The 143,221-nt window shown below is 33.3% G+C and overlaps 10 protein-coding genes across 19 annotated transcripts; 7 read left to right on the top strand and 3 right to left on the bottom strand.

Moving 5' to 3' along the window:
* Positions 1 to 7,915: 7,915 nt before the first annotated feature.
* PHOX1 (Octicosapeptide/Phox/Bem1p (PB1) domain-containing protein / tetratricopeptide repeat (TPR)-containing protein) lies at positions 7,916 to 13,425 on the top strand. 2 transcript variants are annotated; one of them, XR_013514887.1, is made up of 3 exons: positions 7,916 to 10,163; positions 11,686 to 11,893; positions 13,106 to 13,425. XR_013514887.1 is itself a non-coding variant. In XM_078315133.1 (3 exons), exons 1-3 carry the CDS (start codon positions 8,336 to 8,338, stop codon positions 13,131 to 13,133), a joined length of 2,004 nt encoding a protein of 667 aa, XP_078171259.1. In that variant the 5' UTR covers positions 7,922 to 8,335; the 3' UTR covers positions 13,134 to 13,425. The 2 variants fall into 2 exon arrangements, 1 of the variants encoding a protein (XP_078171259.1); XM_078315133.1 differs by having other exon boundaries at positions 7,922 to 10,163; positions 11,686 to 11,833.
* A 4,448-nt stretch (positions 13,426 to 17,873) lies between these two features.
* On the top strand, positions 17,874 to 27,355 carry LOC144565396 (ubiquitin-like domain-containing protein CIP73). 3 transcript variants are annotated; one of them, XM_078315135.1, is made up of 16 exons: positions 17,874 to 18,081; positions 19,173 to 19,307; positions 19,445 to 19,562; positions 19,863 to 19,931; positions 20,621 to 20,739; positions 20,847 to 20,912; positions 21,536 to 21,682; positions 21,781 to 21,868; positions 22,552 to 22,661; positions 22,986 to 23,150; positions 23,713 to 23,784; positions 23,890 to 24,019; positions 24,260 to 24,577; positions 25,819 to 26,108; positions 26,875 to 26,972; positions 27,098 to 27,355. In XM_078315135.1, the coding sequence occupies exons 2-16, from the start codon at positions 19,179 to 19,181 to the stop codon at positions 27,108 to 27,110; spliced, it is 1,932 nt and encodes a 643-aa protein (XP_078171261.1). In that variant the 5' UTR covers positions 17,874 to 18,081; positions 19,173 to 19,178; the 3' UTR covers positions 27,111 to 27,355. The 3 variants fall into 3 exon arrangements, with proteins under 3 accessions (XP_078171261.1, XP_078171263.1, XP_078171262.1); XM_078315137.1 differs by having other exon boundaries at positions 17,882 to 18,081; positions 23,890 to 24,013; XM_078315136.1 differs by having other exon boundaries at positions 17,927 to 18,036; positions 19,158 to 19,307.
* Positions 27,356 to 32,446: 5,091 nt separating this feature from the next.
* LOC144565397 (adenylate kinase family protein) lies at positions 32,447 to 41,759 on the bottom strand. 3 transcript variants are annotated; one of them, XM_078315138.1, is made up of 19 exons: positions 41,427 to 41,752; positions 41,229 to 41,330; positions 41,024 to 41,152; positions 40,442 to 40,576; positions 39,704 to 39,850; positions 38,920 to 38,994; positions 38,713 to 38,818; positions 37,419 to 37,459; positions 37,207 to 37,335; positions 36,294 to 36,329; positions 35,952 to 36,032; positions 35,456 to 35,594; positions 34,721 to 34,800; positions 34,414 to 34,479; positions 34,168 to 34,197; positions 33,965 to 34,074; positions 32,943 to 33,080; positions 32,762 to 32,791; positions 32,447 to 32,681 (listed from the first exon to the last, which is right to left on the bottom strand). In XM_078315138.1, exons 1-19 carry the CDS (start codon positions 41,640 to 41,642, stop codon positions 32,657 to 32,659), a joined length of 1,815 nt encoding a protein of 604 aa, XP_078171264.1. In that variant the 5' UTR covers positions 41,643 to 41,752; the 3' UTR covers positions 32,447 to 32,656. The 3 variants fall into 3 exon arrangements, with proteins under 3 accessions (XP_078171264.1, XP_078171266.1, XP_078171265.1); XM_078315140.1 differs by having other exon boundaries at positions 41,020 to 41,152; positions 41,427 to 41,704; XM_078315139.1 differs by lacking the exons at positions 32,447 to 32,681; positions 32,762 to 32,791; positions 32,943 to 33,080; positions 33,965 to 34,074; positions 34,168 to 34,197 and having other exon boundaries at positions 34,450 to 34,589; positions 41,427 to 41,759.
* A 3,278-nt stretch (positions 41,760 to 45,037) lies between these two features.
* On the bottom strand, positions 45,038 to 49,592 carry LOC144565398 (D111/G-patch domain-containing protein). The gene is made up of 6 exons (XM_078315141.1): positions 48,322 to 49,592; positions 47,382 to 47,473; positions 47,034 to 47,108; positions 46,755 to 46,816; positions 46,442 to 46,511; positions 45,038 to 46,043 (listed from the first exon to the last, which is right to left on the bottom strand). Exons 1-6 carry the CDS (start codon positions 49,427 to 49,429, stop codon positions 45,351 to 45,353), a joined length of 2,100 nt encoding a protein of 699 aa, XP_078171267.1. The 5' UTR covers positions 49,430 to 49,592; the 3' UTR covers positions 45,038 to 45,350.
* Positions 49,593 to 51,391: 1,799 nt separating this feature from the next.
* Positions 51,392 to 55,820, bottom strand: ALF4 (aberrant root formation protein). 2 transcript variants are annotated; one of them, XM_078315096.1, is made up of 14 exons: positions 55,631 to 55,820; positions 55,353 to 55,547; positions 55,116 to 55,265; positions 54,947 to 55,019; positions 54,687 to 54,868; positions 54,540 to 54,599; positions 54,325 to 54,457; positions 54,177 to 54,236; positions 53,483 to 53,754; positions 53,116 to 53,187; positions 52,759 to 52,836; positions 52,359 to 52,553; positions 52,195 to 52,246; positions 51,392 to 51,670 (listed from the first exon to the last, which is right to left on the bottom strand). In XM_078315096.1, the coding sequence occupies exons 1-14, from the start codon at positions 55,706 to 55,708 to the stop codon at positions 51,453 to 51,455; spliced, it is 1,818 nt and encodes a 605-aa protein (XP_078171222.1). In that variant the 5' UTR covers positions 55,709 to 55,820; the 3' UTR covers positions 51,392 to 51,452. The 2 variants fall into 2 exon arrangements, with proteins under 2 accessions (XP_078171222.1, XP_078171221.1); XM_078315095.1 differs by having other exon boundaries at positions 54,310 to 54,457.
* Positions 55,821 to 62,432: 6,612 nt separating this feature from the next.
* LOC144565537 (Cyclophilin-like peptidyl-prolyl cis-trans isomerase family protein) lies at positions 62,433 to 65,619 on the top strand. Its single transcript, XM_078315328.1, has 3 exons — positions 62,433 to 62,932; positions 63,798 to 64,029; positions 65,188 to 65,619. Exons 1-3 carry the CDS (start codon positions 62,507 to 62,509, stop codon positions 65,394 to 65,396), a joined length of 867 nt encoding a protein of 288 aa, XP_078171454.1. The 5' UTR covers positions 62,433 to 62,506; the 3' UTR covers positions 65,397 to 65,619.
* Positions 65,620 to 96,547: 30,928 nt separating this feature from the next.
* LOC144565458 (homeobox protein knotted-1-like 13) lies at positions 96,548 to 101,797 on the top strand. 2 transcript variants are annotated; one of them, XM_078315221.1, is made up of 6 exons: positions 96,548 to 97,343; positions 98,764 to 98,884; positions 99,501 to 99,694; positions 100,488 to 100,619; positions 101,040 to 101,176; positions 101,484 to 101,797. In XM_078315221.1, the coding sequence occupies exons 1-6, from the start codon at positions 96,744 to 96,746 to the stop codon at positions 101,485 to 101,487; spliced, it is 1,188 nt and encodes a 395-aa protein (XP_078171347.1). In that variant the 5' UTR covers positions 96,548 to 96,743; the 3' UTR covers positions 101,488 to 101,797. The 2 variants fall into 2 exon arrangements, with proteins under 2 accessions (XP_078171347.1, XP_078171346.1); XM_078315220.1 differs by having other exon boundaries at positions 96,570 to 97,343; positions 101,476 to 101,797.
* A 14,250-nt stretch (positions 101,798 to 116,047) lies between these two features.
* Positions 116,048 to 119,354, top strand: LOC144565816 (uncharacterized). 2 transcript variants are annotated; one of them, XM_078315658.1, is made up of 3 exons: positions 116,048 to 116,152; positions 118,045 to 118,357; positions 118,944 to 119,354. In XM_078315658.1, the coding sequence occupies exons 2-3, from the start codon at positions 118,100 to 118,102 to the stop codon at positions 118,980 to 118,982; spliced, it is 297 nt and encodes a 98-aa protein (XP_078171784.1). In that variant the 5' UTR covers positions 116,048 to 116,152; positions 118,045 to 118,099; the 3' UTR covers positions 118,983 to 119,354. The 2 variants fall into 2 exon arrangements, with proteins under 2 accessions (XP_078171784.1, XP_078171785.1); XM_078315659.1 differs by lacking the exon at positions 116,048 to 116,152 and adding an exon at positions 117,828 to 117,961.
* A 1,630-nt stretch (positions 119,355 to 120,984) lies between these two features.
* Positions 120,985 to 123,142, top strand: LOC144565870 (uncharacterized). Of its 2 annotated transcripts, none has more exons than XM_078315719.1 (3): positions 120,985 to 121,159; positions 121,793 to 122,146; positions 122,732 to 123,142. In XM_078315719.1, the coding sequence occupies exons 2-3, from the start codon at positions 121,889 to 121,891 to the stop codon at positions 122,768 to 122,770; spliced, it is 297 nt and encodes a 98-aa protein (XP_078171845.1). In that variant the 5' UTR covers positions 120,985 to 121,159; positions 121,793 to 121,888; the 3' UTR covers positions 122,771 to 123,142. The 2 variants fall into 2 exon arrangements, with proteins under 2 accessions (XP_078171845.1, XP_078171844.1); XM_078315718.1 differs by having other exon boundaries at positions 121,834 to 122,146.
* Positions 123,143 to 130,289: 7,147 nt separating this feature from the next.
* Positions 130,290 to 131,994, top strand: LOC144565020 (uncharacterized). Its single transcript, XM_078314628.1, has 2 exons — positions 130,290 to 130,401; positions 131,483 to 131,994. The coding sequence occupies exons 1-2, from the start codon at positions 130,290 to 130,292 to the stop codon at positions 131,992 to 131,994; spliced, it is 624 nt and encodes a 207-aa protein (XP_078170754.1).
* The last annotated feature ends 11,227 nt before the right edge of the window (positions 131,995 to 143,221 follow it).

Genomic DNA, 143,221 nt, shown 5'->3' on the forward strand with positions numbered 1-143,221 from the left:
ATTTAATATATTTTATATTAATAAAAATTTCGGTAACTTTACAACTCATCACGTCTCTTTTCTTCATCGTTGTGCGTGTCGCTTACAACTTACAAGTAATAAAAGAGCGCATTCAAACTCACCGCACAACTCATGTCGGATTATTTTTACACTATCTTTTAGTTTTTCAATTTTAACCCAGGTCTAAGCATGGTGGAATTTAAAAGTTGAATCGAAACTTATGAACTAGGGATTATCACAGAAATGAGCACAGATTTTACTACTTTTAGCTCTTTATCTCCATTAATATTCGAATAATTTTATCAATAAATGAGCACGAATTCAATTTAAATTCCAATATATGATATTTGACTTTTAAGCCGGCCTAAAGATCATAATAATCACATATCCTATATTTTAAACTTTCCTCAGACATTTTCCTCAAGTTATACTACTTTTAGAATTTATTTCTCGTTTTCGAATAATTTTACCAATAAATAAGCACAACTTCAAATTAAATTGTAAGATCAACAACCATCCTGATTCTTGATGAGTTTAGCTCTAAAATTTATTGGATTGTCTTCCAACAAATTGAAACTGTTAGAACCAATTTAATTCATAAGTAGTACATTTACATACAAAATTAATTTGTTTTAAATTAATTTAGTGTAAAATCAAGTGGTAAAAAATAATACAAATAAATGCATAAAAATTAACTTACAAACTTTATGTTTTTACCGCTTGATTTTATACTAAATAAGTTTGAAAAATAAAAATTTATAAATTTTGTATGTAAATGTAACTCATGAAATATATATCAGTTTTAACCAGTGTTGTAAATAACGATATGCAGTTGTCGGACGTACAGGGTACCGCCAAGGGATTAATCAGGAATAATCGGCCATGATCGGAAATAATCGGTCGATTAGTCGGAAAAATCTATGACGGATTGATCACCGCCAATGATTAATCGACCGATTAATCGGCCTAAACGGACGTGTTTTATAACACTGGTTTTAGGGTTTAGGGTTTAGTTAATATTTTTTGTTGTATTAAATATTTTGAAAAATTAAAGTTATAAACATACCACCAACGTGCTTGTGAGCTTAAGAAATTCACTTTAGTTACTTACCTTTTTATAAACATCAATCCGTAAATTTAATTGCAGTATTTAGTTTTTTTGAAATTAACTCAAAATTGTGAATTTAGTAATTAGTACATATATGATGATAGATCTCGTCTCTTTAAGTAGAGAATAGAGATACATGTTCTGTTTTTACAAATTAAAGATTAAAAAAAAAATGGTGTTAGAATTAACGAAATCCTTTTTAGAAGAAAATATAAATGAAGTCGACGTTTCTCATTCTTTTTTTTTGCACTACTTGGTTTTCATGTAATTCCTTGTTTACATGGGCGGACGCAGGATTTTTGTCAGGGCGGAGCAATAATCGGATGCAAATAGCTTATCGGATACAATTCAACGTAACAAAAAAAAATACCAATCAATATAATAAAAATCCTAAATTACTTGAAAAAAAATCAACAATTCAATATTTATAGGGAATTTGAAATCAACATTTTGGTTCAACCTGGCAGCCTCTGCCTTTGAATTCAAAAAAATAAAAAAAAATAAAAACATTTTGGTTCAACTAATTTTCGCTATTTGGGATTAGCGCCTATTTGGGCTCAGTTAATTTGTTTCGCTCAGAGTTTATATGGGCTCCGTTCCGTCTATTAGAATTCCAGAATGGACTACAGGGGGGCAATTTGAATTTGAGAGAGGGGCAGAGGTCCGAAAAGTAGATTTTTAGCACTATTTTTGAAAATCCAGCGGGGCTAGCTGACCCCTGTGCTACAGTGGGTCCGCCCCTGCTTGTTTACTCTTGCTTTGCATGATGCTCTGATTTATTTATTACGATCTAGACCCAGCAGATAATAAACATGCTGTCGATATTGACATCTAATTTATATGTCTGTAATTATGCTCGCAACTGTCGAGTTGACTTGTTATTGTTTGAACAGCTCCGGTCAAATTTGTTTCTCTTTGATTAGTCAGCAATGGTGAAATTCAGCAACGTTTAGAAAGGAATGATAACAATCACAACATCGCTCTAAAGATATTATTGTGAGATGAGTGAGGCTATATATGGTACTATGGATAGTGCATATTGATTTGTGCTTTAGTTTGAAAATTCGAACCGTTCAATATAATCTCCATATAAATATATACTTGTAAACTAAATTCTATATATTTTTTTTAATGGACAGAAAATCACTTGGTCTGAAAATTCTGAACCATCCAAAAACAATGATTTTCTATCCATCTATAAAAAAAATATTAAATTTAGTTAATAAGTACATATTCATATGAATAATATGTTGAGCGGTTCAAACCGACTGTTAAAATTTGAAAAACAAAAATATTAGTTCGTAGTACGGACCCATCCGTGGTATGCATAGTACCATAGCCTCAATCTTATAAGATTGAACAAGGATGAACTATTATGCAGTGCATTTTACTGGGGTATTTCAAATATAAGTAGAAATAAATGTATATTTTACTGGCTCGACCTACATATGTTTGCTTGATGATCTCATGGTTTTGCAGCTATTGATTATAGTCTCTTGTGACCCTGTTTAGGGGTGTCAACGGGTATGATACGGGTCGGGTGGAGATATTTTCATATCCGTATCCGTTGTGATAACGAAATTTTTTTTTTACTCTTGCCCGTCTTTTCGGATACGGTAACTAGTCGGGTAAACGGATAAAAAAGTGTCATTAACATTTCGATTTATGCTTTCAATAAAATATTTTTCAAAATAAGAAAAAATAATTAATACAACTAATTTTTATTATGAAAATTTAATAAAATACAAAATTTTATTGTGCCATGTATCATCTTCATACAAATATATATTTATATATCTACAATTTTATTTTTAAAAATTATCTTATATGAAAATGAGTAAGATAACAGAAAAAAAAAATCATTACCCCGTACCCGTACCCAATTAGCTAACGAAAAAAAAATCTTACCATTACCCGTGTTTTTGAATACGGTACGGGTCAGGTAAACGAGTAAAAGGGTGCCATTGACACCCCTGACCCTGTTGAGCTTTTTTCTATTTCGGGGATAAGTTTAGATCCGGTACCATGTGTTGGTACCGGTTTAAATATATTATTATTTTAGTTTTAATGGTTTCTAATGTAGAACTGTAAATTGGACTTTTTAAGCGCAAATGGAAATCGATAACAACTTTTCATTTTTTTTTTTTAAATCCCACCACCACAATTCACAATATCGCTGTATTGGAATCTTAGCAGTTAGCAGTTAGCACGCTTAATTGTACTCTCCACATTCCAAATTTGACTTTGACCGTGTTGATTCGTTCAACCTACGTCACAAAAGATCAGTTGGCGCAACCGACTAACCGACCAAAGGCGAAGAAATAAAAAAAAAAGAGAAAAATAAAAAATAAATAGAAAAAAAGTTTATCCTGGACCGACATTTTTATTAATATCCAATCTAAAATAAAAATTATTAATTATACCCATAAAATCTGATTTTTTTTAAATGTCCAAATCGATCACTAGGTGGTCGGTTCTTAAAAAAAATATAAAATTTCAAATAAAAATTAGTATCTTATAAGTAAAATAAAAATGATTTTTTTTAAGATTAAAAATTCAATTTTTTTAAAATATTTGTTAGATTACTTTATTTGATGTGTAATTAGCATAATTATAATCAAAAGTATAAATAGCGTTTATCGCGTCATAGCGGAATAGCTAAGAAAACAACGCTATGCCCATATAGTGCGGCTGTAGTGCAAAATAGCACAGATAGCGCCATAGCTTTTATGGTCCGAAAACGCTATAGCGTGCTATTTAAAACCTTAATTATAATATACAATTAGCATTATTATACTACAATACACTAAATTACTTGAAATTATGTTAAATTAAGCTCAAATACGCTAAATTACGCAAAGAGAGACGATATCTTCACTGAAAGACGAAAAATGACAACGAAGTTTCCGATTAAGATTTTTGTTTCTATTTTTCGATCTAAGTAGCTTAATAAATTGGTTATATAATGAACTCGTATAATACCAATTTTTACTTTTTTGGAAAATTTTTTAATATTTTTTATAATTTATGAAAACGACACAAAATGATAAGCATAAATTATATACACATTTGATCTAGATTTTATCATAAAACAACCTCAAATATCTTGTATTTTTAATATAAAATGATTTAAATACACCTGGAATCAAGTTACTGCGGTTATTTAGCTTTTCGTTGCAGGAAATGATGGAAAATGGCGAAAATACCCTTCAGTGCGGATCAAAACCACCCGCAGTGCGGATCAATGCAACCGCACTGAGGACTTAGCCGCATTTCCAACAGCACAGGAAAAGTCTGAGCCTAATGCGGATGAACTTCCACCCGCAGTGCGGATGAGCCCAGCCGCACTCAATACTTAGCCGATTTCAGAACCTTCAAAGAAGTAGAATCCACCCGCAGTGCGGGTCATCCATCTACACTGCCATCCGCATTCAACTAATTCGCAGAAGTTAAATAAGGAAACTCAGAGCCAATGCGGATGAGACCACCCGCAGTGCGGATCAACCATCCGCACTAGAGCCGCAGAAAAGCCAAATTTACATAATTTCAACACGGTTTCTATTTTTGGCACTTCATGGATGCGTTTTACAGCCAAATATGGACAAGGCAATCCTGGAAAACAGTCCAAATATAGCACCCACTAACTCCACTTCCTAGCCTCTTAATTGGGCATGATCCTTGGCTATAAAAGAGGGGGGGTTCATTCTCCATTCATCTCATCTCTTCCTCTTTCATTCTCTCTCTATATACACAATACTTAGCGATAAATTCTGGAGAAAAGGAAAGCTTTCAAGCAAAGAGAAGAAGGGTTTCCTGAGCAAGAAGTCGGCAAGATAGAGGTTTTTGATTTGTTAAAGGGTGTAATTACTTCTTTTATTTCATTTCTTCTTACTTTGCCAATTTTTGTAATGGATCTCTCCATGAGGGAGTAGATCTCTCTCTAGGGGTCTAGGTCAATGCATGAACTTGTTTGATTCTATTTTATTCGGTTATTTGTTTTTATTATGATTGTTTTATGGGATTTGATTGTTAATTTTTGTGATTTATCATTTGTGTTGATTACATAGTTTAGTACTTGAAATCGTGGTAGTCCCGCTTTGGAATCGGTTTGTTAAGCAAAAGATCCAAAGAAGGATGAGAGGAGAGTACCAAATTATGAACACAAATATCTTAGGTTTTAGGTTAGAAGCGACCGTACTTTGATACCTATAACCGGAACTATAGAAATTAAGGGTTAGGGTTTGGTGAAGAACGACCGTGAAGTCAAACCCCTACTTAGGACACCTATATTGATTAAGTAATTAGTCAATATAGGCTAACAAGAGCTTAATGGGTCTAGATAATTAGGGTGAAGAACGACCGTGAAGTCCGAAATTATCTAGGCACGTTATTAATTCACGACCGTGACCCTTTTTAACACTTTAGGTTAGAAACCTCATCAAATCATACATGAATTCAAACAAATACCGAATAGATAGAGTTAGCAAGGGATTGTAGACCAAAGACCCCTAGATCTCTAAATCTTGAAAGCAAATCAATTCCTTTCTTTTACTTTTATTTACAATTATTGTTTCAAACTCCTTTCTTTTGGGTATTGAACCCAACCTTAGGAATTGTTAGAACAAAACCCCCCCAATTTACTTTTATTGCACTTTACTTTATTTTATTTTCTGAAATTTATTACTAAAGTTTAAACTAAGTTTTTATCGTACTCCCTGCGGTTCGACATCTCAAATACTACTTTGATAGAATTGTGCACTTGCAATTTAACTCAAACGTGTGTTAAAGGTTTAAAAAGTACATCATTGTACTGAAACTTTGTGCATACGCTTTTGCGCGCATCACAAAATCGGCCTAATTTAGCATAATTTAGCGTATTTCAGTATAATTAGTGTAGTTTAACATAATTTAAAGTAATTTAACGTATTTTAGTATAATTATGCTAATTACACATTATAAATAAGGTTCCTTTTAACACTATAACGACGCTATACGGACATAGCGTTGTTTTCTATGACACGATAAACGCTATTTAAAACCTTTGATTATAATTATGCTAATTATATATCAAAGAAGTAATCTAATAAATATTTAAAAAAAATCAAAATTTTAATCTTAAAAAAAAAATTAAAATTTTCAAACTGGCCATGCCGATTTGAAAATTTTAATTTTAATTTTAATTTTTTTTTTTTAGAACCAGCCTCTAGGTGGCCAGTTTGAATATTTGTAAAAAATCAAATTGTGCGGATATAATTAATAATTTTTATTTTAGATTGGGTATTAATAAAAATATCGGATTGTTAGGTACAGGAAGACGAAAACTAACTTTCTTGGACATTACTTCCTTGGCTTTTACAAACCCGGGGACCTTGGAGTCTAAGTAAGTTTATCCCGGGCCCACACGGCACCTCTCCTCCGTGCATTTGGAAATTTGGTAGCAGCAAAGATATGCACCACTATATCTACCTTCATTTGCTTACAGGCTTCAAATCTCAAATTAAAATAAAGTACTGAATTTGTCAGTTAATTTATTTAGCCTGGATATTTTAACACCTGGAGCTTGATTGTCTGAGAATAAATTTAGGATGGTCTTAAATTAAATATAATAATTATTAGTGATGGATAAGAATTGGTTTTTTTTTTCTCATTGAATGCATATTTGCTTAGAGGCTTCAAATCTCAAATTAAAGTAAAGTATTGAATTTGTCAGTTAAAATTTATTTAGCCTGAATATTTTAACACCCGGACCTTGCTTACCTGAGAATAAATTTAGGATGGTCTTAAATTAAATATAATAATTATCAGTGATGGATAAGAATTGGATTTTTTTTCCCATTGAATGCATATTTGATTTAGTTCAATTACTATAGATTTTCAGGATGGTCTTAAATTAAATATAATAATTATTAGTGATGGATAAGAATTGGATTTTTTTTCCTCATTGAATGCATATTTGGTTTACTTCAATTACTATAGATTTTCAAACTTTGAAAAAAAAATAATTACTTTCATGTTAGGATTCAGTATTTTTATTTTAGAAATCACATCCTAATGCTTAATTCAGAGACTGAGTAATGATTTCAGTTAGATAAAATATATCTAAATTAGGTGGGACACAACATATTTTTTTATCTTCAAGAATAGTTTTACAAATCCTTCTACAAAGTTATAGCGAAAAAAAAACTTTGTAGTCTGAGTGGAGTAGGTGTTGCATTAAGCTAATATATGACTTAATTTATTATATTATAATGTGAAATTCGTAACACTTGAAGTTTGCAAAGAAGTTAAGACGTCAAACTCAAATAAATCCACTCTGATTTCGGTGTGATTGAAGTGAACAGAGTAAGTTAATTAAATGGTTTATTCATAATAATAAGTTCGAATAATTGCACAACTTTGGAGATGATTAAAAATGATTTTAAAAATCCGGACAAGAACCGGATTCGGGGTACACTACTGTGGGTCCTTAGCATATACACTTTCCAGAAAAACGGCAGCCAATTTGGAACGGCCCGCCTGTGTGCTGTCTTACTTGCACCACCTCTATACGCTGGAAAGAATATACCACGTCTGTGTTACCTGATTTCTGTAGTTTTTCGTAAACTGAGTAATTAAGGACGTTCTTTTTGACAGGTTTAGTGACTGAAAGAAGTGCTACATGTTTAGTTACATATATTATGCCATACAGTATTTAACTCTTCACGAGAAACAGGTGTGGAGTTCGCTCCTTTTCGTGTCATCTTCGCGAAACCCAACGAATTATTTAGCCCCAAAAGGACCAAAACCCACCACCCCAGATTTTAAAACAGAAATAACGAAAAACAAAAGAACAAAAGAAAGCACACCAGCATTTCGGTTGCGTGTCACGAACCTCTTTTCTTGATTCTTCACCTGAGAGCCATAAATTGGAATGGAATTGGAGTTGGTGGCCTCTTTTCTTCTTTTTACCTAGTTTGTGAAGCTTAACAGTGAAGAGAAGGGAAAGAGAAGAAATCCGTGAATTATCCCATTTACAGATAAGTTTCCTTTTTCACTCTTTCGTGAAGAATTCCACTTAATTTCCTGGCTTTCTGGTTTGGGAAATTTGGAGAGAGATTGTGTTCTTCTCGACTGATTTGGAGTTTCAGTAGTGTTTTATTTTGTTTTTCTCTTGAGCTTTGTTAACGGGTTTAGTCGAAGTGTTTTGTAAAGAAAAGTTATTTAGATTTACTTTTGCGAGAAAAAGAGATGGGAAAACCAACTACAAGGAAGAAAAAGAGCTCGGGAGGAAAGCCGAGCGACACGAGCTCAAATCATAGCTCAAAGGTTCTAGATCAAGACATGGCGATTTTTATCGACATGTCAAATCAATTGAGAGAAGATGGAAATAAATTACTTCAACGAAAGGATTTTGAAGGTGCAATTAAACTCTACGAAAAGGCTATTAAACTTCTCCCGAAGAACCACAAAGATATTGCATTACTACACACTAATATGGCAACTTGTTACATGAAAATTAACCCGGTTGAGTACCATCGGGCAATAAACGAGTGTAATTTGGCGCTGGAGTTTACACCCAAGTATAGCAAGGCCCTGTTGAAGCGGGCTCAGTGTTTCGAGGCATTGAACCGGCTCGATCTGGCATATAGAGATGTCCAGGTGGTGCTTTCTATGGAGCCAAAGAACACAGCTGCCTTGGAAATCTCTGAGAGAGTAAAAAAGGCTATGGAAGCCAATGGGATTGCATTGGATGAGAAAGAAATTGTGGGACCGAGAGAGACTGTGGTACCAAAGGAGAAGCCTAAGAAGAAAAAGAGAGATAAATCTGAAAAAACTGAGAATAAATTGTTTGTGAAGGAAGAAAAGAAGCTACCCGAGGCTAAAGAAGAAGAAGTACCCATGAAGGCTGTGAAGTTGGTTTTTGGAGATGATATCAGGAATGCACAAATACCGGGCAATTGCACCATTTTCCAATTGATGGAGACTGTACGGTCGAAATTTCCTGGGTTGAAAGCAGTTTTAGTAAAATACAAGGACAAAGAAGGTGACTTGGTAACAATTACCACCTCTGATGAGCTCAGATTTGCCCAGGAATCTTCAGACGAAGGCTCGGTGAGACTATACGTAACCGAAGCAAACCCCGAGCAAGAGCTTGTTTCAGAGGAGGGCAATATTGGAAATTCAATTAGTGGGTCAGAGAAAAACCAAACTGCCGACAGTGAGAATTGCAGTGTGAGACAAGAACCTGAGGACTGGATCATCCAGTTCGGAAGGCTGTTCAAGAATCATGTTGGATTGGATTCCGATTCATATCTGGATTTGCATGATTTGGGAATAAAACTGTATTCTGAGGCCATGGAAGAGACAGTAACTAGTGAAGAGGCACAAGAAATATTTCAATTGGCTGAGAAAAAGTACCAAGAAATGGCAGCTCTGGCATTTTTCAATTGGGGAAATGTTCACATGTCACGTGCCAGAAAAATGCTATATTTACCTGAAGATTATACAAAGGAATCTATAGCTGAATTAGTGAAGTCGGCTTTTGAGTGGGCCCAGAGTGAATACATCAAGGCCGAGAAGATGTATGAAGAGTCTCTGCGTGTAGATCCAGGATTTTATGAAGCTCACCTTGCACTGGGCCAACAATTCTTTGAGCAAGCGAAACTAAATTGGTACTATGAGCCCTCTGCAGATGCCCTGGAGCTTTTTAACAAAGCTGAGGAGAACATGGAGAGGGGCATGGAGATGTGGGAAAAGACTGAGGAAATAAGATTAAAGAATATTTCTAAACCAAATGAGGAAAAAATTCTGTTGGATAAGATCAACCTTGGGGCCTACTTTCGGGATGTGTCGACTGATGAGGCGGCCGAGCTGGCTGCCAACATGCGGTCCCAGATAAACATCTTGTGGGGCACCATGTTGTATGAGAGGTCAGTGATGGAGTTCAAGTTGGGCATACCTACTTTTGAAGAGTGTCTAATGGAGGCAGTAGAGAAATTTAAATTAGCGGGGGCATCGCCCACTGATATTGCTGTAATGATAAAGAATCACTGCGCACATGAGACCGCTCAGGAAGGTATGTGCCAATATGGTATTTGAATTTCACTTTACTTATGTGCTTTATGTATTCGTTGGGGGTTTGGTGCTCTGGTGGTACTTCTCGGCTATACTATACCATACCACTCTGTCAGTCAGATCCGGTACTGGTATATAACAACAATATAAATGGCAATGTCATTTTGTAAGCCATACCAGGCTGGTGTTGGCAGTCTCTGTGTTTTATACACACAATACCAGTCAGGCCTGGTACTGATACAGACCGCCAGTACTTTTGGATTAGGCAGAAGACCAGACGACAACATCTACTATACATATATTATTTTTCAGGTCTGGTGCTGGTACTGACTGTTAGTACTTAAATATTAGTCAGAAGGCATATGATTGTAAATAGCTGTTAACTAGTACTGATCGCATATTCTACGGTTTGTTGCATTCATGAATATTTTAATATTGTGCACGTGCATGTCATGGTGCTTTTAAAAATGTTTGTTTCTTTTCCTTTTGGGCTATCCATGTTGCTTGTGACGTTAAAAGGAACACTTAATGTGTGGTTTTTAAAGGTACTGACAGCTAAAATGTGCATTTATTAATACCGTACTTGTTTAGTTATGCTCTATTATGCATGTGTTAGTAGAAATGGGCTTTTCAATTAAATTAAACTTGTAGACAGCTAGACAGTTGGACAGTATCACAGTATAGTATTCATATTATAATACTATTTATTGTTTGACATTATACTCCTGCTGTGTTATCTTCTATAATGCATGCAAAAAAACACCTGTTTCTTATTTAATAAAAAATAATCTTAAGAGATAATTTTGTTTGTACTGACTACTAATACAAGTACATCAATATCTCCTTTTAAAAATGAGAGTACAGTAATAATGGTTTCATAATACAGACTGCTCATGTAAAAACAATGTGATCTTACGTACTATTGAAGTTATTGCAAGGTTTAGTTGAGATCTATACGAGATTAGGCACCATTTGATCTATAGAAATTCTAGATTGGTCCTAGAACTTCTGTTCAAAAATTCTAGATATGGTATTGTTCATTACTCCCTCCATTATTTTGTTGTTAACTCCAAATGATGCAGCTATTAACTTGAATTAACATCATAGATAATTAATCAGGGGGCTTAAAATCTTCCCACTTTATCTTGCTTTTGCTTCTAATATGTGTGGGCACGATTTCTTTATTCAGAAAATAGAAAATATTAGCATGGATTTTTTTTCCTGTTTGATTCTTGGTTAGTTTGGGACTTGTGATTTTTCAAAATACATGAATTGGATGGAGATGGAGATGTAGATCAAAGTGAGATAAAAGATGGCAGGATCTTCTTGTTTTCTGCACCCTTTATTGAGTTTATTTTAGCTGAGTTTTTGTTGATCGAAAGGGTAAATGAGGTTGTACAAAGAAAATAGACACCTACTGATTAAAAAAAAGTGGAAAAAAAGAGTTTCTGGACCCTTTTTCATATTTGATGCAGGTTTCTCTGTTAAATGCTAAGTTGTTATCTCCTTTGTTTTGTTTGTAGGATTTGGATTCAAAATTGACGAAATAATACAGGCGTGGAATGAAATGTATGATGCAAAGCGGTGGAGCAGTGGTATCCCTTCCTTCAGACTTGAGCCTCTGTTTCGCCGTAGGACCCCAAGGCTGCATCATGTATTGGAACATATACAGTACGTGTGAAAATCTATTTGCTGCTTTTGGTGCTGGGCGTTTTATATGCATATTTTGGGGTACTCTCTAATTTCTTTTCTAGAATAACTTATGTGAATAAATTTTTGGTTTTAGGACTAATTTGTCTGTTATTGCAGAAGAGAAATTTTGGAATAGACTAGTGTGGTTTCGATCCCCCCAAATGTTTAATTAACCTCCTAATATTAATGATTTTGACCCTCAATTCATCACCAAATAATCTTGTTAACCAAATTTCTACTCAGCTCAACCCAACTGGTGTGTTGATTCCAAGTTGAGTTATGGATATTGCAAAATTTATATATATATAGAGAGAGAGAGTTGGGCTACGGTGCTTCTTGAAGTAAAGCGAGTGTTTTACTTCACATCATAGTTTGCAATTTCAAAGTTCAAAATGTCGATCCGAACCATTCAAGTTGATCTCCATATTAATTTTTTCTTGAATACCAAATTTTACATTTATTGAAAATTTATTACTAGTTTTTTGAATTTTTGAAAATCACTGATTTTGTATGGTCCACAATTTTCTGAAAACAGTGATTTTAAAAAATTCTAAAAAAATAGTAAAATATTTCTAAATATTGTAAAATTTGGTCACCAAGCACAATTTAATATGGAGATCAACTTGAACGGTTCGGATCGACGTTTTGAACTTTGAAATTGAAGATATAGACATGAAGTAAAATACTCACTTTACTCCATGAAGCACCATAGCCCGACTCTGTCTCTCTCTCTCTCTCTCTATATATATATATATAGGAGGGATTACTTGCACCTTTTCTTGGTGTCACCGGATTACACTCTACATTTTTTTAAGTCCAAACAGTCGATCCAAACCGCTCAACATGATGGATATATTAAAATGTGCTTGTAGATCAAATTTTATATTTTTTTTTTTGAATTTTTTTACTATTTATTAAGATGGATACAAAAATTCAATGGTCTAAAAACAATGATTTTGTAAAATACTTAATAAACCGTAAAAAAAAAAATTTGTAAAATTTGATCAAGTAGATTTTTTTAACTTAAAAATTTTAAGTATAGGATGATTCTCTCAATCGCAATACCCCTTTTAACCCAGTGCATTTTAAGTGACCTCGGGCTTACAATCTTCTTACCAATTTTAGATAGCAAAATATAAAGCAGCATGGTCCAATGCTGGTAACAGCAATACCTCGAGTTATACTTTGTCAAGAAGGAAATATACTTGCTGTTTTAAACAATAATTGTGTTCCTTGCTCTTCAATTTGCAGTTTGCCTCATTTCTTTGGTGAAAGGTAGGTATTGTTTCTTCTTTGGAGCGAAAGATGGTTTGTCAAAATCTGGAGCTTTGGAGAAGTATTAGAGAAAATGTGTAGGTTGGCGAGTTTAAAGCTTCCTACATAATTACATCATTTGTTTCATTTATATTTGTTTCCCATATCTTAACAGACATTCTGGTCCATATGAAATGTTAGATTGACGTGGTAACACTTTTTGTTTTTCTAAATCAGTTCAAAAAGAAATTTGTAATCATTGGTAAGATTTGTATTTCATCTGTTGGAATTAATGCATGTCTATTACTAGTTTGATATTTTTTTTTCAAGAGTTCGTAAACTGTGCTAAATGAAATTAATTTTCTCTGATGATGAGTATAACGGACGGTTAAACATTTGTTTAATAAGAGAAGTTTTTTTGTTTTTTGTTTTTAATATTATATTCCGTTCAATCAAGTGCTTAATTTGTTTTATTCAATCAATTCATTGAACTATTGAACTGTTTTCAAATTTACGTTTAATTCTAAATATGCTAACATGTCCTTTTATAAAATGTTAAATCTTTGGAAAAAAAAATGCATCTATGCCATATATTTAATCAGAAGTCTTCAAGATTAATAATTAATAGGAAAACGAAACCATCATCTCCCTTCTCTAGTTCTGCAAAATAATTCTCAATTAACATGTGGAACGAACCCATGATTTGGGTAAAGATACTAGTGTTGGTTTGACTTTATGTAGCGCATAAGCAAAACAGTTGAAATCAAAGATAATATAACTTGTGCGCTGCATGAATTCAAATTAACGTTGTCAAAATACTTATCCCCATGCCTCTAATTTTTTTCGTCCTCAAACACCTTCTGGAAAGATCCTAGTTAGTTCGGTCTATTTAATTTGTTTATGACTGTACTTTTTATGTTTAGATAGCTAATACGTATTATAATTTTCGTAGTAATAAGATTTATAAAACTTAAATCAAATATCATACACAGGTTTTAGCACTGTGTTACTTTGAAAATGATGAAGTCACTAAAGTTTTAACAGTGTTTTTTTGCACTATGTTACTTCAAAATTCAAATCAAATATTTTGTTTTTTCAGGTGCCCTATATGAGCATATACATAAAGCTGGGTATTATGTCGTCAGTGATTCCCCAGACCGTACGATTTCAAAAGGAGGTCTGCCTCTTTCTTACAATAGCCTGAATTTTATACCATTTTTGGTTAAGTTCACGGATTGAATTATCAACATATGGATCTTCCTTTTTTATTTCAGGTACAGGAAGCACAAATAGCGCAATATAATTACATACTGGTGGTTGGCGCAAAGGAAGCTGATACTGGAAAGTTTCTCTCCATTATTTGTGCATCCTTTACAATTTCTTAAAAATATCGTGTCAGGGACGTTGGTCTAGGCTTGTACTAATTTCGGGCAAATTCTACAGGTCACGTTACATTTTGTAACCGATTATTTCTTCTGGGTATTTGATCATTTGGATCATTTTGTAAACGAATGGAAATGGTAGGCATGTGTTGATATTGAAAATTAGTCGAACATTCCCAGAGGTCAGTAATTTAAACCCCATGTTTCAATTCGGTCAATTTAAGTTCCAAGAGCGTCTTTATTTACCTTATTACTTGTGTTGCTGATAAGCTGATTAATTCCTATGTTGTTCCTAAAAAATGGTGTTTAAGATGCTATTTAAAAACCACTTCAGCAGGGAAATTTTTTCTTTTAATAATTTGTTATTTTTTTAACCCTGTGATTTCCAAAGATTATTTAATAGCTTATTTTTGTTAAATGGAATGGTGAATTACTGTGAATACTTAATAGTGGTGTGAGAGAAGATTGGATGAGTCATATGAGTTACGAGGGATTCTACTATTTTGGTATAAATCGTGTCGATAGAAGTAAAGTTCTAAATTATTATTTTATTAAAAAGGAAGGTGGTACAGTTGGCTAGAAAAAAAGTTTTAAAATTATTAGTTACTCAAAAGGTCAAGAGTTAAATTCCCTCTCACAACTTTGTAGCTTCCGCGAAGATTTTTCAAAAAAAAAATATTATTCTATAACTTTTGGAACAAAAAACTAATAAAATGGATATTTGTTTTATATGAGAAATTTATATATATCCCCTATTAATATTGTTCATAAAAAGTCAGCCAAACTCTTGAAATAATATAAAATTCCACAGTTAAAATTTAATGAATAAAAAATTGAGACTATTTGTTATTAGAACAATTATATTACTCCCCCCCATTCCATCCCCCCACCATCCCCCCATTCCAAATTATTTTTATCTCATTTCAATCTCGTTCACATATTTCACGATATATGAGAAATTTTGCGAATATAAAATCACGAACATTTTCTACGTAATTTTCTCTTTCAAATGAGATCTATGATGACATACTTTCGGACAAGTTATTACAGAAGTATTTATCCCTCATCGTGCAAGTATTTATACCTACACAGACATATGAAAGTATTACTATCAATTATTATAAGTATTTATACTGATATATGAAAGTATTAATATCATGTATTATAAGTATTTATACTGACATATGAAAGTATTAATATCAAGTATTATAAGTATTATATGCAAAAAAATACTTTCAAGTATAGGTATAAATACTTGCACGATGAGGGATAAATACTTCTGTAACGACTTGCTCGAAAGTATATCATCATGGATCTCATTTGAAAGAGAAAATTACGTAAAAAACGTTCGTGGTTTTAGATTCGCAAAATTTCTCATAGATCGTGAGAAATATGGACGAGATTGAAATGAGATAAAAAAAAACCCACCTCTAAAAATGTGCATGGTCCCTCATGTGATTTGAGATTCCCCCCACCCTCCATAAAAAAAATGTGCATGGTCCCCTAAATACTTTCCTGCTTAGGGATAAATACTTTCGTTCTTCGAGATAAATACTTCTGTACGTAAGTATTAATACCTTATGAAAAAAAATGACAGCTGGAGTTTTTTGGCATTTTGTGCGGGGTTAATTGCGGGGTTAATTATCACTGTCCTTGTTATTAATATCCAATGCCATTGACACTGTTTGTTCATGTTTTTGATCAATTTAGATCCACTTATTTCGTATACAAGTGTATAAATTTATTTTACTAAATCTAATAAAGATTATGTTAGTGATGATATTTAGCCACGTCGCCGACTTCATAATCTATAGAATATGCGTAAATTGGATTTTTCAAAATGATTTACTTGAGGAGCATCTTTATTCTAGTAATTCAAATGAGTTTCTAAACTTTTTAAAAACTAAAACTTCTAAAGTTTCTAAACTTTTATATTTCTAAAATTAATTTTAGAGTTTTTATTAAGCCACATCAACAATAAATTATAAAAGAAAAATAATTTGAGCCATTCATTTGGTCAGAGTAGAGTTTATAAACAGTTTTTTAAGAAGATACTTTTATACATAGTTTTTTATAAGAAACTCTTTCATATCTCTAAATCAAAATAGAAATTGCTACCTTATATTAGAAACTCTAATAATATTAGAGATGGAGATGCTGTGCTTACATGACAATTTTATATTTTGTCAAATTTATTTAGTACAAAGACAAGCGGTAAAAAAAAATGTTTAGAAATTAATTTTACCGACTTTATATTTCATCATTCTTTTTGCTTGATTTGATACTAAATATCATGAATAATTTATAAATTTTGTATGGAAATTTCATGTTTTGAAACTTATCCGATAAATCTTGAAACCAGGTGATATTTTGGTGATACTTGGAACTAAAATGCTAAAATGTCTTTGATGACATAGCCGGACCAATATAAAACACATAATACTATAGAATGCACAGAGCCTTGTGCAGCGGCCCTGGTCCGATTCTAGAGTCTGCATCGTCTGCATTAACTCAAAAGAGCATCTTTTGAATTAATACATATCGAACCGTTCAATTATAAACATAGTTCATTTGATCTCCACCTAAAACATATGGATTTTTAATATTAGTATAGATTTAATTTATATGAATCTTGAAACTAAGTTCAGATGTATTAACTTAAAAATTCCTTTTTGAGTTGACGCAGAGAATACGAATTCCCGATTCTGGAGGACCACTAGCAAATCTAAAAAAAATTGAGTACTGCGAGCGAATCCATAAAATCTGAGAAAAATCGATGCTCAATAGATAGAAATATAGAATTAAGAGTAGGTCCGATGCTACTTTGGTTTAATGGACTCTATCATCATCTGATATGTATTAAAATTCGTGCATGACTGTTTCAATTTGCACATATTTTAATACGGATCGACGGTATTAAAGTTCATTAGATCCATGAATAGGTCCAATAGCCACTGGAGCTACCCCCGTCCTCCAATAAATAATACTGAAACGCTAATCAAGCAAAGCCCAAAGTTGCCTAGAAAAAATATTTCCACTGGTAAATAAGAAATCCTAGATTTCCTGGGGCAGTCACTACACATAAAAATATAATAATTCGGAAACTGAAACCTGTGCCCCACATGAAACTGCCTCGCCAGTGCAAACTCACAGGTCAGTAATATACCACACGGTTGAATACAGAAATACCGAACTGTAATGTCATTTCGATATAATAACACCTGAGGTAACAGTATTTTTTAGTTTGAATCAATCCGTCCATTATATAGTAGCAAAAATCATAAGGAGACTCGTCTATTACAGGCTTGGGCCAGATTGACCCCGATTCTAATGGGACGGTGCCGATTGAAACTCAAAAATTATGTTACCTCAGAGGATGCGAACTCCCTCAATTTCCTGGAAGAACCTCTCCACTTCTGTCCGCTTGTCCGAGAGGAAAAACAGACCCCCCTCTTAAGGCTTGCCATTTCGGCTCTGCCCCCCCTCGCCGTACGCCCCCCCTTCCACCCCCGCTCCCCCTATATAAGGCTTCATTTAGGGTTATAGGTCTCTACATCTTCTCGGGTCCTCGACTAATCGGCGGTGGCTAAGGTACTCATCGAATCCTGTACAATTATCTATGTCTTTTGATTGGATTTAACATTTGAATTGTGAATCTACTTGAGCTTCTCCAATTATACAGTTTTTCTAGTCTTAGAGCTCCCGTCTACTTGTGTAAAAGCTCTACAGCTTTTCTTTCTTGTTTTTGTTGTTGTTGAGAATTTTACTGTTCTGGTGTCCTTTTTTCAAAGAAAGATTTTTTTTTTCTTAAATTACCGTTTGATCCTTTGAGTATAACTCTAATCTGATTTGTTTCGGTTTCAGTTATACAAGAAATGCCAGATCTTTATATTTTATATTAAGATTATTGTTATTTCAATCTGGACCCCAGAAAGGAACTCAGGAGCTGAGTACTTTGTACAGACAATTATTATTCTCACCTAAGCTTGTACCTACGTAGAAACAAATGAGAAATTGTTGTTTGCTTTGTAGATTTGGTAAATGCCTTTATTTTGTGTTGCTCAAATAGTTTGAGAGATTGGTATGTGTAACACAAGTAAATAAACTTTATTTTTTATTTATACATCTCTGTGTGTGAAACCTTATGTTAGTGGTACCGGCACCTGACAATGGATTTGTAAATGATACCTCTTCTTCTGCTTGCTCTGCATAAAAACTGTCCATATTTGAAGTTCTTTAAGGATGGCTAGGGTATAAAGATTAAAAGGATCGATACTAGGGTGCAGATATACCTATGCAATCTACTAATAGGGTGCTCTTTAGTTTTGGAGGATGGGTATGAGAGCTGGAATAAAAAATTATATAAGCTAAACTAAGAAACAGAGGGATTAAATAGAAATGCCAAAAAGTTGGAAAATTCAGTGAAATAAATTAAATGTCATGGATGTTATTGATACCAGCATGCGTTAATTGATTTTCAAGGAAAATTGGTGGAATATGTGGATCCTACTTGTCTTTTTAGCTCAGCAGTAGAAATGGTCATTTAAAAAAATGAATCCAACTGATCTACCATGTGCCAATTGCTAGTGTGCTACGCTTGTCTTACAATATTAATAATGCCCACTTATTATCTCTCTAGTATTAATCTCTTGAGTATGACATGCAAGTTAACAAATTTTTAGGTTAATATGGCGATGGAGGGTGAGTCTATTGCAGCAACATCAGAAGGTATCAGTACAGAGGCTGATACAGCTAAAATTGAAATAAAAATCAAAACGCTGGATTCTCAGACATATACATTGCGGGTGAATAAGCGTGTACGTATGTCTGTCTTTATTTAGCACTTTGTGCTAGTTAAATTTAAATATCTCAAGTCATTCTCTGGAGTTAATACAATACAATATTGCTCATGGTTCTTCTTTGATAATGTTTTCATTGTTTAATTCTACTTTAGGTTCCAGTTCCTCAACTGAAGGAACAAATTGCTGGTGTCACAGGGATAGAGTCAGGGCAGCAGCGATTGATCTGCCGAGGGCAAGTTCTGAGAGATAATGAACTCCTTTCTCATTATCGTATCCTTCTGGCCTTCTATTTGGCTTTCCTAATTTCAATCATCTTCACAATAAATAAATAAGTAAAATGATTTGTTAATTGAAATGTTATGTTCTCCATTTGTTTTTGATTCATTTCTAAATGGAGAAAAATAACAGGAAGAATTTCAAAGTTGGAACCTGGACAAATCATAAATGAATAATAATTCTCTCAGTAAAACTCTTAAAATATTTCTCTATCCAAGCAACGCCTTAAAAACAAAGTTTTTTGTGGTTTAGTATGCAATTCTACCGTATTCTCCTTGATTCAAAACACAACAGATGTTGAAGATGGTCATACATTGCATCTTGTTGTAAGGCAACCTCCTGAAAGTGTGTCAAACAATCTAGGTATGTATTTTTTTTCTCAATTATCATTGTTACTAAAAAAGCAGTTTCATTTTTACCGTGAAAGACATCAAACTGTCAGCATGCATTTAGTAGAAACATGAAAGAAAGGAAAATAAAAATTATGTTTAGAAACACACAAACAAATTTATAGAAAGAAGAAAGGAAATTGGAAATTTTCAAAAATATAATTTCTCGCAATCGTAGATTGCGGCTCAGAGGTTACATTGGGCTGTTGGCACTTGATTAGACTATTGATAGGAGCATTGCAATAGTGATTAAGGGCTCTCAGAAAGAAATGGGCCCACACAATTCAGTAATATATGGTCCGCTCTCAAAGATTGCGGGAATTTACTTAGTAAGATTTTGTCAATTTGGTCTCTTATCTTTTGAAATGTTGTTCTTTACATTTAGAACCTCATAATTTTCCATTAAAATGTTCCACCCGTTCCCTTCAGAACAAGTATATGATCTTCCATCTTAGTTTTTCATATCTACAAAATTGAGAACAGTAAGAGGGCTAATTTTGGTATTGCTTACAGAATGTAGATGGTGTATTGATTTCCATGTTTTCTTGTTTCATAGGAGGATAAATGGAATTGCTCTCTTGGAAAAAAAAAACACGATGGATTCCAAAATTATTGATTAGCTAGATTCACTTTAAATGATTTTCTATTCTGTATATGGTGCAGGAGCTGCCAATTCTTCATCAGGTGCTCTGAACAATCAACGCAATCAGCTCACAGAAAGTATCGTTTTGGAGGCAATTAATATACAGCACAGAAGCCGTGGGTTTCCCAACATTGGTCAGGTTGGATTTTTTTAAAACATATTGTTGGGCTTATTTCATAAGTGATCACGAATTTTAGTATGTTTCTCCTTCCTCATTGTAAACTTGCAAAACATTGTCTTGAGCAGATTGTATCTAGCATCATCAATTCCCTTGGAACCTCTGGTGGGGCGAACTTGGGTGTGGATCCTGTGGTAATATTTGAAACAAAATACATAAATTATTTCTTACTTATATTAGAGATATAATTCTTGGTCCTTTTGTTTACTAGTACTAAGGATCAGATACTTGCCAATGCCATGCATTGGGTCAGAACTGTCAGAAGGGTACAGCTATGGAAGACCAATTCTTTGCTCCTATATAATAATTTTTTTCAACCTTTTTTTATGGATTTTGATTTGATACATATTTGTGTCATCTTTGAGGTGATTTATCTCTATATTTATTTCTATGGTACTATGCATATTATGATTTGGTCCGTAATATGGATCAATATTTTTGTTTTCAAATTTTTATCGGTCCGAACTGTTCAACATGATTTTCATATGAATATGTACTTGCAAACCAAATTTTATATTTTTTTAGAATTTTTTTACTGTTTTTTAAATTATGTAGAAAATCAATGTTTTTGGATATTGATCCGTATTACGGACCAACCCGTGATATGCATAGTACCATAGACTCACTTTTTTTTTATTTATATAAGTCAACATTGAGGAAGAATGCACATACCTTACTGGTGGAACTTCTTCTGTAATACTGTTTTTTGTTAATTAAGTACAAAATATAACCACATGGTTTGTTGGTTAATTTCCAGGCTGGAGCAGCAAACCATGAATCTCAGCCAGCAGAGTCTACTGAACCTCATCTTAACCCCAGATCATTTACGGTTGAGATTGGCTCAATGCAGGTCCCATCTCAGAACCAATCCGCCGAGACTTCAACTGGTTCTGTGAATCCTAGTGTGAGTTTTAGTTCATCTTTATTCTATAAAAGATATTTGTAAGCGTGAATTTCTGTGGCTAATGAGCTAATCTAATGTTCCTTTGATCCACTTTGTAGCCAATTCCTGATTCCTTGGCAACGATATCTCAGTATCTGGAATTCATGAGTGAGGAATTCAGAAGGGCAGGCTTTTTTGGTCATATTGGTATGATTCACAATTCACAAGGGCTCTAGTAAATAATTCACCAACATGGTGATTTTGGTCTATTACCAACTTGGACATTTAGTACCAGACAGTTAAGCCTAGGTTTCTTTTTTATTCATTTATTTTTATTTTGTTCGAGGCCTAGCTGTTTAGTTGATCTCAGATGAGCATTGTGAACCTTTGATGTCACCAAATTACAATACGCTATAGAAAGTTTAACTATGCTTGGTGACCTTGACGATTCATATCACATGTAACAAAATTGCCACTTATTGGAAGGTCTAGTTTTTTTTTAATATGAGTTAGTTCTGGATGCTTTTTAAATAAAATGTAAATTTTAGAAGTTGATGCCAGCCATCCTAATTAGTCAGCTTGATTGAAATGTGAAGTCATACTGGGGCAATTTGGATTTGGTACCTTTTAAAATAGTTATCGTGTAATTAGACATGTTCTGTTTGAATAATCCAGTCAGCACTGTAAATGTACAAAAAAGTTAGAAATTTGTATCCCTTGAAGTAACTCGGCATTGAGATCCATATGGATGGCTTAAATCCCATATTTGAACTTTTTAAAAATATCTATTTTGCTTCAATAATATGTGCTCACCAGTAACAGACTAGCCATTTTTATGTTATTATATAAAAACAATGGCCTGATGCCTAAATATTGAAAATCATTTGCAGATAGCTTAACACCAGTCGGGCATGGACATGGGACACAAAGTGTTTCAAACCTGTCCCAAGCTCTAGTCTCTACTAGATTGCTAATGACTCAGGCCCAAATCTGTTTATCAGTACGTGGTTCCTCTTTTTTTGTCTTGTTTAATTTCAATTTAAGCAGGTACATCCCAGTGTGTTAAGGTACCAATTGGGTCACTTTATTTCATATGTTATTTGGCCAAGTTGTTATGTTCTATCCTGATTTGGGCTCTCTCACCTTAGGTCAGAAGTCCATCACCTTGTGTCCTGGACAGAACTGCAATTTAACTGAAACTATGCCGTACCAAATTATTTCCCTATGCTGTAATATGCTGAATTTTTTTCCCTCTTCAGGGATACACTTTCTTGCTTATTCGGTACCCTTCAGAATTAATATGATACTCTCTGCATTAATTTAGGAACTGGCAGCCCAACTGTCTGATCATGCCAATGTAACACTGGTACCTGCACGGGCACAACTGCAAGCATTGTCGATGCGGTCAGGAATCCTTATGCAAAACCTTGGATCATTACTTCTTGAGCTTGGCCGCAATGCTATTATGCTAGATACGGGCTCTACACCGGTATGCCAAAAGCGCCCATTTAAATTTAAAATTTGCGAGAAATCTCCTGGAATTTCTGAATGTCCCTCCTTTCATAATAGTTTGATGACATTAAAATTAACTCAAACTATAATAAAGTACCCATCCATTTCTTAGTAGTAGTATTGTTAAGGCAAAAGGGAATGCTAAAAAGGAACAATTACTACTGGGATTTTGATTATTTCATGGAGGAGAAGAACCCTTTTACCATTTTTTTTTTACTCAGGAGGATCCTTTTGCAAGTCTCTCTTCTTATAACATGTAATATTATGTAGCAATTTGTTGGCATAATTGGTGGTAACATGCCTGGCATAGATTCGTTTAGCTCTTGATTCGTATTACTGCAACACAACAGAATGTTTCCATTTGTGATTTGAAGTTCTAATAATGGGGAATATGTGGTCAAGGACCTAGATTGATGGACTTGGGGCTTGGTAGCCAAATAGAAAAAAGAATTGCGTCTCATATAGAGATAGATGTAAAGCAGATCAGGTGAGTTGTAATGTTCAGTTTAGTCTGTTCTAACAATTTTGTTATATTCCAGCAAGATGCGTCAGTTAATGCTGGACCAGCTATGTTCATCTCTGGAAATGGACCAAATCCATTGATGGTTCAGGTTTGTTAGAATAACCAATTTGATTTAAGTTTTTATTTGACATTTTGGTGAGGATAATAAATTCTCATCTTCTCATTTTTCGTTTTTTTTTTCCTATCCCTGTAGCCTGTTCCATTTTTCCCATCATCAAGTCTGGCAGGACAGACTGGCGATCTCTATTCCAGCCGTGGCGTGCACAGTGACCTTTCTCGTACTCTACTTCGACCTAGAAATATTGACATACATATTCGTGCGGGTACACTTATCATTTGATATACTTCCGAATGTTAGCAAAAACTATAGTATTATTTTGGCAAAAGACCAACAATACATGCGTACAATGAACACAAGCAATATATCTGTACAAAGAACAAATAAGCACCTGATTAAGTACGAAATCCATCAGAAGAACTAGAGAAAAGATTGACTGTTATCTCTACAACACTTGGTGTGGTCATGACTTTTCCTGCTTTCTAACCCAGTCTGACATTATTAGGTCGTGGAGCACCTGCGCCAAGTGGTGCGAACCCAAGTGGAGAGACTGGTACGCAAACACAAGAACAACCAGGTGCAGCTAGAAATTCTGGTTTGACTAATCAAGGTCTTAATGGAGAGCCTGGAATTAGAATGGTTCCAGTACCTCTAAGAATGATTGCTGTACCAGTCCTTGCTAGAATGCCAGTAAGAGGAGATTCAGGGAGTGTCGTTCCACCTGCTAGTGAGCCCTCTAGTGGTGGGTCCCAGCCAAATTTGGATCATTTTATGCAAGGACCAAATGTTGCCTCCGGATCTGAGCCTTTGGTGTATGCATCAGGTGAGATTTTATAGTTTTGAATTTGGTTTTGCATTAAGATGTTTTATCATATGTACTATGTTTCCAATTTAAGTACCATACTGTCAGGTAAGTAACAAGACTCATATGGTCATACTATCTGGTACCTTTATGACTCCATTTGTTTTCTTGACTTGTAGGGTCGGTACCAGTATTGTCCTGGTCTGGTGTATTATACTGGTGCATCAAAATTGATATATATATATATATATATATATAGGAATATGCTAGCATGCTACGCGTAGCATAGAGGCCCTCCGTGCAACGGCTCAATATTCGACTTTTCAAAATCCTAACGGTCGATCCGAACCGTTCATCTTGTTCTCCATATTAATATGTGTTTGGAGACCAAATTTTACATTTTTTGGAATTTTTTGACTATTTTTTTAGATTTATTGAAAATCGCTGTTTTCAGCAAATCTGGACCATAAAAAAACAGCAATTTTCAATAAATCTAAAAAAATAGTCAAAAAATTCCAAAAAAATGTAAAATTTGGTCTCCAAATACATATTAATATGGAGAACAAGATGAACGGTTCGGATTGACCATTAGGATTTTGAAAAGTCGAATATTGAGCCGTTGCACGGAGGGCCTCTATGCTACGCGTAGCACCGTAGCAGGTTCCTATATGTATATGTATATATATATATATAGAGAGAGAGAGAGAGAGAGAGATAGGCTAATGTGTTTTCGGTACACACAGTCAAAATTTGAAATTTCAAAATCCAAAAAGTCGATCTGAACCGTTTATCTTGTTCTCCATATTAATATGTGCTTGGAGACCAAATTTTACATTTTTCTGAATTTTTTTACTATTTAGCAAGCCACTTTGAAAATCGTTGATCCAACGGTTTTACTGTTTTGTTAAGCCACCTTTGGATCAGCAATTTTCAAAGTGACTTAATAAATAGTAAAAAAATTCAGAAAAATGTAAAATTTGGTCTCCAAGCACATATTAATATGGAGAACAAGATGAACGGTTCAGATCAACTTTTTGAATTTTGAAATTTCAAATTTGGACCGTGTGTATTTAGGCCCATATGCTACTGAAAGCATATTAGCCTCTCTCTCTCTCTATATATATATATATATATTTTTTTTTTTTTGAGGTTAGATGTAATTTTTTTTTTAAATATTTTAAATGGAACCATAAACTTTGTTGTGTTATATGCTAAAATAAAACCAGGACTGGATGAACATGTGTCATTTTCCTCTTTCATAGGGGGGTCTTCAAATACAGAACTTGAGGATGTGTCTGCTTTGTTGCAAGAGTGGTTAGGAACAGCACATGCTGTAGATCCATTTCAATTAAGAGGAAGCAGAACGGCCCGTCAGGAACCCTTTGTCAATGCTTCTTCTGCAGCTCCACCTGATGTAAGCGGAGATACCAGAATTCCGGATGCAACTTCAGGTGTTACTGAGGAGGGAGTACAGTTCTCTAATTTGCTTTCTCAGGTTTTACCAGTGGTTTCTCAAATTGTAGATGCCAGGTCAAGCGCTTCCGCTGCAGCAGTAAGTGTGTGGATCTCTCAGTGAAATTTGTTATTCCATTCCAGCAGTATTTTCTATGTGGCTACTAATAAAAAAAGAAGATTAATACAAAGATCTGAAGGATGCAGGTGTAAGAGTATATAACCTTGATCTAAAAGGTCTTTCTAGCTGATTTCAGGGTTATTACTTCCTTTTGTATGAGGGTATAAGAGTTGTTCTTTGGTCAAAATAAAAATATGAAGAAGTATAATTTGTTTGATATAGAAAACATAGAGTGAGTCTATGGTACTATGCATATTACGATTTGTTACCGTGCTACGGCTCTATATTCGAGTTTTCAAATCCTAACGGTCGATCCGAACCGTTCATCTTGTTCTCCATATTAATATGTGTTTGGAGACCAAATTTTACATTTTTTGAAATTTTTTTAGATTTATTGAAAATCACTGTTTTTGGATGGTCCAGAATTTTCAGATCAAGTGATTTTCTAAATATATAAAAAAATAGTAAACAATTTTCAAAAAATGTAAAATTTGGTCTCCAAACACATATTAATATGGAGAACAAGATGAACGGTTCGGATCGACCATTAGGATTTGAAAACTCGAATATAGAGCCGTAGCACGGTAACAACCCGTGATATGCATAGTACCATAGACTCACTCAGAAAACATATATTCTGAGAATATATATTCTAGTTAATATATTTCCATTTTTTTTAGCACAATAATTGTTGACTGTGATTCATTTCATTCTGCCAATTAAATTCTTTTCCTTTTCTTTTCAGACTCCTGTAGAGGGCTCCAATGGTCATGCTCGGAGGAACTCAAATGTATCAAGAACTCCTGACAATCCAGAGGAGGGCCCCAGTGCCAAGCGTCAGAGGTACTTTGTGCCATTCACGTATTGTACCTTTTTCTTACCTCATACTTGTTCGCTGTCCATTGCTTTTTGACACTTGGTCATTCGTGTGAGTTGGGTTCTTATGTTTTCCTCCTTTTCTTTTGCAGAAAAAACAACTGATTTCTTAGTCATGTCAGAGCATATTTGATGTTGTCGGGTTTCAATCTTGGCCAGTGAAAAGTTTTCTTGGGGTAACTTGTTTCAGTCAAATGGTAGTTCCAATCGAAAATTAGATGCAATGTAACTCATATGTGGCCTCGACTACCAGTCCTTGGTCTTGTTGGCGGGTCTCTTGTGTCTGTACCATTATTTAACTGTTTATCTTCCTTGGATTTTAAATTATTCATATAGAGTTTCATGCGTTAGAGGCTTGTGCTACTTTGCTCATAGTGTAGACTTGGAGTTCTGGAAAATGGTTATAAAAACGCGAGTTCAGTAGGCATTTGTCTCTTTTGAGTTTTGATTGGTGCCAATTCATCTTGTTGCACATGTTTGTGCGCTTGTTAAGTTAATAATGCAATATGCAAGGTACAGGATCTTGCTTATCCAATGACCTTCTCTTTTTTTTCTTTTTTCTTTTTTAAATTGTGAATAGTTAGTGTAGGATGTGATGATAATATCAATTGAGTGGATCAACAATTCATATCTATACTTGTAGATTGATAGGCAGTTGTGAGAATTGCAACTTGGTGTAGTTTCAGAAATAAGCAGGAATGTATTTAAGTTTCATTTTATAAAAATAAAATTATTATTGGATTCAACTGTCAAACTGATCAAATATGGTATAGTCTGCATTTAAGTAGTCAATTTATGACCTTTTACATAACTTGAAATAAACTTCCCAGCCAAGGAGTTGTACCATTGTAATATTTCGAGACCTGTTCTTCATTGTATTATCAATAATTTGAAGTTATTTTTGCTTTGTAAATTCGTTTATTTATTGGAAGCCTTGTGGTAGGGGGCGGGGGTGGGAAATATGGCAGAAGAATTTGTTGTAAACTTGCATGTTGTTATTTCATAGTTATATATCTATTTACTCCATAGTAAATCCAAATGATTCTTCTGGGGCCAATGCTGGTCATCTTAGTTCATTAGTTGTATTTCGGTTCAATTGATTCTAATTCCTCTGAGCCAAGTGCCATCGTGGCAGTAAAGAGATGGAGACGAATGCTAACGCTGATAGTCGAGAGAAACAACCCTTAATTTCTCTTTATTGTACGGGACGCAGTGGACAGAATGGGGATCGCGACCTATGCAATAAGATGTTTTGTTTATTTTATTTTTGTTCCTGTTGTAAGTTCTAGACAGAGGACGTTGCTTCTGCGGTAATAACAAAATTTTAAATCAACTGTAATCCATCTTTTATCATCGGAATTGTTCAAAGTCCCTCTTGTATCATCTCGTTAAAAATAAATTTAATAAACAGAGCTAAACATTAGGAATTTAAATACAAAATTATATGCTAAATATTCCCAACATCTTAGAAAGCTGCTCAACTAAAAGTATTGCAAAAACATGCATTCAGCTGAAGAACAAAAAAAATTAGATCCCTCTACATATAAAAACATCGAACTTACAATTGACCGGAATTTTTTTTGTAGTATGTGATAAGAATTAAAATCTTCAAATCACCTTCAGTATTGATAGGCCTAAATTATATACATATTCGATTTAATTTTTATCACGAAATAACACCAAATATTTTGTATTTTGAATATAAAAAAAATAAAATACATCTAGAATCAAGTTACTGCGTTTGCTCAGTTTTAACTTGCAGAAAATGAAGAAAACCAAAGAAAAATGTCCAGTGCGAACGCACGGATTGCGATACAGACGTACTGAGTACTTAGATGGATTTATGAACACGTGCCAATTTGAAAAAGATATAATAAGCTATGCATCAAAATTCGTGCAGGTGCACGGATCTCGATGCATCCGCACTCTGGTCGCACAGAAAAAGTCCGAGCCCAGTGCAGATGCACTGTAGCAGCCAGTGTGAATGGCCTGGCCACAATGCAGCAGAACACAGAACTGGAGCCTAAATTTAAAATAATCATAACTTCTGACTCGTAACTCCGTTTTGGGCATATGATCACTTTTCGAAAAGCAAGTGACAAGATCTACAACTTGAGAAGCATAGTGTGAACGCACTTTGGTCGCAGACAGCCTAAAAATGCATTTTCGACGCGTTTTTCTATTTTCAGAACTGCTGACCATGTTTCAAGGGCTAAAATTAGACATGCCAGTTTGGAAAACATGTAAAGATAGCACCCACTAACTCCACATTCTAGCCTCTAAATTTGACATGGTCTTTAGCTATAAAAGGGGAGTTCATTCTGCATTCAATGCATCTCTTCGCAAAGATCATCTCATTTCTCAAAATCTTTTCTCCACCAATACTTAGCGTAAAATTCTGCAATCAAGGAAGCAATTCAAAGAGGAGGAAGAAGAAGATTTCAAGACGAAGAAGGCAAGAATAAGGGTTCTTCATCTAGAGAAGGGTGTAATCTATTTCTATATTTAATTTCTCTTTGTTTTAGCTAATTTTTGTAATGAATTCTTTGTTGAATACTTATATCTCCATGAGAGGTTAGTTTTCTCTCTAGGGGTTTAGGTCAATGCATGAACTTGTTTAATTTTATCTTATTCGGTTATTTATTTTTATTATGATTATTTTATGAGATTTGATTGTTAATTTCTGTGATTTATCATTTGTGTTAACTACATAGTTGATATTTGAAATCAATGTAGGCCTTGGATTCGAAAGAACCATAGTAGTTAGGACGAGAGGAGAGTACCAAATTATGAACGCAAATACTCTAGGTTTGGATTAAGATCTAACTAATTTGTAATCTAAGCCGGAACTACCGAAATTAGGATTAGAGACTTAGTGAAGGACGTAACTGTGAAATCAAACCCTAATTAGGACACCTGTATTTATTAAGTATTGATATGTATTTTGTGTGAACGTAATTGTTAAATATCCCTTTAGGATGGTGACAGCACCTAAAATTCGAGAAACATTAACCCAACCCACCAAAACACATGTATCAATAATTAGTCAATATAGGCTAACAAGAGCTTATAGTCTAGGTAGCTAGGGTGAATGACGTAACTGTAAAGTCCGAATTATTTAGGCATGTTATTAATTCACGAAAGTGACTCTTAATGACATATTAGGTTAGAAACCTCATCAAATCAAACATAAATTTAAACAAACCGAGTAGATAGAATTAACAAGAAATTGTAGACCGAATGTCCCTAGATCTTCCAAATTCTTGAAAGCAACCAAAATTCTATTTTACTTTCCTTTTTTACTTTTATTGTTTTAAACCTCATCTTCCCAGGTATTGAACCCGGACTTAGGATTGTTAGAACAAAACCCCCCATGTAATTTTACTTTCTTGCACAAATCTAAAACGAATCGATAGAGTTAAAGATTAGTATTTTTCGATTTCCCTGTAGATCGATACCCAAAGTACTACAATGATAGGTTGTGCGCTTGCAATCAACCATTCTTTGAACATTTAGGTTTATAAATTTAAAAGTCTAAAGAGTATAAAAATAAGCATAAAATCCTATACTTAAAATACTCAACAAGTATTTACACTGAATTTCAAAACTCTAACTACTCATGCAAAAAGAAATTGCTTTAGCTCAGAGGTGCTACTTTTACCCGATTACCCGGATCCGATCCGGAACCGACCAGGATCCGATTAATTTGAATAGAGTATGGATTAAAAAATATAATCAGTTAAATTATGGGTACGATTATAAAATCAATAATTTAATATCCGAATCAGAACCGATACTGTAATTGATATGATATGGATTTCATTTAATTATCCGACCCATAGCCAAACCCGACCCGATACCCGTATAAATACCCGATAAAACATATATTATAACTATTAATATATAAAAATACAACTTTGCATATTAATTTTTGCATAAGCCGTGGTGAGCTCAACACTTTTTCACAACTTGAATGTGATAAAATATAATGCTGTCACATATTCGCTATGTTTATACACACAGATGGATGCCAAATTTATTCCTTCCGTAACAGCCGCATTAATTTTTCAAATAACATTTATTGCTATGAATACATATTTCAATATTTGTCTTAATATCCTCTGCATAATAATGAAAATTTATTTATTGCTCTCATTGATATGTCATTTCTATAAATTATTAGTATTTTATTCATAAATTTTTTGAACCATAAAAAAGGAAATCGTCATCTCCAATATTTACTTTCTAAAAATTATATCTATTCTTCAATATTTTTATTTTCAAAAGTCATTTCTCTCCATCCTCATGAATTCAAAAACTATTAACAAAAAAAAAAAAATTCAATATTTTTTGTCACACCATGAGTACTCCAAACAATTAACAATAAAATTCTGAAAATAATACTACCCAAGTTCCACAAAATATTATTGAAGACTCTAATGAAAAAAAAAAGAAAAAAAAATCTGTAGTATGGAAGGAGTACTTGCAAATGTTGAATCAATATGATAGTATTTTTTAATTTAGATGAGGAGGGATCAAGTTACAACACTTGAAAGTTACAACAAAGTTACAACATCTATTTTTTTCATTTTCAAAGTCCAAATCGTCGATCCAAACCGTTAGATATTCAATCTATATTAAAATGTGCTTGGAGACCAAATTTTACATTTTTTGAAATTTTTTTTCTATTTATTAAGATGGGTACAAAATTGCTGTTTTTTAATGGTGCAGAATTTTAATAAAAACAGCAATTTTGTACCCATCTTAATAAATAGAAAAAAAATTTCAAAAAATGTAAAATTTGGTCTCCAAGCACATTTTAATATAGATTGAATATCTAACGGTTTGGATCGACGATTTGGACTTTGAAAATGAAAAAAATAGATGTTGTAACTTTGTTGTAACTTTCAAGTGTTGTAACTTGATCCCTCCTCAATTTAGATAGATAACTAATAATTTAGAGTTATTATTTTTATTGTGTTATGTGGCATGATATATTTTATTATTTATGAACAAGATCAATAGTATAATTTTTAATTTATATTATAATGATTTATGATATGAGATGTTTAAGAAATTATTATATTTAAATGTAAATGATTTTCAAATGCTTTGGATTTATATTATAATGATTTATGATATGAGATGTTTAAGAAATTATTATATTTAAATGTAAATGATTTTTCAAATGCTTTGGAGTTGTGACATATATCTGCTCCGGATCTGGAATCGCTCCGTATCTGAACCGACCCGATAATCTACAAGCAAGTTATGAGTATCTATTTACCCGGAACTGAAAAACTGAACCCTCCGGACCCAACCCGATTTGAAATAAATAAGTATATGGATCGAAATTCGGACCCGAACACTTTTAGATTAATGATCCAAATATAATAGTATCCGGATCCAACCCGACCCGATAGCACCTCTACTCTAGCCACTGAGCGTGGTCCTCTATTGTCTAAAATGTTCAATCGGCACTAGTCCATCTTTTCAAATCATGCACCAAGCATTTGTCAGCATAACAGGTACGCAATGTGAAAGTAAATTTTTTTATTAATTTATATACAGTGTACAATTACCATTCATTGCATGCAAGCCCATCTCAATGGCAGGCCCGTCATAAAATTGCACATTCATCATGGATTGTTTCACAAAATACCACTCAAGAAACCCCTGCAAGAAGTTAGATTGTTCTGTAAAACTGTCTCATTTTAAGTATACAAAAAAAAGCAGTATAAAAGCAAGTTGAATACCAGATTCCAGAAGCTGATTCTTCCTTCTTTCTGCATTGGGAACCAAATAAATTAAAATTAACTCAAGTGCAGAGAGTACATTATCAATTTTGCAAAATGGAAAATCCGGATTTCTTAGAATGGTAAATAAATGGAATTGGGAGAGATCATATATCTTTTCTTTGAACTTATATATGAATACCTTCTTCTGCCAGTGAAAGCATCGTTAATCTCAATTAATGTTGGTTTTTCAGGAAATTCAGCTATGATATCATATCTCTCCTTCCTATTGGGGTCATCTACTCTCTTGTACAGCTCATAACCATTTGGATAAGCCATCCTACAAAAAAAAATATTATACAAAATACAATCAGATATTTGAGTCCATAATCAAAGAGCTTCTGAAAATATGAAGAAAAGAGAGAAGCAAGAGCACACATATTGGCATCCATCTTTCAGATTGAATGAATACCAATAGTACATCTGTACACTACTAATTAATTGTGGTACTTCCATACAGAAAAAGAAGACACTGGATTGACAGAATTTAGGTTTTGTAGCTTTACAAGACTCTTTGATGTTACCAGAAAAATAACAAAATGCAACCCAAACCTACATCTCTTGTAGTTGCTAATGTAGACTAAGAGAAGTGTCTATTGCCCTAAAATCTTACTCCGAATACTCTAGGGTAAGAGGGAGAGAGCAGGGCTGCAGAGGCCCAAGTACTTGTATGATCACTACATGTTTAAATATAGTGAATCAGCCCCCCAGAAACTCTCTAGATTTGCATCCAGAGGACCGATTCTTGAGAAAATTTAAAAGGGTGTACTGTGGCCCTACCAAAGACACTGGTCAAGCTCCGCCATTGCAATGCTTAACTATAAGTCTATAACTCAAACTATAGTGCATAAACCTGAACTCAAATTCCATCCAATCCCATCTAGAATAAAAGTTTTTACCAAACCAAGAAAATCCAACAACTAATAGAAATGCTAACCCCCACCCTGTTGTACATCAATAACCTAGGAAACTTTTTGTAAATATTTGATGTATTTTTATTTATTTAGTGAAATTTAGTGGTAGGTAATTCTCTACTACAAAAGAAATCCAAAAACTGAACGAATAAAATTACAAAAGCCCTCAATGAGAACCATTTCCTCCTCTTCTTATAATTAGTTATGTCATTTACTAATTTTAAAAATCAGAAAGGAGCTAGACAGATACCTTAAAGCACCCATGATAGGATAAAAGGAGCCCGAGTAAAAGAGGAGGCGAAAATGGTAGCAAATTTCAAATGATGCAGCATACTCCATTCTCTTGTCCCTACCAATAGTCTGTTTGAAATAACATGAAAGTATTAGGCACCATAAATTTTTCAGCATAAAAATGAAAAGTAAATGAATGCATGCAAAATAAGATTTGTTTACCGTCATGATGCCGCTTGAACTAGGCATATCCTGCAAGAGTTTGGTGTTAGAAAACGAATAAAGGACAATTTTATTGAATTAAAATGCATATAAGATAATAAGATTGCCATCTAAAATTTAGTTTACCTCTTAATAATACCAACTAAACCTTAAATGCAAAAAGAATAGATGGAAAAAGGAAATTCCTTTTCTGATTTCTTAATAAAATGGTATGAAGGTCAAAAAGGGTAGTTTTCCATTAAATACCTTTAGGCGAGGATTTATGAGGATTACTGGTCTGCTCCCAGCAGCATCAGTCATAGCTTGCAAATCCTTTAAAAGTAAACGTTGAATATCATTCTATATCTCATTAACAGGTCTGGAAATAAAAGAGCCTCTGATTATGCCCCTTTTTCTGGCAGCATATTTTTGAAGGCTAAATCCTGAATCAAATATATGCATACAAGAAAAACCACAAACTTTAGAAAAAGTAACATATGATCCAACTGGTATTGCCAAACCTGAACCTTAACAGAGAATTGTGCTTATAAACAAGATATATTGATCAACTCACATCAATAATGCAATTACCAACTGCATTTTGGGGCGCTATCAGGATAAACATATCGTCTTGCTCATCTACCTCGTCCCGTCCTTTAATTCAAAAACAAAAGAAATTAAAGAAAGAAGAGCATGCAAGGACAGAAACAAGTAAGACACAATTCACAGGGACTGTCACTAAAATAGAGTATCGCAGCTTTCCCACTTTGGTCTTGAAACTTACTGTTGCCCACTGTGTACTTTTTAACTCCTAGGGATATCTTTTAATGAACATTATAGCAGGCAACCGCCTGCTACTTCAAAAAAAAAAAAAATCTAAAAATATCCCATGTTGGTCCTAATATCTCGAACTCCCAAAATTCAAGCGAGCTTGTAGATTTGCGAATGTGGAACTTGCAGATTTTGGTTTGACCTGGCTGTCTATGGTCAAGAATTCCAACCATACCTGGCACTTTACTGAGATAATTGAGAAGTAGACCTTATACAACTTTTGCTCTATTCATTTCTTCTTGGATATAATTCAAATGAAAAAAACTGAGCTAAGTGGGACCTTTGGTGTTCTATTTCAAACAAAAATTAAATATAATTGTTTCAAATCCAATCCAACAGGCTGGCGGGTCAAGAAATGCCAACCCTAACAAGAGAAGTTGGTCTAGACGGGGTCATGTCAGCCTGTCGGGGCCACTTCAACAATGTCAACCCTAAGATAAATAAGAATATCATAGTGAAAAAAAAATTATGGTCCAACCTATAGCTCCAATATTAATAAAGGTACCCATGGCCTCATATTCGCCCCAATCCATGAATTCCAAAATCTTTCTAGTACCGGCAAGTTGCAAAGGCATACCAGCAAGTGCACCTTCCCCCATGGAACCTTGAACACAAACCTAGTGGAAAGCAAATCCATCTTAATTTAAGTGCATTTTGAAAATAAGACCCTATATTCAATAGAATTTGGCTATTTGTAATGACCCCCAACACTTCTTGTATCCGCAAAAAACATTTACTAATTTCTGAGAAGCTTGGAAAATGTTGCCCCCGAGTTTTATGTAATAGCTAGTAAAATTTCTTGATAACTCAAAATTAGTGCTTATTTGCAGATGTCCCAAGAAAATGTGGATAGCAAAGAGAAGTTGACAAATGTTAAGTGTCAGTTTCAGTTCAATGGGCTATTGCAATTAATAATTAAGAAACTTGAGCAAGTTCAAACTTGTCCTGAAAATAATGCATGAAATAGAACTAACCTTCACTCGCTTTCCATCATCAGCAAAAGAAAGGGCAAGTTCTCGTACCAGCTCCATCAAGGTGCCTATTCGATAAACATCCTGGAAAAAATATATATATATATATACATAGTTGATTCTTCATTTTTTGCAGTTCTTATTTGTTTCTTTCAATTGTTTAATTGTATAAATTCATACATTGTGGTAGCTGTCTTGCTTAAATGTAAATTACTTTAGTTATTCTTCAGCAGAATAACACTGAACATATATTAAATCAAAACAACTGCGAAGTACTGGCACGAACAGGTAATAGTAATGCTTGCTCATTTCATAATTCATATACACAGCAAATTACTTACTTACCATTTCGGGATTAAGCTCAGGGATGGTAACCTCTACCTGAAAGTTAAAGTGGGACTTTAGAACAACAGACAAAAAAGCAACCAGCAATAATAATGACAGTAGTTGGCACTGGCAAGTAATTCCCCATAAGCACAAAGATCAAAGAAATCAAGAGCACAGCAAACCCAGTATCCATGTTAGCAGGATATGAAAAATCTTAAGACTGATGTCACTATACACACTTTAGCCTATCAGTTTTAACACACAACTTCCAAATTGCATTTTCACATTTTTTTTTTATTAAACCTATTAGTAGCATTACAATAAAGGGAAAATGGCTGCAGCACTCCCAAAATACGGCAAATACTCCTATTAAACTAGCCAATTATCAGAATTATCATACTAATAGTTAACCATCAAACTCTGTTAACTCGATCTATATCAAAATTACCCTAAAGTGGTCAACAACTTAAATTACCAAAAATACTTCTTTGTCCTTGACAATATGTCAATAACAAATAACCGTATGTTATTTTTTGATATGGTGAAACTTCTTGATAAATTTCCCTTTTCGATATCACTCTCTTTCATCTAAATCTAAAACCAGACAAGGGGTACTCTGCAAGCTGATGTATCTGAAATAATCCAGAGGTTTTGCAAGGATATCCATAATGCTTCAAACTGTCTAAATGATACATGCTTTGGAGTCCTATGATAAAAGAAGTTTAAAGGGTGGAATTGTCAGTGTTAACAATATGCAATTGTAAGATTATGTTGATAAATAATCCGGGTTTTTTTTTATTATTATTATTAATAAAATTTTAAGTAGGCGAAGCATACTTTCCTCAAAAAAAAAAAAAAAAAAAGAGAGAAAGAGAGAAAGAGAGAGATTATGTTGATAAATATATAGATCTGCAGGGATCAAATAAACAACCTTCAACCGGGTCTTTTTATCTTCTATAGCCCTTTTTGTTGCATTTTTTATATCATTGTAAAAGTACTCTCTAATTTCTCTAGAATGAGGTATGTTGTTTAATCTTGTAGGAATTCCTCTCCAGATAACCTGAAAGCAATACCAACAACCATCATGAAGACAAAATGATGTTATTTTTATTATACCTGACAACCAAAGAGCTGAACTCTTACATTTTTTGAAGCAACAACTCCTAAACTTGTGGATGAACTCCCTAGAAAAAAAGCAAATACAAACACACATTAACATTGTCTTTCTTTTTTTCTTTGATGGGCTCCTTCATGTGTATGCATGCCGAACAATTGGGGGGGGGAGCAAGTATTCCTAAATTAACCCATCCACAGTTTCTTCTATGTAAATAAGGATGACACAGGGATAGTTAAAATACCATTTGCTTAAATTTGGAAAATGAAAAATTTCAATGTTTCATGGAGCTATACTAGAGGTTGTTATCCAGGGTAGCATCTTGATATTCTAACATTTTCTAATATGGACTAAGATGCTTTGCAAGCACAACCCTCTTGTACTTGAGCTCTAAATTAACATTGCTATCGGACAGTCTAGAATGCTTGAAAGCATTGGTTTGCCCCTATAAAAAGTAATGGTAATTAAAATTCAGAAAGTATAGAACCCAATTGTTGAGCAAATTTTGATGTTAAGATCATATTGGATGGCTTGTCACACATTTCAATCTCAAGATTGATCTGTGTTGCATAAATATGAAGAGAGGTGTTGTATCGAATACGGCGATACAATATTTCTTAAAATCATAGGTAGAATACATTTTTATATATGTCATATGTATAAAATATTTCTCGAGTTGTGTTCATAACATAATTAAAATTTAGAAAACAAATATATAGATTGTTACTTTTTAACAATAAGAATGTAAAAGGCTATAAGAGTATAATTAAAATGGATGTATAGGATACAACTTTATGGGGTTAATTTAATTTGATGTATACCACATTTGAAATTATTATTTAATGTAAATTAAAATGTATGGGATACAATTTAGGAGATAGATATCCATGTAGCACGTGCTTAAAGGGCCTCAGGCCTAGTCCTCCTGGCACCTGTCAACGCAAAAACCAAAAAGAAAACAAAAAATAGCGAAGTCTGGAGCAAAGTGATTTCAATCCATTAGTCCCACAACAGCAACATTCTTGTAGTGCCACAGTCAGTCCTCAAAGAGGGACTCCACACGAGACTCTAAAAAGCAGTCCTTTGTGTGGGAATGTGTGAGTCACTCCATATAATTGATCATATCTATTCAAATTTAAGTATTTGAACTGACACATATTGTACATGAATAGTACACATCCGTATCAGATACGGTCATACGGATCTGGATGCTAATAGACATATATGTGCAACATAGAGATTGAGATTTGGAGACTGATCATGAGACTTGGGTGCTTTGCAAAGCAACCTAACCTAGCTCTATAAATATATGCAAAATGTTACCTTTAGTTTTGGCCAACTTCACTGAGCTTGAAGAAGTTTCTTTGACTTGTTTCAAAAGAGAATCAATTTCTTGGAAAACCACTTCTCTTGTACGATTTCCATCAATCTACATTCTTGGAAATTAGAAAGGGAGAAGAATAACAGATTTTGTTTTCATTTTCTTGAGAAGAATAGCTAGCAATACTACATTGATAAGACAGAGAACACCTTATTTAACAAGTTCAAATATGTGGGAAGAATTGCTTCTGCATTTTTCTTGTAGGTCTGAAGGCGTGATTTAACCTAGTCAAATAGGGTTCATAAGTGTTATTCTGAGAAAGTGAGAAGTAAAAAAGCGAACTAAGATTCGGATGGTATATACTGGTAGGACCTTGATGGATTGGTAGTTAGGTATTCTTCGTTTGTTTGCTTACAGGTCAAAACACTGCTTGGATTTTTATTTTTGTATGGAATTTTGACTGTCGAGTTTGGAGCTGAGACCCTGTTTAGGCCTAACCATTCATTTTGGGCTTGACATTTTGGCAGTTTGAAGGCTTGTTTCTATTTATGCAAAAAAAAACATTTTCTAAGATGCAAATGACAGGTCAAAGTTTCCTACTAAGTGCACCAAAATACAAGAACCTCTCAATTAGCCTAACTAACATGAAGCCAAGAAAATGAAAATAGAATGGGGCTTATGAGGTATAAGTTGGTATAAAGTTCAGCTAAATTATTTAAACAAGGACATATTCTGCCTTCTTTTTTCTAACATTCTGCAGGTGATGGATATACTTAACAGAGAGTAGAAAAACAGTGTCTTTAGAATTGGACATTTTCCTCAACAAATGCCCAGGTAGAAGTTGGATCAACATTTGTTTGTCTACACAGGAACTGAGATGGACTGAAATCAGTAATGAACATTGCATGGATACAGTTATGAGTATCATGTACAACACTAACCCAAATAATTTAAAAATAATTTGAAAACACAGGTTAAAAACACAAAAGGTACCTTTTCTAGAGTATCGTCAGAGCGGGTAATAAGCCTCGTTGCTATATCTTCATTTTCAGGAGGGAAGTTTTTTATATGGTATATTTTTCCAGTCACCGGATCCAATCTTCTACCAATACATCTATCTATTAGAATTTCATCAGGCACCTGAGTGTCCACAAAAACAAAAGTACTTTTAGAAAGATAAGTAGAGCCTTGATCTATAAAACATAACTAACCACTAGCATCATTGTGCTATAATAACACATGAAATACAATCGCAATTTAACAACACAGTTATTCCTTTTCAAAAGGTGAATAGCTAAGCAGAAATATTGTATTGAGCCCATCATATGTAGAATACAAATTACTAGGTGAGCGCCTATGCTACAAGCTTAAGCGTTTAGAGTAAATGCTCGGCTGATACCCCATTCACAGCTAGAAGTCTTAAGTTCAACTCCCACTGTACCTTCATTATAAAACTAACAGTTCCCGCCCACTAATAATCACGCATATGATTAGTCTAACAACAAATCAATTATTGATGAAGTGGAATGATTATGAATATAAAATACCGAATTACCGCCTACTTGGAAGCTTAAGCTTTTACAGCAAATGGTTGGTAATACATCTACTTGGAATTAGCAAGATTAGGCTGGAAGATTGTAGCATGCTTGTCCCCCCAAAATAAATTGATGGATATATGTAATGATATTACTACAATATAAGTAAAAGTTATACTCCAAAATTGTGGCATACCTCGAGCACAATATAAATGTCAGGTCTAATATTCATTTTCTCAAGACTTTGGGCTTGTGAATAACTCCTAGGATAACCATCTAGAAGCCATCCTCTTGTCCTTGCATCTTGCCTAGATAACCGTGAAACCACCATCTATTACAAAGGTGGGTGGTCAATAAAAAGAGGAATATATGGATAAGAGAGGAAGGTTGAAGTACATTTGTAATTTAGGGCAGCACTTCAATATAGTTGTAGCACATAATTTTTGATATGTTTTACAAACTTTTTTTGGTTAATAGAAAAACATCAAACCACCAATGCTAGGGTAATTTAAGAAAAAAATTACTGAATTGCAGTTGCATTCCTGATGGCAATCCAACAAAGTTGCTTAATCAGCAGTGCAAACAAACAAAGAAATCAAACTATAAAACTTGCTCGGTTGGTTTTATTTTGATTTGGACTAAACCATAATGTTTGTAATGGTGGTGAAAATTTAGCATAATTTACTAAATATCAGTCTTCAATGTTGGGAGTTACTTCCAACTATGGAAAGTTCTGGGGGTAACTTGCAAAAAGACAACCTAAATAACATTTACCTACATCTGTTACAATCTCATCTGGTACAAGCTTTCCACTGTCCATGTATTCTTTTGCCTTCTTTCCAATTTCGGTACCAGAGGAAACTTCAGCTCGAAGGAGATCTCCAGTTGATACATGCACCAGACCATACTGCAAAGTAAGATAAATTTAGAAATGAGAAGAATTCAATAGGGCAACAATAGAATTAATTGAGCAAAAACAATACCTTCTCCACTATCATTTCACATTGAGTTCCTTTGCCAGATGCTGGGGCCCCTGAAATCATCACCTTCAATGGCTCTCCTAAGGCACACTCCACATGAAACCCCTAAAAGAAAACCGAACTCAACGATTCATTTTATTTGTGCTTTTCAGATCATATTATAAATAAAAATCCAGTAGACGACCAGCGATGAGTAATGACCTTGCATTTCGGCCTTTGATATTTCCAAGAGCAGCTAAGGTGGGGCCCGACTGGCAGCGAGGAGGAAGCACTCGGACAATTGGAGAAAGGAGAGAAAGAAACGCTGGAGTAATTAAAAGCCGTATGAAATTGAACGAGGGATGGCATGGGAGCGGAACCATTGGGTTGAATTATGATGCTTCTGTAAGATAATGTCGCTGGAAGTGATGTGGCCATTGCTGATAATTATCTCGGTTGGAAAACCGGAAGTCGCTACTCGCTAGAGTCACTGGCTTTAAGGAATTGATGAGACCGTGCATTTTATATGTGGCGGAAAATTAGATCGGAGGAGAAGCGAATTGCGGTCGAGACTGCTGTAAGAGAGAATGAATGAGATTGACACAGAAAAATATTGGATTAATTAGATTTACATTAATTGTTAAATAACAATTATGAAAATTTAAAAAATTAAGCAATTCATTCCTACATTGGTACAATCAACCAAACAATTAATAATTAATAATTAAAATATCCTAGAGTTGTTATATCCAAAGATTGAGAGTTCGATTCCCTTTTACAAACCTTGGTAGTTACTATCAGGTTTTCAAACAAAAAAAAAACCAAACAATTAATAATTAAACACTTGGCCAATAAAAATTAAACATTTGACTAACTCATCTTTAGAAAAGGTTTTCTTATTAAGCAATTTTTTCCAATAATTGCTAAATAAGCAATAGCCATACAACCCAACAATTACAAAAACAATTGACACATCAGCATAAACAATCCATAAGCAATCACTGTTGGAGATGCTCTAAGATTCGGCCCATTTTCTTACATGACGATCCAGTCCGCTACACTGTGCTCCCAAGTCCCAACGAGAAAACGAGAGGGAAAAGGATATCGATTCGAAAGAGAAAAAGACAAAATTTTCTCTAACACCTTGTTTGGATGGAGATTACATGAAGGGAGGGAATAGAAAGGAACAAAAAATTTCCGTTAAATCGTGTTTGGTTGATAAAATTATACACGAGGTGAAAGATTTAACCTTCTATCATTATAATTAATATAATTGGTTTCCCTCTCAAATTGAGATGTAATGGATGAAAATAAATTTTGTTATAAATATTTTTAGAAAAAATAATACAAATGCTCAACCCTATATCTTATATATATAATTCTCATAGAAGATTTTTTCTTCAAACCTACAACAGTCACTGAATTTCTCATTAACCTCCTAAATTTTAATTAACCAAACAAGAAATAAAACGGAAAGAAAAATTAAATTTATTTTCTCTCATTAATCACCCAAATACGAAGAAGTTAAATATATTAATCTTCCTTTCTATTCCATTCCATTCTCTTCTATTCTTTATCTCTCATTCCTTCCTCTACTCTCCATCCAAACAGGGTGTAACTTGGGAGTACAAAATCCACAAAACAGTAAAAAAAAAATTGAAGAAAAAAATGAAAAAGATGAATTTTATACCAAACGAAAAATAAATTATTTTTTGCAAAGAAATAGTTAGCAACCTTCAAAATTATAAGATGTTATTCTATATTTTTCTCCTCATTTTTGTCTTCTTCTTTCTTCTTTCTTCTTCCCTATACATTTTTGAAGTATTTTTCGAATTTACGACATCTCATGCGACATTGTCTTAATTTCTAAATCAAAGACTGTCACTCGTAAACATGTCAAACATTTCAATGTTGCTGACCACCATTCTCAGTTCTCCCATTATTTCCTTTACCCTCTGGAACGAACCGTTTTAGTTATTATTATTAATTAACATTTTAGTTCGTGGTTCCGCTTTAGTAGGTGAGTTGATTAATTAATACCCCTTGTAAATCAAGTCAAGTGTCATCCTTCATAGTTATGATTTCACAGTGACAGAGCAGTACCCCATCCATTACTATAAAAAGGATAAATAATTAAGGGAAAATTTCTGGTGTAACCATTAAAACTTTCAAAATAGCCAATATCCCCATGAATACATCATAATATCCAATATTCCCATATAAATTTAATTTTGTTTCTTCTATGCCCTTTCATTTGTTTATCTGTTTATTTAATTAATTTTAAAATGAAATTGACAAATTTATCATTCTCTTTGAAATGGAGATATCCCTTTAATTTCTAAAAGGATTGAGCAACAGAGGAAAAAAAAGATGAGACGCTTTCGTTCCTAACTAATCGTCTTCTTTCTCCTTAGGTCCCTGAAACGCTTCATCTGCTTACCGTTTATTTCATCTTGTGTACTTCTCTTATTGCAAATAATTCCATTGTTCTTGCACTTGTTACAATAGGTCCCATAAGCCTTTCTCTTCATGTCTAAACTTCCTTGCACACATCTCTCTCCAATCTACAAACTATCATGCATATTAGTTGTAATTCCTTTGTTTGTTTGTTTATTTGCCTTCTTGTTCAATGTGAGTTGCACCATATCATCAAAGAGTTACTTGGCACACCTAATGCCTGCATAGTGTTTTTTTTATAATACCAGAACTTTTTTTTTTTTAAAGTCCTAGGTATTGATTAACCAAATAGTACAAGGACTGATCCATGAAATTTAATGGTAAAAGAAAAACGGTATAAGTACTGGTAAAAAAAATTTAAGAATACAATTAGCGCTACTAAAGGTTGTACTTTGTCTCCTATATTTGGTAGTCGGTAAATCAGTGTTTCTGACTCAGTTTCTATCCAAACATGAATTAAAAGAAGAAGAAAAATGTGTCTTTTAGCAATCAAAGATTTTGACAAATTTTAGCAATCAAAGTATTGTGAAAATCGTGAAAATTCCTTTTTAGCATTACCATGAGACACCTTTTTAGCACTTTAGTTTTCAGTAAAGATTGGAGGTTTTTTGGCACTTTATTGTCATTAGAATGAATAAAAGACTCATTTAAGAACCATAAGACACCTTTTTAGCAATTTTAATTCCATGGTCAAAATCCTCGGGCTTCAATTTGTTCCAGTGTATTTAGTAGGGCCAAAGCTCATGCTTGCAAGAAATTGAAGGATAAATGGGGTATAGAGCGAGAGAGACACGAGAGACAACTGGGACTAAAAAACTTTCCCATGTGTGCTATTCTGAATGAAAGCAGGAGGAAGTATCAAGCGTGAGATATAGGGAAGGAAGGAGATGATTTAAAGCACATGACGCTTTCATTTCAAATAGAAGGTTAAATTTGTCAGTTTGATTTTTAAATAAATTAAATAAATAGTTAAACAAATGAAAGGGGAAAGAGGAAAGAAAGTTAAATTTATATGGGGATATTGGATATTATGAAGTATTTATGGGGATATTGGCTATTTTGAAAGTTTGAATGGGCACACCGGAAATTTTCCCAATAATTAAATAATAAAAGAATGTATTCACTAAATTTCAAAATAGTATTTCAAGAGATGATTATTTGCAACAAGCTGCCCAATCTGAGTGACTGATTAATGTCTTCCAAATATTACTTCATGGACGAGTCTCAGAATTTAGACAAAAGCTGTACAAAACCCAGTCAGCAAAACTGGAAACCAAAAAACTTTCTTTATAAAGGAATTCAATGGAATAACAACAGAGAAACCTACAACTTTTGGTCAACAGTGTTCAGAGGACCACCACATGCAACCTCATAAATATTTTTAACTTTTGGAAAACTATATCTTCAAACCTTATTGATTAAACAGAACAAGGTACAGACCAGAAACATTAAACAGAACGAACAGAAGACCAAGCTCATCTCCACTATGAAGGGATGAAACATTGCTATATTGTAAAGGCCTCATCAGCACTCACGAGATTTGAGCACACGAGGTTCCATTTTACATGATCTTAAATTAACCGAACCTATCAATAATGAAAATAAACTAAACTAAACTACAGGATGAATGAAAAGGAGGCCTATGGAAACAGCATTAACTCTCCACTAAATTAAGAGAAAAAATGCTATTTAATCTTTAACCCCTAAACCAAGCAATTTTGGTCGCCTGACAGCCATTAAGGGGTCAACAATTCCCTGGCTGTCTTTCCCCAAACCACTACCTGGTACAAAACCCATCTTCTCCATCATTTTAGAACCAAACCCTTTTGTATGCTTCTCAAAACCACCAATTCTCTTGGAATGGTGACTCTTCAAACTAGAACGTGCAACCTTAGGAGTTGACTGTACCACCTTTGTACCACTTACTTCACCTGGCTCGAATTCGACACCTAAACCTAAAGATTTTGGTCGCTGAACTGGTTCAATTGGCCGAACCATCCCTTGGCTGTCTTTGCCTAAACCATGGCCTTCGATGAACCCCATTTTGGCCATCATCTTTGAGCCGAAACCTGTCGTGTGCATTTCAAATGCACCGACTTTTTCTACCACGACTGTGGTCTCCTTTGAGTCCACAATTGTTTCCATTACAACCTTTTTTGTAACTGAATCTCCTAGCATTGTGCCAGACGAGACGAATGCCACAGGCTTCTCAGCAAATGATGTCTTTGTGGATTTCTGCTTTCCAGAAGTGTTTTTCCTGCCGCTTGATCTGTTGCTTTTAGGTCTTTCTGATGATGAGCCTTTTCTAGCTCCACGTGGTATGTTCTTGTTATTGACATCAACAACGGCAAAGTCACCATTGTCATAATTCACTCTCAAAAGCTATAACACATAATAAAAGTAATATATATTTCAGTAAAAACAGAGAAGTACCAAAAGTACATAACATATAGATTATTATCTGTCATAACTATACTTGCATCTAATGTCGTTATGTATGTATGAATATCCATATCATATTGTATGCAAGAACAAATATGATGCTTTTAGATATAACATGATTTATCTGCTAGTAACATACTAGTTTTAGTACCTAGGTTAAGTTTTAAAAATCTTTATTTCTGCTATCATGCATCAGGACTGTTGCATTCTTTGTAATGGGGGACAAAAATAAAAAAAGCAACAAATTACACTATTTTCTTGCAAATACAATGATAATGATTAACTACACAATAAGAAAACTAGAATTTAAGGCATTAAAAAAAATCTTGTTCATTTACCTTGTCAAGCCGTACTTGATCAACTGAAGAGGGCATGCACGTTTGCGCTGTCCGTGCCACCATTACAAATCTAAAAGAAAATAATAATATCAGCCTGTCATGTCAACTTTAATGGCACAGAAAATAGTATAGTTGGAACAAAGCATCTTGATAACAGATAATAGATATTACACCATCCTTTTTTATCATACATATTGTCTGTTTTAAATATTTTTCTGCTAACAGTTTGATACCAGAAAACTCAGATGCTGTTTTTGCCTCTGTAATCATTCAAATTTTATTTTTAACAATTTTTCAACCTTCTTGGTTTTACCTTTTCTTTCCAGAACCTTGACAGGCACTTTTAAAGTGATAAATTGATGCCAAGCGCTGGACCTGCAAATTTTATCACAATTAAGATAAAACCAATTTTACTAATATGAAAACTGCTGCAGCCAAGGTGTACTTTTTAAAATTAAATCAGAAGTCTAGGAAATAAAATTGCTTATGTAGGATGAGAAAACTGAAAGAGGATACAGAACTTCTGTGAGATAGTCTAGTTCTCGATGACTGACATGCATTTCTGAAAAGAGCTTGTAATTACGATAAGTACCTGTGAACAATCGCGAGAATGCATAGATTGGAAAGCATACATGTCAACTTCATCTACAACCATTTGCCACAATTGCTGTAAACAAAGAACAAAATTCACTAACTTCTAGAACTTGTCCTTTTTTAAGGTTAGAAAATAATTGTTTTAACGGAAAATTCCAGTGTACAATCGATCTTTAATTCACTCTGAAACACCAAAAGGAGTCGAGAAATGGCCTAAAAAAGTAAGCGAGTGCATCAGGTACTCAAAAAGTTATGGTTTCCATCGTGACTGATATATGCCACTATCAGACTACAAACAGCAAAGCCAATGTTTCATTGACAGTTGTGAAGTCAAGTATTATCTTACTTGATTTATTTGCTCCAGATCAACGCCCCTATTGAGCATACGCTGCTTACGCTTCTCAGCAATTTGCTCTTTACGGTGTTTCTTCTTTTCACCTTCAGGTTACACAAATTATTACCAATTGGGAAAGTACATTATTGAGGGTCTTAGCTACATGTCAACTAAAACAACAAAATTCCCAGAATATAAAGGACAGAATCTTAAAAGGCTGAAGTAATATAAGCTTCGGTGCTTATTCTATAACTGTTTCTAAGACAAATTATCATACATTAAACAAATGTAATCACAATTACAAGACCAAATTGAATCTGAGGTAATTATTATTGGATTGAAAATTGGTTTGATCTGATAAAAGCTTCTTGAATGTGCATCTAACATGAACTGCTTACTGAAGGTATCACTAAAACATTTACCATAACAGCCGACACATATCCTATTTTGTAAGAAGCATTCATATTTTTGGGTTTTTTACCGACCTTACAATAACTAATACTATGGCGAGTTGAACAAAAGACATTCAGTCGCCTCAGCATTTCACATTTCACTCGAAAAGACTGCTGCATGACCAGCTCATGCAATTTTGAATTGGTAATATTAAATCTTCTTCGCTTGGTTTTAGCTCAATTTCAGGTAATAAATTTAAAAAAAGTTGCTTCTAAGGACCAAAATTGCAATGTTTGATAGAACATCAATTTTTTAAATCAGATTTTATCAAAAAAATATTCATAATAGGTGCAGGCATGACAAATGTCTATCAGAGTTTCATTCAAAACAAGTCCGATTTGTGTCGAAAGAACATGACATCAAACAAAAAAGAATTGTTATGCAAACAGTATTGGTACTCCACTGTTATGGCAGTACAGTTATCTGGAAAGCTGGTATCAATGTGCATACAAATTACCAATGCCAAAAAAATAATAACAATCGATAAAAATATATATACCTGGAACGCTTCTGTAATTCTTCTTACTTCTCCTACCATCATCTGGACCTGGCCAAGACCTGGAAAGCTGAGAAGGAGCACTCTTTCTCCTGTTAGAAGTAGCTCTAGAGTCTTTCAGCGTAACAACATTTTCTAAGGTCAACAACTCGATCCTGGCAGAATTGTAAGCTACCTTAGCCTTCCCTTTTGCCTTCCATTTTTGCCCCTTCATACCGTAAACCTCTGAAGCCTCCATCAATTTTACCCCTCCTAGCTTTTTCCTCTTCAAAAAACCATCTTTATCGGATTCAGATTCAGAGTTGTCAGACTCGGACTGAGATTCTAACTCTTTCAGTTTCTTTGCTGATAGGCCACTTAGAAATTCATCCGCACCACCAATTCCTTCCATGTAATCACGTACAATTTCATCATCTATTTCTGAGGAGGAATCATCTAATTCTGACTCACCATCCTCATCCTGATCATCATCAACATCATTTTGAGATAATTCTTCGCCATCATCTGAAGATCTCACTTCGTCCATGTCATCCTCCTCATCATCACCTGACACATCGTCCTCGTCGTCATCCATGTCTTCTTCTGGCGACGAGGTGTCTTCTGTATAGACCCGATATCCACCAATAGACAAAAAGCCCTCGCTTTTACCGCCCTCTTTCACCTCAGGAGTCAAAAGTTGATCCAATTCTTTTCCCATCACTTCCTCTTTTTCTCTATCTTGATCTTCTTCCATTGCCTCCACTTCTGCAACTTGTTCTTCTTCTTCATTCTCAACAAAACCTAGTCCTGAGTGGCTGACCTCTGCGGATCCAGATTCATCCCCCTCCTCCCGCTGAAACCCAAACCCAAGCTCTTGGTCCCCGGCAATCGCTGGGTGGTACGAATAAATCGGGACTTCGACCTCCGTGTTAGTCTCGATGGAATCTGATGTGGCTGGGTAAATGTAGCCGAATGTGTTGCCAAAGCACTTGGGCGCTTTAGAACCTTCGCCTGGAGATTCGCGCTTGAATAATATCGGTGAGGTTTGGGGGCGGGGACGGCGGCCACTACTGCCGTGGGTAGGCCCACCGGCGGTGGGATTCTTTTTTGGTCTAGGCTTTCCACCACCCATTCAAAGCTAGGTTACAAATAGGTTTTGATATATTTTTAGTAATTTTTTTTTTTTTGCGTGCTTTTATTTCTTTCTTGGGTTGTACTATTGTCGTGGGAGGCACGAAAGAGGAAGAGAGGAAGTGGCGGAGCGGACGAAAGCGGAGGAGGAATGGCGGTTTGGCGTTGCACGTGGAGATAACATATAAGTCTAACATATCTGCACCAGGTGCACATAAGGGATTGAATCGGCTGCCCCAGAGTTACTGTTGGTGAATCCTCTAAACCCTAAACTCTAAATTCTAAACCTTTAAATTCTAAATTCGGTCCCATCCGGTCCCACTCTGCAGTGACTGAGGAGGTAGGATTTTTCTGCACCCCAGAAGGCAGATGATATACTTCCGTGCACATAAATCAGTATTACGAATGAATATTCATTTCCCTTGATATATACTGTACGGTCCAGAGGTTTGGGTTTGATTATTAAAGGACCATTCATGGTTACCATCACAACTTTAATTTCTTTAATATTTAGTTTTAAAAAGTTAAGAGTTTATATAATTAAATTGTTTTTTAATTTAGTACTAAACTAGAAAAATAATAAAAATATTGAAGGAATGTTAGACACCGATTTTCAAAACCTATTGGGTAGACTTTAATTACTTTCAGTATCAAGTCCCTAAAAAACGGATGAAAAATGAATGCAATAAAAAAAATCTCACATTTGACCACTTTACTGTATTAAATAAATTAAAAAATTATACATTTTTTATGTAACTACATCACTCATCAAGTAAATTGGTTTGAAACAAATTAGATTAATCTTTAAAACTTATTCAATAGGTAATGTTGAAATCACATTAATATCATACTTTACGGTTTAACTTAATAAAATTATGATCCAATTAAATGTTTCAAGTTTTCAACTACTATAATTTAATAATGCCAATACTGATATTGATGAAAATAACGAATGAACAATTAAGTTGATCCAAAACTACTATAAAATTAGGTAGAATCGACCAGGAAACCCTGCAAGTCCACGTGCTGACCATAACAAACATAAAATAAAGCATATTAAATTACAACATGCAGGGCTGCAACATTACTATAATTCAGTACAAGGGCGATGTTGAAATTAAGACAATGGAAATCCCATTTTTTTTTTAATAGGAAAAAATAAAAATAAATTCTCGATAATGAAAAACTATTTTGCTAGATTTTGAAAAATAAGAAGAATGTTATAGTTTGTAATGTTCAGGACATTGTAGCTGGACGTTATAAATCATAACATCCAGCTGATTTGATCGCTAATGATTTCTAATTAACAAAAAACACTGTAGCTGAACGTTATCGTTTATGAAGTCCAACTAAAGTGTTTTTCTTTTGCTTTCTTCTTTCTTTTTTTTGGTACAACAAACCATAGCAAAAAAAAAAAAAATTGCTACCTTCATAGACCATAACGTTCAACTACAGTATGTTTTATTAATTAGTGATCATTAACGATCAGATTAACTAGACGTTATGGTTTATAACGTTCAGTTACAGTGTCCTGGACGTTATAAACCATAACGTTTTTCCTATTTTTTGACATTCCGCGAAAGTGTACCCATAATCGATATTTTATTTTTATTTTTTCTATTAATAAAAAAATCGGATGGACATCGGCCGAGAAACTATTACAAATTTACAATATCGGGTGAAGAAAAAGATTGAGAGTCGAAAAGCAAAAAAATATTCACCTTCTCTCTCTTTATGTGATGCGGGTGCTCAAAAGCTTTGCATGGGTCATGGACTCATGGGCTCTTCTTTCATTTCATAGGGGGGCGAGGCCCTTGAGGCCTTGAGGGGACTCGCTGTGATAACTAGACAAGTATTTTCCCGTTATGTATCAGAATTTGTTGTTATTTGTTAGCTTGTCATAAATAGATGTACATAGCCGAAGCACGGTGCAAATATGCAAAATTGGACGAGGTACTTGCTAAAAGGGTAAATGAAAGATCTCATTCAATAACAAGACTACAGAAACATATGAAAAATATTTCTTAGAGATGTTTCATGCTTTGTTCTACCAATTCAATACAGCGGTAGAGAACCAACAAAACTGGGTTTAGCCCACACATGAGATGATCTGTAAACTCGTTACCACCATCTTCATTGTCGGTTCTGATGCTGGTGACCAGCATTCTAAGTGGAAGAAGCCATTCTAAATATATCTTCTGCAATGTTTGCTGTGTCAGCACTTTTATCCCATTGGATTGTCCTGCACAGGAAAAAAACTTAAATGAACACTGATTCCTCAATTTAGCAGAGTCTAAACTTCGCAGGAGGTTTAACTAAGACTGAATAAGAAATGTAAGATGCCACGGAAGCCCATAAACAATCTAAAAATAAAACTACCAGATGGTATATCATATGTTGAAATTCAATATGAATTGTAACAACACAAATATTGGGACCAAAAAGTACAACTGAATCACAACTAGTTCTAGAAACAGTATGGCTATGCTTCTTTTTTTCCCAGCCCAAAAAGACTCCCTGATTTTCTAGTAAATTGGATCACTAATACAAGCACGAAACTTGATAGAAGGATTTATATTTCAGATTTTTAGTAATGATTCAGTAGTACATACATACCACACTGCACAGTACTGGTCAAATCTATTTTTTATGTTTTAGTTCCAATAGATGAAGCGTAGATTAGATAAGAATGCCCTGTTCCAAGTCCATATTTGCCAGGTTCAGTACCAGTAGAAAAAACCCGGTATCAATATAAAGGAAGCTTACCTGTTGATTCTTTTATAAGCAGGAACCGGAGCAAGTTGAGGGCAGATAACACCTGAAAATTCAAAATAATTTTATAAGTAAGAGAATTGACTTAAAATGTGAAAAAAGCTTGCAACCATAAAAATGTCCTGTAAAACTAAAAAAGGTTAAACATCATAATGTACCGGCTCGCTATTGTCAGGAAATGGAGGTGGACCTCCTTCAGGAGGCCTTAATATGACCTCAACCAAATCAAGGGCACTGAAGCTCCAAGAAAAAGCTTCCGTAACATGTTGGTCATTGACATTTTCGTTATTTTTAGCATCTTTTTGGTACTGTCCAGCTACCTGCTCTCTCACCATATCGATCAGAAGAGCTTTCTGTCAAAAATAAGTTAGCTATGAATAACAATAGATAATAAAGACGCTTGTCAAGTTGGATAAAATAATAAATAATGATTGCTCAATGCTCAGATAAAAATGTCAAAAGCACCTCCACAACAAAAGTATGAAAGAGGACAACAAAAAAAATCACTGGAGTGAGATTGTAAGCTTTGGCTTTGCATTATTTCGTAGAAGAACTTACCATGGTAGGAGACGTGCTATTTGTTATAAGAGCTTTTAGTATGTCAAACCGGTCAGAGGATGGAATAGTTGAAATAATCTGATAATTACATAGCATAAAAAGATGACATAATCAATACGCCTGAAAATCAAAATATTAGCATCTTAAAAGCTAAATACTGTAAAGGACGGCATCTATACGACTATACCAGTCAGGTTCAGTTCTGGTCACTATCAATGTGGATTTCAATTAGTTGACCACCAGCTAATAATTGGGCACCATCAAAGTACTCTTAATACCTAGCCGGCCAGTTATATGGTTTTATCGAGCACTGTGGCAATCCTTAGCACAGAGAAGAATTCAGTTTTCACATCTTACCTTCTTTAACACAACAAAAGCTTTCTTTCTCAGTGATGCATCCATTGCACCCATCATAACCATTTGAATAGCCTGATACATTAACCATATTGGGATCAATTCAAGTTCAAATGGTAAAGGAGAAATAAAGGAGGTGATTTTGTTAACCCTTTAAATCTTCAGACAGCGCATGAAGAAGAAAGCTTTGAAAAGCTAAGGCTCATATGGCATCTAATTCTAGTTACTTGATACTAATTAAATAAAATCATAGAAGGAATGTTTGGTGAGGTCTACAATATTTGAGGAAATAATGAGAGTTCAGTATCAGGTTTATTGTAGGCTTGGTAGGAAGTGTGCATGAAAACTTCTCCAGAGAAAAGGGGTTTACCTGGAGTGTTGTGAAAATGCTAGGCACAAAAGAGGAAAAATCAAAGTTTTGATCTTTTGGTTCATCTAAGCTGTCTCGTTCCATAATATTTGATAAAAGCTCTAATGCATGCTCCTTTATTTCCCAAGCGCAAGTAACAGAAGAAAGAGGATACTTCAGCATGCCAACTGCTTTCCACATTTCAATCCAACTTCTCTGAATTTCCTTCACAACTAATTCCAACTTCTCTCCAATAGAATTTGCAATAACACCATTTATATGACCCCATATCACTGAAAATATAAATCAAATGGGCATTATGCAGTAACTAGTAAGCTAATTCATAATGACTTATATTTTTATTAGGAAATGATCAAGAATCATTCGTCAAAAGAGAGACAGAAGGAAAAAGAAAGAAAGAACAAAAAGGAAAGAGAAATAAGTTAACTGTAATGAAGGGTGCTGCTGTCTGATTTACATGTACAGGAGAAAAATAAAAACACAGAGGCTACTTTTCATGTTTCATACATACATGATATTACCAGGTTCCTGATGAGTACTGAAGAAATAGATTACAATGGTGGCATTTATTGATTTCAGTAGTGTATAGAAGACATTTCAAGACTTGACAGAAGCAAGCATGGTAGTTCCTCTATTTCTCTATATGTAAATTATAAAAAAGAAAAAGAAAAGTATCTGAGTAAGATAAAAAGACCTGAGAGGCTCGCACCATCCTTGGAGAGAGAGAAACAACGTACAAGATCATCATCATCCTCTACACAAATTTACAAATAAAAATGTGTCACAATGGATTTAATGGAAATCCTTATCTTAAAGCTAACTATTACCTTTTGAAATCTTACTGATGGCAGTGGTAACATCTGACCCAGTTATTAGGCCAAAATAGGAGAATCCGCAAAAGGGAAGAAATTTTGACATATGGAGAACAATTGAAGTGCAGCTCGATATCTTTTGCCTGCTTTGAGATATAAGAGCCTGAACATAATAAGCTTATGTTAAATAAGTCAGACTACAAATCAAAGCACAATTTGAGACTTTTTGACTTGGGTCACTCAACTATGTTATGTAGGATGTAAAGGCCAAGAATGGCACAAAGCTCTTTTTTCCGTCTTCCATCCTATTCCAATAAGACAATGATAAAAACCACACAAAGTGATCATACAGCCATGATAAGAGATTTTTTGAGTACCAGGTTATTACTGACCATATTTTTGCACATTTCTTGGATAGAACCACCAATTCTGACAGCAGACTCAAATAACTCGGTAATGCTTTTGTTATGTTCTTCCTCCAGATTCAAAACTGACACTTTAGAGAGAACATTGAGAACAACTGGAATTGTGACCTTTACCTGCTCCAAGTGCCGCCTCTGGATCAAAAGCAGCACTGAGGAAATTATATCATTAGGAACCTAGAACAAACCAATTACATGTAAGGTTATTTAAAAAAATCTAAAGCGCATACCTTGTGCAAGCCCGTTGAAGAGAAGAAGATAGTATAGTGGGGCTTTTGACTCTTCAATTTCCACATCTAACGCCTTCATTACACAAACATTGAGCATTAGAGCTTATGTCTAAATAGGAAACTTCTGTTGAATTGTATACGATCAAATTACAATCTGCATAGTACGAACCTCACACAAAATGGCGATCATATCTCGAGGGTTACAAGTAGAAACAAAGAGCTCGATTATAATTTTTGCAATCTTCTGACATTTGTCTGACAAAGTACCCATCCTACACACCACTTGTGGAAGGTCCATGGAGAGCACATCAATAACCATCTACAAAATCAGTCAGGCTTTAACATATTGAAGAGAAGAGTGAGAGGTAGAAAATTTCCTCTATTTATAGAAAAGAATATAACAAACCTGTTTTGAAGGAGAGTTTGAGAGACACTGGTAGACTTCATGAAGTGCTTCTTCTGAGATGGAATAATCTGGAACTGAGTTCTCATCCTCATATTGAGACACGTCATTCTCGGACTGAGGCACGTGACTGATGGAATTGAGAATTTCAACTACTTTGGACACGGCCTTGTGAGATTCACTTCCGTCATCTAATGGCTTGACAGAGACAGCATTTTAACCCAATTATTATCAGCAAACCAAGTGATTCTCTAAGGCGAAGTGAAGTTCAGTACCGTTACCTGAGCACAAGCTTCCAGCGATTCTCTAAGGCGAAGTAGAGAGGGATCTAAAAGGGAAGAAGCGGTTTCGATCGACATATTTTCGCTTCAAACGACCAAGAAATGATGGGGTTTGAAGCGGTTTATTGATTTTGGGGGACAAGGCAGCGAGCAACAGGCAACTGGTTGTGACTTGTGAATCGAAGAGGAAACGAGCGTCTGCGACTCTGCGTCTGTACATTGGACGCGAAGCACTATGGCCGACGTGTGGGACCCAATTAAAAGGAATGCCGGTTTGGGGGAAGTAGGAAAACGAAACTAAACGGGCTTTCTTTGTGGTCTGTGGGCTTACTATTATTAACTTATTTTTCATTTTTACTTTGTTATGGGCTTTATTTTCGACTTGTTACATTTTATACGAAATTACCAGATTAATGTGAGATGTGAAGAACTGTACGGCCGTACCTGTCGAGATGTGAAGACGAAAACGAGCCGAAATTTTTATTAATAGAAAATTAATTAAATAAATATCTAAAATGAAGAACGCTTTTGCGTTTTTTCAAAATATAAGGAAAACGTGATGGTTAATCACGTACTCTGACCGTTATAGACTATCACGGCCAGAATTAGCACTAATCACCGCACTTCTTAAAAAAAAAAATCTTGGCCGTGATTGCAGCCATAATTCAAATCCAGTGCAATATCTGACAGTGTAGAATGAGATCTGAGTTTGTCCATTTTAATATGGCATGATGCATGTCTGGCTGTGATTGATAATCACGGCCAAGAATTTTTTTTTTTAAGTGCGGTGATTAGTGTTAATTCTGGCTGTGATAGTCTATAACGGTCAGAGGACGTGATTAACTATCACGTTTTCCTTATATCTCGAAAAAATGCAAAGGCGTTCTCTAATCTCGATATTTAATTAATATATTTCCTATTAATAAAAATTTCGACCAAAACGAGTGTTGCAAATCTTTTTTCACTTTTCTTTTTCTCTGATTAATATTCAATAAATAGTGCTTCTCTACCTCATTTTTTAAATAAATGACTTTTATATCGTGTTTTTTCTCTCTTATTTAAAAAATACGTGTTTAATGTCCTAAGATGAAATATAATTTTAAATTAATAATCATGTCGTTTACAATTATATGTGTTTTTTTCAAAAAAAAAATCGAATTTTTTTAATATAATTTTTTTTATAGAAATTGTTTATAAAAATTAATATTTCCTTTTCCTTTTTCTAAACCGAAGTCCAGATTTATTTAATTACAACTGCAGTTTTACAGTCATTATTGTTCACAGTATTTCATTACCTTATATTTCTACTTTTAAAAACGTTTGGATGAAACAAGAAATAGAGTTAATCTCAAATTTTAGAAAAGTAGCTAATTCAACTTTTAGTTGAGTTAGTAGAATAGTGAGCTAACTCATATAAGACAAATAAAGAATAGTAAGTTAGTACTATTCTTGCTTCATCAAAACATCCAATAATTCAAAAGAATAATGTTATTTTTGCTCCATTCAAACACACTCTTAGTGCTATCCTTGCTCCATCCAAATGAACAAAGCATCCATGTTCCCTGCGTCTTTGTCGTTAAATATTGATAATTCTACTTCGAAATAGCAAGTTCTTAGGAGACCGTATTTACCACCTTTCAGATGTTATAGAAAGGGATGACTCATGACTGTAGATATGTATGTCCACTTAAACTTTCAACCTCTTCTGATAAAATTTCTTGGCGATGGACTAATTCTGGTTTATTCACTGTTCACTCTCTTTATTTGTGGTTGTCTTTTACTAGTATTTCAAATAAATCATATTCTATTTTATGGCATTCAAAAATTTTCCTAAAAAAAAAAAAAATTTGGTTGCTTAGGCAAGATAGAGTCATCACTAAATGTAACTTAGCTAAAAGGGGATGGCAGGGTAGTGTTAATTGTCATTTATGTGGTGAACCCGAGACCGTTGACCATCATTTTGTGACCTGCCCTTATATTTCTTTGTTTTGGTCATGGATAGGGAATTACAATAACTTTCATTATAATTGTTGTACTATTTCTGACTTGTGGCTTTTTGATAACTGGATTCCTTTAAATGATTCATTACTTGTTGAATTAGTTCGTGCTGCCACTTTATAGTTGGTGTGGCTTACCAGAAATAGGATCTGTTTCTAATACGTACCAGTCCCTAATGTTAGTTCTATAGGATCCGCTATTATAACTTTAACTTCTTATTGGTGTAAGACGAGACTTGATGATTCATACTTTAAATTAACTCTCATTTTACTTATGGATATAACTTTATTTGAATCAGGCAGGTCCTCTGATGATACTTTTGGACACAAGCACTCAGGAAAGGGGAAGCCCCATGGGGGATTCAGACGAGGACGCTTTTCTTGGTTTAGAGGGGCCGGACCTCTCTAACTATTTGCGTGATAGGGTCGAGAATGGCTATTGATGGTCTCCTCATTAGTTCTTCTGATGACGTTTTCTAGTTCTATGAGTGTTGTGGTTCGAAGTGTTCCGTCTTAATTGCTCTAGTTGACTAAGTTGTTCTTAGTTGTATTTTGCCTTAGATGTTTCTAGTTTCAGTTTAGTTGTTATTGGTTTTGTATATTTTGAATTTTGTAAGAACTTAGACGTTTCATAATGAAAACAGCTGGTATCCCCACTTTTTCAAAAAAAAAAAAAAAATGTCCACTTAAACTTTCAAGATTTTTAATTTCTTCATCAAAATATTACATATTTTGTTTTTTCAAATGAAAGTTAATTAATCTCTATTATTTTTAAAAATATATTTTTTTTGTCTTATTTTTTATATAGTTTATAGTAATATATATCTATAATGCAAAATGCGGCTGTTCCGCGAGACATCTTCCTCAAAATTAATTTTTATTCATAATAAGTAAATTTTATGGCCCCGTTCGGCTAGGGCCTCCTTAAGCCTCCTTAAGGCTAAAGGAGTCTCATTTAGCTTCCTTAGCCACTTAATCTTGCCGAACACCGGTTCCTTAGCGCGGATTAAGACAACCTCCTTTAGCCTCCTTTTGCCCGGATCTTAATCCCCTGCCCGTTCCTTAAGGCACCTCCCCCCCTTCCTTTAGCTTCCTTTAGCCATCTTAATCCTTCGCCCCTTCCTTTAGCTTACCGAACAACCCCTCCTTAGCACGGATTATTATTTAATCCACCATGTGTTGCTGAACGGGACCTATATGATTAATTATTATTCATGTCTGACGCTTGAAAGTTGAAACCATTATTCTCCCTGATACTTAAACGTACAACAGCGTAACAAACATTTTTTTTTTTTATCATTACAGCGTAACAAACATGCGAATGATAAAACTGTCGGAGAAAGACACGTCACGAAAATGCTTGAGCATGCAAAATCAGAAATTGGTGCTGTTCGTCTGGACAAGATTTAGCTTCCTTAAGGCTCCTTTGAGTCTTAATCCATGTTAATCTGTCTGAACAGTGGCTCCTCAAGCAAGATTAAATTCTCTTCCTTAGCAGAGGATCTAAATTCTGAGTATCCTTTCTTTAAGATTTCGGCCTCCTTAGAGACCTCCTTAAGACAAAAAGTGCATATTTTATGGACAATTATACTCTTAAAATCTGACCTCCTTAAAACCCATTTCATTTTTAATTCATTTTCTATCTTCTCTTTCACTTGAGCGGGAACGCGTTCCTAGACACGGGAAAGGAAAAAATTATCTTCCTCCGGTGCAGATTCTGTTGGTATAAATTTTCAGAATATTCGGATAGTTAGAAATTAATTAAAATAAATCAAATTGAAATAGAGTTACCCGGATTGTGTACGGAACACTTTCCTTAAGCGTATTTCGTCTCATCGTGCAAGATGGAACCGCAACCAAGATAATCCGGGGTTGTTGCTCCTTAGGCACACCATGGAAGCAACTGACGATAACTCCGCAATATCCAGCATAAATCAGATATAATTTAATTTGATTGATACACAATCAAAATGGAGAAATGAATCAAAGAGGTTTATTCTGTGGGAGAAATGAATCAAAGAGATATTATTTTATGAATATCTAACAGAGAAGAAAAGGTGTGAGCAAAATGAAAATGAGTTTTTACTCATCCCAATTAAACAGGAGATTGCTTTATTTATAATAAAGATAGAGATTTAATGTATTAAAGATCATCTTCAATAACGCCTTTTAGGCTTAATTAAACTTTATTTTAATAACGGTTCAGAGAAAACAAAACGGAATTCAAATTGATTAGATATGAGAATTTTCATACTAGTCCTCAGCTTTACAAAATATTGCAAAAGGTAATTTAAACAATTTTGAGTTTTTAGAACTAAATTTCCAACAGATTCATGCCTCTCCGACGAACTATTTCTAAATCCGACACCACACTGCTATTCTCGTCGACGAGCTCTCTCTATTGACACCCGAATTGCTCAGAGGTATTTTTCTTTTTCTTTCGTTAGCATATCTCTTGATACAATCACAGCGAAGATTTCGTCACTGGGTCACTATGCATGTCTCTGAGCAATTTGATAAATTTCTCCTTTTTCATTTTGGGATTCTCTTTGATAATATATATTGTCTCCGAAAAATTCAAACATGGTCCAATTTCTGAGATTCTGTTTGATTTATTTGGTTGATTTCAAACCTAATCCCTTGAAGGATACTACATCTACTATAATTGGTAACTCTTTTTTGCTATGATATATATATTTTTTTGATAAATCAATGTATATTTGTTTTTCTCATTTGCATAATCATCTCTAAAGATTACAACCAAAGATGGTCAATTCACAAAAGAAAAATTTCAAGAAACTGAGCATGTGAAGAATTCTGGTATTATAACGAAATGTGTATCTATTTTTTATTTTGATTCTAAAGTTTGTATTATTTTAAGATGTACAAGAAAACTTTTATTTTTCTTGTAATTTCAATTTGTTGATCAACTCTAGGCCTCCACTTGATTAACAAAATAATTGTTGGGAATTATTGAGAAATCATGAATAATTTGTGTATAAAATGGTTAAATCTTAATACTTCTGATTTTCTGGTATGAGATTTATATATGCCATTAAGCAACTAAGTTTGATATTGTTTAATTATAAGTGAGACACAGTACATCGAGATGAGTATGCATACACCAAGTGCCTCATTTTTAGATTAATGAAATAATTCAAATGAGTTTTAGAAACTCATATCTACAAGATCTCCTCGACACGGGTAAGTCGGTATTAGTCCTTTGAAGCGAAACCGCTAGAAGGGTCTTAGCCTCTGCATAAAGTGGGTTAGCTGCCATCATAGCTTCATAAGACAGATTTCATTTTTTTTTTTATAATAGTTGTTAAAAGTTGTGATAGATTTCAATTAAAAACAAGATATAAACCTTGAATATGTGCTATTTTTATACTGTAATGTTATTTATCTCTTTAGTTCTCTTGAATATGTGATTGATTAGTAATTCCTGAAATTTGTGAAGTTGTTAACTCTTCTTCACAGAGACTTAAAATTATAACAGATGTTCATTTAATTCCTTTACAATATCATTAGTTCTATTATAACAAATTTTGTCTTTGATTCAAAGGTGAAGCTAAGTTAGATTTCGTCGCGGAACAAGCTCAAGTGTTGACCGTGTAATTGGAATGTTTCGTTCCGGCCATCTTTCTACCAACCCCTAATCTATATGACTACTTACCGTGTCATACTTTTGTTTAGTATATAACTTTTGTGAAGCTAAAGGTTATATCTTAGTTTAGTGATATCATACTTTTGTTTCGTTCTTTATGATATTTCATACAATTTCTCAGTTTTGTGATTATATTGTCATATCAAGGAAAATTAGAATTGTGTTGATCACACTATTTATGATTGTGATAAGCACTGAATGAAATTTGTATTGCACTTTATATTACTCTGAAGATGAGACTTTGTTAAAATATGAAAAAAATTCTATGGTACTTGGTACCACTGGTACAATTGGGAAAGTTATGGTACTTGGTACCACTGGTACCATTGGGACATATAATTTGTTTGGTAATTGGTATGGTATATGAAGAAGATGCATGTTTATTCTGTGGAAATTTTAATTTTTTCACTACTGCAATGAAGGAGATGCATGTTTATGAAGGAGATTCATTACAGCAATGGGCAAGTGTTGAACTTTGATTAATTTTATTTTTTGTGAGCTGTGAAGTTGAGACTTTAATAAATTTGTGAAAGATGACTATTATCAATTTTCATTAGATTAAAAGATACATTATTGTCATCTTTTTTGAGCTGTGAACAAGATTTAAATAATATCAATTTCTTTTCTTTTTTTTCTTTTTTCCTTTTTATTACTTTTGAGAAAAAAATGATTTTTTAACTGTTACATACGAAACAAGATTGTATTACTTAGCTTATTGAGCTGTTGTTAGGTTTTGTTTGTCATAAAATTTGTTTAGTTTTCATCAAATTTCATTTTAGATTTAATTCAATTTATGTTGTGAAGAAATTGAATCAATTACCGTTATCTATACAACAATATATAGAACGAGAGAATGGGGCATATTGGTCTTTGACTCTTATCACATAATAGAATAGACTTTTTTAATGTATAATCCTGCTTTTATCTTGATCTTTCATTTAGCGAACGTAAACTCCTTAGCGTTCCTTAAACTTTTAATCCTTCATCCTTAATCTATCTTGCCGAACGGGACCAATGGTTATCTTAAGCTCTTAATCCTTCACCCTTAATCTATCTTGCCGAACGGGGCCAATGGTTATCTTCGAATTGGATTTTCTTATAACAAATCTAGAAATATGGCGTAAAATTAAAAAACTAAAATGAAATATCCAAAATCTCACGAGCTTTCGGCTGAGGCTCACTTCACTTCCCTCCCTCCAAATCTCACCGCCTATGTCGCCCATGGCCTCCACCACTCCAACTCCACCTTCCCTCCCTCCTCCTCCTTCTCACCAGCTCCGCCGGCGCTCTCTCCTTCTCCTTCCCTTCACCTCGTCCCTTCTCTACCCCCTCTCCTCTTCCTCCGCCCCCCTCCCTTCCCCTCCCATCACCGACCGAGTCTTCGTGGACTTCTCCCTCTGCGCCTCCTATCTCCGCTCCGACCGCCCCCTAGGCGCCTCTGACCTTTCCATCTGCCCCGACGCGGAACCCCTTGGCCGCGTCGTCTTCGGCCTCTACGGCCGTTCCGTCCCCATCACCGTCTCCAACTTTCGCACCATCTGCGCCTCTGCCTCCTACCGTGGCTCGCTTGTTCACAAACTCCTCCCTGGTCAGTTTTTCGTCGCTGGAAAACAGGGGCTAAGGAGAGACAAAGGGGAGGTACCTAGGCTTTTAATTTTACCAAAATTAGCTACTTTCCCTTTTTTTACTGCACCTTTCACAAATGAGCAATGAGTATGATAGTATGAGTCAGAGTGGATGTTGATTTTGTGTACCTTCTATTGAATATTTTTATGTATGCTGCATGAAATTAGCATAAATCACTAATGGACGCTCCATTAATTCAAAACGCTGCTGCAGATATTGTAAAGTTCACAACCAAGAGCAAGAAACTAACTTTTTGATGTTTAATACAAATAGTTTCTAGAATGTACCAGGGCTCTCATTGTCAGCATAAACTAGTCGAGTGCACAGCACCAGCATCTATATACGTAATTAAGAAAAAAAAAAATATTCAAATTGTAGTAAAAATTTTTTTGAACTTGTAATTATCGCACTAGTAGAAATGCTAATTTTCACGATAGCAGTTGCTGACTATAGAAAATCATACATAAATGCTAATTATCGCACCAGTTGTTGACCCACTTTTTTAAACTTTTTTTTTTATTTATGTATGATTTTTTATATAATTTAGAGTAAAATAGCATGGTATTGTAAAATTGACCCCCATTCTTCATAGAAATTTTTTATATTATTGACCCCCATAGCTTGAAAGGTCTGGCTTTGCCCCTGACCACTACCCTGGTGGCTCTAGCTGCTAATAGCTTAACATAGAAAGTTTCAAATTAGTTAACTTCATGGCACATAAATGTATTATATTACTTTTTCTTGCAAGCCTCTCATGGCTTACAATTAAAAGTCTACAATCAGTAAACTTGCTGTAGACAAATAATATATGTTGAGGTCCAGCCTCCTGCTTTGGTACCATGTCAACCAACCATTCATCAATCAACACTTCTAACAGGTACGGCCACCACCTGGGCTGGCGAGGAACGCGGAAACGGTCAATCCAAAGGCGTTCGAGCTAAAGCACGTACGACCTGGGACATTGTCTCTCTGTTTGGGACAGAATGACGACGACGATGAGGTCAAGCTTGACCCGGAGTACCACAATATGGAGTTTTTAGTTACAACTGGGCCCGGGCCATGCCCCCAACTCGATAATGAGAATATTGTGTTTGGCACTGTGCTTGAAGGTAATAAGACTTGTGTTCTAGCAATTAAAGTTTTGTATATACGTGTTCTGTTGATTAATATAGAACGTCAATACAACTCACACCAAGTTCTGCTGAATGTTTTGCTTAATTGTCGAGTTGATGAAAATTGGTCTGTTCTTTTAAAATGTTGACAATGTGGTGCCTACTAATAGAAGCCCTAGTCCGCATTATACTAACTTTTAAACCATGGGATTGTTGTATCAAAAAATGTTGACCTGGTAATGAAACTATTTCATAGGGTTAAATTGTAATGCTTATTGTAATATCAAAGTATGTTAGATGTTTGTTGTAGATGCAAGCAATGTAGGAGGTTATTTTAAAAATATAGTTTACTCTTGGGTGTGGTTGCAATGTATTTTTCATGCATTGGCAATATGTTCTATGATACTGGAAACCAGACATTATGGTACAAAGTAGCACTGTGCTCAATACCTACACTGTACCATATATGTATTTGGCTCATACCCACCTGTATCAGTGAGATCACAGTTTTTTCCCCCTTTCCTTTTCATTTCTTGATGTTCAAATTTTCTAAAACAGTGTATGAAGGAGATTTCTAGTACAGGTATCCTCTGTACCAGCCCATTTCTAGTACCAGGGACCGATCCAAGTGGGTTTTAGGGGTGGTTAAGCCCCCCCCTCCCCAATTCCATGTCCCCCAGGTACCTGAGGTACAATTTTAAAAAATGGACGGCCCGGATTAACCCAGGGGGTCTGCTTTGAGATTCGTGTCACATGAAAAAAATGGTCCAGATTTATGGCTTGCACCTTAGGTACCTGGGGTGATACGGATCCCTCCCTCCTCCCCTTGGAACAGTACCAGTTGTGAGTCCTTGGGGTCCTAGGTCCTTGGTGGATAAAATAAAATTACACTACCTAAGATTATCCAGCCTCCCAGTCTCAAGTTTCTGGCCCCACCCTGTCTAGTACCTTTCATACTATCTTTTGCCTTGTACTGAACCCCCAAACACTCGAAGTTGTGATCCTTAATTAAGTATTATTTCTCATTTATGGAAAAGCAAAAGAAGCAATAAAGAAGATGGTAAAAGAATATCTAACATTAGATGATTTAGCTATAGACACCTTTTATTTTTGTAATATTTGTCTCAATGGATGTTGACTGTACCATTTTTTCAGGTATGGATGTGGTAACTGCCATAGCCAGCACCCCAACATATCAACCAGCTGAAAAGATACGACAATTCAATGATTTTGCATCATTTATTGGAGACGAGAGGGCCCAGGTGGCTCGTTCCACGTGGGATCGCCCCCTCAAGACAATTTACATAAGCGACTGTGGTGAACTGAAAGTCACAAAACCCTCCCTCACTCCTACATTACCTTAGCACGACTGAGAAATAAAATTCTAATTTCGTGTGTTTATTTGATTTTGGTGTATATAGCTGAGTACTAAGTGTTATGGATGCATGCCATGGTTTTGTAGTTTCTAATGCTTTGTAATCATACTGTTGTAAATCCCATAACAATAAGATATCAAAAGAAAAAAGAGAAGAGTAAATGTATTGGTATTGAAAAAATTGAATCAAGCCAATTTGGGATCCCAATGCATTGGACTTGTAATATAACAAGTTAATATTTCCGTACATCACATTCGTATTCTGCATAATTTTCTAGATGTTCTTTTGAATAGTAGAATTGTTGGGTGGCACTGGGCTTAATAGCATATGGCCATATGGGCTGGTTTGGTATCCATCATAGTTTTTTGTGTACTTGGTTATAATTCCAGGCTGTTGTTTATTGACCTATTATATATGGTAGCAAAGTCAAAGATCATATGATTTAGGCCTTATCATTACCCTTTTGAGTTATCCATGCGCAAGGCGTGCAAAAGTTAGAAAATTTTGGAAGTGTCGTTCCAGAGGTAGATTTCACCTCCAAAATTTACGAAAAGGAAATGACACGGATCCAAAAATAGGCAAACTTTTTATGTTCCCATCAATCGTGGCAATTTCGAAAAACAATTAAGAGTGCCTTTAAATCATTGTTACCTTCAAAAATTAAAAATATCTAAACTGATGTTTATCAAGTCTTGAAAGCAAAGATTAGAAAAAGACAACTAACATAGTGGAAGTTCATTTTTAGACTAGTCCGGTCCAATGATAGAGACCTTAGCTGCATAAAAAAATTAATTAAAAAGAAGAGAAAACTGGTATATTATTTTCCTGATTGGAGCGATTTGACTTTAGATTGGGTCGCTATATACCCCTTACCACAGACCAATTATTAATTATACTTTAGTTGTTTTTTAAATGTTCAGATGATAATATCTTGCTTCTCCCAAAGTACGCATCTTTTTACAATGAATTTTGGTTTCTGCCGCCTCCTAAATTAGTAATGTAAATTATACTGGTAGTAAGTTTTAGTAAGGTGGGCGTATTTCTTATTTTTACTGTTTCATACTTGATCCCTACCTACCTATCTATATATTGACACAAAACGATTTGACTTGAAAAGGCTGGCCAGCAAATTACTTATCCTGAGTAATCTGATCATTGTTTAATTAGTACGCGAGTCTCTGTTATACCATTTTTAGAAAAAGAAAAGAAGTATTGAGGTGGAGGATCTCAACTACCACGGGTATTATTTTAAAAATGAAGCGTCTAATTGTCCACAGTCTTTTGTCCACCATTTGTCTACAGCTTTGACTTGTGCAAATACTGTAAAATTACTTCTACATGCTGTATAATTATACAATATATCACATAAAATATATCAGTTAATCACAAAACATCCAGCAACTATTTGAAGTGGTCCCATGATAGTTAGAAAAATATAGCAACTTGCACAACAGGACAAAATAAATGTACTTTCAAACTGTACTTTCGGAAATTATAGTTATAGGAAGTTATTGGCAGTTAGAGTTAGTTATTAGCGTCCGCACTAGGTTGAATCTTGTATACTGTAAAATTGAATCTTGTATACAGTAAAATTTTCAATTGAATCTTGTATACTGTAAAATTGAATCTTCTACACAATAAAATTTACAATTGAATCTTGTATACTGTAAAATTGAATCAGCAGAACTGTAAAATTGAATCTTGTATACAGTAGAATTTTCAATTGAATATTGTTCGGATGAATAAGAAGCATCTCTATCATTTCTTTCTTTCAGATTTTCACAAGATGGATACTGTAAAATTACAAGATGAATACTGTAAAATTACAAGATAAATACTGTAAAATTAAAAAATCAATACTCCATATCGCCTTTCTATCATCTCTTTCCTCCAGATTTCCACAAGATGAATACTGTAAAATGACAAGATGAATATTGTAAAATGACAAGATGAATACTGTAAAATTAACGGGGCAATACTATAAAATTAACAGATCAATACTCCATATCGCCTCTCTATCATCTCTTTCTTTCAGATTTTCACAAGATGAATATTGTAAAATGATAAAATGAATACTGTAAAATTAACAAGACAATACTGTAAAATTAACAGATTAATACTCCATATCGCCTCTCTATCATTTATTTCCTCCAGATTTTCACAAGATGAATACTGTAAAATGACAAGATGAATACTGTAAAATTAACAGGGCAATACAGTAAAATGAATAGATCAATACTCCATATCGCCTCTCTATCATCTCTTTCCTCCAGATTTCATTTGAAATGCTAGATCCGTTACTGTATACAACGAAAACAACAAATTCAACATAAATAACTTACTAGATTTGAATTTTGCCGTGCTCTTCAACAAAAATAACTTCTATTCGATTGCGCTCCACGATTGAAGGTTCCATTGCAATCATGTATAAAATGGACTATAGGAGAGGAGGTCGTTCAGATCTGCACGATTGATCTAATTAAACCTGAGCAGAGAAATTTGAATAACACTCTGTTTGAATAACACTCTTCCATGGAGATCATGTTCAAACAACGAGATCGAGTCAGTAATCTCAAAAACGAAATCGTAAATTGAACGAAAAATAAATGACAAAAGAAAAATACAAAAAAAAAATCATATAGATTACGATTTCGTATACAACTAGATATTTACCATAAGCTTTTGGATTTAATAAGATGTAATACATGAAATGAGACCCGCTCTGACCTGCGACTCCTCCTAGTTTTCATTGTCCACAAATGATTGTCCCTCTGAGTTAGCAGATCTAGTCAAAGCGATGATTCGTACGGACAAAAGAGAGAAGAGAGGAGGGCTTGGTGGCGGAGGATCTTGCCGTGGGGAGGTTGATCGGAGCCGGAGAAGGTAGAGTGGCCATTCGATTTTCGTTTTTTCTTTTCCAGCTTTTTTGGAGAAGAGAGTTTATGAAAGAAAAAAGATAGGTCCCGTCGTCTGTCGATGTTTAAATAGGCTGTTATAAATTGGATAGCGGGGAGACAGTTAAAGACAGTTAAATCGGGAATGGATAATGTTGTGGACAAATGGTGGACAAAACCCAGTGGACAGAAACATTTTCTCTTTTAAAAAAAATCAACCACAGTATCTTAATAAATTATTAGCGTTCCGGCTTAATTGACAGGTTAAATGACATAAGCTAGCTAATTTCGTTTCGAGACGTCTGCTATATATTAAAGAAATAGACCAATCATAGATAATCAGACGTACTGTTAAGGGGAGCTTGCTAGAATCTTGTTTAGATGCGTGCCTTAAAAATATTGTAAGTAATTATAGTGTGCACTTAGTTTTTACATCATGTCTTGGACAGTGTTTACAATTTACATACATATTTGTGGCTAAAATTTAAGCTTGAAAACTTTAATAACTTTCCCCTTGTTTTTTTTAGTTAAGTTAGGGCCAGGCCATTCAATTTTTTTTTAAAATCCAATTGGATCATTCGTTAGAGTTTCGAAGTTGCGATCTCCTACATGAAAATCATTGACTTTGCTACTAGACCAAAAGCTGGTAAATAATTTTATTTTTTATTGAAGAAAATAATAAGTTTGTCAATTTACATTACTGATAGGTAGAATCAAGTAGTGTGCATGAAATATGTAGGTCTGAAGATTAAAGATTAAGATTTTTTTTTATATAAATGACACTCGATTTGATTTTTTTTTTATTAGTGCTGAAGACTTGATGACTATTATTCTGTATGGGGAAACAATTTACATAATAAATAGATGCGTGTTAGATTTATCCAAATAATATAGTATATGTAAGTATGCAACATTATCCAAATTCTTTTGTATTAAGTTCTACGAATTTTTTTTTTATAAACCATAATTAGAAAAAAGTTTTTTTTTATGAAACCAACATGATTACTTTTTTTTTACAAAAATCATAAGAATCGAAATGCCATTTCAATCCCTTTTTTTTGGATCAAAATGATATTTCAGTCCTAGTTGTTTTCATAGATTTCGAGAAACATATATGTTGAAAAGTTATAAAAATACATGGGACCAAATTGCCATTTCGGTCTCAAAATAAAAAAATCGGGACTGAAATGATATTTCGGTCAAAAATAAAAAAATTGAGACCGAAATGACATTTCGGTTCTTATGATTTTTTTTTTTTTAAATAATCATGTTGGTTTCATAAGAATCTCTTTTCTAATTATGGTTTATAAAAAAAATTCGAAATGTTACAAAATTGTAAATTCAATAGTCTTGAATGAATTCTATTGTATTGGGAGGCGAATCAAGGACAATGATGGAGCACCATATCAGTACCTTTTGTTATTTATTTATTGATAAGACCTTTAATAAATGATCACAAGAAAATGCGAACAATTAAATTAGAAAGGCACGCTTGAGAAAATTTCTAATAGCTATGCTGTGTCAAACATATTAAATTAATGAGAGATTGAGAATATATTTACCGAGTCAAATTCAAATCGTGGTTTGTGACTAAACACTTCTCTTATTATATTTTACTTGTTTGATTGTTAAAAACTTTGGCCCTTTTGTACTACAAAAATTGTAGCCGAGGTATTCATCTAGCAACTGTGTGCAAGCGCCAAGCGGACTCCGGAATCAAAGTGGTACACTACACAAGATAAAATTATCTTTATTTATCCTTTTTGTCTCTTATGGCAATGATAGTAACATTTTGATACCATTTTAATTAGACATGACCATCAGGATAAAGAAAAGCGGGAAGAAAGGCTACAAATATTCGAAGGTTTCACACATTGAAATCTCTCCCGTTTTGTCGTAAAACGGAGACGCAGCTTTCCATTGCATCTACTTCGTAAGAGGCTTCAAAATGTTCTCTCCAGTAAGCCCGGATTCCATTTAATTTAATTTAATTTAATTATTCTCTTAGCTGCGTCATTTGTGTAACAGTCCAAATTATAAAGACAACAGTAGAGAATTTTTGCTGGAGGAAAACAATTCTATCAGATCAGAGCTTGGTTTCTTTCTTATGAAACTGTACGGTGATCTGATTAGACGCATTGGTGGTCAACTGGTCATTGAATTGTAACAGTGAGTTAGCTTGCCAGGAAACCAATCCCACAATTTCTTATTTCTGTACTGTCAATATTTGGTTTATTCCCAGTTTGTAAGGACATTATTGGTTGGTTTTCAAGTAGGCACGGATCATCCTGTTTCCAAATCACGTTTTAGTTCAGAGTAGCTATTCATTTACAGTAAATATATATATGTATATATATAGAGTTAGGTTGGGGTGCTATGGATAGCATAGAGGCCTCTATGCTACGGCTCAATATTCGAGTTTTCAAAATCCAAACGGTCGATCCGAACCGTTCATCTTATTCTCCATATTAATATCTGCTTGGAGACCCAATTTTACATTTTTCTGAATTTTTTTACTATTTATTAAGTATTTTACAAAATTGTTGATCCAACGGTGGCTGCACAAAACAGTAAAACCGTTGGATTAGCGATTTTCAAAGTGGCTTAATAAATAGTAAAAAAATTCAGAAAATTATAAAATTTGGTCTCCAAGCAGATATTAATATGGAGAATAAGATGAGACCGTTTGAATTTTGAAAACTCGAATATTGAGCCGTAGCATAGAGGCCACTATGCTATCCATAGCACCCCAGCCTAACTCATATATATATATATATATATATATATATTTTTAAATTTTGATACAACAATTAAAAATGACTGTAGTTTTGAATTCTTGTGTTTAGAAATTAGAATGTAATCTATGTGTACACATGCACATAAGAAGTTATAATATGATATGAATTTTACTGTTCACTAAACAACCGTAAGTTTGCAACAACCTATTGTGGCTTCTCATTACAATTAAATAATATTTGAATTAAACACAATTGCATAACAAGATTAGAGCTAAAAACAAGTTTACACGTTTTTCATATTTTTTTTAGAAATTTTACTTCATTTAAAATATCAAAATTATCAACAAATCCAAAAACTCTTTAGTCAAGTATGAATTGCACAATTTGTTTTAACTCGCTAATCGCTCATGATTTCTCTTTCGTCTCTGTAACATAATTATGCATCAAAATTTAAACTCGTGGTGATGTAAAATTAAAAATTATCTGATGCAAGCAAAATATTAGACATAGATCGACTATATTATTTTAGTAAATATTGGAGGTCAAGTCATTCAACAATTTAATATTAACATATGATTATTCTTTTCGGATTTCGAACATGCAATCTCTTACACAGAGAACATTATATTAATAATTATAAAATATTACCTGGATTTGTTGAACAATAAATTCCTTGCAACGCACTGCACCGTGTATACTTTATTTATTGTAGGGTTGTTGTCCTATCTCATCATTTTTATTTTTATTTCTAAAAGGACAATATATATTTATATTATATTATTGTAGTATAAATTATATTCCATATTAGTTTTTAATCAATACATTTTATCAGACACGCAAAATCATGCCTTTTTAGTTTTGCACAAAATAAAATATTATCAGACACGCAAAATCATGCCTTTTTAGTTTTTATTTAAAAATCAGACAAGCAAAACCAACAGCACGAAAAAAGCCAGAATTAGATAATTTTTTTAATTTGTGGTTGGCCGGTCACGAATTGAGAATACTGTGATCCTATCGACAAATGTTTGACAAAATAAGTTTGCACATAATAAACGGGTCGTGTGAAAGGCTGAGAGAAGATTATGCAGATCCAAAGTTGACGTGGTAATATGTGAAAAGAGATAATTAGATAATAAACTCTAAAAAACCAAGGAAAATTGGAAATGACATTTAGGGCCTGTTCGGATGTCAAGGAATTATATGGGATGGAATTTGACGGGGATGAAAATTTATTTTTGAAAAAGCGGGAACCCATGAGTGCAGGAATGCACAGGATTAATTATGAGAATGTGTTGAAATGAGTGTTCGGTTGTACCATGAAATTAATTGTGGGAAGTCTTATGTTATTTCTAAAATGTTTGATGTTTTACAATTATTTTTGTTAATAACATTATTAGTAATGTAATTAAATAATATAGATTAAAAATTAACATAACACTACTTATTACTTATTATTTTATAAAATATAAATATTTTATAATTAAATAAAATAAGAATATAAGAAGACGGGTACAAATAAATTTAAAAAATATTTATAAACAAATAAAAATAAGATATTAATAAACTGACTCGTTATAACTCGTTGAAATTATAACATTAGCCGGACTCTCTCTCTCTATATAGAGAGAGAGAGAGATGGGCTACGGTGAGTTGCGAAGTAAAACGCGTTTCTACTTCACGCCGTATTTTTTATTTTGAAAGTCCAAACGACCGATTCGAACCGTTAGATGTTTAATCCATATTGAAATGTGCTTGGAGACCAAATTTTACATTTTTTGAAATTTTTTTACTATTTATTAAGCATTTTTGAAAATTGCTGTTTTGCTGTGAACAATAAAAACAGTAAAATTTTCTAGACCATCAGATCAGCGACTTTCCAAATTGCTTAATAAATAGTAAAAAAATTCCAAAAAAAATGTAAAATTTGGTCTCCAAGCACATTTCAATATGGAGAACAGGATGAACAGTTCGGATCGACGTTTTGAACTTTAAAATCACAAGATATGAGCGTGAAGTAAAATAGTCGCTTTACTTCGCAACTCACCGTTGCCCATCTCTCTCTCTCTCTCTATATATATATATTACGTGCTACAGTCTACGAACAAATCAAGAAGCACTAAAATTTGAAACTATTAGTTAAATATAGTTTAATATTATTAATAATTATAATAAAATAACTTAATCACATTAAGCAGCAGTTATGCCAATTGGGAAAAAAAAATGAGCTTCAACTGAATTTGTTTTTTTCCCATGAGAACAGTGCTATTAGAAGGCAAAAAACAAACCCATCGGGAACACATACAGGAACCCATACTATGCTATCATGAGGTGCCAAACACATACAGGAACAAATACGGATATATCACCTTTTTCCACCTAAACCCAAGCTAACGAACGCGCCCTTAAAGAAGCCTATCATTGAGATAATATTAATGGTGTGAATACAATTCTCTAACAATACTAATTAAATAACGGTGACACTGGTCTAGTAGCAAAGGCACACGGCTCTCATGTGGGAGGTCATAGGTTTGAAACCCACAAAGTGGAGAAATCTTCTATAATATACATAGGAGTTTGAAAGTGTATTAGATGGCTTGACCTCCAACCCATGATTACAAAAAAAATAATGGCGGCACCCTTTATATATTTGTTTTAGACAATCCAATGAAAAGGTAAAATAGTAAATTACGTAAATTGTTGTAAGAATAGATCGGTTTATCGCTTTAACTCCAAGTTTAAAAATATAATTTTAATCTTTAAAGTTTTCCGTATCAAATTAATTGAGCAAAGCTAAGATCGACCTCAAACGCCGAATTCAAACTGTTGAAATTCATGTATTTCATGAGTGATGCATGTATATTTTTTTTTTTTGAAAGTTTTGAGTTTATTTGCTACAAAGTCAAGCGGTCAAAAAAATGATAAACATTGAATATATAAAACAACTTACAAATTAACTTATAAAATGTTCATTTATTTGACCGCTTAACCTCGTAGCAAAATAAACTCGAAACTTTCAAAATTTTGTATGTACACACATCACTCATGAAATACATGGATTTCAATGATTTGAAGTTGTGCAGACCAAAATCTCTTGGTGAGCACATCACAACCTAGTTTTGCTCAAATTAATTATACCTTCAACATCCACTGATAAAATAAATAAATATTGCCATTAACGCAGCGTGGCATCCGCGCACAAAAAAAAAATAGTTGGCCGTTGAATGAAACTACTTTGCTGAGAGGGAGGAGCATAACGCATTCAGCCAATCAAAGACGTAACAGTAAGGCGAGTAGTAGGCTATCTTAACACGTGATTTAGGCAGGGGCAATATGGTAGTTTCATACAGAGGCTTCTCGCTTCTATAATGGCGCTGGCATGCTTTTTAGGGCTGAGGCGCTGAGCCAAATAATTTGAGTAGGGGACCATGCTAACGCCTATTCGCCTATGTGCAGTATCGCCGACGTCATCAGGACATGTGGTCTTATCGAGACCGTGTAAAAGACATTAGTGGGAAGAGGGGTTTGGGACCACACAGTCACCTCATCTCCATTTTACATCAGCTTTATTGCCATCCATATTAAACATTCATGTGGATACAAATTGCAAATGGAGAGGATGAAGAGAGGATATTAGAAGCGGGACCACATTGGAAACCGGAGCAAGAGTGCAAGACGGAGGCAGTGCAGTGCAGTGCAAGAGGAGGGGACCGCTCTGCTAAGCCACCAGTGCCCCCCCAGCCTTTTTAATTTTCCCAGCTTAGGATGATGAGAGCCCAGCCCGGAATGGGTCATGGCTTTAATTTTAAATTTTTAATGCTCTCGCTTAACCAATAGCCTGTCCTTTAATTAATTTATATGCGACTTCTCATACAGCGACCGGTGTTCTTTTTCTTCTTCTTTCATTTCAAGTGATGAGAGCATCAGAGCATAGATAGAAGAAAATTTTTCCGCAAGAATTTTAAGATGGGTAGTTTTTAATTAATATGAGTAAATACTATTGCAATAAAATTTAGGACTTCGAGTACTCTTGGTCCTAAAAAAATATTAAAATTGACTAATGTAAAAAAAAAAAAAAATTAAATAAGGATAAATATATTTGATTCTGTCCTGCATTAATCTGCATCCTTTACGTACAATCTTGTCCTCAAAATTATTCAGGAGGAAGCTTGTACCTTTTTTTAGAACAATAAATGGTCTTTTGAATACTCTTCCTACTCAAGTAACCGTTGGATTCTGAAACAAGAGCTTTAAACGCTGTGGAGACGTGCATTGGTAACAACCAGCAACGATGCAAAAAAAAAAGTGATTGTAAGAAGAATAAATTAATCAGAACTAAGAATAGTACTTACTTCGGTTCTTCCTCAAAAGTCAAAACTAAGAAGAATAAATTAATCAAATTATGTATTCAACACGCGCTTCGGCTCAAATTCATATCATCTAAGGTACCTCATCATATATTGACAAATAAAAAAGAGCTCCTTTGGCTCCGTATATTAATCAAATTAATCTTAAAAGAGCTCCGTATATTAATCAAATTATGTATTCAACACGCGCTTCGGCTCAAATTCATATCATCTAAGGTACCTCATCATATATTGACAAATAAAAAAGAGCTCCTTTGGCTCCGTATATTAATCAAATTAATCTTAAAAGAGCTCCGTATATTATAGGCTCGGTCAAATTGATCCAATATTTGACCAAATTCTGATCAGATGGTGCAGATTAAAACTCAAACGATGAAGTAACGCAGAGGATACGGACTCCTTTGGCTCTTTCTATGACATATTTTTGGACCCAGAGAATCTCTATAGTGTATTGAACGCAAGTATGCTATGACACAAAAATGATTAGTGGTCCAATAATATTTTTACCACTCGCAACAAATCAAAAAGTTATTTTTCTCCAAATATTTTAACAAAAGTATATAAAATCAAGGAGTTCTTGAAAATGAGATCCACCACGAAATTGTGCACCACTACAATTTTTTTACCATTACTATATATTATATAGAAAGACGGTTTGAGATCTAGTATAAATGATATGAATGTGGTTTTCTTGATAAGATTTTTTGCTCTAATACCCAATAATTAAGGAGACAAAGAAAGAGAGCGAAAATAAGAAGAAAATTTCCCCCAATAAGATAGTACAACCTTTTTTATTATCTAAACCGCACTATTATATTACAAGATCACTCAATATTTTAAATAGAGTAGATACCTTAGACTATAATACCACAATTGTCTCGTGCCAGAATACTATAATTGACTCGTCCCATAAAAAAAAGTTAAATCTAATTAAATATAGATAAACATAGTAATTTATTTCAAAGGTAACATTCTAGTTAATCTAATTATATTTGACCTCCATACTACATCGGGTTGATTAACATGTTAGTTTTTAGACGTACGTAGTTCATAAGTTTTTTTTTTTTTTTAATTCTCATCGATATTAATTAAAGTCAGAGATGAGATAATTTCACGTGGATTAGGTGAAGCAAGATGAATCACTACTAGTGATTTTATTTATTATATAAATTTTGTAGTTTTAATCTGTTATAACAGAAGTATTTAAACTCTTCTTATTTTGTCTTTATTATTTTTTAGTGTGCCGACTGATCGTTGAATTACCCCAAGCGTGGCATTAGTTCTAACGTATATGTGTGTTGAAACTTTGTTGACTAACGGCTTATTAATTATAAATGTGGAATCTCATCAGCTAGTGTTTTACTTGCTGTATATTATGTGTTACGCACTGAAGTGATGACGATCTGATAGCAGTGGGGTGGGCTTAATTAGAAGTAAAACTTTAATCAGAGAAAATTGCGTACGGGGATGTGATTGGCCACGGACTTGCATTAGAAAAAGCAATGTCATTCAATTTTCGTTACCTCGTGTTGTTCAAGCTGAAATATATGGGGAAAAAAAATGAGAGCGGAGCTGATGTTTCTCGAGTCGATATACGTTCTGGTAAATTCAATACACTGACGAATTATGCATATACCTAGCTAGTGCTACTTACCAGTATAGTCCAGAATTCTTTTTCAATTACGTTGCCAGAGTAATAAATTGTTGGACAAACTTTTTTCAAGGTAAGTAATTATGTATCAATGGTTTATTAAAAAAATTATATATCACTTGTTATTCGTTATAGAGTCAAAATTAAAAATAAAAAAGCAACAAAAAAGAGTTGCCAAAGGACTTTGTGATTGCATGTTGTAAAGCCTTTACATCATGTTTAGTTGAGGTCTAAACTATGAAATAAGAGATTTGATTGCAGGATGCAAAGTTTTATATCATGTTTGATTGAGATCTAAACTATAGAATAAGATACTCAAGCTTTAATTATTTTATCAAATAAGTATTAAATAGACTGATCTAACTAGGCGTAAGTCTAAAATTAGATTACGTCTAAAGTTAGGCTAGCCTGAACTAAATTTCTTGTCTAATAAGTGCTCTAATTTTATTGAGCCTAAATTCAGGGGCGGACCCACTGTAGCACAGGGGGGTCAGCTGCCCCCCGCTGGATTTTCAAAAATAGTGCTAAAAATCTGCTTTTCGGACCTTTGCTCCTCTCTGGAATTCAAATTGCCCCCCTGTAGCCCATTATGGAATTCTAATAGACGGAACGGAGCCCATATAAACTCTGAGCGAAACAAATTAGCGGAGCCCAAATAGGCGATGATCCCGAATAGCGAAAATTAGTTGAACCAAAATGTTTTTTTTTTTTTTTTGAATTCAAAGGCAGAGGCTGCCAAGTTGAACCAAATTGTTGATTTCAAATTCCCTATAAATGTTGAACTGTTGATTTTTTTCAAGTAATTTAGGATTTTTATTATATTGATTGGTATTTTTTTTGTTATGTTGAATTGTACCCGATAAGCTATTGGGTTTGAACCCGATAAGCTATTGGGTTTGAACCCGATAAGCTATTTGCATCCGATTATTGCCCCGCCCTGACAAAAATCCTGCGTCCGCCCTGCCTAAATTAATGACCTCATTGCGAGACTTTTTCACATTAAAAGATATGTTACGTAATTATCACATTATATCACTGTCAAAGGGTCTTGAGGTTTTTTCTTCGCCTATTTATTTGGTACAAGTACGAGCCCTGTCTTGCTTAGAAATCAATTGTTAGTCCGAGCGTTTGATGGTATGAAATATATAATGTATTGTAGGTAATTATAATTTGAAAATATTCGGTACAGTCAAAGTACATTAAGCATTGACCCCTGTTGTTTACTCAAAAAAAAGTACATTAAGGAATTAATTTTGAAGATAAATACAAATGTATATATATAGAGAGAGATATATATATCGAGCCGCACAAATTTATTAAAAAAAAATAGTTTAGGCCGACCTAAGTTGAAATAGCCAACTTAAAATTGCTTAAAGTCCTCAATCAAACAAAGAATTAAACACTAATGTGAATAAAATAGATTTAGACTAAATAATATAATATTATATTCATATTTGTATGAATCAGGTTGGCATTACAGAATTTAGATTGTTAGGCTGAAATTTAAAACACATGATACGTGAGAACTGAAAATTTCACAACTATAAATGAATTTTAACTACTAAATTATGAGCACAAATTTGATATTTTATAATGGAGAATATCTTTATAAAAACTTAAAAAGAAAACAGAAAAATAACTTTCAATATAAATGATTTTTTTTTAAGTCAAACATATATTTTAGAAGATTCAAATATTTTATCTGAAAGCTCAATAGAGATCGATGTTGACGGTTTGATCAAAATAAGTGTCAAACAATATTGCAGAGTAGGTTCGTTGACCATTGAATCTACTTTAGGTTCGATAGACTTTAAGATCGTCCGTTCCACTTTAAAATTTGTGCCCTCTGCTTTAATATTCGTACGTCCTCTTAAAACAAATCGGACGGTTATGGATTCCATTGGACCAAAAATAGGTCCATGAGCATTGTACTGACTCCTTTCTCATCAGACAATTGTCTTGACTTGATCCAAGTGACATTTGTAAACAATTGCATCTAAACCACAATAACAAAGAGTACATTATGCAATAATTATATATATGTGCATTGTCAGTAGACAAGTATGCATTGTGTAATTATACAAACATTAGAAAAAATCACCGTCGTATCATTCACAATAGATAATTAAATACGAGAATATTTCAACAGTAAGGAAAAAGGAATTATGATTTTATATAACATAGATACAAAATTCAGATATCCACGTCCTTTGCGAGATACATAGATAAGAAACTATAAATTACCAGTATCCACGTTTAAATTATTTATTAACTATAATAACCATTCATATTTGTATTTTGTATTCTTATGAATATGAATGATTTATTTACTTAAAATCATACGAACGAGGACACAAATTTTACAAATAATATCGCTTTCGTTTGCATTCAAATATTACTTTCAGGTGAAAAAGAAAATATATGCTAAGTTCACCTTTATGGAGATATTATTACAAGTAAAATCAAAATTACCGTCACAGGTAAATATAAAATATATTATAAATATATTGTTGATTTATATTGTGTACTAAATCTGATCCTACGTACTGAGGCCAGTTCTTCCTTTGATAGCTCTGTGGTTGCTGTTTGACTGTACACTATTTTGTATAACCATGCAAACTCGCCTATGGTTGTTTAGATATATATCCTCTAAAGGCTTTCTCTTTAGTGTGATTTTTATGATTTAGATTTAGATTTTGAGTAATATTTTGTGATGTAAGAACTATGTTGTTTCATAATGAAACATGTGGGCCCTCCTCACTCGGCCACTCTATTCAAAAAAATATTGTGTATTAAAATTTATGTGATTTGCATGTCTTTTAATACATCATCATCATATATTGTTTAAATTTAAAATTATTGTAAATCTCGAGTCCTTTGATTAACAATAAGTCTTGAATAAGATTTATATCCATCATTTCATCCAACTTTTATATTCCTGATGTATAAATACAAGAATCACCTCTCACAAGGGTTAGTTTTACATTCTTGACAATAATTGTTAAAAAAAAAATTCAAACAATATTGGTTGAGAAGTAAATTTATAGACATGTTATCAAGCATATAGATAGACTAACAGTTAAATCATGCAATTTAAATAGAGGAGGGTTCAAATGCCTCCATGTTTTTGTGCCTCCATCATGCCTCCATCTCTCTCCATCATTTTCAAAGTTCAAACAGTCGATCCGAACCGCTCAACCTAACCTCCATACTAAAATATGTTTGGAGACCAAATTTTATATTTTTAGGAATTTTTTTACTATTTTTTTAGCTAGGTACAAAATCAGTAAATCTGAACCATCTAAAAACAGTATTTTTGTACCTATCTAAAAAAATAGTAAAAATATTCCTAAAAATATAAAATTTGGTCTCCAAACATATTTTAGTATGGAGGTTAGGTTGAGCGGTTCGGATCGACTGTTTGAACTTTGAAAATGATGGAGAGAGATGGAGGCATGATGAAGACACAAAAACATGGAGGCATTTGAACCCTCCTCATTTAAATATTACTTATTGATGCGTCAAAGAACCACTAATTTTGAATTGTTAAAACATCATATCACTTGATGTATACAGCATTAAATATCCTCAAATTTAATAGATATATATGATATGGAGATAATATAAATCATACCTATAAGATTGGATTTAAAATTCAAACTTTTTTTTTTATAATTGTTAAAGAGTGAGGCTACGGTACTTTGCAAAAAACCGATAATCCATACCATGAATTCACATTTCTTATTTCTAAGTTCAAACAATCGGTATGAACTGCACACTGCGATATTGATATGAAATGAAGACCGAATTTTACTTATTTTACTATTTTTACATAAATTGAAAATCACTATTTTTGAATGGTCCATAATTTTTAAATTAAAATTTTCAAATGTTTTATAAAGTTAAATAAAAATTATGAAAATATAAAATTTAATCTCCAAGTACATTTTGATACAAAAATTTTGTTGAACAGTTCAGTTGGATGATTTGAACTTTAAAAATGAAGATATAATAAATTCACAATACAAATTCACGTACACTTTGCATAACTCATTCATCGTTAAAACTATCAAACTAATGTATTATCAAATGATCCTGTCGTTACATTAAGGCTTTAGCACTTTGACAATTTCTTTGAGAAGTCTGCACTGCAGAAACACTGAATATTCATTAATGACCGTAAAGAACCGATCACTCTCTGTGACTGTGAGGCTCCAACTCCAATACACATTTCGGGAAAAAGCTTCTCATGAAAAAATAAATATTGAGAAGGAAATGCAGCTTTTGGAAGCAGAAGTTAATGAGAGAGGAATTGTAAAGATTATAATACTAACGGGGCCTCTAACGACAGGTCTAACGGTAGAGCAGAGTAGGATAGGCGAATAGGGGGACCACGCTGCAGAAACAAGGACACTAGCAAATGCAAAACCTCTGTGGCTTTGTCTGTGCCGCCGGCGCACTACACCTCGCCAAGTTCTTGACTTCTTGATTCATTACTCTTACAAGTTATTTATGATTTAATTTTTTGGAATTTTGATGAGCATCTCATAAGTAATTTTTTTTTTCTATTTCTGCGGAAAGAAAAGGGTCCTCTATATATCTCTTTCCAATCAATTTGCTGAATTTCTCTTCATCTGAATCGAATTTATCTTCACTCATTTTATTCAGTTCTTCTTCATCTAAATCTAGTTCTTCTTCAAATAATTATTTCTCGATATTTTTTCGTTTCTCTTTTATTTGCTCTCCACTTGTAATTATCTTTTTGAATTTCTCTTGTTATTTGATTCCTCCGTTATAAAAGCTATTTTATTCATTGTGATATATTTGAATGTTGAAATTTTATTATAAAAATTATTTATTAATTTTTTTTAAGTTTAGCATGAATTTCTCTTGTTATTTAGCATGAAATAATTTTTTTAAGTTTATTAAATATATACTTTTGAAAAATTCATTTTTTTATTATATTACATATTCCTCCGGTTTATTCCCACTCAAATTACTTTCTGCACAATCAACAGAATTTTGTATTTTGTATTTTTCCCTTTTCTTATTTTTGTATTATAGATCTTTACTTGATTCATCGGATAAACAATAAGGAAAAGCTTCATTGCAGTCAGTGAAGTGTAAGTGAGGTGTTTTGTAAAATTTGTACTATGTATTATACGATGAAATTAGACATACTAAATAACACTTGTTATTGGAGTTGGCACCGGTGCTACGCGTAGCATGGAAGACCTCTGTGCAACGGCTCAATATTTTAGTTTTCAAAATTCTAACAATCGATCCGAATCGTTAGTATTTTGAAAACTCAAATATTGAGCCGTTGCACAGAGGCCCTCTATGTTACACGTAGCATATTAGCATTTGTTCTTGCTATACCTGATCAGTAAATTGTATGATTTAAATGAAAAAAAAAGTATATCAAGATAATGGAGAAAATTAGTCATGTCATTATCAATTATGACACGACACGTCATATGTATGCAAGGGCGAACCCACACACAGTGGAAAAATACGGGCTCGATACTACTTTACTCCATGGATATTATTTTGCCCCTCCCTTATCTGGAAAGCCTGTCATACCAATCCAAAAGCATTGTTAATGAGAAAAGTTTATTGTTTTTATAGAAATTTTATAGAAATTTATGGATTCAGACCAACTTTGTTTTTTTAATATGTAAAATGATATTATTTTGTTGTTTTCATTATGTAAGAGTATACTACTTTTTTTTTTTATTATATTGATTGTTTTTTTTTTATCTAACATCTGATTAGTTAATGTTTTTTTTTTAGTAAAGGTTGGAGGTCAAGCCACCAAACTATTTAATACCCTTGTTATTACAACAAAGGATTTCCCCCATCCGGGTTTCGAACCCATGACCTCTCATATAGAGACCATGTGCTTTTGCCACTAGACCAAAGGCTAAGGGTGTCAACAGGTACGGTAAGGGTCGGGTGGAAGCATTTTCATACATGTACCCATTACAAATTGTCATTACCCGTACCTTATCCTTACCCACTACAAATTGTCATTACCCGTACCTTATCCTTACCCACTACAAATTATCTTACTTGTATTATGTTCTTATCCGTTATAATTGTCGGATAACGAAACAATAGCGAGTAAATAACAGAAATACTACTATAATAATTAGTTTTATTATTTATTAAATAAAACATTAAGACATATACATTCATTTCAAACATGTACAGTACTTTGTGTTATACTAAATACATCGCTAATTGCTCAAAATTAAAAAATAACTACAATTAAAAGTAAATATATGAGTTTAGAGAAAATTGACACGCAGAGTGTTAACAGAGTTCGGCAAAACAAAGGTGTCACACCCCGCGGCCACGGGTCGTAACAGTCCCCCGCCGTAAGCATACAATGCCGTGTATGCTTACAAGGCAATTAACAATTCAAACCCAACAACAAACAACAAAAACAAGTTTCTAATATAGAATCAGAGTACACAGTCTGGACAGTAAATAATACAACAAAAGTATCTCATCCGGATACCAACCACGAGGCCTACCCTAAATCTATACCACCAAAACATATCTAGGGTCATATACTGGTAAGCTACTAAGGTCTACTCCTCTCGTGCCTCTCCGGAATCAGTCGCACCAGTACCTGTAAAATAACCGGGAGGGTGGGGGTGAGAATAAATTCTCAGTGCGAAATTTGCCACAGTTTAGATTATTGGACTTGCAATCAAACTCTATATTCAACAATGAAACCCAAACAATAACAATGCAAACAGATATATGTATAATCATAAATAGCAGAATGCCAATACTCGACAATAATTTATCAACATGAAAACAGTTTACGGAATTTACAAGATGGATTTCAAAACACAACATATATTTTGGCTTAACTCGATTCATAACTCAGTTCATTAGGGCTTGTAGCAATTACAGATGTTCTCTCGAGCTGAACCGTTATCAAACCCACATCTGTAGGGTTACAGACGCCTACAGATGGCCAACCAAGCTGGACCCTTTATCAGACACCCACCTGCAATTGCTGTTTGGCTTAACCATTACCTAAGGTCCGGTTACAAGTCACCAATACAGGTCAACTTGACAAATGCAATCACACGGAATCAAAGTTACCTATACAGGTCAACTTTGTTAAATCTCAAGCAAATATATATATAAAAGCCACACATACAGGTCAGTCTCGCAAAATCATAACAGGTCAAACGCATAAGTCAGCAGCGTCACCCTATCCAGCCACCTAAACAGGTCGGTCTGACAAATTCTAACAGGTCAAACGCATAAGTCAGCAGCGTCACCCTATCCAGCCACCTAAACAGGTCGGTCTGGCAAATTCTAACAGGTCAAACGCATAAGTCAGCAGCGTCACCCTATCCAGTCACCTAAACAGGTCGGCCTGGCAAATTCTAAAACACAGGTCAACGGATAGGTCACCGTTACCTTATCCAGCCACCTAAACAGGTCGCCCTGGCGGATTCATTCACATCAAGAACAATTAATAGAACTAATCAAATAATAACCATACCAACATGCCAAGTAATCTTAACCAAACAATTCAACTCATTCTCAGTTATGCAAGAATCAATCTACAGCATGAATTCCAAAATATGCAACAATTAATCATTCAACATGACAAACGAATAAACAGTTTAATTCCTGAAAATAAAGTATCAAACAAGTCCAAGAATCCCGCACCTGAATAAGACGAGCGTACCGCTTAGCTACGGATCGGGCGTCTCGAATTGCCTCGTTAAGTCTTGCCCGACCGAGCCTACCCCTATATTGTACGTATACTTGGTTTAATTCGGGTTCAGTGGTCTATACGTTTACTTAGGGTTTGTACAGTCCTAAATCAATTCTTATGTTTTGGTATCGATTCTTTTCGGTTCCTTCTTTCTTATTAAAAATCTCATATAATGGTGCACAATTGCATCTAGGCCCTCTAGCCATATACCATTTCACTTTGGTAACCATCAATCACCGTTTCACTACTTTGGTTCTCGGATCAATTCAATTTACCGATTGGTTAAACCCTAATTTGGTCAAAACCTCAAATCAGCCGTTAAACGTTCTAAAAATTCAAGATCAGGAAGCAACCCTACTGATTACAAGTCTAATTGGTCAGGTTAAACAAATCAAATCGCGATTATGCCAACTTCCAATTTTGGCACGAAACCCTAGAAATCAGATTTCACAAATCGGAAGAAATAGGGAAAAAGATTGACAAACAAACTAGTAAGGAGTGTAGAGGAACTAGTCCTCGAGCAATTTGAACACAAATCTCGAGTTTAAAACGAGAATCTGAGAAATCGAGAAAATTCGAGGTTTCGAAAGCAAAAAGGAGAGAAAGAAATACCAAATAGAAGGGTTCGGAGAGATCCTCGGCTGCTTTCTCGGTTCCAGACTCGATTTCTCGCAACAATCGGGAGTCTGAAAGAAACGGAAACTCACGGGCTCTTTTCCTTCTCTCTTGGACGAAAATAACTTAAAAATGGGGAAATGATGGAGGAGAGAAAGAGAGAAGCTTTGATTTGGATTTTAGGGTTAATTTTACCCTGAATGCGGATGTACCCATCCGCACTGCGGGTGGCTTGATCCGCACTCGAGACTTAGTCGGTTGTCAACAGAATCCAGGAAAACTCCGAGCCTAGTGCGGATGAATCCCACCCGCACTGCGGGTCAACCTCATTCGCACTCACTACTTAGCCGATTTCAGGAAAATTCAGTGCAATACAGAAATTCATGAGTGCGGCTGGACCCATCCGCACTGCGGATCCCTCACCCGCACTCACTACTTAGTCAATTTTAGACACAAGTCCAGAGAAAGTCTGAGCCAACTGCGGATGACTTCCACCCGCACTGCGGGTCCATCCATCCGCACTCAGTACTTAGAAAAATGCAGACCAACACAGAATGGCATGAGTGCGGATGCACCCACCCGCACTGCGGGTCAATCTCATCCGCACTGAGCCTATAAAGTTCCGAAATCTCGAAATTTCGATGCGGTTTCGATTCACACTTAACTTAATTATTTAGGGGAACCTTAATTAGGGTTTAAACTTCTATTTTGTTAACATGATTTATCGATTCCTTCTATTAAATCATTTGAATTTAATTGTAAAAATTTCGTAACGTAACAAAAGGTCTACGTCTCTGGGGCATCGCAACCTCTTCTAGGTGCGTCTTTCTAATCCAATATGAAAGGTTTACAACTTGTGAACCGGTGAGCTCTTACAACCAACAGGAAGTCACACGACCAACTAGAGAAGAGAACCGGTGAGCCCTTACAATCAACGGGAAGTCACACGGCCAACTCAAGAAGAGAACGAAGTCTCTTTGTAAATGTTCGCAGGAGAAACACTCAAAAGCTCATTCTAACCTAATCTAGCTCAAGATTAAAATCGTTAGTAGCCGTAACTTTGCAAAAACCTATTTTCTGTGGATTTAAGATTGTTTGAGGGATATTGAAGTTCTAAACTCTCACAACAATGGAGGAACTCAAATCCACAGAAAATAGGTTTTTGCAAAGTTACGGCTACTAACGATTTTAATATGTGGAAACTTGATCAAAAATAGAAATTTCTGAAGTTTGAAAATTAATTGAAACGTTACAACTTTTTAAAACGTTGAGCTAATGTTTTTTATTCCTTTGACTTTGATCAAGTTGTTTCACAGTGTTTTCTTAAGGTATAATCGTTATAACGTTTTACAAACGTTACTAGCGTTTGTATCATGTTGAAACAACATCAAAAGCACTTACCAAGTTTATAATTTTACAATTTAAATTCTTGATAAATGTATTCATAATTTCTTCAGTTCAAGCAATCTATATTGTAATTCCAATTGCCTTGAACAATAAACTCTAAAATAGAAGAAATCGTAAAATTCAATAATTATATGTTTTACAAATTAGAAACAACACTTCGTTGAAAAAAAATTCTGATCATGCTAAGCGCAAGTAACCAATTAAAATCCTCTTTTCAATGTTTATTAATATATATATAATTTTTTTATAATTATCCGATCGGGTAACGGGTACAAAATAGCCTTTACCTGTACCCTACATGTTTAGATAATGAAAAAAATATTTACCCATACCCGTACTTGATAAGTTCACGAATCGGGTAAACAAATACAGTACAAATCGGTACAATACGAATCGGGTAAACAAATAAAATAGTGCTATTGACACCCCTAACTATTATTGACTATTTTAATCATGTTATGTTAAAAAAAAGTAATTACATAAGATAATCAAGTCAGTGATGTATTAACCACAACAAGTCACGTTTTCCTTTCAAGCTAATTGAAGTCAGATGAGGGTGCATCGGATGAGATGGGATCTAAATTTTCAGGTCCGATGACTTCAGCAGCGACACTGTTTCGAAACAACATTCATGATCCAGACTAGGCAGGCTCAACCTGGTCGTGTCCATTGACCATTGCTATCTGTGCAAATAAAATATACTACATGTCTCGCTCGCATGATTTGACTTTGGATTTAGCTCTATAAACAATCATTTATACGTCAACAGTTTGTCTTTACATTCGAATAAAAACTTATTTTCGAAATTAACTAACTTCCAACAAAATTATTAAAATTGTCAAATTAAAAGTTCCGTTACTGATGGTCAAATTATTTGAATTTTTGAGCTGTTATTTAAATTGGAAAATGGAATGTGCTGCTAAATATTTTTACAACACTTAAAAAAAAATATCTCGAGAAGAAAAATCATTCCACAATCAATTCTATGGTTGGTAATGATGGAAGTAATATCTAGACGCTAATAATTATTTCATACGCGTAAGCTCTTTACGATACCTAACAATTTCATCTTTACAGCTGCCGAGATGGATAAGCATATCTTTGTGGAAGTTTTTTTTTATTTTAAATATATCACTAAATTTTGAAAAATTACAAAATTAATATGATTATAATATTTTTTTATAAAAATTTTCTCCACTGAAAATAGTACTCGGTATGAACATTTAAAAATCAAATACTGTATTCGATATTACATGCTACACAATATTACACAAAACACAACCCATTTCAATTTAAAAACCATACCAAAGATAGAAGCCGGTTTTTATTTTGTCATACCGGATATCATACTCAATTTCTAGCTTTTTTGTTTACTTTTTTTCAATGTCAAACAATACAAGGCTGAGAATTTGTTTTGCTTATTTATTTATTTAATATCTAATTCATTAATTCTCTTAAATTGAGAATGGTTTTCGGTTTTTAATTCTCTCAAACATAGAATGGTTTCCGAATTTTAATTCCCAAACCAATCATCAAGTCTAGTTTTTATTTATTGGATTTTCTGTGGCATAACAAGTAGGTTCAAATGGCTTCAATTCCGATAAAAAAAAAATAGTATCTGATTTTCAAAATTTATAACGAGTATTATTTCTGGTGGGGATGATTTTTGAAAAAATTTATAATTATGTTGATTTCGTAACTTTTTAAGATTTAATGATGTTTTTACAAAAAAATTCTTTGTGAATGCAATTATTTGTTACAATAGACAAATGATTGATTTGGACTATGGTTCGGAAAATTTTACAAATTATCCTATCTTCTAAAATTTTCAAACAAAATACTCCTCTAAAATAATTAACAAAATGTCTTTGTGGGGCCCTCACTTTCCCCTCTCCCCCTCTCTATCCCTACTTCCTATTTACTCTCATCAATAGGGTGATTAATGAGCGAGCATGAGCGAGTTAGGGTATGCTCATGCTCACTCATTAAGTAAATGAACGAGTTTAAATTAGCGGATAAATGAACGAGTTATGAGTGGCTCACGAGTTATGACTTATGACTCATAACAAAATTATATAGTGTGCCCACGCATAACAAAATTTGTTAAAAGTCATCATAACAAAATCCAACAAATTGTCATAATTCATTTAAATGAGCGAGTTGTTATGACTATTACTTGTTTTGGGCTTTAGGCGGAGGTTTTGGTTATGCCGATTTACAAAAAAAAAAAAAGAATATGAAACTATGAATATTAGTATATTATACACGATTAAATGTTACATTGTGCTCACTATATTACACATGATCAAATATGAAACTATGCTTACTATCTATCAATCTTAATGAGGCAAGGTTGATGTTACACATAATTACATATGATTAAATGTGGCAAGGATTAGATGTGGCAAATGCTTAATGAGCGAGTTATGAGCGAGTTAGGTCATGCTCATGCTCGCTCATTAAGTAAATGAGCGAGTTTTTTTTTTTTTTTTTTTTTTTATAATAGTGACATTAATGCCACCTGTTTCAATAGAAACCAATAGTCATACAATATGGAGTTCCATTTGCAAAAAATAAAGACCAAACTTTAGTCTAAAGATCATTCCAACTGTGAAGCAGTCAGATGATATCTAAAGCACCACTAGTACTGACTAAAGGATTACAGCAGAAATAGTGTCGCGGCACATTAAGAAGCAAAACATTAGAATTCAGTTTTGAGGTTTTCGAAGGACTAAAACATCTAGATTGCAGCAGGAGAGTTTGTAAGAGAAGAACTATCATGAGTATTAGGATCAGGGGTGCCAGTAGAGAAGAAAGCGGCATCAGTGGCATCCATGTCAGCACGGTCCCTGAGATACTCAGAGAAGTCTGACCCCTCTAAACCATGACAAGGAGCGAGTTTAGGCGAGCTTTTAATGAGCGAGTTATGAGCGGCTCACGAGTTATGAGCGATTTACTCACCCCTACATCATGTTTGAAACCTTCTTATCTGACTTTAATGAGTACATAAAAGATTTTAAAGAATATGTAATTCAAACAATATTTTTTTTTGTAGACATGCAACAAATTTTTCAGTTATGTAACATATATATTTAATAATTGTTTTAAAGTATTTATACTAATTTGCATTACGATGAAATTATTTACACGATTATATAGTACATTATTTAATAGATAAATTCTTAAATTGGTATTTTAATTATTTGACATTATTTCATTTAATCAAACTTTTTTATATTAATTACAAAAAAATAGTGAAAACTTTACTTTAAAAATATAAATATTTTTGAGATGTAAATAATAAGTACAAAAATATGAGATACAATATAAGACATTACTTAAATGAAAATGACAATTATTGTCACACTCCAAATCCACCGGGTCTGACAGCCTGCCGCGTGTATAAATCAGGCGTCACATATACACGCAAGGCAGTGGATCTTTTATATGCATTACCAATATCCTCACTCGCTGCATCCGTAAAATAAACCTGAAATAATCGGGAGGGTGGGGGTGAGAATAAATCCTCAGTGCGAAAATTTGCCACATTTGAATTATTGGACTTGCAATCAAACTCTATATTCAAAGATGAAACCCAAACAATAACAATGCAACAGTTATATAAGAAAAACATAAATAACAGAATGCCACTACTCGACAACAGTTAATCAACCTGAAACACAGTTTACGGAATTTCCAAGATGGTTTTCAAAACACAACATATATTTTGGCTTAACTCGATTCATAACTCAGTTCATTAGGACTGGTAGCAACCACAGATGTTCTTTCGAGCTGAACCGTTATCAAACCCACATCTGTAGGGTTACAGACGCCTACAGATGGCCAACCAAACTGGACCCTTTATCAGACACCCATCTGCAATTGCTGTTTGGCTTAACCATTTCCTAAGGTCCGGTTACAAGTCACCAATACAGGTCAACTTGACAAATGCAATCACACGGAATCAAAGTTACCTATACAGGTCAACTTTGCTAAATCTCAAGCAAATATATCAAAGCCACACATACAGGTCAGCCTCGCACAATTCATTACACATGGTCAACGGATAGGTCACCGTCACCTTATCCAGCCACCTCAACAGGTCGGTCTGGCAAATCCATAACAGGTCAAACGCATAAGTCAGCAGCGTCACCCTATCCAGCCACCTCAACAGGTCGGTCTGGCAAATTCTAACAGGTCAAACGCATAAGTCAGCAGCGTCACCCTATCCAGCCACCTAAACAGGTCGGCCTGGCAAATTCATAAACACCGGTCAACGGATAGGTCACCGTTACCTTATCCAGCCACCTAAACAGGTCGGCCTGACAGATTCATTCACACCAAGAACAATTAATAGAACTAATCAAATAATAACCATACCAACATGCCAATCAACCTTAACTGAAACAATTCAATCATTCTCATCTATTCAAGAATCAATATGCAGCATGAATTCCAAAATATGCAACAATTAATCATTCAACATGACAAACGAATAAACAGTTTAATTCCTGAAAATAAAGTATCAAACAAGTCCAAGAATCCCGCACCTTATTATGACGAGCGTACCGCTTAATTACGGATCGGGCGTCTCGAATTACCTCGCGATATCTGGCTCGACTGAGCCTACACCTATATTATACGATTACTTGGTTTAGTTCGGTTACATTCTCAAACTTAAATTCCGAAAGCCGTATTTTAATTCGTCAATTCTTTTATACCTTTTTGGCTCATTTATAATCATTTTAATTCAATTCAATTTAATTAAAAGCCCATAATTTAGCAAGGGTTTAAGCCGCTAATTTACAATTCACAATTTACTCCAAGTCCATTTATAACATTTCTAATGCGTAGGCCGGTCATTAATTCAAAACCTCACATTTTCACATTTAGGCTATTAATTTATACTACTCTACATAAGGCCTTATATTTTACAATTCATACCCCTTATTTTTATAAAAATTCCCAAGGCTTGTATTTTGCACAAAACAACCTTCAATTTAATTTATTTATATTTTTGGGTCCATGTCAAGTCAAGGACTGGTACACACACAAAATCAGCACCATTTACCGGGAAAATCAACACCCCGAGCAAAGGTGTAATTAATTTTAATTCCCTTTACAAAATCCTAACTACAATTCCCTTTAATTCATACACATCACTGTGGTATATATTTTACAATTTCCAACCATTAATAAAACCATTTTGCAATATAACCCCTTATACTTAATTTATTCGAGCAATTCGATCGAGTCGGAAAAATCAACAACCCGTACTCAAAAACTAGAAATTTCACATCCTACGACATTAATCGGTTCATCCAGACACCAATCAAGAGGTTTAGAATTTATTTTGGGAAATTACCCGAAATAGAAAATGTCAAAAGAGATCGACCGGTTCCGAGGGTTTCGTCCCGCCTTGCGGCCACCTCGCTCGAGTACTAGGAATCACCATAGCACCCCAAGATAGCACCCATCGAGCACCGAGACAGCACCGAGCCTAAACCCTAGTTCCTAGGGTTTCAAGGAAGGGAAGGAGAGGCAGAAACCGAGAGAGAGAGGGGGCGGCTGTGGCTCTCATGGGCGGAGAGGAGGAGAGGAGAGATCAGAGATGCGTCCGGTGGGGTTCGCCGGCGACGGGAGGGGGCGGAGGGGCGGAGCCCCTCTCTTTCTTCTCTTCTTTGGCGTAACAGAGAAGGGGTCTGTTGTGGGTGTCGCCAACAGAAAGGGAAAGAGAGGAAAGAGAGTGGGGAGAGGTTTATTTGGGTTGCTTTGAGATTGGTGCTAGATTAGATCCAAGGGTTCACAATTATATGAATTTTCAATAGAGTTCCATTTAATTGATTTATGGTATGTTTCTTTTATAAATTCGAATCGAAGTTTCATAATATTTTGCGATTAATTTCGTGTGAATATTTTGTACTTTTATTTCTCTATTCTAATATTCAAATCATTCGGTATTAATTGTACATCTTTATATATATATATTTATTTAATTAAACTTCTATAATTCATTAATAAACAAGATTTATAAATTTCATAATTTATGTGTACAAATAATTCGTATTGTTATATTTTATTTTATTTCTAAATCTCTAAATTTTATTATACATAATTTCATACATTATTTATATTACGAAATTTTAGTTTCGTTTTAGTCGGTCAGAAAATTTCTGAACGATTGTTAAGTTAATTAAACTTTTTATTTAAGCAAAATTGATCGATTTATAAATTTTAATCAAGTTTTAAAATTTCGGAATGTAACAATTATCTTTGGTACTAATTGGACTAAATGAGAATATATATTATTGTTTAATTTTTGCATTCATGACATAATCGTTTTTGTAAACTTAAATCACAATACATCAAATTAATGCATATATGCTCATCAGTAATCAAATAATGTAAATACATCAAAATATGATTATTATAATGAGCCTTTAAAAAAATAACAAATATATGATCCTATTCCTCAAATAATTAAAATATAAATTTAAGAGTTTACTTTTCGAATAATTTACTGTATAATCGTGTAATTAATTTTATCATGATACAGATGAGTATAAATACTATAAGAAAAAAAAAAAAATCTGATGTATATATTATCTAACTAAAAAAATTGTTGCATATCTAAAAAAAATATTGTTTGAATTATATATATTTTTTAAATCTTTAATGCACTCATTAAAGTCTAATAAGAGATAAGTATGTGTCAAACTTGTTAAGAGTAAATAGAAGGTAGGAATAGAGAGGAGAAAAAAGGAGACATGAGGGCTTCAAAATGACATTTTGTTAATTATTTTAGAGGAATGGTATTTTATTTGATAATTTTGAAAGGTAGGGCAATTTATAAAATTTTCCCTATGGTTCATTGTGAAACACAAATTTTCAATTTTATTAATTTTTTTGGTGCTGAGACTTTTAGAGCCGATTCAAACGTCATATAAATTTAAAACAGTTTCAAAGGTAAATTTACATTTCTTGAGAACTTTTAAGGATCATTTCGGTTGTTATGAAATAATTTGTGATTGCATTTTTCAGGTACATAAACTCATAAATTAATTTATGGGAGTCCATACTATTAAGTACACTTGAAATTGATTATGAAAATGTATTGAAATAAAAGTTCAGTTGTACTATGAAAATAATATAATTTAAGAAAGTCATTCATGAAAAATTATATTTTTCATTTTTAAAGACTCGCCAATAATATTTTTTTCGTTAATAATTATTGATAATTTTTTATTAATTATAATAATTAAGATATGATAATATTTTTAAAACTTAAAAAATAAATTATAAAAAGTAAAAGTTATCATTAAACAATAAAGAAACTACCCCTAAAAAATAATAATTTATAGTTAAATAAAAAAATAAAAATAAAATGAACTTGTAATAGAATAAAAAAACAAACTTGATACGGTTGAATGAGCAAATGTGTATAAAATACACGCCAACGCCATGCGGGAAAAAAAAAAATTTAAGTTCAACCCTGTTGTGTGTGTGTGTGTTTTTTTTTTCTTTACATCTGTGTATAAATTTAATTTTCATATATATTTTGGTGAGCAATTTTTAATCATCAAAGTATCACCAAATACGCTTCGGTATATAAATCCCATCCTATCAAAATACTCATAAATTCCCATGAAAATAGACCATCCGAGCACACCCTCGTTATTTTTTTAACAGTTGAAGAAATGTTAGCGTCGGAAAAATATAATATTTTTCCTATCCAAAACTTTAGCACAACAATTACAAATATATATGTAATTCAGTCTTTACACTTATTTTGAATTTTAGTTACATTGAACGGATCAAATTGGCTATTGAGAAGGGTTCAAATGTTTTCATTTTTTGTGTCTTCATCATGTCTTTATTTTTAAAGGATCCGGATCTGCTAAAATTCTAAAGGGAATTTCAGCGAATGTGAGTTCATTTTTAAAAACTTTAATAACTCAAAATTTAATACTTAAAATTCAAAATAAAATTGTTAGACGTGATCTATGTTATTTTCACTATGTGCTCGTAAAAAATTATCACATTTCAATTTTGTTTTTACGTGAATCAATAAGTTGAAAAATCAATGTCTAACAATTATCCACATTAATACGTTTTTTTCCCAACTCTTGATGACAACCAAAACAAAATTGAAATGTTATAAATTTTTACACATGCATTTTATAATAAAATGATGTAGGTCATATCTGACGGTTTAATTTTGATTTTTTTTTTAGTTTTAAATTTTGAGTTTGATAAGTTTTTAAAAATAGAGGCATTTGAACCTCCTCTTGGCTATTTACACCTCAAAATCAATTTACATCCGAATCATAGAATAATCCTGCTCTGTAAAATTTCACAATCCTCCCAAACGTTTAAGGGAGAGATGAAATTTAACGAGGCATTTTTGTTATCAAACATGTGATGATGTGAATATATACTTTAATATTATTGATCATGCTTGAATGAAACACTTTTGTTATCAAACATAAATAATTCAAATATTGATTAAATACGAATAGATGAAACTTAATGAGGCATAATTTATGTCCTCGCAGTGGTGTTACAAAATTACTCGAACTTGTGCTCTGCTGAAACATACGATTCATAGTAAAATTATCATTATAATCATCAATTACATTACCACCATAACAATTTTTATTTCGAACATCGTCTCTTATGCACGTTATAATTTTTGTTAATGTTTCTATTACTATTTTCATTATCATCAATATTATTTTTTACTTGCATTATTATTATGTTCACTATTAACATTATTATAACGAAGAGGGTTCAAATGCCTTTATTTTTGTGTCTTCATCATGTGTCAATTTCTAAGAACTTTAATAATTCAAAATTTAAAAATTTAAAAGTCAAAATAAAACTATTGAATATGATTTACATTATTTTATCCATGCACGTATAAAAAACTATGACATTTCAATTTTATTTTAGTTGTCATCAAGAGCTTGTAAAAAACATACTAATGTGGATAATTTTTAGACGTTGATTTTTATATATTATCACTGTATCTCCACTGTAAAATATTAGCACGTCATAACTTAAATAACAAAAGCTACTTTCAAGTAATTTTATGTTCTAAACTTCTAATTAAACACGGCCGGGCCGTTATTTTCCAGAAGTTGATTAAAATCGGAGAATACCTGAACATGCGTAATATATGTTTACAAGTAAACAGCTACGGCCACTCCGATAGAAATTTTAAAAAGAAGACAGTGTTCACAAGTAATCATAATCCTGGCGCCTCCAATAGTTAATCAAGAGAAGTGGGAGCCGCCCTGTTGGCAACTCGCCGTGTCCGCTTCCCGTCTCCTCGCGGGCCCCACTCCTCCATACCCTACGTCTCCATCTCCCATTGGCTCTTTCCCTCTTAAGTCTTCCCTATGGACCCTACTACAAATGGTCCACCTCTCCACATATCGCCACGTGTTCTGGGACCAGTCCCTGAGATCACGCCCCTCCTTCGCGCTCTTTTTTCACTCTTCGTCTTTGCCCCCGTCTATTACAGTTTACCACTCACTGATTATCTCTTCCTTAGCGATCAAATCAGAAAAGCGAGCGTGTATTTATCACCATCCCAAGTCCCAACTAACGTATCCGGATATTGATATGTTCAAACCGGCGCTTTGATTAGTTTAATCCCCTCGATTACGTAAGAAAACATAATTAGTATTATTTAATTTATTTTTAAGCTTTAACAACTAACACCAACTAATAGTCCCTCCTCTCCCCTCTTGAACCTTGGCTTTTCCCCTGACCTCTCTGTCTTCCCCTATCCCTTTCTACCCTCATCGCAAGGTTTATATTAATTTTTCTCCATACCGTAAAGTACAAAATTTCATAAACAGGAGAAGAGGAAGAGGGGAACAAAAAAAGAAAAAAAGAAAGGTCTTTAATGGCGTTTCATGGCCAACTGTCTCATGACATGGGCATGGCGTCACAGTACGCGGAACAACACCTAGGAGAAGAGCAAGCAGTGCTCAGATCCGCGATGCAACAGCTGGGCCCCGATGGTAAGCCTCAGGGGCCCGCGTGGTTAAGCAGCGCCATGCTTAGGCATGGGGACGGGAGCTTCCTTCATCTCCAGACTGCGGCCGACTCCTCTCCAGTTGCGGGTACGACTGGAGAAGGTGGGGCGCCGCAGTGGCTTCCCAGGCCGGGAATTCTGCAGCAGAGCGGAAGTGGAGGGGAGTCTATGATTGGAGGAGACGGCGGGACTGGAGGGGATTCGGCAGAGGGAACTGGAGGTGCTACTGGAGAGGTAGCATGGGAGAACGCGAGGCAAAAGGCTGATATACTGGCGCATCCCTTGTATGAGCAGCTTCTCTCAGCTCATGTGGCGTGCCTCAGGATTGCGACACCAGTCGACCAGTTGCCTAGGATTGACGCTCAATTGGCGCAGTCCCAGCATGTCGTGGCTAAGTACTCTGCTCTTGGCGCTGGGACTGGAGGAGGCCAGTTGCCGGGAGATGACCGTGAGCTTGATCAGTTCATGGTGAGTTCATAGTTTCTTCTCCCTTTTTCTTTTTTATTCCTTCTGCTTTGGAGGATACTAGTTGTCCTCCGCTGATCGAGGCAAACGATTTATTTTTGAAAATATAACTAGCTGGTAGTCTTAATAGCTCTACTAAAGATTATTTAAAGCTACTGTAGGCTTCTTAATTACCCTTTTCTAGACAAGTATGGTTTCATGATCTTATGATTATCTGTTAGAACTGTCTTTCCACGTAACGCTCCTCTCCTTCTCTTGCTCTTTCTCTGTTAGCTGCCTCCGTTAATAATTTGAAACTGGTACGAATTTCAATTGGTTTTTGAGCTTGTATTTAGTTCAGTAGTTACTCCCCCTACTATCTTTTGCAAATGGATTCCGAAGTTATTGCTTTCATTATTTTGTTCTCTGGAGTCAACTGGCAAGCATAAATTTTTAAGGGAATATCTATATTAGTATTATCACAGAAGTAGGTTTTTCTCATAAGAGGATGGAATATCAAAATATTTCTAAAAATCTATGGTTATTTAAAGGGCTCTCTGTTCTCTATCTGTTATGGTATCTTTTGTTAGAAATCGATATAAATTAGTTATCAAATCCTGTTACAGAAGTTCAGAATTTCCCCAGTGATTACTTTTTCCTTAGTTCTATATACTTTCTGAATATCTGAGAAATTAAGAAAATTCTTTGGGTTGCCTCGATTGTCTCCTTTGTTTCATCTTGTTTCATCTTTGCCAATAAAAGCAGAGTTTGAAGGAAAATTAAGTTTCCATATTGCTCTGTTGTGGGTTCTTCTTTTAATTGGTAGAATCAATCTTTTTTTTCCTGGAGGATATCTAAGACAAATTTCTTTGCTTGGCATGTAATAAAATACATGCATTTATTACAAAGGAAAAGGGCACACTTTTTCTATGGCGTAGCAGAGTTTAATGCTAGTTTGTTTTCTTCTGATGGATAGTGACAATTTTGATGATGATTTTTCTATTCTCTCATTAATTGGAATTTTCCGTTTATTTTTGCAATTGAACCGACCAGCAGTACAACCATCACTATTAAAATAATAAATGTAATTTTATCCTAATTTACTTGTAAATAATGGGTTTTCAATGTCTCTTTTGCACTGCCATACAAATTTCTATGATATAAAAGATTGTAGCATGATTTTTGTTGTGTGAAGGAACATAGTTTCCTATTTTAAGTTACCCAAACAACCGTTGATATTATAGCATGTACCGGATACATTTTAGTAACTGTCCCGTCTATTATAATCATTCATGATATACTATTATGATTGTCATCAAATACCTACTAATGTGATTATCATTTTTTTTGGTGTAGACACATTATGTTTTGCTCCTTCATGATATATTATTATGATTATTGTCAAATACCTACTAATGTGATTGTCATTTTTTTTTTGGTGCAGACACATTATGTTTTGCTACTCTGTTCATTCAAAGAACAACTACAGCAGCATGTACGTGTTCATGCAATGGAGGCCGTGATGGCTTGTTGGGAGCTGGAACAATCTTTACAAAGTTTGACAGGTGGGATCACTACACATTGTTTTCTTATTTTTGTGTAACCCATAGCTTGTGTCATACTTGCAATGGTTCTGTTTCTTTCAATTTCTCACTGCTTGTGGACATTCTTTATGTTAAAAGTAAAATGAGATTACTGGTTGAAACATGTGAAACTCAATGTACTTGCTTTGAAGAGGCATTTATTAACTTGTCATATCTCTTCATTAAAGAAGAACAGAAGCATCTTCATTAAATTTCAATTAGTGTTACCTGAAACTTGGTAAATCTGTTGGAAGGTAGTCGGCAAATCCAACTGTATCATGCTAGTATTAGACTCTAGTCAAGACTAGGTAGATGTGATTAAACAATGTCCCTCTTTTACTAGCTTATATACTATTGGTGCTCCCGTTTTACTGAAATACGGTACAGACGAAGAAGTTAGATCCTTTATCACATATTGTGTGTGGATGTTTAGATATAGTTGCTGGTCCACCTAGTCGTTGACTTCATTTCAGATTGAATGTATCATACATTTATTCTTCTGAAATTGGTATAGTACCTCGATCCAAAACTATTTCTCATGCTTCATCTGGTTCTCTGCTTTCTGCTTTCTCATTTGATTGAAATATTTTTACATTAGGTGTCTCTCCTGGGGAGGGTTCAGGGGCAACGATGTCTGATGATGATGATGACCAAGCAGATAGTGAAGCAAACATGTACGATCCGGGTCTGGATGGAGGGGATACCCTCGGGTTTGGCCCGTTAGTTCCAACTGAGAGTGAGCGATCTCTTATGGAACGGGTGCGGCAAGAGCTCAAGCATGAATTGAAGCAAGTAAGTTGTGTTGAGTCTAGTTTATCTTTTTGAGCAGATCAGACAATGAGCTAGATGAAACAGAATTTTACAAAAATTTGGCATTTAAAATAACTTTTGGAAAAAGAATGTGACAGCTGGCTGCTTAGCCCTACATTCAATAATTTCAACAAACCTTGGACCCTCTTAGACTCCGTGTCCAATAAAAAAATATTTCTCATTCAATTGAATTGAACTATTTCTTACTTCTTTTATTCTTTTGTCCATCCTAGAAATAGAAGCGAAAGTTATTATTGGATGGGAAGAAACTGTAATGGTTGAGTGCATGACTTATGCTCGGGGGGTTTGGGGGGGGGGTACCTGTTTAATAATGAATTTTCCTTAATCAGTCATGAACAATTGGAATATTTGCCCCAAAAAACCTTTATAAAAGATGCACGTTAGGTGTCAGAGTAGTCACTTCAGTAACTAGCAACTTGGTTAATTATATTGTACCTGCTAAGTGTGCTCGCAATTTGGTAATTGGTTATGAGTTGAAACTGAGTAGGTGGCTAATTGACTTACCTAACCACACCTTCATTATTGATCCAACTAAATAAATTAATGGAAGTTGCCAAATCAAAGAAATTATTTTGTAGATCTTTACTTGTTGCTGTGCCAGCTAAGACCGTGATAATGTTTATTGTGGGATTTAATTTTGGTTATCAGTTTGAACTTAGTTTCTGTCTGTTGTTGGGTTTTCGTGGGGAGAATAAAAGGTTAACTTAGGCTCAGATAAATTTGTGCTTCTTAATATGACTCTATTAACTTGCAGGGATACAAAGAGAAGCTAATAGATATAAGGGAAGAGATTTTACGTAAGAGAAGAGCTGGCAAGTTGCCTGGCGACACGACTTCAACTCTAAAAGCTTGGTGGCAGTCGCACTCCAAGTGGCCATATCCTACGGTTAGTCATTGTGTATAGATGGCATAGTAAACTAAAGAGTCTCTTTAGTGTCAAACGTTTCTCGTTTTGGCTTTTAAAGAATCAAGGGTCAGACTCTGGTCCTTGTAACATTTAAATTGAACATGATTGGGACTTCTGTTCATGTTCTTTTATGGACCAAAATGGGAATTGTGTGATGCTTTTATCAACATGTAGTTTACAGACAAGTGAAAAATGGACGGTCATATAGGTGCAATTTAGCATGAGGATAGTAAATGGATGAAAATTGCATAGCTTGGATATTTTTGCTGTCCACTTTGAGGTTATTGGCAAGTCAATTTTTGGAACAGTATAATCTGGCCTCTTAAAATGTTCATCTTTAAAAATTTACAATGTATATGGTTTTACTGGTTTTCATATTTTAATTTTAATTTTGGTTAGGAAGAAGATAAGGCGCGGTTGGTGCAGGAGACTGGTTTACAACTAAAACAAATAAATAATTGGTTCATTAATCAGAGGAAAAGAAACTGGCACAGTAATCCTTCTTCTTCTTCTGCTGTGAAAAGCAAACGCAAGAGGTATTTGTATATATTTCTTTACCAACTGGTATCTGGACTGGTCATTTAGCCAAAATTAATAACAAGGGCTTCACTAAGTTTCAAATTTTCAAATGTAATGTTTTCTTTCTGCGATGAATTAATATATGCACCTTCAATAACTAAAAAAAAGATAAAATGAAAAGAATTTGCAAGTTCAATCAATTGGTACTGGATCCACTTGACTTGTACCGGATAAAATCACATAATGCAGCGCTTTGAATGAGAGTTTATGTTAAATTTTGACTTGCGTAGTTTACTAAAATTTTGAACAAAAAAAGTAATGCAGGTGAAAATAAAGCAGATCAAATGGGATAGGGCAATAAAACGCAGAAGGGCTACATTATTTCCTGCAGAAAGGGAACTACGCACAGAGCTCAATCATAGGAATAGAAACAATTTCCACATGGATTAAATATGTAAGCCATTAATGGCCTCTTGCTTGTTATGTATAAGAAATCTAACTTATAGTTGTGCAAGTGATCGATTCAAACCTTCAGGATGGTTTTCTTTATTTATAGAATGTATAAAGGTGGTGGTGTTAGCAGGTCATTGATAGATTACAATTTAAATGTAGTGTATTTATAGTTCAGGTTTGTTGAATTGATTGTCCTTTTTTGTTAACCGTGTTTTTGGTATGGGTCACATTATTTGGCAACAATAATGCATGAAAATGCACCTTGAGACGCAACTGTACTGCGAGAGTATACCTTTTAAGTTATTATTGATAATCCTTGTATCCCTGGCTGTAACTAAAGTTTAATTAAGCCCAAGCGTGCATTATATTTTTTTAAAAGTATTGTTGTTTTATGCATTACAAATTCACATGCTGACAACAATTCCATGATTGTTAATTTTTTTCTTGTCAATTAACTATATGTTTATATAGAAATCTATTGATGCATTCCATTAAACGATCTGGATGCTCGTTTCAAATCGTGAAATACTTCATGAGATATGGATTCCTCCCCTTTCTTTCCGCCGACACAGATAGCAAAAGAACCTATTCAGATTTTTTATTCAAAAAGAAAAAAAATAAAAAATTAGTAAATACCAAATATTAAACAAAAAAAGTCTATTTAGCAGGCGACAACTTTCATGTCACAATTATTGTCTGTGCTATCGAGCAGACGACAACTATATAGAGGGAATAATTAGCTGGTACAACAGATTAAGCTAAATCTCGTCAGAAGCTTTCATTGCTCAACTTTTCAAACCGTGTGTTTACAGGAAACGACGACTTTTCTAAAGATAGCCCGACGAAACCTTATTCTATTATTGCTCACTTATTGACTAATACTGTTCTTAAGCTTTTTAACAACTTATGATTTCTTGTAGCATTTGTATGGCCACGGGTTGTTCAAAAGAGATATTTATTTCCTGTATACACGGCATTTTTCCGGGACAGTTATTAGCGATCCATACTCTTTCGTGATATATATTTCCTTGTCATATTGAGGAGCCCAGAAAAAATAAGAGGATAATTAGAAATAACCACTGGTAAAAGAATGAACTGTTTCGCCAAATTTGTTAGCCAAAAGCATGCTTCCTGAGTTGCTGTACTGCAACTGCCACAGGAGATCCGAGAATATGTTTTTTTTCTAGCTTATCTTTTCTACTTGTGCTTACATTAATAATTGGGGGCCAAAATGAGCTTTCAAGCATCCTCGGCTGAGATAAATGGAACCAGACCACAATTATATTCACTGGTAAGCTTCCAGCCCCGCCGCCATGGTCCCAAAAGTATCTATGGTCTATTATTGTGGGGAAAAAGTGATATTTTGATACTTAGTGCCAAATATGCAATAGGTAAATGTCGAGATCACTTCTCGATTTACCCTTTAAACTAGGTAAATGCCTGAGATATTTTCGTGAAAGCACTCTCGACCTCTAATATATCTTTTCTAAGAGTGCCGACAAAACTTGAACCACTTTCGTCATAGCTCTAAGACAGAACATTACCCCCTATAACATTCAATTGAGATGCAATGGTACCAGATGTTTGGTATCTCAAAAACAATCTCTGATTTCAATAAAAAGAAAGAAAAATATTTTCCCTCTGTTTCTCATCAGAAAAAAACTCAAAAATGTCAACCAAAACTTTCCATGAAACTAGCCGTATACGGTATACAGGGACAAAACTAGCCACCAGAAGATTTTAAAATTTATTTGTTATTACACCTTAACTGAAATTTTCTGTTTAGATATATTAGGCCTCTATATAGTACAACAAACTTAGAAGGATTTGGATGTACAACAAACTCGCTTCGGTTCGTAAATCATCAGCATTAAAAAAAAAAGAAAAAAAAAAGGAGAAGTTATTACTGTTGAAAAGGTCAAAATGGAAGAATACACTAAACAAGAAAAGTGTCTAAAGGAAAAAATATCTTCAGCAGAGCAACATCTCCAGTTTAAAATTGTCCAAGAAAAAAATGCGTAATCCACAATATCCTTAACCAAAAATAATATTTGATTCCCGATATTAAAATTCTAGTTCCACCCTTGACGACGTTATAGCTGGACAAGTACTTGATTATTCCAAATTTCAAAATAAACACGCTGCGGGTCTCCTTAGATTCTTTCATAAAGAATAATTCAAACATATCTTTTGTTTATTAATAAGAGAGAACATGCAAAACACAATAATTGTCCTTTTTCAAAAAAAAAAAAAAAAAAACTGCATACTTTGCTATCTTTTTTCTTACTCGACATTTCTCAATTTCTCGTGATGTGGGAACTTTTATTCGATTACTCGATCTAAATCCCGAGCCGATTCGATATGACTATTTGGATAGGATATGGTTTATAAAAATTAACATGTTAAATTATATATACAATTACAAAATTAATACTTTAATATTCGATTCGGATTCGAACCAGAACTAATATTGTAATAAATAGAATATGAGTTTGATTTAATTATCCGACTGATTCATAATCAAATTTGATCCGATACCCATATAAGTACCTTATACAAAACTTATATATTATTATTATTATTAATTAATATAAAAACATAGATTAATAACTATAGAAAGACAACTGTCTGTAGCTAAAAATTAACATGTTAAATTATATATACAATTACAAAATTAATACTTTAATATCCGATTCGGATTCGAACCGGAACTAATATTGTAATAAATAGAATATGAGTTTGATTTAATTAATAATATATTATTATTATTATTATTATTATTATTATTATTAATTAATATAAAAACATAGAAAGACAACTGTCTGTAGCATTTTTTAAGAAACAAATTACAATATCATATCATACATTAATAATTAATGTCTTTATTGGTTGTAAACCAAATTCACGTACTCACTTTGTCTTTTTGTTTAGAGAAATGTTCTGATACCCCGAGCCATCAAATTCGAGCTTGTCTCCGAACTGGTTTAATTTGGTTTAACTGTCCGCTAATAACGGTAATTTGTTAATTTGTCATTAATTAACGCATCGCTATTTTAACGCATTGTTGTTTTAATTTGATTGTTTTAAACGTTAACTTTGCATGATTTTGTACTATGTTTTAATTTCATAGACAATTTATTAGAAGCAATTGTAATCACCAATCCCCGAGCTAGTCCCCCAACTTGTTAACGATCCTCTAATCATTTGTTAACTAATTAAGTACTTTAACTAGTTAAACTAGTTATAAGTACTTTAAAGTACACTGCTTTAGTGTACTTTAAAGTACAAGTTATAATGATTAGCTCGGGGACTAGCTCGGAGATTAGTTCTAATTTTAATGATAAGCACAAATTTTAATGATGAAAATTAACTGCTTTTGATATTTAATAACTAAAAAAGAGTCTCCATTTTGTTTTTGTTTTGCTTCGTTTCTTCTCTCTCTATTTTCTTCCTCTTCGTGCTTTCCATCGTTGATCGATGTTTCAAACCTTACAGCACAGTAAGTTTGAGCATTTTTTACTGAATACTTTTATTCCTCACTTTTGTTTGTTAATTGATGTTTAAATTATGAAGTGAATAGATTTATATGGTTTGTATGTTAGCTTTGAATGCTTCTAATTTGTTATAGTTAATGATTTAAAAAGGGGGAGTATTAGTTAGCTTTAAATGGTATTTACGTTAGCTTTCAATGCTTCTAATTTGTTATAGTGAATGGTCTAAATACGGGGATTATGAGTTAGCTTTCAATGTTTCTAAATTGTTATAGTTAATTGTTTACACAGGGTGGATAATGAGTTAGATTTACATTGTTTATGTGATAATTTTTTTTTAATATGTGCTCGAAGCATTCATAGTATTTTCATTGTTATTTAATAGAGGTTTGTTTGGTTACAAATTGTCATTGTTGTGAAAAGTTATAATTTTGACAATTTAAAATAATTGATGAGTCTGATAAGAATGATTGTTTCAAAGTAGTAGTTTTATTGTTATTTAATAGAGGTTTGCATGCTTAGAAATTGTCATTGTTGGGAAAAGTTGTAATTTTGACAACTTAAAATAATTGATGAGTCTGGTAAGAATGATTGTTTCGAAGTACTAGTTTTATTGTTATTTAATAAAGGTTTGCATGCTTAGAAATTCAGAGCTGTAATCATTCTAGAATGTATGAAAAAATTTTGTGCTGGGGGACGCGCTCGGGGATTGGTACAAATTCAGAGCTGTTAATTTGTGCTGGGGGACGCGTTCGGGGATTGGTTGAAATTTAGAGCTGTCAACATTCTAGAATGTTTAAGAAAAATTTGCGCTCGGGGACGAATTCGGGGATTCGTCTTTTTAAAAAAAAAATTAACTCATTTACAATGAAAGTTAAACACTAGAACGTAGTTGATTAAACGCTTTCGTTTACATGTTTAAATTATACGATTGTTTCACTGCAATTGGCGCTACTTTTGTTAACTTTTTGAACAGAGTATTTTTCGCTTCATGCAGCGAAATGCTATACAATAAAGAAAGATTCGTACTGTTGTTGCACTGTATGAAGCAAAACTTGCTTAGTTTGTCACCGATATTCTAGAAGGTTGGGGACGCACGTGGGTATTTTATTTGGAGTACAGTTATCAGCTTCCTTTTTTTATTACTATGAACAAGAACAATAGTATAATTTTCATTTTGAGCATCTTTTAATTTATATTATAATAATATATTATGTGAGATGTTTAACAAATTATAATTATATTTAAGAGGAAAGAGTTTTTCAAACGCTTGTGAGTTGTGATATGTATCCACTTCGGATTTAGATAGGATATGATAATTCACAAACAAGTTATGAGTACTTATTTATCTAGAACTGAAATACTGGATCCGAAATATCTACTATTATTCGGATCAGAATCCAATCCAGTTTTAAACTAATAAATATATGGATTAAAATTCAGATCTAAACACTTTTGAAGTACAGATTAAAATACAATAGTATTCAGACTCTATCCGACTCGGTAACACCTCTACAGTTCCAACTTATAATGGAAGTTGAGAAATAGAGTTTGGAAGAAAAAGGAGGAAAAATGTCAATTCGATTATAGTCTGTAAAGAAAAATAGTTATTTAAAAATAAATCAACTTGTAAAAAAAATTACATTAGAAAATATTAAACACAGAATAATATTTTTTGAAACGATTAAATTATGTATAATGAAAACAGAGAATTCAAGTTTTGACTAAACTTTCTCAAAAACGTCAAGTTAATTTCCGAACTTCCATTTGCATCAAGTTAGTTTCAAAAACAAGTAAATTTGATTTGAACTTTAAAAAAGATGACAATGTTGATTCTAAACTCCTATATGGACCAAATCACCAAATTAGTCCTTTAAGTTTGAAAAAGAACACACTTAGTAGTATTAGTTTGATTAAATTGAGAGAAGGAACTAATTTGATGTAATTGGAGGTTCATGGTCAACTTTATTTTTCTGAAAACTTCTAGTGGCGACTTCAGTATGATTGAAAGTTCAAAAAACAATTCAGATTTTAAAAAACTTTAGGAACTAAATCTGAAATTAATTTTTCAAATAAAATATAAAACAATGAGTCGTGCAAACAATTCCACAGAGGAACACGAAAGTGAGATGAAACAAAGAATAGAGTTAATCTCAAGTTTGAGAATAGGAGCTAATTCAACTTTTGATTGTGTTAGTAGAATAGTGAGCTAATCCATATAATACAAACAAAGAATAGTGGGTTAGTGCTAATCTTGCTCTATCCAAATATTGAATAGCTCAAAAAATAGTACTATTATCGAGTTAGTAATATTCTTACTCCATCCAAATGCATCCTAAGTATTTTGTTGAAATGTTATCACATCAAATGATTGAAGATATAACAAAGTGAGATAACTAGAGGTATTATCGGATAGTAGGGTCTGGATGCTATTAAATTTGAATCTGTGCTCTCAAAGAAGTAGAAAATGTGCACGTTGAAATTGATAAAACTGAAAAAAAATCTGTCACATCATTCAAATATGGGTAAATGAAGTATTTTTTTTTTTAGTCTCTATTCCACTCCAATTCTTTATTCCAGCTTCTCGTTGGAATAGAAAAATCTGGGAAAAAAAAAAACTCTATTCCGATGCATTTATTCTAACTCATTTAAGTTCTGTTTGGTAGGAATTAGACCTTAATTCCGGTCTATTTTTCTATTCTATGTATGAGAAAAGAGAAATTCTTTACGAGAAAAGAGAAATTCTTTATGAGAAAAAATGAGCAACAAACTAAAAAGAGAAATTGTCTACGAGGTCAAGAATATAACGTAGAATGAAAAAAAAAAAGAAAAAGAAAGACAAAAGGTGTTTTTCACTGGTCAATTACTTCTCATATGAACAAATCTATGATCAGATTTATAGCATTGAATAAAGAGGAGGGTTCAAATGCCTCCATTTTTTTGTCTCCATCATGTCTCCATTTTTAATAACTTTAATAACTTAAAATTTAAAACTTAGAAGTTAAAATAAAACCTTTGGATATGATCTACATCATTTTATCTATGCACGTGTAAAAAATTATGGCATTTCAAATTTGTTTTGGTTGTCATCAAGAACTTGTAAAAAACGTACTAATGTGGATAATTTCTAGACGTTGATTTTTCAACTTATTGATTCATATAAAAACAAAATTGAAATGTAATAATTTTTTATGAGCACATAGAGAAAATAATATAGATCACATTTAACGGTTTTATTTTGATTTTTAAGTTTTAAATTTTGAGTTATTAAATATTTTAAAAATAGAGACATGATGGAGGCACAAAAAATGAAGGCATTTGAACCCTCCTCTTGAATAAATTGATATTATTCACATGCCACACGAATTCCCTTCAAAGAATTACGCTGTAACTTAATTTTGACAGAGCCACCGAACATACTTGTGAACACTGGCGAAATTTTTTCTTGTAGATACTCAGAAATCAGAATCAAGCTTGCCGATTTTTTTATTTATATCCAAAAAATAAATCAAATTAAAAAAAATAACTACTTTGCGGTTGAAATAGCAAAATTACCCAAACCGGTTAACCATTAACCGGATTCAAATCAAATTACCGGTTAACCAATTCCCGGATTCTTTGAAATAATCCGGTTAACCATTAACCGGAAATATAATTTGAGTCCGGTTAATGGTTAACCGGTTCTAGGTCCGGTATTGCTTTAACCGGAAAGGTTTGTTTTTGTTTTTTTTTTGTCAGAACTATTTTAATTTTTGTCGTCTGTGACTCTACTGAAATTTTTGTCAGAACTCAGTATATCCTCATTTCTAAAATTATAAAATATGATCATTTTTGTCACATTATATTTTTTTAAAGTTATTTATTAATAAATTTTATGTTATCACTATTTTGCAATTAATTTTAATTTTAATTAGTTTGAATTTACAATTCAAATTTAAAATCCTTATAATTATCAATTATAGATCAATTACAAACAAATATGACACATCTATACATATTGCTAATTAAATAAACTTAAAACGACTAATTAATCTATATCCTAAAATTAAAATTGTAATTTATATCGGCTTCTACAATTATGATAACATGTTTTTGGGCTTCGTCTTAAGAAATAAAAATATATAAAGAAAGATTTTAATTTTTAAATGAAGACAAATACTAGAAAATAAAATGCAAATTAAAATTATATATAAAAAAAAAGTTAATAAATGATCACACAATAAAGTAAATAGTTTCGTATATTTAATTAGGTATACTCCACAGTCCACATAGGTAGAAGCAAATTCGTATATTTAATTAAGTAAATAGTTCAGTAGAGTCACAGACGACAAAAATTAAAATAGTTCTGACAAAAAAAAACAAAAACAAACATTTCCGGTTAAAGCAATACCGGACCTAGAACCGGTTAACCATTAACCGGACTCAAATCATATTTCCGGTTAATGGTTAACCGGATTATTTCAAAGAATCCGAGAATTGGTTAACCGATAATTTGATTTGAATCCGGTTAATGGTTAACCGGTTTGGGTAATTTTGCTATTTCAACCGCGAATTGGTTATTTTTTTAAATTTAATTTATTTTTTAGATATAAATAAAAAAATCGGTCAAGCTTGGGTACAAATTAGAATTAAGGAGATAATTGTATCTCAAACAAAGTTCCCAAATAGTTTAACATAAAAAAATTTCAATGTTATCTAATTTTCATTTCCAGTGCTAATATATAAACATTTAAAGCTATGTTTATAACATTTTACAATGCTACTCGCAAGCATTTAAATCTCTGTCTGCAAACATTAAAATTCTAAATCTGTATAGTTTTAACTCCTAACTATTATTTTCAAGCCAAAAATGGAAAGATTCATTTCACCCATTTTTATTTTATTTTTTCTCTGATCATTCTCATCCATTTTCTCGACGATCCGTGATGAATTTTGTGAATATAAAAATATGAACGTTTTTTATCCGATTTTCTATTTCAAATGAGATCCATGAAGAATAACTTTTGAGTTATATTTGTGTCGTAATATTTTTTACCACTTTAAATCTTTGTGACTTTCATTTTTTTTTAATTTTACTTCAAAATAATTTAAACCTCTGTTCACAAGCATATAAACCTCATGTACAAGCATATAAACCTTATTAATAACACTTTAAATCTCTAGAATAAAACATATAAATCTCATGTACAGATAATTAAAACCTCAACAATAACATTTCAAATCATATAAACCTCGACAATAACACTGTATTTATAAAGCTCATTTACAAAGCATATAAACTTCACGTACAAATAATTAAAACCTCAACAATAACATTTCAAAGCATATAAACCTCAACAATAACATTGCATTTACAAAGCATATAAACCTCATGTACAAAGCCTTGAAAATTTTAATGGTTGTAGACTGAGATTTAAAAACTTGAAAATTTAAAGTGCTCATGAGTTTTACTTTAAAAAAAAACAAATGACTTTAAAATTACTCAAAAATATTTCTTCATGAATCTTATTTGAAAGATAAAATTGAATTGAAAATGTTTGTATTTTTTGGATTCGTAAAATTTATCACGGATCATTGAAAAAATAAATTATAATGATCATAGAAAAAATAAAAAAAAGTGGGTGAAAGAAATATTTCCGTTTTTGGCTTAAAGACAAAAGTAGTTAGGAGTTAAAACTATGCAGATTTATAATTTTAATGCTTTCAAATAGAGGTTTACATGCTTACGAGTAGCATTGTAAAATGTTATAAACATAGTTTTAAATGTTTTGATATTAGCGCTGAAAATGAAAGTTAGACAACATTCAAAGTTTTTTCTATTAAACTACTTTAGTGACGCGTTCAAGTATGATGGCTCAGGGTTTCAGAACATTTCTCTAGAATTAAATTGTTATTTAAAAGATTTGTTTAAGAAAAAAAAAAAGGCTCCCCCCCTCCCCCGGAATAGAAAATAATTAGGTTATATATGAAGAAGCATGAAATTTTTTTTCTTCATCGTAGACTAATTCCTTTTTTTTGAATTAGTCGATCTTATAATAAACATTATAACAAAATATCTAATTGATGAAGTTATAATGGGTATATATGGGTATAATAGAGCCTCCAATTTCATTCTTGGACAGCATGATTTCTTTTTTTCTTGTAAACATCTATTGCATGTTAAATGAATCAAACTGAATCAAACTTATTTCAGTTTGAGTTTGAGTTTGAATAAGATTCGAACTGAACTGGTTTGATTTATTTCAGAATGAACTAATTTTGAATTGAATTAATTGTAATACAAAATTTTCAAATCGAATTCAATTGAATTATGAATTACAATTTTTTTTGGCAGCTCTAGTTATACTGGTAGTTTATGCATTAGTTTTCTTCTCGCGGAACAAAATTCACACGGTTTCCTTTTACCTTTCAAGATCTTCACGCTGATGGATTAGGGTCAGGTCAAGATTCCCTTACCTTTTACGTTGCAGAATTGATAAAAATCAAGACATAGATCTAGTCAAATAGAACTTACTCTATTATTAATTTGTTACGCTGTTGAAACATTTTTCTATTATAATTTACCATTATATTAACAATTTTGAGCTCTGATATAAGTTTGGTTCATGCATTATTAAAGATTGATGGTTAAATCCATTAGATGCATTATTTGAGACTCGAACCTAAATAGTTCACGAATCAATTTCGAACGAATTATACCCAGTTTGAATTTGATTTGAATAAGATTCGAACTACTCTGGTTTGAGTTGTTTCAGAACGAACTAATTTCGAATCGAATTAATTGCTAATTTTTTTTGAATCAAACTCAAATCAAATCACAAGTACAAACTTTTTGTGCAGCCCTAATTACAACTCTATTAAATCTATCTCAAAATTACGTTTCTAATAATTCAAAATCACATTCTATAAAATAAATAAAATGGAAAACTTTCTATTTTATTTAATCTGACAGCTCGGAAAGAAGAAATAGTTCATATAAATATGTATTTTGTTTTTAGCTATTTAGATGAGTGCCGAATTTTTTCTTTATAAAGTAAAAATGTCAAAAAGTCTACCGAACACTACTATTTTGATCCAATGGAACATGAACAGAAAATATCCTATCCTTGAACAGGAACAATTTAATCTTTTTGACATAGTTGAAATCCACTTGACATAAACATCTACTCTAATCAAATATACCAGTCACTGATTCACTTTATAATGTCTGATATCTAATAACCAAACAAATCCAGACAATCCATCCGACCCGACAACAATTTACACTTACAAACCAACAAAAGAATCCTGGAAACGGGACAATCAAACTAGAACTCAGAACAAAACTCTAAATGGATAAATAAAGATCCACGAAAAAAAAAATGCACCACCACTGAATCATAGATTAAAAAGGGCGACCAACAGAAGAAGACCTCTCGTCTAACCGTACAGACGGCGAGGCCGGTAACCTAGACGAGAAATTCTTAATCCGAAGCCTCTCAACTTCAGCCACGTCAGCATCATCCTCTTCTCCCCCATCAAAATTTAGCGCATAACTGATCGGATCGTATCTAAAATCGCCAGAAGCCTTTCGATTTCTATTGAATTTGGACACCATTTCCGGGATTCCCTTTGCCTTGTCTCGGATCCAATCAGAGGACGATCTGAGAAGAGAAGCCGCCGGTGCCTCTTCCTCTCCATTTGATCCGTTGAAACAGCATGAGAAACAGAAGTAGGAGGAACGGAGGCGTTGCGTAAAGGAGGTCTGGCGATCGAACTGGGGTTGCCCTCCCATTGGAAAGAGAGGTTTAGAAGAGGTTTCTATGGCGAGGCGAAGTCGCGGAGATGAAGTGGAACGAGCAGCGGTTTTTAAGGCTGCTTATTTTTTATTCTTTTAGTATTTGGTATTTTATTTATATAATGATGCGAAAAGACGGATATCGAGTGGAATAATCCGTGAGGGGTGCCAAATGGGTACTCATTTAACAGATCTGTTTTAGCTTCATACAGTGCACGAACTATAGAATTCAAACGTCGCTTCACATGGTTAGTGCGCTGCAAGAAACTAAATCTACTCTGTTAAAATATTTACAAGGGACGCTGCTCAAGTCCAAGCACTACGCGTGCCACAGCAACGGGGGCGAAGCGGGGAAACCGGACATGGGGAGGTTGGGACCTGGTTCAGATCATGTCATCGCGGCGTTGACTGGAAAAGGTAAATTGGTAAATATATTATAGGAGGAGATGGCGACTGGCTATTGCCTATTGGCGACCCCATAGGAAGCGTAGGCGTGTTATTTTAGTCTAGGTAGTATGTCTGTATGTGTGTATTATTTTTTAATCTGAATTTAGACGAGGATTATGTTCAGACAGTTCAGTTCGTCTCCGGTGGCGACAACCAACTGTTTACACAAATATCCGTAAATGAATTCGTCTGCTATTCCTATTGCTCAAAAGAAGTTTCAATGAAAGTTTTTTTTTTCAACAAAATGTTGATGATGAAAAAAAACACGAGGGGCTTCTAATATCTCATGTATTTGATATCTTATCATGTTTTATATTTTCATTTTTAAAATCCAAATTGTCGATCCAAACTGTTCAACATGATATCCATACTAAAATATGTATGGGATGAAATTTTATAATTTTTGAAACTTTTTTACTATTTTTTAAAATATGTACAGTAATTTTGTATATATCTCAAAAAATAATAAAAACAGATTCAAAAACAGTAATTTTGAACATGTCATAAAAAAGTTTCAAAAATTATAAAATTTAAACTCCAATCATATTTTAGTATAAATATCATGTTGAGCAGTTTGGATCAACAGTTTGGACTTTGAAAATAAAAATATAAAACATAAAGTATGATGAAGTATGAAAAACATAAGGTATTGAAACCCTCCTCAATAAATATTATTCTATGCAAAATTGTGCATGCTCGTTTGCTACTTTACTATTATTTCTTTCAAGTTTCAATAGAATTATTTAATAAAAAAGTAATGAAGAAATAGAGTAATTAATAGTTTAATGTAAATTATGAATAGACACTTCTTTTGTAAAGAACAATTAATAGGTAAGCTGTTTCCTGAATTAATACAATATCATTGTTTATTTTAAGCAAAATTCTATTTTGTTTACAATTTTACGAGGCAATCGGATAACAATATATATATATTTTTTTTAACAATTTTGTGCTTCTGTTTTCTCTATATATAATTAGTATACCATGAGTATTTTTTGGTTTTACTCTAAAAATAAATATATTTACTGGATTTTTTTTTTATAGATTGAGATAATACTGGAATACAACTACAAAGATTATATTAAAATTAAAATGGATGATTTCATAATTAATAAAATAATTAATTTCGTAAATTAAATTAGATACACCTCAATTATTTCTATGGAGTATAATTCTTTATAATTCTTAATTAGAAAACACAAAAGAACTCTTTAAAGACCTAATTACAAAGCACCAATACTGAGCTGGAAATTCTATATTTCTGGAGGACTGGAGAAAAGTTTAATCGCCGTCCACTTGGTGTAGATAATCCTAAATACAGTGATAGAATAATAGCTACCAACAGATGCAACCGCAACTGGCTCAAAACAGTTTTATAAGAAATAAAAAATGTAAGGGCAACATGGACTCGGTCACGTTTTTCATTTTATCAGTAAGTTCCTGGCTGGTCTAGCTTTCATATTAATTTTAATTAAATCTTAAAGGGTTTCTTGACCCATTAATAGAGGCTAATTTTTAGCAGTGAGAAAGTTTTGCTAATGTAAGAGAAATAATTAATAGCACGTTGGGCTAGCTGTTGTACTTACTGTTCATATTTGCAAAATTGTTTTGCGATATTAAATAAATAAATAAAGTATTTTTTATTTTTATTTTTTATTTTCTTTTTCTTAGAAGAGATGTATTATATATACTGTTGTACTGATTTTAGTTATTTAACAAATGTGATGATATGTTAAATAAGTTTTCAGATTATTGAATGCAAATGACATAGTACATCTATCTCATTAAATACTTATTTATTTAATTATAAAAATAATAAGTCATAAGTGTTATTAAATTATTATTTCATCAATTTTTTTTATTGCATTATTAATAATTTTATTATATCAAATATTTTAGAAAGAGAAAAAAAAATTCTACAATTAATCTCACAGTACAACCGAACACCCATTTTAGTATATTCTCACAATAATTCCTATGCGTACTCATGAATATGGATTTCCGTAAATTAAATAGTAGGTTCCCGAACCCGTGCAATCTCATATCGCATAATCCCGTGAAACAAACATGCTCTTAACATTTTCTTCTATCCTACCAAGTTTAAAAAAAAAAAAAAAAAATTTCTTCTATCCCCTCTTAATTATTTAACTTTTTATTTAATTATGAGAAATTTAGATATATATCTATCATAACCAGTGTAACAAAATACGGTCTATGCAGCCGCATATGCGTATTCGGTTGGCAACCGCATAGAAAATCAATATTCGATCTCATTCGGCATATGTGGCTGCATATCGGCCGCATAATTTTTGCCGCATATCATCTAATCTTATCTGGCGCATAAAATCCGCATTTAGAATATCGGATCCGCATAACCCAATCCGAAACTTTTTATCTCCAGCTCTCCGCATAACCCAAGTGCTAATCGATCTCCTCCCTTGTCTCCGTCTCTCGGAACGCTATCCTCTGCGGAGGTTTTACCTGCAGTGCTGTGCGGTGGTTTTGATCTGGTCCGTTCGTTTCGGATCGGACGGGCTTGATTAAGTTCGTTTCGGATCGGACGGGCTGGATTAAGGATTCATCAAATTTGAGTTTTTTTAAAATTCGGACAAGATCTGATCTGGTCCGTCCGATCCGAAACGAACGGACCAGATCAAAACCACCGCACACCACCGCACCAGCGCAGGTAAAACCTGGATACGCTCCCCCGTCTCTCACTCTCCTCCAAAACGGATCGCCTCTCTCCTCCGCTTCTCCTCCCAGCGCATCTCCACCGCCTCTCTGTCTAGCGCATCTCCACCGATCGCCTCTTCTCCAGCCTCCAGGTATTGTACAGTACCCTAATTAGTCATTAAATTTTGTTGATGTAGTCACTGTCTCTGGTAATTAGTGAAATTGATATCTTTTATAGCTAGTTGGTAAGATTGGATGGTTCATTGATTGAAATAAATATGATATCTCTGGTAATTGGTAACAGCTAATGTGGTAGATAATTGGTAAGATTGGATGGTTCAGAGACCGATACGTGTTGTATGTAGATAAATATCAAATTGAAGAAGATACTGGTATTTAGGTATTTAGGTACTGGTATTGTTAAGAGGAAAAGAAAGCGTATTGTCTGAATGTCTCATTTTTTTTATAGAATATCAAGTCTCTGTTACATTGTTTATAAAGGGAGAAAATACGTATTACAAAATAACTATGCTATGCGATCTGACAAATTACATGAGCCGTAGATAAAAACAAAAATGCAGTTATTCTCCTGGAGGAATTATCATAGAACAAAATTGCACAATTAATTAATTAGTCACTGCCTTACTGTCTCAAACAACTGATTTTGAAATTGCACAATTAATTAATTAGTCACTGCCTTGCTGTTTCATAGCTTCATCAATTAGATTACTTTTCTAGTGCTCAATCAGCTTTGAGCAAATTGTATCTTGTACATTACCAACACTGATTCTCATCATTAAGAACCAGCTTTTCAATGAAATAGGGACATGATTCCTGTTCTTTCTCAAAAAACTTCATCAATTAGATATTTACCCATCAAAACTTTAAATTTAGTTATATCCCTATTCAAACTCATTCATTTTATATATATCCCCATTTTGTGATCTAATTAATTAAAAACACTAATTTATACTTATAAAACAAATAAAATGACATTTCTGTGCTCTTCTCTTTCTTCACTCATAACATGATTCTCTTGTTTTTTGCCACACCCCTCATTCTCCTCTTGGCCTGGCAAGGTAATATACTCACCTTTATAGCATGGATTAACCAAATAGTAGGATGAACTGGATTCCACCCATTTTACTTCAGAAAAACTGAAAACTGATATCCAGTTTCTTAAAATATATAAAAAATGATATCCATATTGTCAATTAATTAGTAACAGAACTATGAGCATTGGATTACAATTCTTTTTTTTTTTTTCGTTCTCCTCGTAAAGGAGAAGGAAAGAAAAGTCTTGGACCTCGTGTTTGAAAAGGAGAAGGGAGTTGCTGGTTCAATTAAGCGGCCAGGTGTGTTTTATTTTTGCCATTATCATCTATTGATCAATGTGGTCGTGTATCTCTACCATCAGAGGCTATAATTAGCTTCTTATACTTATAATTGGATCTCTGTTTAGTTAATCAAACTTTATTGTTTTCCTCTTTGTGAAATATTATTTGATATCATAGGACTTGACAAGATTTTGACAAGATAAAATCTCCTGAAATTTGTTTTTAAAAAAAAATTTCATGAAATTTTTTGTCCTTGTCGTTCTGTAATGGCTATGTGATCAGGTCATCCTTGCCACCATAAATTTCCCTTCTTTTTTTCTCTTACCTGTCTTACCTAAAAGAAGAGAGAGAAAAAAGCTTCATTCTAATCGTATCTCAAATGAGACTCCATTGCATGATGATTGCCAGTTTACCACAAAACCATATTATTTCAAGGCTTAATTTCATAACCGATTTCTTGTCAGGACAAAATGTCATTTCTGCAAAATGACACCTACCAGCATTTTTGGTTTTCTGCTTTTGTTCTTTTGTCCTTTCAAGGAAAACAGTATATACCATACTGTTTCTGTTTAGAGGTCATCAGCACTTGAGAAGGCTTTTGGTGCTAATAATTCTTAATTAAAGGTGCTAATATCTACTTAATTCTGTTCAAGCTTTTGCTTGCAGATTACAAGATGAAAAATTGCTTAAATATTGTACAATTATAGGTGAAAATAACCACTCCTCATTTAAGAAATCAGTTCTGATTGAAGATTGTATGACATGGCGGCCCATCCTGCTAAACTATCGGGCATGCAAAAGCAAGTGCTTTCACTGTACAGAGGCTTCCTTCGAGCTGCAAGATCGAAGGCCACAGAAGATCGTGAGAGGATCCACTCGGTTGTTTCTGCTGAGTTTAGAAATAATGCGAGGAATGTAGACAGGAGAAATTTTATTTATATAGAATATCTGTTGAGGCGTGGTAAGAGGCAACTGGAACAGCTTAAGGATCCTGGTACAAAGGGACTATCTACTCTCAAGGTTAGTGCAGTACGTAGCATATTTATTATGTAGGATTCAAAGTTCAAGATTAGATGTCTATGCCTCGCTGAAACACTATTTGTAATAGGTGTTGGTTACGTGTTATTCATTTTTGTTAGGCCCCAGTTAGCCTCAACAAGAGGTACCAAATAGGCCTGCTTGGCTTAGGTCATTTTAGGCTCGGTATTTTAGTCCTGGGTTATCTGGATCTGGTATGTTGATTCTGTCGATTTGATTTCGAGTTGGATCTGTTGGGTTTTTATTTTCGTCAATCTATATATTATGTCCTTGTAACTTTGATATGGGATTTACTGTTGATTTTATTTGGGTGGGAAGGTTGGATTATCTTTTGGGTTTTAGTATGGTATAGTCAGGCTTCTGATCCCTCTGTTTACAATTGATTTTGCTCAATATGATTGGGAATTTAGTTGGGTTTTAAGTTGATTTGAGATTTGACCAGTTTTGTGTTGATGGTGTAATAATTTGTCTGCCACTTAGTTAATGATGATCAGGTGGAGTTACATTTCTTAAACAGTGCCATGTTGATTTTTTTTTTTCATTGGTTTCTCTTTAAATTCTTTTCCAGGTTGGTCCAGCTGTACCACCAAGTAATGTATTGGGATGATTCTTCATGAGGAAAATAAACTATATAATTAATGCAGGTCGATCAAAATTCGTGCTCCCTTATCCTCCTTTATAGTTCTTGTCTAATTTGTAATGAATTTTGTAGATTTAGCAATGGAGGGGTCTCCCTTTCTATGTTAGAATATGCAAAGGAAAATCAAATACAGAGGGATGTAAAATTGTTTGTTAATTCACAGAGGGATGTCTTTTATGAATTATGTCACTCTGTCATGAGATGGCGATGTTCATATGAAAAGGAAACTGCTGATGAATTTTAATGTTTTCTCATTCGAAACACTTCTCTTATTTTTTTAAAACTGGATGTGGAGAATTCTTTTATACCTGGATTATGTGAAGAATTAGTTCTTTGTTATTCTTCTTTCCTGAAATGAGTAATAACTAGGAGTTTAATGAGATATAGGATGTTTTCAGTATTTTCTACCAGAATCAGTAGTACTCGGTTACAATAACTGTTTGCTATAGCCAGTCTTATGAAGTCTTTGGGATGCATGAAGAAATTCACTCAACAATATCCTCAAATGAAAATGCTACATTTGAAGAGAAACATCAATGCAAACATAAATTTAACATAATACATTGAAGGTGGTACACACCATGCTGCTGGCATACGGTGTATATAGGTTGTCTAAAACTAATATAGGCCATCAAACACGGGCGGATCGTCCAAAGGGGGCTAAGCCACCCCTATGATTCTAAATTTTTTTAATTAATAAGAAAATGTTCGTTACTACAGCAAAGACATCCATAACTAGGTAATGTGTTTTTAAAAAAAAATATCGCATTCTTGTCCTCTAAAAATTTATTAAAAATAACAAATAAGAATAACCTATACAGGCTATTCTCGCGGAAAGTTTTTCAATCTCCTTGCACGTTTTGTATCTTTAACGGAAAACCTTTCTGAAAATCTAGGATTATTGGATCTTGTGTAGGCTGGGCTGTTTTGTAGTAAAATTTATTTGTTGCTCTCTGACCGTGATTCGGCCTTTTTATTACAAGCCTAAATTACGAAAGTAACGAAACTAAAAGAGTCTCTAATATCCGACCTAGTGTCATCATGACTTCATAGATTAGTTTATGCCACCTTACTTAAATTATGGATTGTTAGTTAATCAACTTAAGAATGATTATGAGCTAATAATGTGTTTACGAGGTACCCTTTTTTTTTTTTTTACAAGTAGTTGGGAATACTCACCGATTTCATTGATTTGAAACCATGCAACTGTAAATTGATATCAAACAACTATTGCATAATCACTGTGATGTTTTTACAAAGTAACCAAAACATTACAATAACAAAAGATTGCAAAGTAAAAAGCTAAAGGCTCAACATAGCCAGTACTACAATAAAAACAATCACATAATTACAGAAAAATAGCAGTATGCATATAAGCCCTTACACTTATACAAAAATAAAAAACTTTGATAGACTTAAAACTTAAAACAACCGCCAAGTTGCAACGGGCCCACTATCATAGCAGCTCAAACAAGAAGGGGCATCACTTCATTTCTTCTTCCAGACCCTTGGGTTAGGTCATAATCTGATCCTGGAGGTTCCCATTTTCCACCAGTGCTCCTGTAAAAATTTGATTTGAAAGAGATGTAATATCAAATGACATTATACATTTCAAGTCTTCAAATAGACTATCATATTGTATTTTATACTAGAAAGTAAGTAGAAAGACAATTTAATCTCTTATTTTTCGTATGTTTAGGTGAGAGAAATCATTCTTTTTCTTCAGAGTCGCTCTAAAGGAGAGAGATTTGGGTTTGAGACAGTGGGATCGGTGCAAAATTTTAGGGTTTGAGAGCGGGCCGGTCCAGTATCGGAAATTCTCTTCGAAATCAATACATTCGGTCCGCATCCGGATCGGCCCAATGTCCCCCAATATCATCCATATCCGCTTATGATTCGGATTCGGACGCAAATCTGACGGATAATTATGCACTCCATTTCAGATCTACTCTCTACCCACAACCCTCTCCGTTATTATTCAATTGACCTCAAAATCTCGCGATGCTCCATCGTTCGTTGCAGTTGTCCCCCTTCAAACAGGAACGCTCCTCGACCACGACACAGACACCTAGGAGGACATGACGCTATGCGGCAACGTGTTTAAATCAGTATCTTAGAATCTCGAGCTTCTCCGATCCGTGAAGGTAATAATCCGTTCCTTGAATTCGGAATTCCAAGATAAATTTAAATTGTGGTTTTCGTGATTGTATCGGACTTAGTTTCTGTACTTTGACCTCATTTTGTGCATTTGATCGATTAACCTTATCTAGCCGATGGATAAGATAAATTTAATCGTTGATGAGATAGGAGTATTGTATAGAATTTACGGAATAGAAAAAGAGTTTTGGCCCCATTTTGATTTGTGTCATGTACCTATGGAATAGAAAAGAGTTTTGAACCCATTTGGTAAGATAAATTTAATCGTTGATGAGATAGGAGTGCTGTTAATTGAGACTTAACAAGCAGATACTAGCTAAAAGAGAGACTTAATTGAGACTCCATTGCATGATGATTGCCAGTTTGCCACAAAACCATATTATTTCAAGGCTTAATTTCATAACCGAGTTCTTGTCAGGACAAAATGTCATTTCTGCAAAATGACACCTACCAGCATTTTTGGTTTTCTGCTTTTGTTCTTTTGTCCTTTCAAGGAAAACAGTATATACCATACTGTTTCTGTTTAGAGGTCATCAGCACTTGAGAAGGCTTTTGGTGCTAATAATTCTTAATTAAAGGTGCTAATATCTACTTAATTCTGTTCAAGCTTTTGCTTGCAGATTACAAGATGAAAAATTGCTTAAATATTGTACAATTATAGGTGAAAATAACCACTCCTCATTTAAGAAATAAGTTCTGATTGAAGATTGTATGACATGGCGGCCCATCCTGCTAAACTATCGGGCATGCAAAAGCAAGTGCTTTCACTGTACAGAGGCTTCCTTCGAGCTGCAAGATCGAAGGCCACAGAAGATCGTGAGAGGATCCACTCGGTTGTTTCTGCTGAGTTTAGAAATAATGCGAGGAATGTAGACAGGAGAAATTTTATTTATATAGAATATCTGTTGAGGCGTGGTAAGAGGCAACTGGAACAGCTTAAGGATCCTGGTACAAAGGGACTATCTACTCTCAAGGTTAGTGCAGTACGTAGCATATTTATTATGTAGGATTCAAAGTTCAAGATTAGATGTCTATGCCTCGCTGAAACACTATTTGTAATATGTGTTGGTTACGTGTTATTCATTTTTGTTAGGCCCCAGTTAGCCTCAACAAGAGGTACCAAATAGGCCTGCTTGGCTTAGGTCATTTTAGGCTCGGTATTTTAGTCCTGGGTTATCTGGATCTGGTATGTTGATTCTGTCGATTTGATTTCGAGTTGGATCTGTTGGGTTTTTATTTACGTCAATCTATATATTATGTCCTTGTAACTTTGATATGGGATTTACTGTTGATTTTATTTGGGTGGGAAGGTTGGATTATCTTTTGGGTTTTAGTATGGTATAGTCAGGCTTCTGATCCCTCTGTTTACAATTGATTTTGCTCAATATGATTGGGAGTTTAGTTGGGTTTTAACTTGATTTGAGATTTGACCAGTTTTGTGTTGATGGTGTAATAATTTGTCTGCCACTTAGTTAATGATGATCAGGTGGAGTTACATTTCTTAAACAGTGCCATGTTGATTTTTTTTTTCATTGGTTTCTCTTTAAATTCTTTTCCAGGTTGGTCCAGCTGTACCACCAAGTAATGTATTGGGATGATTCTTCATGAGGAAAATAAACTATATAATTAATGCAGGTCGATCAAAATTCGTGCTCCCTTATCCTCCTTTATAGTTCTTGTCTAATTTGTAATGAATTTTGTAGATTTAGCAATGGAGGGGTCTCCCTTTCTATGTTAGAATATGCAAAGGAAAATCAAATACAGAGGGATGTAAAATTGTTTGTTAATTCACAGAGGGATGTCTTTTATGAATTATGTCACTCTGTCATGAGATGGCGATGTTCATATGAAAAGGAAACTGCTGATGAATTTTAATGTTTTCTCATTCGAAACACTTCTCTTATTTTTTTAAAACTGGATGTGGAGAATTCTTTTATACCTGGATTATGTGAAGAATTAGTTCTTTGTTATTCTTCTTTCCTGAAATGAGTAATAACTAGGAGTTTAATGAGATATAGGATGTTTTCAGTATTTTCTACCAGAATCAGTAGTACTCGGTTACAATAACTGTTTGCTATAGCCAGTCTTATGAAGTCTTTGGGATGCATGAAGAAATTCACTCAACAATATCCTCAAATGAAAATGCTACATTTGAAGAGAAACATCAATGCAAACATAAATTTAACATAATACATTGAAGGTGGTACACACCATGCTGCTGGCATACGGTGTATATAGGTTGTCTAAAACTAATATAGGCCATCAAACACGGGCGGATCGTCCAAAGGGGCTAAGCCACCCCTATGATTCTAAATTTTTTTAATTATGTATATTAAAATTTAATTGAAATTTATGTTCTCTTAAGTTGTTATATAACTTAGCCCCCCTCATAATATAACAAGTATTTCCTTGTAGCTTAGTGGTTAAAGTTACTCATTGGATTGTGAAAGTTTTTGGGTTCAAATCTCACCGCTCACATTATATTTTTTACATTTTATTTCTCGGCTACCTCTATCTAAATTTTCTAGTTCCGCCTCTAATCAAACATAAAAAGTTTAAAACTATGCATGGAATTTTACTTCTATGATATCATCTTGGCATAATTAGAAGAACAAAAATCTTGTTTTTCCTTTTTTTTTGGAAAAAACCCGTAGGCATATATTACACAGAGTTTTTACAGGGCATATACATATGCAACACACTGTTACAAAAATCACTTCTATCATCTTGTATATAACAACCCCTTACTAGTGTATATAAAAACTTGAAAACAAAACAGGGAAGTGATAAAAGTGCACAAACAGTGATGCACTTAAGTACAAACCCAGTAAAACTTTAGATTGCAAAGAGAGGATAGGTAAAACCTATATACTAGAATTAATTAATCCTTGCTCTGATCACAATAAAATGAGACTGATGATTGTTCTCTCTTTGCACAAAGCAGCAAGCAAAGCCTGGATGATGTATGAGGATTTTCCAGACATGAAAGATCTCTGAATAAGCTTGCCATTTCACAGGTGCACTGAAGAATACCTCGCATTTCCACCACACGCATGACATGCATGGAACATAGCATCTTCTATCTTCCAAAGTTGACACTGTACAGAGGCATGTGCAGTAAAGGAGGCACTGAATCAAACCGTACCGGGAACTGAATCAACCGGCCGGGACAGTCACCAACCGAGACCGACAACCCTCAAGACGATATCAACAAGAGAAGAAGATGGAGAGCCGCCGAGGAAGAGATAAGAGCAACCTTTGTAAAATTGAAACAGTGACATGTGTAAAATTAAAATGAGCCTGATGATTGTCCTCAGTAGAAGACCCATGAGCAGACACTGCGGCTGACAAAAAACTTTTTATTGTTTTGAAGTTCTAATATGGAACTACTCAAAATTAATGTTCAGATAGTGAAGTTCTTTCTCTTCAACTATAAGCTAATTAGGAATTTCCCAGTGGTTAATTTCAGTATGAGGAGATTATTATTTATGTACCGTGTAAATATAGGCTAATTAGGAATTTCCTGTAAATAAACTTTTCCTTTATTAATATATTTGTTGGCGTTTCGCCAACCATAAAAAAAGTTCTTTCTCTTCAACTGGAGACGATAAAATGAATATAAAATCAGCATTATAGGTGTACGAGTTTTCTGAATTTTATTTAACGGGGACTGCTGCCTACCAGCCTACGTCCGTAATTCTAACTTGTTATGTTTTTTTCTTTGTACAAAATGTGTAATTACTGGTGATAATCACAGCCTTTATTGATTCCTAGCTATTCAGGCCGGAGCATGCTGTTGTCTGTGGGTACAAATTGTTAAGAATATAAATTTGACAATAGGAGTTCAAAATTAAAACAGTCATTTAGTTAACACGGTACAAGATCTAGATAATTTAATATCGGATTATTTTATCTTTACTATAAATTATTTTCTCTTAATAATTCCTTGTAGGGTTGTCAATGAATCGGATTATACTACAATCCAAATTGTGAACTTGTTAAAATTTTATAAGATCCACATGCATATTTATATCAATTAAGAATTAATTAAGGATCCAAATATAGATTCGTATCCATTATAATCGCAGATTTCGTATCGGACATATTTGACGTCTTAGCTAAAATGTTTTAAATTATAAGATATGACACAAGTGGATATACTTATTTTATATTATATATGTGCATATTAAGAATATTAATGACTTAATTAAATTGATTTATAAGACTAACTATTTGTTGAACTCTTAACGGATTTTGCATTCGGATTATGCAAGATCCAAATGTGATTTCATAAGGTGGATCATTTTTCAAAGATCCACATGCGAATCCGATAAATAATGAGATATATTTTTTAAAATCCATATGTAGATTCGTTCATGCAAATTTGGATCGGATTATCATATTTATGTTTTAAATTATAACATAAATAACACTACCCCTGTGCTATCCCCGAATAGTCACCGTACACGTGGGTCACGCATAAGTTGAGATATCTCATAGGATACGCACTTGTCATGTACTTGGGGTGATACGGATTGCAACAAATTAAGTAGGATAGTGAATTGCCCAACATTTTCTTGAAAATAAATTTGGCTTTATGCAACTGGATTCCTTTATTCCAGAACGCTTAGTGGACGCCGTATATTTCGAGTACTTCCTTACACTCTTATTTTCTCGGTTGCGTCTGGAGTTGTAATTTCTAAAGCGATCTTTGTGATATTTTGGAATAGAAACCCGCCGTACCAAATATTTTACCCCTTTTTTTTTGGTACAAGTCGCTGACGGCTGGGTCCTCTGTAACTTAAAGCAGCTTCTCTCTCTGATCACTTAATTTCAGATCAATTATGCCCAAAAATGCTCGGAAATGTGTATGTTTCACCAATTAGAATTCTAGAATGGCAGGAGTACATTCAATGTGTCATTTTTCAAATAACTCAATATTTACAAAGTTTTTATGGATAAAGATACTAATAATAGAGCAGTTTTTGCTTCATGCAGTGCTGTTTTGGCTCTATTTATTGTATGTCTGCATGAAGATGTTTGAATCAAGTATGAAATTTTCACAAATTAATTAAGCTATAATTTCAGGTTGGAGTTGTTGGAAGGACAAAAGTAAACAAGAGGACGGCAATTGTGCATGACTTACACACATTCATTGTTAAAGAGTGTAATATTTAAGTTCAATCATATCACATCATATTGGTGCAAAAAGGAACACTGCTAGTACCAGTGGGGATTCTTCAAGTAGTGTGTCACTTTAATTTTGTTCTTGACATTGTAGTTCAATAATTTCATATGAGTTGATTAATTCAATTTAAACTCCAGCAACGATAAAATACAATTCTCCTGCCATATTAATGTTTATTTCGTGTCATCCACTAGTTAAGAAAAGCTAGCTAATCCTAAAAGTTCTATTAATTAATTCCTCTTTTGGCAATCTAGAAATTATGCGTTAAAGATCACCGCAAACTAAGTGCCTGAAAATGGGAGTAACTATTTAATTTTTGAATACAGTACTTTAATTAACATATTAATACTTCTCTACGAAGCGACGATGGATGTAGCATGCATTGTGGTCGTCCTATATATATCTAGAGAATTAAGCTGAAGATATTAGCTTGAGGCGATCGATCACTATGACAACATTTCTGTTACACATTAAAATTATGTAATTATTAGGATGAGGCCGCCGGAGTTAAGTAAACTAGATTTCTTGTAAATAAATTATCTTTTTATTGAAAATTATTGTCGGCTGTGAAGACCGGAGAGGCGGCCGGAGATCATCAAAATTAACATATTAATTACATGTACGCTTACACCTTTTGTATCACATATTCACATGTATACTTTTATGACCTAGATACTGTGAAGGGAATTGCCGAGACAAAATGTATCGAGAAACAAATTATTGTTTGGTTTTTCTTATTTTTATGTTTTAGTTTTATTATTTTGGACTCAACTAAACTAGCAAAACCTGACGCATATTATTAGCCGTGAAATTTGTATTTAGAGGCAGATGTTAATTGACCACTTGACATGAAGATCCCAGCAAAAGATATGATCTAACTCATGGTAGACAGAATTCCAACGTGGGATCTACCATCATATATTCATAAGCCTCGTGGAATAGCTAATTCTAAAACTTTTTGACCCTTTATTATTATTATTTTTTTAATAAAGGTTGGAGGTCAAGCTACTCAATTATTAATTGAGTCTCAAATTGATTCAGAATATTCAGTTTAGACAAAATTAGTTTAGCTATTATTGAATAATTTTTCATATATATGTGGTTTAATGACAACCATGTCCACTATACTTGTATCATGTATGTTATATCACTCCACACTTGCCCCACTTGAGCATCCGACACATGAGCATGATAGAGGAATATATACTAGGTTAAAACAAGGAAATGATGGTCATAGATTATCATGGTTTGTGTTTCTGGTACGGAGTAAGGGGATCCGATGCATGTCCGGTGGGAGCTTTTTGATCCACATCAAAATTTGTGTGTATTTGATCAGTATAAATTTTAAAAGTCATCCGAGTAAAGACAGTTCCGATCAAACATCAAACTTCATTTGATCCAATGTCCATCAAACATCTCCCGTTTTTTCACTAACAAGGAAGAATATATAATTCATAATGGTTCACAAAAAAAAAAAAAAAATTCATGACAGATGCTGTCCACATCCTATTCTCGTATCCCTTTCAACTAAGAATAGGCCCAAGTTAATCGAAATAATTGGGTATAATACCAACAGCAAACAAGTCTTATTTTTTTAAAGCTAACTAAGCGTGTTTAGGGGTATAATTTACTCATTTGTATACAATTTTTATTTTTAAGGCATTTTATGTGAAGCCAAAGTAAATATGTTAAAGATTGTACAAATTCCAGTTTTCAATGATAAATTTAAATTTAATGCTATGTTTTCAATGTTTCAGTGATAAACTCAAATTCCAGTTTATGTTAAGGTTAGTAACTTTAACTCAAATTCCAGTTTGCGTCTTCTGCTTTATATCTAGCATTTTATTTGTACCAGAAATAGTAACCAGTAGAATTACAGTAGTATCCAAAAAAAATAAAAATAAGTACCAGATGTGTGGATAACTACAATTTTATCAACTTGGCAATAGCCAGCAAGTGCTTTTCTTTTTGTGAAGCAAATGAACATATTTTCTCACTTATTTCAGGGATGAAAAGAGAAAAGGCATTTGGCAAAATGGACACTTGATCATTTCTCTACTTTTTTTTTTTAAGGGAAGCCTGTAGGCACACAGACTCTCTATTTTCTACTATGCAAGATTGAACCCAGAAACTCCCACATAGGGACATATGTCTTAGCCACTGTGCTACACAGTACGTGCTAGGCATCATTTCCCTACTTGATTTGGTTTCAACAACTTGGAGCAGAGGAATCCAATAGTTGAGCCTTTTATCTTTTCAATCAAAAGAGAAAAGTGCAAAGTAAACTAAAGCATAAGTGACAACTAAAAGGAGACATTCTTACATCAGAAGTCTAGCTACAGTACTTGAAAAAAAGATAAGACCAAGTAATTAAGTTCAGATTCTGAAGTGCACATATATGTGGTTTAGCAATCAACATAGCATGCTGAAACATATAAGGTTCTCCTCCTCCCTGTCGGCCACATGCCGACGATGCTGTGGTTGCTGTTAAACGGATAAGGTTTTCTAGATTGGAAATTGCCAACAGAGTAATTTTCATTAAGAAAATAAATTCTTTTAAATAATACAATGAAAGGAAAATTAAAGAAGAAAAATATATTATATACAAACCGATTAATTTAATAAAAAACCACTGTCGCAACAATAATGGAAATATGCTTTTCCTTGATTGAGAAAATTTGTCTATTGCTTGTCTGCTCTACTTCCATAATATCTAACAACCGGGTGCTCAAATGGAGTCTACAGACAAAACCTTTTGGCGATACAATGAGCAACAATTTTGTTATCAAGCATTTTCAATTAAAGCGCTAAAAAAGAACGATGTTTATTGAAATGAGGCGCAAGAGCTGTCCAAAAGTTTGTTGTAAACGAACAATTTCAAAATAGGTGGTAAGTACTTGCCATATGCAAAATTGTGCAACACAGCAATTTACATCTTAAGGGGAAAATGGAGCGCCTTTATTTTGTTTCCACAAGAGACTTTAAAAAATACACCGCATTCCTGAATCCACCTATTTGGTGTTAAAAACAGTTCGGATCCTTTGATCAAATAGAATCCGGGCTGGTGAGTAAAATCCCAAATCATCTAGGAGATGTTTGGCAACATGAATAAGATTAAACTTTAATCTAATGTAAAGAGATCATGTTTGATTGTCCCAAGAGGCTCAATCCGAAATCTGAAAGAATGCTTAATTCTTTTGGTCCTCAACTTAATCAATGGTTACAATTACCTTCTGTGGGTTTATCGGGTGGTATTTTGGTAGGATTTCATAGTGCTCAATTTGAGTTAATTACTAGCTGGATTGGGAATTTCACCATTACCATTCACTTTAAAAATAAAATTGACCATTTTGAATGGATTTATACATTAGCTTATGGCCCTGTTCTATCATGTAGACGTACAGCCTTTTTAAATGAATTGAATTTGATTTCTAATTATGGCATAGATGCTTGGCTTTTGTGTGGCGATTTTAATTTAATTAGACAAAGAAGTGAGAGGATAGGACCTTCTTTTAATATTGCACTTAGTAATAGATTCAATGCTTTGTTGTCTACTTTACAATTGCTTGAGTTATCGCTTGTGGATCATAACTTTACATGGGTCAGAACCACCCACTTACTTCTCAAGCCCTATTAGATAGGGTTTTCTGTTCTATTGAGTGGGAGGGTCATTATCCCTTGCATAAATTATCTTCTTTGTCTAGATTTATGTCTGATCACAATCCTTTAATATTACAGACCACTTCACATGTTTTTAATCCAAAGGTTCCTATTAGATTTGGAAAAGCTTGGTTGGCTCACGAGGGATTTACTGACTTGCTAATCTCTTGGTGGAATCAAATGTTTTTAGATAATAATATTGGTAAATCTTGGCAAAAAAAAAGTTGCAATTTCTAAAGAAAAAATTGCGAGGTTGGCATGTAAACGTCATGGGTGAACAGCGACGTAAAAAACAAAGCATATTAGCTCAGATATCTCAATTTGAGGAGTTATCTGAAGCTGGTTTACTTACTCATGATGATTTAGAAGAATGGAAAGATTGTCAGTCCTCTCTTCATCAACTCTATCGAGATGAAGAAACTTGCTGGCAACAAAGATCTAGAATACAATGGTTTCTTGAGGGCGATTTAAATACACGATTTTTTCATGTCACTGCATTAGCCAAGAAAAAAAAAGAAATACAATCTTTTCCTTAGAAATTAATGGCCAATTATGTTTTGATCCAATTCTCTTACATTCTCATGTTACATCCTTCTACAAGGAGTTGTTAGGTTCAACTACTATTTGAGATATCACATTAAACCCTGAGTTGTGGCCTGCTTCTGAGAGGCTTTATGTTTCACAATGTATTAGTTTAGAAGCTCATTTCTCACTGGAGGAGATTAGGTTGACTTTATTCTCTTGCAATCCTCATAAATCCCCAGGTCCAGATGGACTCTCATTCTTATTTTATCAGCAATTTTTGGATACTGTTAAGGGATATCTGTTTCAATTATTTCAGCCTTTTTTTACTAATTATCTTGAATTGTCTAAACTGAATTTGGCCTCTATATGCCTTATCCCTAAGAAAGATGATCCTAAGCTTGTGACAAATTATAGGCCCATCAGTTAAATTAATTGCAGTTTCAAATTGATTACAAAAGTACTTATTGATCGATTGGGGAGGGTTCTTCCTTTCTTAATTGATGAGTCACAATCAGCTTTTACTAAGGGTAGATTGGTTACAGACCATATCGTTTGTGCTCATGAAGTACTGCACCATATTCATCAACATAAACTTAAGGGTCTTCTTTTCAAACTTGATTATGAAAAAGCCTTTGATAAGGTCAATTGAGATTTTTTGCTTGAGGTTCTAAAGGCTATGGGATTTGGTAATCTATTTATAACTTGGATAAAATCTATCCTTCATAGTGGTCAAACTTGTATTAATTTTAACGATGAGTTAGTGCCATATTTAGATGTAAGTGAGGTTTGAGATAGGGTGATCCCCTTTCTCCCTTGTTATTTAATTTAGTTGCTGATGTTTTAAATAAGTCCTTACAACAAATTCAGTCAGCTAGTATTATTACTGATTTGAGAAACTTCCCTAATATAGGACCTATCTTAAATCTGCAATTTGCAGATGATACTCTCTTGTTTTTACAAGCTGATTCTCACATGGTAGCATCCCTTAAATTACATCTCATTGCTTTTGAAAATCTTTCTGGTATGAAGATAAATTATGCCAAATCTGAAATGGTTCCTCTTAATTTATTAGTGCAAGAGGGACACCACTTAGCTCAAATATTTGGTTGTACAGTTTCTTGTTTGCCTATAACCTACCTTGGTTTGCCTTTACACTACAAAAAACCTAAACTTATTGATTGGCAATCTGTCATAGACAAAATTGAATCTAGACTTCAAGGTTACAAGGGTAAACTACTTTCTTATGGTGGTCGACTTACTCTTTTGAATTCAGTTTTGTCAGCCATTCCAATTTATTGGTTGTCAGTGTTTGTTATGCCTACCAAAATTAGGATGAGAATTGAGCAACTTAGACGAAGATTTCTTTGGTTTGGTGGTAGCACTGTGAGAAAGAAATATTATTTGGTATCATGGGATACTATGTGTAAGAGTAAAAACCAAGGGGGTTAAGGAATTATTGACCTTCAACGATTAAACCAATCTTTATTGGCCAAATGGTGGGTACGGTTTCAAGATCCAACTGTGCATAGCAAATAGAAATCTATTATTTTGGCAAAATACGGTCCCTCGGGTTATTCACATACATGCCCACCTTTTTGGAAAGGGATTTTAAAGGGAGCTGAGGTGGCGGATATGGGATTTTCTAGAAAATTGGGAAATGGATCTACCATTCAATTTTGGCATTACATATGGTTTTCAGATCATACACTTGCTAGTTTATTCCCTAATTTATTTCATATTGCATTAGATCCTGATTTATTCGTTATTGAAGCTTTCCAACAAGGTTCCATACATATCTCTTTTATCAGACAATTAACAGGTGTTTTATTTAATGAGTGGAGTGTTTTGACTAATCTTTTACGTGATTGCCAACCTGATGCTAGCTTACCTGATTCCTTGTTATGGAGATGGTCTTCTAAGGACAAATTTTTTGTACACTCTTACCATCTTTGGCTTGAATATGGAGGAATAATTAATAATGAATTCACATCAATATGGTCATCAAAAATTCCTCTTAAAATCAAAATTTTCCTTTATATTCTCAAAAGGAATAAAATTCTTACTAAGGAAAATCTTTTAAGTAAAGGTTGGTTAGGAGATACAGCGTGTCCTTTTTGTGGTGCTTTTGAAATCACTACCCATCTCTTTGTTCATTGTCCTTTTATTTTTCAAATCTGGAGTTGGATAGCAGCTCATAATAACTTCACATTTGATGGTTACACCATGGATGACATCTGGTTCATTAATGCACTTATACCCCTTAAAAACAAACCAATGGTAGAACTTGTCAAAGGAGCAGTTTTGTGGTGTATTTGGTTAGAAAGGAATAAAATATGTTTTTAGAATACATCTATTCCCTCTGTGCAGGCTGTGGGCTCTAAGATTATCAATATTTTGGTGCAAATCTTTGAATAATGGTTCTTTGATTCATTTATCATTAATAATTCTTCCTTTGAACACTAATAATTTGCCATGACAGGATCTGATACAGTTAGAGGAAGAAGTGGAAACAACAGAGGTGACAAATTCACCAATCATTCAGGATGTCGAAGATTCAACTCATATTCTTGGGTTAGAATACCTAAATGATAATTTGGTTTGAATGTAAGTTTCTTGAATTTTAGGCTCTTGGCTCTGTTCTTAGTCCAGTTTGTTGATGTATTAGTCATTACTTTGTTTGATATAATGTATGTTTTGAGTTGCTGGTATATACCAGTTTTTGTAGCTGTTCCATCTCCAGTTGTTTGGAGTTGGGTACAGTAAGACTATGGTTTCTAATGAAATCAGTGGGTTAATCCCACTTTATCAAAAAAAAAAAAGGGTAAGGAGTGTCGCAGTAAATTTTCTTAACAATTCAAATAGTTAAATAAATAAATTAAATTAAGTTAAAAGAATTCTATCCGGATCATGTACAAAGCATTGTCTTTAAGTGTATTATGATTCTATCGTGTAAAACTTGGAATCACCGCTAATAGAAGCGAAACACAGTGATGGGCAAAGGTGGCTAAGCCACCTCAAAAATTAAAATTTTGTAGTTTGATCCATTAAATTTTGTAAATTTTATATGCATTAATACCTTTTAGCCCCTGTTATAAAATGAAATTACACTATATTTAATTTTTCAACCTCCTCTAATCTCTATTTTCTAGTTTCACCTCTGGCCACTAAGATGATATGGAGATGTCACTTCTTAGAGTATGATTATAAATATGACTGACGATAACTCCGCAATATTCAATAGTTCAATAATTGAAGGATTATTAGAAAATGTACTGGAGACCTCCAAATAATATGCTTTAGTATATTTTACTTGTGGAGAATGAAAAATAGTAAGGATATTATTCATTTTCTTTTCTCCGGATACAAAGCAGTGAACTAATCAGAGTGTGAGCGGATTAATATCTATATAGTAATGAATAGATCATGAGTATATATCAGTGTTGTAAAAATCGTCTGTTTAGGCCGATTAGTCGTTGGCGGTGATCAAATTATTATGAATTTTTCTCATTAATTGACCGATTATTCGCGATTATGACCGATTTTTCTCGATTATTTCTAATTAATCGCTTAGCGGTATCCTATCCATCCGACGATTGCATACCGTTATTTAGATATATATAACCGAAGTTGTAATGGCTAAAAGAGGTGAAAGGGTGCATCAGCAAATCGGATATAAACGAATTAGTTGGTAACAACTAAAATACTGTTATATTTAATCGGCAAAATAAAAAGTCCAAAGCAGATATATGGGAGGAAATATGTTAAATGAGGAGGATACAATTACATCATTTTTTATGACACTGAATTACACTCTTTAATTCCAAACAGTCGATATAAACCGTTCAATATGATGAATATATTAAAATGTGTTTGCTGATCAAATTTTATATTTTTTTTGAATTTTTTACTATTTATTAAGTATTTTACAAAATCGTTATTTTCAGACCATTGAATTTTTGTATCCATCTTAATAAATAGCAAAAAAATAAAATAAAAATGTAAAATTTCATCTGCAAATACATTTTAACATATCCATCATATTGAACAGTTTGGATCAACTGTTTGGCCTTTGAAAACATATGGTGTAATCTAATGTCACCAAAAAAGGTGTAATTGGATCCCTCCTCATGTTAAATAAAATAACAACTTTTTATATGAATCCTCAAATTTAAAAATATTACAAATGGATATTTTAAAAATTTTGAGTTTTTTGAACTCAAAGTAACAACAAGGAGATCTAATTCAAGGGTAAAGGTGATTAAGACCCGATAAGGATCAAGATGTAGATCAAAAAAAGGTCAAAGAAGGTGACATTGATTATCGAAGATTAAGTGACTCAGAAAGTTAAAGTAGGCTAAAGAATATGTTGCCGAACATAGTACTAGAGTCTATACCTCTGTTGCATCCCGTGTAATTAATTTCAGTCGAACCAGTAAATAATTCGAACGTGTTTAAATTTACGAGATAGCTTTAAAATTTGTAGTGAAATACAACCAATAATTCAATCATTTAAGTACCAAATCATTATTTAACATTCCCAAATCCAATAAATTGAGTTCCCATTTCTTTGAAGAATGTAGTATTTGTGTCAATTAACAAAGTAATGTCTTCCTGACAATTTTCATCTCTTTTCCATAAAATTTTCCTCAGTAGATCTATGAGTTTGGTTAGCCATGACGACGAATCGATAGGTTGTTTTGTGGCATTATATCTCCATGGCATTGGTAAGCTGCATGATTTTTGAAGTCCTGACAGAGGAAAGAGATACAAAAATGCTCAAGATTATTCGCTGATTTACGAAGTTACCCGAGGCTGGTTGGATCATTTGGAGATGATGTGATGACATGTTGTTTCTTCAAAAAGGCGACAAAAGTAAAGTGCATCCACTTGTTATTGAGGATGGAGTTTGTCTGATTTTATGTCTGGAAAAGAAGCCCATTTCATGAAAAGTTGTAGTAATTATATGGCCTGTATAAGCTATTAAGTTTATATATAAGCTCCTAATTAGGTTCTTTAATTAATTCAGAGTTTGCATGTTTTACCAAAACACTAGTTCGCATGGGAAAAGAAATAATCACTTTACTTTTTGCTTGGGCCGAACGCTCTGAATTTCAATTAACAGTTATAAAGCTTAATTACATTGGAGGTGGTTGACATGTTTGAAATCAATTAATCTTCAATAGTGTGAGGGTTCAGAAACTTAGATCAGTATGTTTGTCGGTATACTCAGTAAGATAATTATGTGTATATCTAATTTGTTATATTATCTCCACCTTAATAATGAGATATTCCTTATTTATTGGGTTTATGTTTTGTTTATTTATTTATGGTTGGTCAGTTGGATAATTATAGCATACATCTTACTTTTATGTTACATTCTAATGCTTATAATACATATATTTGAAAGAAGATATTATTCAAATTAAAAAAATTAAAATTGTATATGTATTCTTAATTATTAGATAAGAGATGTCTCATATTTAAGTCAATTTGAAATTTATTGATCATTCATCATATCATAAGTTGATGAAAGATTAAAGGTATTTCAAATCTATCCAAATTTGATGCACGCCCCCATCTAATTAATGAAGAACGTATCTACAATTACAATTTTTAATTTCAATACCTTTTTCAAATATATGTATTATAAGAATTAGATGTATCATAAATGTTGGATATAGCTAGAATTACACATACTCAATTATAATGAAATAAATTAATTACCATAAATGCAATATGTTTGTTCATGGCTAATTAAGTCAAGAACAAACAACACGCGTAATTAACTCCTTTTGATCTCCTAGTACTACAGCCGTTCCATCACAATAACCTGAGGTCGAAATATGATACCATATAGGGTTTTAGATGATCGGATTCGTCGGATTATTGACATTTCAACACGATTCATAGTTGTCGAGTTAAGATACTTTAAATTCATAATATAAAATTGAGAAATGTTTTGGAAGCCCGAGCCATCATACCCGAGCGCATCCCTCAAGTAGTTTAACAGAAAAAACTTTCAATGTTGTTTAACTTCTATTTCCAACGCTAATAACAAAATATTTAAAGCTATGTTTATAACATTTTACAATGCTACTCACAAGCATGTAAACCTCTGTCTAAAAACATTAAAGTTCTAAATCTGCATAGTTTTATCTCTTAAATACTTTTGTCTTCGAGCCAAAAATGAAAAGATTCCTTTCACCCATTCATTTTTATTTTTTCTCTGATCATTATAATTTATTTTCCTGACGATTCGTGATAAATTTTACAAATCCAAAAATACGAACAGTTTTTATTCGATTTTATCTTTCAAATAAGATCCATGAAGAAATACTTTTGAGTAATTTTAAAGTCATTTATTTTTTTTAAAAGTAAAACTCATGAGCACTTTAAATTTTTAAGTTTTTAAATCTAAGTCTACAATCATTAAAAAATTTAAGACTTTGTACATAAGGTTTATATGCTTTGTAAATGCAGTGTTATTGTTGAGGTTTATCTGCTTTGAAATGTTATTGTTGAGGTTTTAATTCTTTGTACATAAGGTTTATATGCTTTGTAAATACAGTATTATTGTTGAGGTTTATATGCTTTGAAATGTTATTGTTGAGGTTCTAATTATTTGTACATGAGGTTTATATGTTTTATTCTAGAGATTTAAAGTGTTATTAATGAGGTTTATATGCTTGTAAACAGAGGTTTAAATTATTTTGAAGCAAAATTAAAAAAAAACCTGAAAGTCATAAAGATTTAAAGTGGTAAAAAAAATTACGACACAAATATAACTCGAAAGTTATTCTTCATGGATCTCATTTGAAAATGAATGAGAGTGATCAGAGAAAAAAATAAAAAGAAAGTTGATGAAAGGAATCTTTCTATTTTTGGCTTGAAAACAAAAGTAGTTAGGAGTTTAAACTATACAGATTTATAATTTTAATGCTTGCAGACAGATGTTTAAATGCTTGCAAGTAACATTGTAAAATGTTATAAATATAGCTTTAAATGTTTGGATATTAGTGCTGAAAATGAAAGTTAGATAACATTGGAAGTTTTTTCTGTTAAACTACTTGGCGGACACGCTCAGGGATTTTGTTTGAGGTACAATTATCAGGCTCCTATAAAATTATAAATAAAACATAACTCCAATAAATAATAACATAAATAAAGGTCTTAATAAGATCTAAAATAAATAATATTCAAACAATAACATTTTATATGATATTCAACCAATAAATTTTAACAAATAATAACAATGCTGATTAGACAAATAATAAATAAACAAATTCAACGAGCGTAAGTATAATTTAATTTATTATGGTCGGATTGGGTTTTAACCGATATACTTTGTAAAATCCATAGCCAATATGTATTTAAAGGATTAAAAAAAATCAATTCATACGAAACCAAATAAAAAATAAAAATAAAAACTCTAGTGTGTCCATAAAACTTTTGAAATAGTCAATCCATAATATCCAATGAAAACTTAACATTTTTTTCCTATCTCTTTAGTTATTTAACCTTTTATTTGATTATTTTAAAATTATAATTGATCAAATGTGCTCTTAATTTTAAATAGAAGTATCATGTACTTCTAATTGTCCCTTCCTCACCTCCCTTATGGCTATAGAGTGTATGAAGCCAAAAATTGCATTAGAAATTTCTGCTTTTATGGCTTAACTTCTATTTTTCTTTTTTCTTTTTTTCTTTTTTCTTTTTGAGTGGAACTTTGCTTTTAATCTCTTTTATACCCAGAAAGTCTGTTAGTAGCACTGCTTTATTAATTTATAGCACAAGTACTAGGCAAGAAGCAAAAGAGTTCCGTACTGGTACATGACTTTCCTGTTACTTTATTTTTACTTGGCCTCATGAGTTTTCCTAATCCTATTGACTGCTGTTGAACCATACAGTAATGTTATAGATATTACATTAGTATTTGGTAAATTCTAATTAAATCCAAATTGATTTTACTTATACATCTACAAATTTAATTTCTGATGTGAAGTGTAATTTTTTTTCAACTCAAATGTTTCAAGAGAGTAATAATACCCCTTATAGGCTTTGGGACCGGTAGATGTTTTGGGTTTAGTTTGACCAGTGTATTAAAATACGATCTATGCAGCTGCATATGCGTATTTGATTTCATTCTGTATAGAATAGTTTTATGCGGTCTAATATGCAGCTGCATATTATTACTGTATATTCGGCCGCATATTAATGCATACTTGTTTGTATGATATCGCATAATACCATATATTACCTCATATTACCGCATACTTATTTATATATGAATTATCATTTTAAAATCCACATATATAAATCAGCATTAAAATTTGTATATGCGGCCGCATATTACATATACCTTTTGCATACTGCATAAAAAACGTATTTTAAAACATTGGTATTGACCTTGTCACTCCCTGTCCTCACAACCCTTTCTCTCTCCTCCGATTTGTTGGTACAAACGGATGTGGATCTTAGTGTAGTTCAAAAAAAAGACTAAGACACCTCTTTGATTCTAATTTTTTAATTATATATATTAAAATTTAATTGAACTTTCTTCTTTAAATTTTTATATAGTCCAATTTCCTATTTAAAACATCAAATATTTGCTTGTAGTATAGTTATTAAAGTAGCTCATTATATAGTTGTGGGAGAATTTGAGTTCAAAATCCATTAAACAATTAATTATACAATTTTATAATTTATTTTTCAACCTTCTATCTAAATTTTCTAGTTAGTTATGCCTCTAGATGCTACCTCTTTATTTCCTTTGTGCACTAATCTATCTCATTATTACTCATTTGTTTCTCTTTGTTGCTTGAATCATCTCCTGATTTTGTCGGAGAAAGTTGTTGAGCAAGATTCTCTTAAAAACACATTTTTTTTTCAATTCGTAGATCTCATATACATTTTTTTCTATTCGTAGATCTCATATACATTTTTTTTCTATTCGTAGACTAAGTATGAGATCGTACTATTTTTAAAAGGAAAGAGGTGGAGATGGGAGAAAGAAGACAACATGATAACTCTATTTCAAATTAAGAGTATATGTGGTGTTTGGTTATGGACTAAAGCTAATACAGTCTAACTTAGTTTCCAACTTAGGCCGACCTAAATTATTCATATTTAATTGATGTCTAAAAGTTTTATCTTGACTTGAGTTATTCTTTACTTGGTAAGAATTTAGTGATTTAAGGCATGATTTGATATTACAAATTATTTTGTTTTACAAAATTTATAATATCAATAATAAAACTATTCTTCGTATTTTTTTTATTTTTATTGAAAAAAATTGTAAAAGAAAATGAGTTATTACAAATTAAAAATATGTCGGGTTGCTGAATAAAAAAAATTATTACTTTGTAGCACAATTTCAAAAATATGTTATTTAATTGTTTTGTAGAATTAATATTTTGTTAATTTAAAATTTCAAGCTATTTTACAAAAAAATGATTTCATAATTGATAAAGTTATAAGTTTCTTCACTTTCTTTATATTTAAACAGAAACAAAATTAATAACTTATTTTATATACTTTTAAATTGATTGAATATAATAAAAACAATGAAAAGTTAGGGCTCACATCTAACAAAATTAAACCACCTGAAGAGACAAGTTAGTTTAGCCTAAGTTAGGCTAGTTTAAAGGTTGATTTATTCTATCTTAGTTCGGCTCAATGAAATCATATTTAGCAGAATACATGAGGCCTAAAGCCATTATTCCACTATTTAGTCCACAACCAAACATGCAGTATTAGTTAATTCAATTTTTTAAATAAGAGTTGGGCTAAAATGAGCCATGGCTTATTGCGCATTGGTGAGCCATGGCTCATTTTAGCCATTTTGAAAATTCAAACAACCGATCCGAACCGTTCATCTTGTTCTCCATATTGAAATGTGCTTGGAGACCAAATTTTACATTTTTTTGGAATTTTTTTACTATTTATTAAGCAATTTTGAAAATCACTGATCCGATGGTCCAGAAAACTTTACTGTTTTTTACTGTTCACAGCAAAACAGCAATTTTAAAAAATGCTTAATAAATAGTAAACAAATTCCAAAAAATGTAAAATTTGGTCTCCAAGTACATTTCAATATGGATTAAACATCTAACGGTTCAGATCAATCGTTTGGACTTTCAAAATGAAAATACGGCATGGAGTACAAACACTTGGTGAGCCATGGCTCATCCAAGTCCATCTCTTTAAATAATTAATTTAAAAGTTTAATAATTAGGGGGGGCAGAAAAAAGAATGTTAATTTTTTGTGGGGATATTGAATATCAATTATGGTATTTTTTATTTTGAGAAAATTAGTTATTTTAAAAATTTATACTGGCACTAAAATGTTTTCCTAAAAAATTTAAAACTTTTAATTTTCTTTTTTTGCAGGTTATTTTTTTTCTAGTTGCATGGGTTGGTCAGATACTCAGATCGGACATGGTGATCTGAGTTGTGCAAATTGCTTGTGCACCCCTAACATCAGATAATTAATAACAAGTTAACTGAGATCAGCGAAAGGATTTCACTCAATAAATATCAATTACGGAAGGAACCGTGTAATATATATTTTGGTACAAAATTAACATGCATAGAAGCGTGTTATTATTTGACCCAGTTAAGATTATCAGCTCAGATATATATGATAATCAATCAACTCAGAAAAGAAATGTAGTGTGAACACATTAGATGTTATTATGTTAAAGGAATGAATACAAGTATATACTGAAAAATGGGTTAATTGATAATGTCAGAAAAAAATGGGTTAATGGTTAATTTGCACGTAATTAATTAACTCTTGAGTGATTTGTTAAAGGCATGAATACATGTATCTACTGAAAAATGGGTTAACGGATCATGTCAGTTTTTTTTTTTTATTATAAAACTGTTTTTCAAGTCAGTTAACTCACAACTTCACACCTTCTGCGAAGCTTTTAAAAAAATATATATATGTTAACCCACACATTTTTTTTTTAAACTTCTCTTAAATAGTATATATACTCTCCAAAAATATTAAAAAAGGAACAAAATATGTAGAGCATACGCAGTAGCCCATGCATGTGTTGCTTTTAATTAAGAAAAATTGTGACGTCTAAATTAAAGTAGATATATACTTGTTCAAGCAATAGGGGAAAAAAAATGCTACATATTATTTTAAAAGAAATACTAGATATAAAGTGGTTTTGTAAGGTTTAGTGCATGACAAATTTCACATTTGTTTTGTACAAATATCAGAAAACAGAAATTCTAACTTTAGTCACAAATGGGCACAACTACTAATTAATAGTTAAATTATTCATTCTTAGTATTTTGAGTTTTGAAACTGAACACCTAGAATTTCATGAGCAATTATATAAAAAATAAAATTACTATTGTGAATATTATATAATTTCATAATCATTCTGCTCCAATTGAGATATCGATGTCATACTGTAAAACTAAATCTACATGATAAAAGTTTATATGGGCATTTAAGTAGGAGATTTATCTCAGAAGTGCTCAATTGATTCTCTAATCATCCTTAATTAATATTTATTCATGTACTCATTCGTTTGCTTAATATGTGATTAAAAAATCTTATCAAGGTACGTATCTCATCAAAATACAGTTACAGAGAGACATAAATGCAAGAGAATATCTTAGATTTGGGTAATTAGGCTACTCATTAATTATAAAGATCAAGTTCACATGAATTAGATAAAATCCATAAATGCATCATTGACTCGAATAATGACAAAATGCAAAAGTATATACGGTTGTCATATTTTGGAGTTCAATGTACCTATTATATTGATCTTTTCTATTTTTTAATTTTCATTGGATGAAGCTTTTTATAAGTACTTTACTCATTATATATATATTTCGGCTATAGTGGAATTCATTTGATAACTAAGTACGTTGCTCATTATTTACTTCAACCAAAAGGAAGGAGAAACAAAATGTACGTACCCTGATACCGATAATTATTAGCTCATCATTTATATATACACCTAATGGAAGTTATAAAATTAATACAACAGAACCAATTTGAAAAATTATATTGTTTCGAAATCAATAATCGAAAGAGGGGATAATTAAACAGATAGTTATCCGATATATACATGTATGCTATATGATCAGTAACTAAAGAACGCTGAATTATCCGCAATTGAAAATGGTACCGATCGAATAACATTAATTGATCACTGAAAAAGAAAACCTATAATATATTAATTAAGTAGAAAGTAAACATAGGTCAACAACATCTGAATTTTCAAGTTAATAAGTAGGCTACATATTCTGCAACAACACTACAACCTCAAGGTCAAATCAACCTTTGGCTCCTCTTCGATTTCCACAGCTCTCTCGCGATCGCCTCTGCCACCAGGCCCACCACCTCCTATCGCGTGACACGTCAACCCTAGCCCTGGGTTAGGTTGCACAAACTCCTCAAACCTAGGTGCATGGACTCCCATAACCGGACCTCTTGGCCAAAGATTTGCATCACGATATGGAAAGAACCTTGCAAAACCACCTGCATTACGAGGCAAGACCATAGACCGGTGCCATTCTCCTGGACGGACATTATAAGGTTTGTGCATGGCAGCGTGTCTGTTTATACTGAGCGGTCCACCATGGACCATGCTCGGGGTAGGATATCTAATAGGGCCACTCAGCCCCGGCCGACCGTAATAGCTTT

Source organism: Carex rostrata, chromosome 14 (assembly GCF_964058835.1).
Source record: "Carex rostrata chromosome 14, lpCarRost1.2, whole genome shotgun sequence".
Classification (NCBI taxonomy): domain Eukaryota; kingdom Viridiplantae; phylum Streptophyta; class Magnoliopsida; order Poales; family Cyperaceae; genus Carex; species Carex rostrata.

What these genes read in the sequence shown, in the direction of transcription:
- PHOX1 (XM_078315133.1), top strand. Translation starts at nt 8,336, where the DNA reads ATGGGAAAACCAACTACAAGGAAGAAAAAGAGCTCGGGAGGAAAGCCG. An exon ending in ACATGAGACCGCTCAGGAAG is followed by an intron (nt 10,164 to 11,685) that starts GTATGTGCCAAT and finishes TTTTGTTTGTAG; the next exon opens with GATTTGGATTCAAAATTGAC. An exon ending in CATGTATTGGAACATATACA is followed by an intron (nt 11,834 to 13,105) that starts GTACGTGTGAAA and finishes TTCAATTTGCAG; the next exon opens with TTTGCCTCATTTCTTTGGTG.
- LOC144565396 (XM_078315135.1), top strand. Translation starts at nt 19,179, where the DNA reads ATGGCGATGGAGGGTGAGTCTATTGCAGCAACATCAGAAGGTATCAGT. An exon ending in ACTTGGGTGTGGATCCTGTG is followed by an intron (nt 20,913 to 21,535) that starts GTAATATTTGAA and finishes GTTAATTTCCAG; the next exon opens with GCTGGAGCAGCAAACCATGA. An exon ending in TGACATACATATTCGTGCGG is followed by an intron (nt 24,020 to 24,259) that starts GTACACTTATCA and finishes TGACATTATTAG; the next exon opens with GTCGTGGAGCACCTGCGCCA.
- LOC144565397 (XM_078315138.1), bottom strand. Translation starts at nt 41,642, where the DNA reads ATGGCCACATCACTTCCAGCGACATTATCTTACAGAAGCATCATAATT. An exon ending in ACATTTATATTGTGCTCGAG is followed by an intron (nt 39,851 to 40,441) that starts GTATGCCACAAT and finishes GTGGACACTCAG; the next exon opens with GTGCCTGATGAAATTCTAAT. An exon ending in ATGATGGAAAGCGAGTGAAG is followed by an intron (nt 35,595 to 35,951) that starts GTTAGTTCTATT and finishes GCTTTCCACTAG; the next exon opens with GTTTGTGTTCAAGGTTCCAT.
- LOC144565398 (XM_078315141.1), bottom strand. Translation starts at nt 49,429, where the DNA reads ATGGGTGGTGGAAAGCCTAGACCAAAAAAGAATCCCACCGCCGGTGGG. An exon ending in GAATTACAGAAGCGTTCCAG is followed by an intron (nt 47,474 to 48,321) that starts GTATATATATTT and finishes TGTAACCTGAAG; the next exon opens with GTGAAAAGAAGAAACACCGT. An exon ending in ATCAAGTACGGCTTGACAAG is followed by an intron (nt 46,044 to 46,441) that starts GTAAATGAACAA and finishes TATGTGTTATAG; the next exon opens with CTTTTGAGAGTGAATTATGA.
- ALF4 (XM_078315095.1), bottom strand. Translation starts at nt 55,708, where the DNA reads ATGTCGATCGAAACCGCTTCTTCCCTTTTAGATCCCTCTCTACTTCGC. An exon ending in CGCTGGAAGCTTGTGCTCAG is followed by an intron (nt 55,548 to 55,630) that starts GTAACGGTACTG and finishes GTCTCTGTCAAG; the next exon opens with CCATTAGATGACGGAAGTGA. An exon ending in GGATGGTGCGAGCCTCTCAG is followed by an intron (nt 53,755 to 54,176) that starts GTCTTTTTATCT and finishes TTATATTTTCAG; the next exon opens with TGATATGGGGTCATATAAAT.
- LOC144565537 (XM_078315328.1), top strand. Translation starts at nt 62,507, where the DNA reads ATGTCGCCCATGGCCTCCACCACTCCAACTCCACCTTCCCTCCCTCCT. An exon ending in TAAGGAGAGACAAAGGGGAG is followed by an intron (nt 62,933 to 63,797) that starts GTACCTAGGCTT and finishes CACTTCTAACAG; the next exon opens with GTACGGCCACCACCTGGGCT. An exon ending in GTTTGGCACTGTGCTTGAAG is followed by an intron (nt 64,030 to 65,187) that starts GTAATAAGACTT and finishes CCATTTTTTCAG; the next exon opens with GTATGGATGTGGTAACTGCC.
- LOC144565458 (XM_078315220.1), top strand. Translation starts at nt 96,744, where the DNA reads ATGGCGTTTCATGGCCAACTGTCTCATGACATGGGCATGGCGTCACAG. An exon ending in GTGAGCTTGATCAGTTCATG is followed by an intron (nt 97,344 to 98,763) that starts GTGAGTTCATAG and finishes TTTTTGGTGCAG; the next exon opens with ACACATTATGTTTTGCTACT. An exon ending in GTGAAAAGCAAACGCAAGAG is followed by an intron (nt 101,177 to 101,475) that starts GTATTTGTATAT and finishes GAACAAAAAAAG; the next exon opens with TAATGCAGGTGAAAATAAAG.
- LOC144565816 (XM_078315658.1), top strand. Translation starts at nt 118,100, where the DNA reads ATGGCGGCCCATCCTGCTAAACTATCGGGCATGCAAAAGCAAGTGCTT. An exon ending in AGGGACTATCTACTCTCAAG is followed by an intron (nt 118,358 to 118,943) that starts GTTAGTGCAGTA and finishes ATTCTTTTCCAG; the next exon opens with GTTGGTCCAGCTGTACCACC.
- LOC144565870 (XM_078315719.1), top strand. Translation starts at nt 121,889, where the DNA reads ATGGCGGCCCATCCTGCTAAACTATCGGGCATGCAAAAGCAAGTGCTT. An exon ending in AGGGACTATCTACTCTCAAG is followed by an intron (nt 122,147 to 122,731) that starts GTTAGTGCAGTA and finishes ATTCTTTTCCAG; the next exon opens with GTTGGTCCAGCTGTACCACC.
- LOC144565020 (XM_078314628.1), top strand. Translation starts at nt 130,290, where the DNA reads ATGGGTGAACAGCGACGTAAAAAACAAAGCATATTAGCTCAGATATCT. An exon ending in TTTAGAAGAATGGAAAGATT is followed by an intron (nt 130,402 to 131,482) that starts GTCAGTCCTCTC and finishes TGCAATTTGCAG; the next exon opens with ATGATACTCTCTTGTTTTTA.